The 103,050-nt window shown below is 38.2% G+C and overlaps 4 protein-coding genes and 1 pseudogene across 4 annotated transcripts; 1 reads left to right on the top strand and 4 right to left on the bottom strand.

The window, feature by feature from the left end:
• Nucleotides 1–7,421: 7,421 nt before the first annotated feature.
• Nucleotides 7,422–25,803, bottom strand: LOC140239769 (NLR family CARD domain-containing protein 4-like). Its single transcript, XM_072319590.1, has 11 exons — nucleotides 25,734–25,803; nucleotides 19,990–20,301; nucleotides 19,130–19,483; nucleotides 18,604–18,726; nucleotides 17,956–18,030; nucleotides 15,325–16,874; nucleotides 14,701–14,862; nucleotides 13,736–13,918; nucleotides 12,709–12,882; nucleotides 7,850–8,027; nucleotides 7,422–7,426 (listed from the first exon to the last, which is right to left on the bottom strand). The coding sequence occupies exons 1-11, from the start codon at nucleotides 25,801–25,803 to the stop codon at nucleotides 7,422–7,424; spliced, it is 3,186 nt and encodes a 1,061-aa protein (XP_072175691.1).
• A 1,537-nt stretch (nucleotides 25,804–27,340) lies between these two features.
• On the bottom strand, nucleotides 27,341–87,245 carry LOC140239564 (uncharacterized). Its single transcript, XM_072319396.1, has 9 exons — nucleotides 87,191–87,245; nucleotides 38,979–39,186; nucleotides 37,920–37,949; nucleotides 35,377–35,599; nucleotides 34,133–34,189; nucleotides 33,241–33,522; nucleotides 31,612–31,731; nucleotides 31,151–31,223; nucleotides 27,341–29,396 (listed from the first exon to the last, which is right to left on the bottom strand). The coding sequence occupies exons 2-9, from the start codon at nucleotides 39,167–39,169 to the stop codon at nucleotides 29,377–29,379; spliced, it is 996 nt and encodes a 331-aa protein (XP_072175497.1). The 5' UTR covers nucleotides 39,170–39,186; nucleotides 87,191–87,245; the 3' UTR covers nucleotides 27,341–29,376.
• LOC140240168 (uncharacterized) lies at nucleotides 51,011–67,888 on the top strand. The gene is made up of 9 exons (XM_072319971.1): nucleotides 51,011–51,364; nucleotides 55,598–55,677; nucleotides 57,639–57,827; nucleotides 59,839–60,409; nucleotides 61,585–61,771; nucleotides 62,605–62,862; nucleotides 64,721–64,892; nucleotides 66,002–66,150; nucleotides 67,722–67,888. Exons 1-9 carry the CDS (start codon nucleotides 51,011–51,013, stop codon nucleotides 67,886–67,888), a joined length of 2,127 nt encoding a protein of 708 aa, XP_072176072.1.
• LOC140239496 (uncharacterized) lies at nucleotides 54,564–55,185 on the bottom strand (annotated as a pseudogene).
• LOC140240167 (uncharacterized) lies at nucleotides 74,632–78,841 on the bottom strand. Its single transcript, XM_072319970.1, has 3 exons — nucleotides 78,640–78,841; nucleotides 76,312–76,660; nucleotides 74,632–75,103 (listed from the first exon to the last, which is right to left on the bottom strand). Exons 1-3 carry the CDS (start codon nucleotides 78,839–78,841, stop codon nucleotides 74,956–74,958), a joined length of 699 nt encoding a protein of 232 aa, XP_072176071.1. The 3' UTR covers nucleotides 74,632–74,955.
• Nucleotides 87,246–103,050: the final 15,805 nt, after the last annotated feature.

Raw genomic sequence — 103,050 nt, 5'->3', positions numbered from 1 at the left:
GTATATACCAGTACTGTAATCAACCCATATTCGAGATTGTTTATAAAGCTAGATAACATTTTGTCGTGACCTCACGTTAGATTCCCTCATAGCTAATAAAATCCCTACATTAATATCATATCAGTCAGTTATTACTGGAGAAATTATACATGTATTGTAAACATATTGTAAATACGCAATAAAGTTTGAGTCAATTTATTGTATTATTCCATGAGCGTGAGATCATGCAATCATTTCAGCTGAACTTTGTGAAACTTGTCGCTTTCAACTGATTACATTGGAATAGATGCATAATTGCACACACACACACACACACACACACACGTACATGATATGTATATCGTATGTATGTTTATATATATATATATATATATATATATATATATATATATATGTACACGAATATACATATAGGCCCTATACAAATCACAAATGATGTATGATACATTCTGTGGCATGTGAAGCAATGGTCGTGAGTAATAATTATGCTATAGGTAAGTTACCACATTCGAAGTCGGCAATGTTATGTAATAATCGCAAGTATAGAGCGGTTCAGTTAGATTTCATTGATTCAGGGATCTATTTTAAGTCTCACATATAAACACTCGCATGACATAAAAACGAACACATCGAATTTCGGAACATTACTGTAAAAAAAAAAAAATAGATACATACAAAATTTTGCGGAAGACGGTTACAAATAGAGATTACTCATTTTTGAAGTATGCAAATACAACCTAAAACACTATCTTGGATAGGCCTCAATGGTGTTGAAGAATACGGCAATGATTTTGATGAATGGAAATAGAAATTGAAGTATCTATGCAAATAATTAAATCTTATCAATGTTAGTGCGAGAAACTTATTGAAAAGCTAATAATCTGGTATAAACTTGGTCCATCGGGAGAGTGAGAGAAATAAAAAGATAATAGGGGTTGATTAAAAGAAACATGAAAGTGGAACATACAAAGATACAAAAGCACGAAAATAGGAGCACGTGCATACACTCAAAGACAGTATGGTAGGACCTGCAGATACAATAAAATTATAAAAGCACATTCAGTAAACAATCCGCTGAATTTTGACGGGCTTCTGTCGCGAGAGAATATGCCAGCCATGATTGACTACAAGGCTGTGGTAGGCACGAAACAATCGTCAGCAATAGTGAAACAAAACAAAAAAAAAAATCAAACAAACAATGGCAGCATCGACCCTGTTTTGTACACCAAGTGAATTATTCTTAATGTTACTTTCATTTCTCTTGTCCGACAATACCAAGCACATCGTATGCTCCCACGGATTAGCTGAACACGATTGATGTTGCACCATCAGTTACCTACCACTACCTTTAACGGCCACTTTGATATAACTGTTCGAACATTGAGTTACAGATGTATTTAGTGTGTAGTCATGCCTTCCAAAGACTACCCTTCGGTACAGACAAGATGTGAAATACGAAAAAGCTGTGATTGATTAGAAAACCTTAAGTACAACAAGATCTAAATCAATAAAAGGACATCAAACTGCAGCTGTGAAGATTTTTCACTAGAGACAAGATAAAGAGAAGATACCAAAGTTTGCTGAGAGGACTTTTTTGTACCCCTTTCAGGGTATATATACAAGACACAGGGTATCATCTTTCCGTGATTAACTATCCTCAGACTTCATGCCCCTCTGGTGGACATAATAACGGTAGGCGTTTGTAGTTAATAAGAAGCCAGTGGGATTTTAACGCTGGTCAAGACAACTGGTTGTAGATAGGAGGGAAGTGACAGTTGGCTTGCTCTTAGAGACCAGTTTCCATCATGAAGAGATATTGTAAAACCGGAAATTTTAGTCTGCATGAAACTTTCGTGATTCCGCGAGGAGCCAAGGTTCGCGAGAGTAAAATGCACGCGATTTTTGTGTGTGTGTGTGTGTCTACAATATACACGTTTATGTAGTACAATGTGTACTCTTTCAGTTCGCGAAAGTTTCATGTCGCGAATGTTTCTGGTTTTACAGTGTGCCAAAATCTGCAGTCTTCTCTACGTGCTGATTTTGTCTTTATGACGTGTGAATTAGGTATAGCGCTTCGGGTAAGACAATGTTAATTGAAATAACGATGCCTATAATGACTCATGGATTTATGGTATTGCTGTCGGGACACAAAATGACGAAGATATCTATGCAGTCTCATATTAACATAGTGCTGTCGACGAACGTGATGGCAGAGATATTCACTAACACTATCGAACACACTGTGCAGCAGCACGTAGTTGCTCAAACCATTTACCTGTACCGTCTGTTAGCGAATCATTAAGGTACGTTTGATTTATTTAGATGTTATGTTTCAAGTTAAACTGCCGACTTGCATGTAGCTATGAAGTGCATCGCTGGGACGTATTTTTGTCATGAGTTGACTGCGTTGCCTACTGTTAAACACGGTGGTAAGCATGGTGGTAAGATATAGAGTAAGTATTCATGATACAATTATGGCGTAATGGCATGGGGAAATGCAATACTAACAAAAATGGACAGGGTACTTCTCTTGCAGAAAAGAGCGATGCGTTTAATATGCAATACCGCTTATAGATCACACACTGATGTCTTGTTTAAAGAAAACCGTATTCTTAAGATTACTGATTTATATCGTCTTTAGCTGGGTTGTTTTATGTACAATGTAGAAATTAACGCTACCCCTGCTGTATTTAAGGAAATGTTTCGAAAAAATAATGTTATACATAATTACTCAACGAGGAATGCGAATGATTATCATCTTCCTAAAAATAGAACTAGTTTTGGTAACAGAAATTTCATGTTTACTGGTCCTAAGCTTTGGAATTCCTTTGATCGTTCACTAAAACAAGCTCAGAGCTTGAATAGCTTTAAGTATAAGCTTAAAACTTTGTTTCTTGATAAGTATTGATGAACAGTTTTATGGTAATAAAACGTATATGTATACTTCAATCAATGTTTTCTAGAAGTACTTCATTAAGTATACTCGGAAGGTTATCTTCTGTTTCATTCATTATTCTAATGGTATATAATGTACACTGTAAACACTTTATACATAAACCTGTGCTTTGTAACATATACATGACTTATTGTATATCCATAGTACGGTTCATAATTGTGCCCTTGTAAATAGTGTATATATGGTGTTTTTGTTATTCCACTCAGCCTTATCTTTGATACTATTTTGTCTATAATATGTAGGGGGACTACATTTAACAAGCAGTGCTTCTAAGTAGTCCCCTCCACATTTGTACATGGTGTGATTTTATCTCAGAATATCACGATATTTTGTATATACATGTTATATACTCTGTATAGTATTGATATTATATCCACTATGTGTTATACCCTGTATATCTTATCATATAATGTCCACTATGTGGAATATGAATAAATTTCATTTCATTTCATTTCATTTCATTTCATTACAATTTGTACAAACTTAAAAGAAAGCCAGCAGCGATCACATTATGTTAACAGTACATATCTTGCATTTCCATATATTTGCACTTTTGTATTACACATCGCATAATCAATAGTGATCATGACATCTGTCTGAGATGAAGTTACAGTATCGTATGAAGAACGATGTATCCTACTTATCAACCTGTGTGACTCCGTATGGGATTGGAGGACTTAGTCGGATATGACTGCTGTAGATGAGATGTATTCCTATTCCCATGTCCAAAATGACTGCTGAAGTGTAGGAAATAACCCTGTTTCCTACAACTTTAGAAAAGTATTGACATCGCAAGTTTACTGTATATTACATACAAATAAATCATCGTATCAATGTAGAAATTATGCTCTGGATCATGCACCTAGATGTGGATACACAAACAAATACAAACTCTAATCGGAGATAGCAATGTCACTCCTAGCACATTTTGCTGTGGTATCGTGGTTTTCACCCGAGCACATTGCTATATCCTTCACAATGTAACTGTTTTGTACGTATAGGCCTATATGTGTATGTGTGCACGTTTTTGTTTTAGAATACAGCTGTATAATATTCAAGCTTATTGGTCGTAATCCTGCAATGAGATAAAATCTTTATGTCCAACATTAATTCAAAGTGTTTCCGAACACAATGCACTAGAAAAGAAATTAAAGCTAAAGGACAAGTGGGCGAAATACATTAGACACAGATGTCCTCACAGGACTGGTCAACGGACACAGCTCTTCATGGCTCTCAAGAAAGAAAATGTCTCCGCGAGGTATTGTCACAACTTTGGAGCAGTGCCTGTTGATTGCATCTAAAGTTCGTTCTCAGCTGGTAAGTTTTCTTGTCCACAACCTCGGCATTTGCTCGGCCTGTTCTTCACTGCGTCTGCTGTGTTTGAGGGTGAGGAAAAAAAAAAACTGACTCGGTTACATCACGGAGTGCAGAAGCAAGTCTATCCTCACCAATACCGTTTACTAGCGAAATCTCATGTCTATGATTCAGCATTTTCTGTCAGTTTTAAGACAATCATCGAACCCGGACCTATTTTATGAAGAGATATAATCGATTATATGGTTGATTTCCAAGGTAAGTTAATGACAGCCTGTGTGGTAAGGAAATTTGTAATTGATTATATCTTTTGATAACACGGAGCCGACTACAGATAATAATATTGCCGTCCAACTGCCAGCTGAAGCACAATATCACCAACACGTACAGAGCAAACCACAGACAAGAGAAATCCCTTCCAAGAACTCATACCAATGTTCATGTGATCAGGTGATCATGTTGACTGTAATCTATATATCATAATATGAGCTCCCTTAAAGTCTTCTTGCAAGCGATGCATTATTCATTAAATGATTATGTATAATAAAAAAGAAACTCACCATTTAAACACAAAGTAAGAAAAACAAGGAGAGAAGGAAATACACCTCAGGATCGGACCACACCATTTCTCATCATGCTCAACATGCTACACAGACAAAACACAACAGGTCGCTCACTCTATTAACTTTAATAAAGAGTCTGTTTGTTCGAGGCTCTCGTATATATTACCTCACGTTGCACCTCATAACACTTGAGACCCTCACGAACACGCGTATTGCTTTAATGTCGTGTCTGACAGATTGCTTAATTAAATTCATATAAGAATGAACGGCATATAGATCTTTAGGTGAAATATTATACAACATAACATAAACTATAAAACGACAGAACGATCTGAAATAGAAAAAAAAAACCTGGTGTATTACCATAACTGTAACCCCCCCCCCCCGTCTTCTGTTAGCTACATCCTCTTACTTCTTTTCTGTTTATAAGTTTACCCTTACGAATAGTTACACAAGGGTGGATGTAGGAATTCCGTAAAAGGTGTGCGTGCGTGTGTGTGTGTGGGGGGGGGGGGGGACTGTACAAAATCATAGGGCTCGCACGCGCCCCCATTTTTTTCTTTTTGATTTCTTTTGTTTAAACAAATATAAAGGGGTGTCCAATGCGTCCCCCCGGGTCCGCCACTGGTTATATCACATGCCTATTGTACCTGCCTCCAACCCGAGATGATGTAAACAATGTAACCATGGAAACCGACACTATCTTGGTAAGATGTCAAACTATTTACACACATTTCTTCATATTTCTTGAAGAGAATATCTTACTCCCTGAAAGAGCAAAAGATGCATGGTTATCAGTGTCTAGATCCACCCTTGCATGGTTAGCCTCACTTTTGTTTCTGTTATTTCATCATTCTTTAATAGATAAGAGTTAGCTGGCTTGAGGCTCCCACGTTAGCAGGAAGTTCCTTAAAGGGACTGTACAGTACTGGTTAAAGTTGTTACAAATCTAGTACGTCCCTACCTTTTCCTCGGGCCGGCCATCTTTTCAAGCAATGCTTACAATGGCGGCCCTCTGCATAATCGCTTCTTAACTACAATTGTTGTAATACCCGCTGCATAGACATGCATTCTGTATATTGCATAATTAATTTCCTTTTATATCGTTGTTTATGCAAGTCAAACGACTCTGTTTTGAATTTACTTTGTATATTTCCCACATGTTCATGATTAAGTACCTTTTGTATATTGATTTGCTGATTGATTCATTGATTTGCAGAAAATAAAGTATCTATCAAACAAACAAACAAACAAGTGAGGATTCAGCCTGGAATGCTTTGCGAGATTATTTAGAAACCACTCTATGAAATGTTAAAGCGCGCACAATTCTGAGGCGTTATTAGGGGAATCAACAGTTTATTTCATGAAAATCGGTTTTAAAATGACTGAGATAAAAACAAAAACCAAGTTAAAAAAAAAGATCCTAATAAAAGTCGTGGTCTGTCAATTTCATTAAGATCATTTTTTTTTTGATATCTTAGCCATTTCAAGACCAATTTTCATCAATTAAACATTGAATCATTCTTGAAATTAAATGCTCTTTAGTTTCTCCTTATCTCAACAAAATGTTATAAACCTGACGTGTGGTCTTGACCAAAACTATACGATCTCTTCAAAGGAAAGAAATATAATTCCAAGATAGATAATACTATCGAATAAGATTAGCATGATCATTTGTGACCGTGCGTCACAAAATGAACAAAAAGTCGCACCCCTTGATTTTACGTGAGGACTCAAAAAAGCTAGAATGGGTCAACCCAGTCAATCTTGAATTTTTCTGAAAGAGCTATCTTTCTTCTACGTTATTCTTACGTTCGGGATCATAACATGAATGGGAAAGTGTGTTTTAAACAGTTTTTTCTGCAACTCTGTTTTTGGGGAGAGTAGAATGATTAGGTATGTCTGAGAGGCCCCTTTTCATTTCTTGGAATCCTTTGCATACTCTTCACTTTTGAAAGGATAATGCTACTGCATTGAAAGTTGACATTAATCATGTACAGAATGTGTTAATAGAGCATGCTTTATTTCAGCTTAATTTGACAATCTCTGCATTGTTGTTGCACCGGTTGTTTACATCCTGTGTTTTGTCCCTTTCATCACACAGCTATAGGACGGCTTGGTAAAGATTAAGCGCTTGAATAGACCCTGTACTTCAGAGCCTCTTTTCTCAGTCCAAACTTTCCAGAGTGTGTGCTTTCTTTCCAGTATTCAGATAAGTTAGGGGAGTCTATTATAATTGAGTTATACATCATTTTAAAGCTTAGAGTCTACTCTTTCAGAATCTGATCTTAATTGAAAATCCATGCCTGGCGACTTTTTGTTGGATTTGTGGTGCAGGGTCTTCATCAAGTATTCTGACATCTGAAACATACTTTGTGGTATCAATAACTACTACTGCTGCTGCTGCTACTACTACTACTATTACTATTACTACTACTACTACTACTACTACTACTACTACTACTACTACTACTACCACTACTACTACAACGTACTAGAGTACCTGAAAATTGTATACTACCTGAACAGTGCCTCATTGATTGTCACCGATGAAATCTTTTAACGGCGTTCCACAGATGGTAATGCCCTCAAGCTGTAACAGGTAAAATTAACAAAACAAAACAAAACAAAATAATATGAGCAATGAATAATGATGCATTCATATCATAGGATTATATTTAGTATGAATAGATTGGTCTATACATTTCGTTTATGAATTTCATCAAGACAACTTACAGCATATAGTTATCATATTTTTCTTGCAAACAAGGAATAAAAAGGAAGTTGGATAAATTGGTTTATTCTATATGTTTTTTTTTTTTGGGGGGGGGGGATGAACTTAGATCAATATAATATGAACTTAGTGACAATGATGTAACAGACATGTTAACAGATGAAACCATGTGATTTTTGTAATTCAGCTTAATATATGGAGACATAGATGGTGGTGTATGTGAGGTATTTGTAATATACGTATAAATAAACTGAAGATGCATAAAACGCGATATCTGTTTACTTACTTTAGAGCGCATGGCCTGTGAAGCAATGGTCGTGAAGAATATCTCAGGCAGGTTATCGCATTTGAGTTCAGCTCGTTCAAGATGGGGCAAACGACACAGAAACTGAGCGAAGTTTACTGCTGAAGGTGGATCAGAAACCCAACCGTCGTGAAAACACACGTGAAGTTCACGGATCTGCAGAAGGTAAAAACTCAACTGTAGACAGGTAGATGATTGAGCATATTAATATTTTTTTAATCCCTTGTTTTCATTAAGTATTCTATCACTACGTGTGAAAATACATCCGGTTAGCAATGATGCAGTCACTGCATGCTACTTCAGAATAAAACGAAAGCAAATAAAGAAAAACGGTTTGTTGCCCTTCCCCTCCCCCATTATTAGGTGATACGCTATCAGCGTATCACCTATTGTGATTGTCAAAATCTCTCTTTATTTTCTTTTATTCTTCTTTCTTTCTGGACAATTTTGTGTCGTCAATATCTCAAGAATGACATTACGAAATAACATGACATTTTCAGTCAACATGTCTCATGACAAAATCTAGCCACAATAAGGTTTTCATGACAGTAACATATCTATGACGTCATCTAGGCGCCATTTTGTGATTTTCGGACCTTGTCACATGATCGATCATAACTTCATAACTAGATGTCATTTCTGTATCATTTTCGGTGGACATGAAGTTCAGGTCACGCTCTATCTTACTTTTTAACGCTAGTTACACAGGTCATCATTAATCGTCAAAATTTTAAAAGCCTCAAAACGACTTCCCAATGGGAAATCTCGAAGTTTCAGACAATTTTAAGCGTTTCAAACATTTTCTCGCGTGCGCGTCCGTCCGCGCAATTTCGCGCGCAGAGCCCGTAAGCAACATGAAAATGCAATTTTTCTGACTGATTTGGATTCCTTATACTTTGAGTAACAATATCCATTGATTTCCGATCGATTTCGACCTATAACAAAGGAATGCACTGGCGTCAAAGTTGAAATTCCGCGTGCGCGTCTTTCTGCAAATATAGTGAAAAAACATGTCTTTGTTTATTTCGCCATAGCTCTTTAAATCGTCCGTTGACCCTATATTTCTATTGCATATTACAAAAGTATATGAATTGTAAATAACATTCCAAGTATCAATATTGCCAGGAAAACGCGATGACGTCATCATATCGTCATTTTAAATAAAAAAAGTGGAATTGATTTTTTTGAGGTACTGTTTCAGACATTCATTTGCTCGTATCTCTGTTGTTTAAGCTCAGTATTATCCCAAATTCAGATATGTTGTACTTTGAACATTTGCCTCTCAAGTCCATGTGATGGTTTTGAAATATGATGACGTCATCATACTAGAAATTGTGATTAAAGGTAAAGACTCAAAATCAGACAAGTTTACGTGTTATGTCTATGGGAGGTGATTTTTTTTAAAACCATGCATTGACTTGACAACGTTTAAGCACCTTTACCTCATCTGATTTTGCTCCATTTCCTCTGAAACATACGTATGTTGTAGCTGAGACAATAAGCTTTAGTAATCATGCATTTTATTTTTTCAAATCTCCTCATCAGGTCGATAATTTTGTAGTTTAAAACTGAAAATGAGAATGCAATCTGTACAGAACGATTCCCAATTTTTCTTTGCAACTGTATATTGGTCGAATCCACGCGGCCACTTGTGGGAAGTTGAATAGCGCCATCTCAGTCAGTACTGTCACGATAGTATTATCATACATTTAAGTTTCGCATAGGATCTTCAGGACAGCCGTGTGGCGTAATCGCTTAGCGCGTTGGGTGTTCATAACGCCATACCGAAAGGCGAGAAGTTCGACTCCCGCAGGAGTTTTCTCTTTCTTTCTTTTTCTTTTTTTTCGGCAGTTCAGCTTTACTCCGATGTCATTTATCGTATTATTTTATCAATTATATGTAACCCGTGAACACGGCTGCTCTATTTCCATTGTTTTGTATTGGAGTTTGGAGATTGGGTTTGCTTCATTAATTTTGTCACACTTAATGTTGTAAATTGCCCCTTGTTACAGTGGCCCGCTTGCCACCTTTCGTTGCTCTTTCCTTTTCTCTTCATTGGTTATTGTTATACTGTAACAGGATAGGTAGGAACATGTACGTTTAAATAACTTGCAGGAATGGGAGCTGAATTGATTAACTCTAGTCCAGGTGTATGGCGTCTCGCTCATCTCTTTGAAATTCCAGGTTGTTATTGTTTGACCCAATAACGGAGTTGTAGACAGGTTATGTTGCTATAGAGGTATCTTGTGCCACATGAGTGGAAAGCATCACTGTTTAGTAGTAGTAGTAATGAACTTTTTCATCTTGTAAATGGTATAAAGATTTAAGATAAATATATATATAATAAAAAAATATTAAAGATACATTTCACATCCAATCTTCGGTACAGCCGTGTGGCTTCATAGTCGCTTATCGCGCTGCATGGTCATTATGCACTACCTTAGGACGAGATGTTCGAGACCCGCAGGACGCTATCATTTTTTTTCTCTCTCTCTCTTTCTTTGTTTTTCTTTTGGCAGTTCAGCTTTATTCCGATCGATGTCATTAATATCGTATTATCTTATCAATTATACTACCCCACGACACACAGTCACTCAAGTTCCTTTCTTTCTTTTTTTTTTTGTCGGAGGCTGGAGGTTGGATTTGCTTCATTTATCATACGTATTGTTTAAATTGCCCTTGGTACAGTGCCCCGCTTGCCACCTTTCCTTTTCTCTTTCCTTTTCTCTACGTTTGTTCCTGTTACACTGTCACAAGACAGGTCGGAAAATAATTCACATAACTCAACTGGAGCAGGAATGGCAACTGAATGAATTAACTCTAGGCCAGGTGTATGGCGTCTCGCTCATCTCTTTGAAATTCCAGGTTGTTATTGTTTGACGCAATAACGGAGTTGTAGACAGGTTTTATGTTGCTATAGAGGTATCTTGTGCCACATGAGTAGAAGGCATCACTGTTTAGTAGTAGTAATGAACTTTTTCATGTCCCTCCATGTCAATTATAGTGTGGTTTAAAGGGGTTGTGTGTCTATCTGCCAAAGAAAAGGAAAAACTTATTTTCGTCATGGCTGTTTCTCTATACGTAGCCGTAGGTAATGAGTATTGTTGGTATCTGAGCAGTGAAGAACAGAGCATCAGGCTAAAATCCCCTTTAGTTATACGCGCTAAGCGTTCAATTTGACATATCTTTCTTTATGTAGTCAATCCCTGCTAATGGAGTTACAGAATTATGTTATGACACGTTTCACTGAAAGTTTGTAAAGCAAAGTTTATGGACAAGGCAAGCAATTGTACATGAATAATACCTACCATTGATTTCAGAGGGAAATTATGGTATGCCTAAATGTAAGGGTATCATTGCTTTGGAATTGCTGAGACAATATGCTTGGCACGGGGGCTTCCACTTCTAATAACTGATCCCTTTGAAGATGTGTCGGTCACGGGTGATCGTCATGATTCATCTTTCACGTAGAAGCTTACGTTCCGCACTCTTGGTTCGAGAAGACTTACCATCATACTTCAAATTGTTATTAAAGGTAAAGACTCAAAATCAGACAAGTTTACGTGTTATGTCTATGGGAGGTGATTTTTTTTTAATGTGCATTGACTTGACAACGTTTAAGCACCTTTATCTCAGCTGATTTTGCTCCATTTCCTCTGTAACTTAAGTATGTGGTAACTGAGACAATAAGCTGCAGTAATCATGCATTTTATTCTTTGAAATCTCCTCATCACTTTGACAATTTTGCAGTTTAAAACTGAAAATGAGAATGGAATGTGGACAAAACGATTCCTGATTCATCTTTCACATACATAAGTTTACGTTCCTCCTAGTTTCTCGTCGAGACGTATGGCCGAGTGGTTAAAGGCGACGTCTCAGAGACGTGAGGTTGCACACGTGCGGGTTCGAACCCCACAAGATCACGAAACAAAATACTTAGCTATTTTAGTTTTTTTCTTCAGTTTTGTATTACATATTCGTCCAAGTAGAAATCACATTCGTATATAAACGCACCTATACACACACACAGACACACACACACACCATATCCCTCTTTGTGTTGGAGACCATATTGCTTCGACTGCTGCAAAATTTTGCAGGCTGACTTTGTCAAACCGATCATAGTATGTAATGACGACGACGGAGGTGTTGTACTTTGAACAATTGTCTTTCAAGACCATGTCATTGTTTTGTGCTTTGATGACGTCATCACACTGAAAATTGTGATTAAAGGCAAGGTATCAAAACCAGCCGATTATAGGTTTTATGTTTACGGCACGTATTTTTCCCAAGTTGCCAGAAATGGCATAGCGACATCAGTAGTTACAAGGCCGCATTTCCGTCTAGCAATGCAATACATGTTCACGCGGCCACGTTGGTTGAGTGGGCATTGAATTTTCTCTCTGTAATATCTATACATTTCTTTTTTGCCTTACCATTTCCGTGGATGTCCCGTGGCCGAGAGGTTAGAGAAACGGTTTTCTATGCACGCTCAATATAACTTTAATGTGCCTATATCACATTCTTTTCTTTGTCGATCACAGATGACCGACATCTGATGACCCCAAGCGTATCACCTAACTCGTCAGTCTGACGAGTTTCATATCTCGTGCTTCAATTGTGACGATACTCGACAAGAATTGAAAACAATAAGAGCTGCGATTCCTTTTAGAAATTATCAAGAGTAGTCTCTCTTGTCTTATTTTGATTTCTTGTCAGAAAAAAAAAAGTTTCTTCACAGACAGTTAACGACCAGATCAAGCACAATATGACATGGACTCCCAATCATGTTCAGAAAACAAACAATAGGACTTGTGCATAGTCAAAGTAAACAAACCTTGCAGGATTCCGCCAAGGTGGTAGCTGTTGAGAGGAAATTATCGGGAAAGCTGCTGCAGTCCATACTGAAGCTCAAAAGACGTGGCATGGTGTGCACCCATCGGGCCAAGTGTTCTCCCACAGAAGAGTGGTGTTGAGAATTGTCGCACAACCACAACTTCAGATTCTGAATCTAAAAAACAAAACAAAACAGAACCCTAATAACAACAAAGGAATAGACAGAAATATTCTGCAGAGCATGATTAAATCAAGTGAATGTGGAAGAATGCACACTTGTATATAGGTACGTAATAAAGTAAAAAAGAGCCATGCACATGGCATGAAAGACTAAAAAATTATCTAACAAAGGTTCAGGAACAAATATTTCCTCGCAGTGAGATATCTACATCTATAAGTTTTAAATATTTTTGAAGTTCACACTTCTCTAATAATTAATCCCAACAACTGCTGCAGTCCAACGTTATCACCTTTAAAATGCTCAACGTTTTAGGTAAGAATCGCTTCAAGATCCATTTGATCTGAGAAATAAATATTGCCATTGTTCACAGGGACGGATCCAAGAATTCCGTAAATGGGGTGGGGGGGGGGCGCCTATACAAAATTAAAGGGGGCGCCCCTCCATTTTTCTTTTTACTTCAATTGTTTTAACAACAACTAGAAAAAAAAAAAACCCACAAGGAAGGGGGTGAGCGCCCGGTGCGTTCCCCCTCATTTCCGCCACTGGTTTAGACCTCTCACTTGTTAGGGCTGTTGCTTTTGGAACTGCTGGAAGTTGTGTTTTGACTCATTATTTATTGAATATACTTAATTTCAACTACATGAATTCAAATAATCAATTGATTAACTGAATATACTTTTGCGTGGACTCGTAAAGCATAGAGGTCGATATGCAAAGCGATGATTTCACAAGACGAAAAAGAAATCTCTTTCCAGACAATGCTCACCACAGAAAGCGGAACCATTAATCATCGTACAGGTATTTTTCATTGTCAGAATAGAATTATGCAGAGTGAGAGGTCACTTACTTGAGACGACTCCGCCAGGTCGGCTGCTGTTGAGAAGAAATCATTGGGCAAGTAATCGCAGTTCACACTGAAGCTCGAAAGACTTGGCATAGTGCACACCCACTGGGCCAAGTCTCCTCCCAGCCGGAATTGATGCTGAGAATCGTGGACCCAGCTTCCGAGAGTCATTTTGAGACATTGAATCTGTAACAATCACACAAACCAACCAAATCATCAAACAAAGAGCGGATTAAATCAAACGAATTTTGACTGTTTTGGCACTTGTTTGACTGTACAATCCCACTCTGTTCACCGATGTAAATGAATGGAATTCAATAAGTACCGCTTTTAATGTAGCGCAACTTTTTCTAAATTGAAGTGCTTATTGAAGTGGTTTTTTTTTTTTTTTAAACAATTAGGAATGACCGAGTAGACAATGATTGTTGTTTATCTATCCTGTCTTCTATCCTTATCCTGCATGTGTGTGTTAGTGTGTGCTGTGTGTATGAGTGTATATGTACGCATCAATGTGATGGTGTCTTGCTTATCTGCTTGACTTCACAGAGAATCATATGTAATAATATGTTTCCATTGTAAAGTCTATTGTATCTTCATGTGAAGGCATCCTAATACAAGATGCTTTCAAGGTTGCCTGGATGTCATTGTAAAAGCTACAATGTTTTGTGTTTAATTTTTCGGATTTAATAACTTAGATTGGCCTCAATCGGTCAATCAGTCAATCAATCAATCAATCAATCAGTCAATCAATCAGTCAATCAATCAGAATGTGAAAAGAATCCGTGTTTGCCATCAATACATAATACCAATTATTAATTATGCAAATGTAAAAATCCGCGAACATGGCTTGAAACAGCTATATGAATTCATTACTTTTCACAAACACACATAGTGCAACAGTTCACGGGGCTTTAAAGAAAGAAGAATTATCATTTTAGAGTTTGTATTCTATGTATGACAGGAATTACCTGACAAGTTGAAGCCTTTTCACCGAGGATCTTGTAGAAGTCTGTGTGAAATCGTGAGAACCTTATTGATACCTCGCGCAGCACACTGCTGGAACACATACCCTCCGCCAAGTCACGTGACACAGTTCTCCCGCTGTTCATATCGTCTATAAATAACGATAGCTTATGGGAACGAACATTATTTGATTTTAGTGATGTAATACTCCACTGCACAAGTGCACAGTGATGTTGCAAAGTGTACATGAGGTTGTTTGCATCTGATAGAATAGGAGCAAATTAATAAATTTGATACATTTAAATCATATCATAATTCACTAATAAATGTTTTTGAAGGGAGGAATAAATTCAGACCATAACAAAATTATTTGTCATAGTCTGTTAAACTTTTACTCATGCAATTTGTTTCCCAAAGCTATTTTCCAGAATCCGCGTGATTCTTTAAAACGATTCGATAAAACAACTGTTAATACATGTATAACAAAGGGATTCTCGAAAAGAGAAAAAGGTACGCCTTCACTACAAGCTAATCTACAAAAAAAAAAAAACAACAACAACACACAAACAAACAAACAAACACAATATTTCTGTGTCTGGACAAATCGACATCCAAGCTGTATTACTCACCACTTGGTTACAGTACACCATAAACACAACCCCTGCCTTCGTATGTTCTGACATATATGATGATAATTCGTATTCTTCCCATCGTTCTCCAACTGCTCGGACGGCCTCCTCAGTGTAACATTCAAATGCGGCATCAACGCAGAAATACTGGTCAGCACAATTTATTAATGATTTGATGATATCAAGACCAAGTTCACTCCCTAAAGACGAAGAGAAATAGAAAAGGTAGCGGAACTCCTCAAAATGAGGAAGAAGTTTGTCTTTCAGCTGGTCGTACTCGGTGATATCATTGGCGTATACATCTGCGATATACAATCCCGCAACATATTCTTGAAACAATTTGTGAGGAAACAAAACCGTTGACACTACATAGGATGGAACGTTGACATCGCGCCGACGCTTCCTACTTATTACATCTCGCTCAATTGTCAAAACTCCGACTCTGCAGCACGTTTCCATTGCAACGCGACACTCGCTGAATTGTTCTTCAGGGAAAGAAAGATTCCTATCAAATAAACCGTTTAGCGCTATCTCACTTATGTCTTGAATTGCCCTTTCAGCTTCTTTCAAATGGGCAGCAGCATTATGAATATGTGAATTTTCGCATATTTTCGATGCGTAGTGTTCTTTTAGAAATCTGATCATTTCTCCAAATATTTTGGAGAAAGTTTTCAGTTTTTGCATTTCTTTTCGTCTGTGTTCACTGAAGTCATTCCACATGAGACAAAGCATTGCACAGTAAATGGGGAAAGGGGCCATGTTCGACCGGATGACATCATTTTCCTCCATGAAACTGATCAAGCTTTCAGCAAGAGCGTCCTTTTCTTCTATCCGAAAGTACCTCCTTATGTAAGTTGATACATTTTCCTTGTTAAAACCTTCGACGGTAATAAAAGTGTAAGCTTCGGCAAGACTCTTTTCCATCCTGATTTCATTTGTTCTCCACGGTCGTGTGGTCACTATTACTTTGCATGATTTGTATTGCTCGCATCCCAGAATCCGAATGATCTCACTGCTGTTCTTTTCACTTAATTTCCCGTTGAACTCGTCAAACCCATCAAATATAAGAAGAATCTTATTTAGATGTTTTGAAATGTAGTCGTCTATCTGATTTGTCATCGCTTTATTTGAATCAGAAAGATGACTTTTTACAATGCCGCCGACACTTTTGACGTCTGTGATATCTCGAAGAGGGATTACGAGCACCATGTCCAGATCCTGGAGAATCCGTTCCTGGCACCAGTCCCAGGCGATCTTAGCGCAAAGTGTTGTTTTGCCGGCACCCCCTTCACCCTGGACCAGAAGGCGCTTGGAAAGATTTCCATTCTCATCGCTGGACAAAAGATCGTCGTATGTTAATGGTGTGCTTCGCATGCTGCTTTTGTCTATTAGACTCAAATTAGTATAGATTTCATCTAATTCAACACGTTCCATAAAGTTGAGTGGATCCACCATGACCTTGCGTCGTGACAAACGGTAGTACGCTTTCAGCTCTTCTTTGCATTGCTGTACTTGTTTCTCTGTAAGAGATAGTGAGCTGGATGACGGATCTTGAACGAGGATCAAAACAAAGAAAGAGAGAAAATATTACAAACATATAGTGATTATATATGGTTTTACATATATATATATATATATATATATATATATATATATATATATACATATATAATATGATAATGATACAGAGAAAGGAAGAGAGTGGAAGGAGAGAAATAGATAGATAGATAGATAGATTCAAATACGATCAAGAATTTGTAGAAAATCCCTATTCCATTAGAAAATAGAATGTCTTACAGCCACGACAGCTATCGATGATTTTACTTAGTCAACGTGATTTACGAATCCATGTGATTATTGTTACGCTTTCATTGATCTTGAAAGAAAATGAGAAAAAAGAAATTGCGGAAATTTCTTTAAGTCAAAAGTTACCTTTTCCTGTGTCTTTTTAAGAATTTTGCTTTCGCTCTGAAATACTGATACAGGTTGGTTTGGCTAAAGCCAGTTTATGGTGGTGATGCGTTGATGTTCGATTAAATTGTGTAGTTCAAGAGATTTTCTTTTCGTGCTGTTTTTTTTTTTTTATGTTGGGGATTTGTTCAAGCAACAGGGACGGATCCAGGAATTCCGTATAGGGAGGCGCCGCGCCGCAAGGGGGGGGGGGGGTTGGTGGGCGCAGGCATCCCTCCCCGATTTTTTCTTTTTTTTTCTTTTTTTTTGTTTTAACAAAAATAAAGAGGGGGGGGGGGGCGCCCAGTGCGCCCCCTCTGGATCCGGCACTGAACACCATCTTGTAACTGCCATAATATGGCCTCTGTTAGGTGGAAATGCCTGTGCCCGGTGCATGAAGCAGTAAACATGGTAAGTGACACTGGTTCAAATCCCAGGCTAGTTCCTTTTCTTCACTTTGTGTTTCATAATAGTACAGATAGAGCATACGATCTCATTCATGGAGGGACAGCAGAAAAAAAAAGAATACCTCTACAACTACACTTCTCCACAAAAAAAAACTCCCGTCATCATATGAAATAGATAATGTTTAGAATATGAATTCACTCTCCGTGATATGATATAAGATGGATCGCCATTTTTATACATGAACACATGACGATTATTTCATGTTTCTCATACTCAGCATGAATTGTTCTTCCTCATCAAATCGCCAAGGTTGGTGTGGTCTCCGCCAGCAGGGATTCCAGCCACATCCTGTGAAATACAACATTGACAATGGACACAGAAGCATTGTAAAACTGCTAATCATTTTCCAGTGTACGTTTTTATGATTGACATGATAGATATGTAGATCTACGTAGATGTATTGGCACTCATCTAACATTAAGATATATTTGGAATAAGAATCAAATTATGAAAAAAAAAGATGCAGAACTGGTCAATGAGCACAATATCTATGGTATATCATTACCATGATTACGACCGCTCGACATGTTCGAAGAGCTATTTTACAATCAACCGTTATAGCCCACTCCTTTTCATTGGTTTTATGAAAGGCAGATCAATTTGGTAAGCAATCACCCCAAAAACAAAACAAAACGAACGAACAAACAAACAAACGAACGAACAAACCAGGCAAACTTGTCGGCACGCCTGCATATTGCAAATGTTTAATATTTAGAGTACACCAAATTGTTGGTGACGCAGCTGCTTCCGCCGTCGCCGACGACGACGACGACCACGGATTAATGACGCCTATGACTCGCTTCCTCTACGCAGGAGAGACAAAAAATTAATGAATGCATATAAACAATGAAGAAAAGACACCTTTTTGCGGAAGGTATTCCGGATGGTATTTTTGCAGAAACTTTCCAACAAGGAGAAATATGATGGCTAGGGCTAGTACACCGATGACTAGGCCAATGATGAGACCCGAACTACCACGGTTTCCTGAAATTTAAAACAAACACGAATAAACACTCATTTCTAGATGACAGTAAATTCTTATGTAAAGAAAATGGATGCCAGAAAATGGATGATTACTTTTATACAACAGGTATGCACATGTTGACTATTCACATCTTTCAGTTAAACACTGCGAATAGTTTTTTTTTTCTCTACACTTTAATGTACCGAAATTTGACGTGGTTTTGTGTTTATACATATTATTATGTTTTAAGGTTATTCATTGGCACTTATGTGTGGCAAGATTTGTTAAACTAAAAAATACCCAATCAAATTAAACTTCCCGATGACAGATCTGAATCAAAGCATTCATTCGTTAAAGTATTGTTTCTCTTTGTTTTATTTTTTTAATTGTTTAGAAACGCAAAATATCAATGTTTCAAGAAACCTCGTGGTATGGGAAGCGTGGTAATTTCTGCCGTCGACGTTCCATTCAACGCTTCTCCAGTAGCGGTGCACCTGAAAGTTTGCTCCGTCCGGTGTGTGGCTGAAACAGTGATTGTCTCGAACCTCTCGTATGTTTCGTCAGGTAGTATTGTCTGGTATGAAACCACAGAACTCAGTCTCTTTCCCGACTCCTCAGTCATATCAGTCCACAGCACAGAAACGTTAGGTTTGAATCCACTGACGACGCATGTAAGATTTAAAGAATGGGTGTTGGAGGGAGTCTGGTATGTACACCGGCTTTGACTTGGCTGACTTTGACCACCGCATTCCTCAATGACATGTTTTGATGGCATCGCTGGGAAAGTGGAAAATTATGCACAAAATGATAATCACTTTGTATCCGAATTCGAATCTGTACCCAGCAAATGAATAAACCAGTTGTTCAAGGATTATTTTCGTCCCTTTCGTGGAAATGAGGACAGTTAGGCTTTTACGAATTAGTTCGCTATATTACAAAGTAATGAGACTAAAGTGAGACGAAAATGAGACGAAATATGCTCAGACAATGATAAAGCTGACTAGTGTTAACAAAATGTAAAGCATATATGGCACACTTACGACTCTATGTCTCTTGCCATGATTGCCAAAGGTACTCAGCTTGTCTTCGGTATGCTTGAATGTTTACATTTCTGCTACAGCTGCAAGTATCTTCTGATATAACATATGTATCAGCATAATTGCTCATACACCTCATGATGAATGCTGACTAGTAAACTTGTTTTAGTGAAAAGGATACGATGTTGTGATTAAAAAACCTGTATGGATATTGAATCTATAAAATAGAGAGAAAATATTACTTACAGTTAATCGTCAAGAAGGTGGAATTTTCAAAGTTCTCAAAATTCTGAAGCACCACCTGGCAGTAGTAACGACCCTCATCGGCTACCATTAGGTCGGTGATGACTAGGCTGAAGTTTTTGTCGATGTCGAACCGTTCATCCAAGCCATCGAAGTTTCCATCGATGAACCCAGCCTTCGTCGTCTTCTGTTGCTGCTGAGACATGCCCTCCATGACCCAGAAAACAGCGAAAGGTTCCTCCTGGAAGTCACACCGCAGCCGGATGTCTTCTCCTCTCCATCCCCGAACATTGGGGGCAGTGTCTACCACTGAGGCTACACGATGGAATTTTGAACAAAGCATCATCTAAGGTTGTGTCATTGTATTCATGCAAAAATATAGGCCTATAGCTATCACAGAATAGTTATAAACCTTTTAGTATGCATGCTAATTGATTCGCTCTAACCTCTAAGCATGTGCCAAACATGACAGTGATACATCATAATGATAAAGAAATTATGGGGGGGGGCTGGGGGGGGGGGGGCTGGGGGGGGGGTAACATTCTTTGGACCTGGGAAGAGTCAAAATAGCCAAGGGCTTTACATTGCTCCTCATTTTCACCTCCCTCCTCTTCAACAAAACACTTGCCAATGATTTTGTTATGACTCGTATCCACGTAAAAGAAATTTGAACGTACAAATTAAACAGATTATATGACTACTTTGTTGACGCATTGATCCACTATTATGTAAAATTTTTAACGGTGTGTTTCCCGATAAAATGAAATTAGCTAAAGTAATCCCAATATTTAAAGCAGGTGATAAGTTTGAAATCAGCAATTATCGCCCAATTTCATTATTATCGTCATTGTCCAAGGTCTTAGAAAAACTCATTTATAAGAGAATGATTAATTTTTTGAAGGCACATGAGGTTATTACGAATTATCAGTTTGGTTTTCGCGAGAAACATAGTACTACGCATGCTCTTTTGCATTTTGTTGATAGAGTTGTTCATGCAATTGATAACCATTCTCATTTAGTTAGTATTTTCTTGGACTTCTCCAAGGCCTTCGACACTATCAATCATGATATTTTACTTTATAGGTTATCGCATTATGGAATACGTGGGAAGGCCTTGGAGTGGTTCAAGAGTTATTTAGTTCATAGAAAACAATTTGTAACAATTAAAAATTATGATTCAGTTGTCAGAGAAGTCAAATGCGGCGTCCCACAGGGAAGTCTTTTAGGGCCGTTATTGTTCATTATTTATATCAATGATTTTTGTCGCGTATCCGACAACCTCTCTTTTATTCATTTTGCAGATGACACAAATGTATTTTTTGCCCATAATGATATTGATTTTCTTGTTCATAAAATCAACATTGAGTTGAAGAAAGTGACAAATTGGGTCAGGGCCAATAGGCTATCACTCAATGCTCAAAAAACGAAATATATGTTTTTTAGTAACACTGTTGATAGTTTAAGTATGAATATAGTATTAGATGACTCTCATCTACAAAGAGTCTCACATACCAAATTTTTGGGTGTCATTGTGGATGACAAACTTTCCTGGAAATCACATGTTGATAGTGTTTGTAATATAGTATCACGCAATATAGGTATAATAAATAGGTTGAAATTTTATATTTCACAAAAATCATTACTTATGTTATATTCGTCGTTAATATTGCCTCATCTTAATTATGGAGTATTAGTTTGGGGCAACACCCATCAGAATTTATTAGACAAAGTGTTCCTTTTACAAAAGAAAGCTCTTCGTGTTATCTGTAATTCCTCTGTATGTTCTCATACAAATATGTTGTTTGCCTCCAACAAGCTCTTAAAAATGACAGATTTGTTTTTGTTTAATTTAGGGCAATTTATGTACAAGTATTGTAATAACTTGCTTCCATCTATTTTTGATTCTATGTTCCTCAAAAATAAATCATTTCATAAATATCCCACTAGGCGATCTGGTGAATTTCATTTACCTCTTTTAAGAACGATTTTTGCTGAAAACTCACTTATTTATGTAGGCCCAAATCATTGGAATTCTTTGAATCATGACTTAAAAGATGCTCCATCCATATACTCTTTCAAGAGGAGACTGAAGTCTTTTTTATTGCAATCGTATGACTCTACAATACTGAATTAACCTTTTGGCTTTTTTTTTATACTAACCTGTTTACTTTGTCCCCTATTCGAAGAATTAACGGTATTTTTCCCCCTGGAGGTTTGCAATGTTGTCATCTATGCCATTTTTTACCCATAGAGTCTAGTAGCTGACTCTCCGTGTGCTACTTCGGTTCATATATCCCTCTATTTTCTATTTTCTTGTCTTTCTTCAAGGCGTCAAAATTTCGCTTTCCCCAGCAACTATCTTCTGTTTCTCTCGGCATGCTTCTGCCGAAGATCGCTGTTTATGTTTATGTTGTTTCTGTTGTTCTGTTACTGTTTCTGTCTCTTGCTTGCGTTCTTGTCTGCTATTTTGTCTTCAGTTCGTCAGTCTTGTCCATCCCGTTTTGTCCTTTACAACCTTTTCTTTAGTAGTTGTCTTGCTGTCTAGTCCTGTTTTATGTTAGTTCGCGTCTATGTAAATGTATTTATTTGTTAATCTAATTTCTAGTGGGCTTCCAGACTTCTTCCACTTTGTTATCTGTTTGTATATACGATGGTTCAATTTAGGATCTTTTCGTTCATGTTCTTCTCCAGAGGGACCCACATACTACAAGCTCTGTCTTTTTAGTGGGTCCCTCCATTTTTCGCATTTAAAACAACGGTATACATGTATTTCGCTTTGATCACTTATGTTTCTTTCTTGCAATACAATGTATGATTACTTTAGGTCCTCAATTGTTATCATCTTTTTATTTCACTATGTTCTACTTACCTTATTTTCTGTTACAAAATGAAGTGAAACATATGTTTTTTGTTGAAAAATGAAACAAACTTTGAACTTTGAACTAAAAAAAAAAAAATGTACGCTAGTCTATACACATTACAGTTTCCTAGCTACGACTGAAAACCATTTATATCCAGCATGTTCCGTTTTGCATGAGTTTGTACAGCCACATTGTATTTCATGCATGATCACTTCCAAAAAAAAATATCTTATTGTTATACTGCACCCACCTATTGTTAAGGCATGCTTTGAATAAGACATGCAAGATTCAAAGTTCGCCCCCGGATTTCACCCGGGAATTCCAACTGTCTACAGTCTAAGTTCTGTTCTTTGTAATGAGAATGCAGTCACACTGTTGTATGCATTGATAGGTAGTATGTGAGAACACGAGACGATTATGCTTCAATACACATATACCCGCCAATGCCTCAGTATAGAACGCAGACTGATTTCTCTCAGAGGTAAACGCACACATTGAGGCAATTGCAATAGCATGTGATAGAATAGGACAATTATTTGTCTGTCTCGACTGCTTACATTCTTTCAAACTTTGCTATCCTGTGCAAACCCCCACGTATCACAAGAGAGTAGACATAACCCAACCTGAAAAAATGAAATATTGAGTGGTTTTCGCTTTCCTCTAGCTCGATCGCCATGTGTGTTGGTAAATGAAGGACGCTCTCCACGTATTTTGCTACTGAATCGAAAGCGAGGATCCGACTGAAAGTTACTTCATACCCGCTAGGTTTCTCCTAGACTCGTACATCCCTTTCATGTCACTCATCTCTTTCTTTATTTATTTGGGATATATAAAGCAAGACTTAAGTTATGACAGTGGAGCAAATAACATTCAATAAGTATAGTTGGAGCCCTTATTCCAGACCGAAGTAAAAATAAAACGCATTTAAACTATGACATGTCGAGACATTTATTTTACTACAGTAACCGAAACACACAGAGAAAGAAACACTGTATTTGAGTTTGGATAAAACACATACATTTCTTGACAATTTAGAATATAATAATTATGTTCTAAACATGACACTTTAAGGTAAAGAGTTCGACATGACTTCGAATCCCTAAAAGAGATATTGACTTAAAAGTTCTATCAAAAGGACATTAACCATCATATAATTTATCATGGTTATCATTTTTTTTTTTGCATACGAAACAATAGTTTTCTACATCTTGGATGAAATATCATTTTTTGTTTTTGTTGCACTTGTAGGTCCCTACCATTCGCAGTTCATTATTCATTGTGATAAGGGTAGACATATCTTTATGCGAGTGAATTGCAACTGTATTATCACCAAATAATGAAAGCTGCCAATCTTTGAAAAATTGTTGATGTAATTCACAAATAATAAAAACAAGAGGTCCAAGAAATGCGCCTTTTGGTTCACCAATATTCACACTCAGGCATTTAGATTCAACACCATCGACCACCTCATACAGTCATACTGTTTTCGGTTGGGAAATTCATTCCCCTTATGCCATATAGGAATATAGTCAGATATATTTTTACAAATATAAAATGGTATGATCCATGGTGTGAAATGCCTATAAGAGATCCACAGAAACTCAACAACAAAGGTTACTTGTATGAAAGTGGGGCAAAATATAATCAGAAAAATGGATAGCACTCAATGAGTTTGAATTCATATTTTTTCTTTTCGGAATCCGATAAGGTTAGGAATCAATAATGTTTTCATTGTCAGAAAGGTTAATGCCTCTGGTATATTAGTTGTTTTTTTTTTTTTCTACGAGCTTCGTGAACACGAATACAGAAAGATAATTGCAATAGATCTTTAATGTGAAATATAGGCCAACTGAGGATTATCCTTTCGAAAAATGGAATGATTATTGTGATTCTTATTTCTTCACAGCCAGAACTGAATGATGCAATAACAATGCACAAAGGTTTAGCGAAAAATGAATGCATTCTTTGATAGTTCGAGAGAAATATAATCATCTAGTTCAGATGCTTTAGTTGATGCTTTACTTAATATGTCTCTGAAAATAGGTTATTTGATTGATTTCGTAAATGGAAGTTGGTCATAAAAAGGAGGGTACAATTCCAGATGCAAAATAATCTTGAAAAAAAGCGTGATGTGTCTGATATTGATTTTGAAATTTTGTGGCCTACATTTTGCAAGATGATTGTAAAATCGTTTGACAATGTCGTCAAATATAATGTAAACTTTTTCTTTTCTAAATGAATCTGTTTGGGAACGTATATCGTTCTTTAGTACCCAGAGTGGTATTTATTTGTTGCCAAGGGTTTTTTTTTTTTGGCATAATATCTTTTAGGGAAAGAAATCAATTCTTATAGCACGCTTGTTTTGAATCACGAATAGGTAAGTTATAATGCTTTTATTATTCTTAACATCTTACATATTGAGTAATTTGGCTTCCCCAACATTTTGTTTAATAGTGTTTGTTCTTGTGGTTGATAAAAGCAACAATACCGTTTGTGATCCAAGGTCCCATTGATCTGACATATTTTCCTATTTTGGATACGTTTGAATGGAAAACAAATTTCAAATACCATTACGTTGACAACACCCACCGCTGATGTACATTATACCAAACAATTGACATTCATTCACTGTCCAATATCAAGTGCAAGCTTGTATCCATTTTTTTTTAAACTGGCGATTAATCAAGATATACAGAGTATGAAATAAAATGAAATGTCGGAATGGTCACTTTCCATGTTACCAGCCTATATAACCTGTATAATTATTGATGATAATCTGGTGGTCTTCTCTTTCCATTGTGGTTTTACATTCGCCTTCAAGTGATATTGTAACTAAAGACCTGAAAATGTTTAAGTGCAGGTTCAATAAAACTGGGCTCCCCTTACCTTCAGCGGGGCTGCAGAGCACAGAAATAATCAATATCAGTGGTAGAACTAGGTCGTATCTCCTTTCCATCATCATGACCACAGGTACCCAACGACTGACATGTTTGATATAAAGCAACGTGAGTATACGTTCTGCTCGCAACATCCGGCAAACCTGTCAGCGGGTCAAAGTTGTCATACTGTATTAGCTCTCCAAACGGGACTTTGTGGTGTGACACACCCTATGCATGGCGCCCTTTTCAGATTTACGAGATCCCTTTGTAAAGAAGAGCAAGTAGAAGTGAGCACGTCGCTCCGTCCGATCCCGCACGCGTCTGCCACTGCAAGCTGGTTAGTTTGTCGAAGTCTCCTATGTTGCGGATTATGTGAAGTGGAACATTAGTATCGTTGACAATGTCTTTTCACTGAAGACTCAGTTGAAGATTCAATAGGAATAAATTTGACCATTATTTTTGTTTGTTATAGCTAGGGCCTGGAAAACAATCTTGACTCAAGTGCAGAACTACGATTTTTATTGACTTAAGAGCTGCTATATTTCACCGTGGCCAAAAGCTGCGCTGAAATGTATTTGCATGAGTTATTCACGCAGTTGAGAATGGGGGTGGCAGTCTATTTAACAATGCTGCGTTTTGAATAATGTCGTGACAGTTCAACCGTTTGCAATAGCAATGACTTCAACACAGTTATGTACTCACACTCTATTTAGCCTCAGTTCCATACCTTGTTGGTTGCACTAATTTCAATGATTCACCTGTAACGTGTGTAAGCTGATCAAAATCACGCCTTACGACACATGTAAAACTTGTCTGCGGATACAATAAACGGACACTTTTCTTTAGGAAATGATGCATCGGTATGCATGCTGTTACTGACACGTTAATTCAAATGTCTTTAATGTGTCAGGATAGGTATTAATAATGATACTCTGGCGAAGGATGAATACCTAATTGATCTGAACATAATGATCTGCTTCATTAAGATTCGGATAACATTGTAATGTCATTTTAGAAGAAAACATAATATATTCTTTTGTGACATAATAAGAATGATCTAAATTTCCATAGGTTCCTGTAATGTCGATAGTCCTCATTTGCAAAGGTTAACCTTACGTGATATAGTTCAAATATGGACAGAGCATAGGCCTGGATCTGATAATCAACGAGTGTAATGGAAATAGTTAAAGCAAAAAACAATTACTGAATTTGTATACCTTTAACTGTCAATGTAGAGTATATTTCATTTTCTAATGCATTTTGTGAATAAATCAAATCAAACCAAGTCAAAATCAGATCAGATCAGATCATATCAAATCAAGGAAAACTCTTATTCAATCATCGACCTTATAGTCAGATCGAAGGGTTTGAAATAAAGCTCCACTATGGCACTATTATGTTAAAATGCTCTCATTAGACTACTTGCTCCATGTTACCAATGTTTGTTAACTCGGATTCACCACACTTTGTGAATCTCTTTAGTGTACAGTAGGTAAAGCATTGTGGATTAGTGACCTGATGACGAACTCTCCATTGGTACCTTTAGTTCTTCACTGAAACTCGATTGAATCCTAGAACACCTTGAAGGCAAATTTGACAAGGCACATGTGCGAATGTTTACGAGAATCACAATTTTATTGCTGCAAAGAATAGTAATGAGTCATGAAACACTGTATACAAAGTATAATGGTACAGCTGTTTAACACATTGCTTTAACTTCAGCGACCTTGTAGATGTGGATAACGCATAGAATCAATACACAATATGAAGTTTAGATGACCGAACGCGTAGGACATTCACAACTTCAATTTTCGCAAAATAGTATTGTTGAACAGCGTTGAAGTTTTGTAGCTTTTATATCAGTGAGGTAGAAGTAGCACTTCAAGTACAAAAGTGAGAAATTTCCACAGCTCGGTTGAGAGTAATATGAAGAAGCTATGGTCATGGTCATAGAAAATTTATTACATTCTGTTTGAATTTACTTTTTAAAGAAATGGATCTCAGTCTCATACGTTTTTTAATATGTTTATACACATACCAGTACACAATCATATTTCCTATAAAGGCTATACTAATTGTGAAATACGCTGTCACACAACCTGACAGCAGTTTTATTATAATCAAATGCGATGAATAAAAAAAAATGAAATTGAGTTTCTGGAATAAGAGATAATCATCAGAAAACAGTTACATATCGGCATCTGAACAATGCTCTAGCGGTCTTGTAAAAAAAAAAAAAAAATGGGCATCACATTTTTTCATGGCTGTTGGTTTTCGATTAAAAAGCTCAAATATAATGGAAAAAAGGTGAGGATCCCGCTAAGTACGATTATCCTTGTATACTGTATTTCTCAGTTGTATTCTCCTTGATAAAAAACGAAAGACACAAAACTACAATATTCCCTTCAAGAATGAAAGATACAGTTTTTGACAGCGGAAATTGCATCAAAACACATCACTTTTTAATCCTCTTTCACCATTTTCTCATCTGAAAAAAATCTACGTTAATCTCTTAGTGTCATGAGTGTCATAATTATCACTTAGATGAAGATAGCTTAAATAAATTACTAACATACTTCCTTTTGAAATAACACATGGAAATCATTTTTAGTACACAGTAAGTAAGCGACATAAGTTACCATTTGCAGATGAAATGAAAACCCAGCATTAGTACTTCAAAATAGTTATAAAATGTGATTTAGGGATAGAACCCACCTGTTTTTATGTAAAAATTTGAATTAGTATAATCAATGGTAAGTATTGTTAAATATACAAAATGTGAAATAGTTATATCAAAAAAAAAAAATCCAGACTAAACCGTCTACAGTTACCGTTTATTGAAAAAATAGTGATATATCCTTATATTTTAGCTTTTATTGCAAAATACTTATATGGTAGGATTTTTTATAATACAACTGACCTACACACATGCATCAAATGTGATATCTTGAACATTTTTTAAATCAATGGTAAACAGGACCTTTAACCAGAGCAATGATTTTTGCCCTTCTGTACTATAGTGAATCGATTCGAAAGCAAACCTCATGCATAATAATATTTCAGTGCGTGTTATTTTGATTAAATCCTCGAAAATTAAACGCCAGATTACGAAGGGAAAAGTATGTAAGTGTATGTAGGCCTACTCTCCGTTAATCCACACGCGCACTACACGAGATATGTGTAGCGCACTGAGCATTATGGTCAGTCGTAACTAGGCCATACAATTATTGTCTTTCGTAAGTCTTCTTCAAATCGTAGGCCGAAAAGATCGTAACATTCTTAGTGCTTCTGAGGTGCCAAAAATTTTATCACTCTTACGAAGTGCGGCAACCGAGCAGGAAAGAATCCGCGTGTCGCCCCATTGGATGACGTATTTTTTGTCCACGGAGCATGCACTTGCGCCATTGACAATGGAAAGATGCGTCAACGAAAGACGAAGGGACGTCTGATGGAAAGACTACACAGGTAGCGAGAGCTTGAAAGAACTTTAGTCTATACGTATTCAAAATTCTGATACCTCCAATTTTTATTCACTCGAGGTGAACGTATGTGCATGGAGACATGGTTTTTAAAAAATCGTTCAGTTTTCCCTCGAAAAAAGTGCTTCCCACGATGACGTCATCTTGAAGTCTATGCCCAGTCCGGTGATGTCACTTGTTTCTTTTGTGCCCTGCAGAGTGTAGCAAAAGAAATATGCATGGAAATATGGCTTTGATATTTACAGTGATTATTGAAAGAGGTAAAATGTATTAGTATTTTACTATTCGGCAAAAGAATGAGAAAAGGAAGATCTATATCATATTTTATAAAACCAATAAACGACGTCAAACGATACGGATTCTACAAGGAATTACGTCTTTGAGTTCTTTTTAATAGTCAAATAAGTCCGCTCGATGTGACACACGGATCCAGATTACGCCATGAGGATAATTTCTACATGTTGTGTTTCCGATGCACGTTACTTTTGACTTAAAGTAGGCCTACATCCAGGTACAAATGGTTTCTTTTTATCGAAATCAGCTAAAAAGCAGAGGCTACAGAGCTTGGACAAATGCTTTTGTTTTTGTTTGTTTGTTTGTTGTTTGTTTTACTTCCACCTGAGACGATAGCTGGATAGCTCATATTCAGCTGCAATAGCTGGTCTTCCATGGGGTCCATTTGGATGTAACGCAGGACCACTTCACCGGGTTAAACACCTTGCTCTTTGCGATGAATAGATGAAGCGGGATCTTTAAGTGCAGGAGTTGTGACTCTCTTTAAGTGCAGGGGTTGTGACTCTCTCACACGCGGGACCTCCATTTTATGTCCTATCTGAGGGGTATATAGAATGTTTTCCCTCTTACTAGAGGGGACGTTATGATTACACACAACATTGCTCAGTGAGACTCTGGAATCGAATCGGGGTCCTTTGGATCGTGAGGCAGACCGAGCTAAGTCATGGCCATTAGTTCCTTGAACCAATGGATTATTGTATGAACATTTGATATATTTTGGCAGAATTTGAGGTGCAGCACCGTTCCGATTCTCCCTCACATGAGGTCAGATTGTTTCAAATGCTGTTAGAATTACGTAGGAATATTTAGAATGCAATCAGAGTCCAATTAGAATACCCTTCGAATGCAGATCGATATTTCTCCACTTTGAATGATCCTCGAATGTTTTAAGCCTGTGTAAAACATTCGGGCTGGCCACAAGAATGGGCCCAAATGTTTGGAACACACTCAGAATGTCGTCAGAATTTTTAGAATGCACTTCAAATATGCAGGAATGCAGGAAGAATTTTCATTCCAACGGCATTCCGGCTCATTCCGCCTCTAGTGTGACGGGGGTATTAAACAACAGATTCTGTGCAACCATCGTCCGCCATGGCCTCTCTAGACGGTATTGGCAAACCCTCAACAGTACTGCTCTATGATAATGCCTACTTTGTCAGCTAATTTTATTCCTTCTCCCCTGACTACATCAATTGTCATATTTGTGTATTAATGCATCTTTCAGAGATGTACTTTCTTTATAATTACAGTAGTTCTTAAAAGTCTTATTTACCTTTGGGAGCAGTGATTTAAAAAAAAATGTTCCAAATATCACTTTTGATGCAAATGTGCAGTTCAGCTGTATCACTAAACATCCTATCATATAAGATTTTTGCAATAAAGCCTAAGATATAAGGAGATATCATTATTTTCTCTCATCAAACCAAAACTGTAGACGGTTTAGTCTGGAAACATTTTTACTTTAACTGTTCTTCATATTTTGTATATTCAACAATACTTAACATCGATTAAATTGGTTCAATTTTTTACATTGTTTGTTTTTATACCTAACTCACATTTTATGACTATTTTGAAGCACTAATGTTTGGCTTTTGTTTCATCTGTAAATGGTAAATTATGCCTTTAATGGCTATGTAAAGATTATGCTCACTTCTGATCTGCGGCAGTCCGGCATTTGGCGGTGGCTCCTCATCGTCATCATCCGATAGGCATTCGTCTACAAACTGAAATCGCAAGGAGGATCAGCGAAAGGTTGACATTTTCTGGATGTTCACTTTAACTCTAGACTGCTAGAAGATAATGCCCTTATGTCCCCCACCCACCCCCTCCCAATGAAATACAAACGGACTTTACGCATTGATAACCAAAAAGTAATAAATAGATGCTATTTCAGGGTATGAAACTATAACTTGCTACCTACATCTTGCAGAAAACCCAATTAAATCCGTTCAGTGGTCACAGACATGACAGAGAAATACGAATCTTGGTAAAGAATGCGATGGGTTTATTTCTTTCCCCAAGGTGGATACTCTTGCCATTCATGTAAAAATAGCGTTACACTCAAACAATATAGGACGTGGTAAAGCAAGGCTACGTGACAGGTGAACTTACCTTCATGTGGACACTGGAGCTACACATGACCTTTGAACTGTGGAGGGCTGCGACGAAGGAGATCAGGATTTCGAAAAAGGCGATGATAGCGAGAATCACGGCTATTGCCATGTTTAATCCCTAATGCGGGAGACAAGAAAAGAATATAATGTGATATTAATGTTGTTGTTTTGTAGTTGTTGTTTTTTGTTTTGTTTACATCAGAACTAAAAAAGCGTTAGTAGCCGAATCGCACCTCATGTGCTTCAGTTCTGTATGCTCTATGTTATACGTATGCGATAACTGTAATATGCACAAAAAAACTTGGAAGAATGAGGAGGTGATAGGTTGCTTTTTGTTTGTTTTTTTGTTTTGTAGCTTTCCATGGCAGTTTTCTCGATCCTCTTCGGAAGATGGAGGACTTACTCCAACTTAAAATCCTCATGTCATAGCGCTTATCGAGTTCTCAGAATTGCAGCAACAGCGCTTGCAACGAATGGGCAAAGGCGGTAAAGACGATAATGTAGATTACTAAAACAACAAGAAGAAAGATCAATAAACATATAGAGGATGGCAAATTAAGAAAACAAAGGGGAAAAAACAACAACACATGAATGGCGAAGAAAATTACATGTTAGAAGAGCGTCCTGATGCTCAAAGCGCTTTTCTTACGTTATTTGCCACTGTAACTGGAATGAAATCCGTACCCTACGCACAGTTCACCTTTTCTTTGTACGTTATGTCTAAATAACAAGCTAATTATACAGGGTATACATGCAATTAAAGAAGACCTGAGAACAACCCTAGTCCAATTTTTGGCCAAAATCAGTTTGACATGGGAAATTGTAGCTTATGCATGGACTCATCTTGTGTATAAATGATAAATCCTAATTACCCCCGGAAGTGCCTGAAATGAATGAGTTAATGAAGGACTTGGGTCATTCTTATATTCATATTATAGCGCCCTCTCTCATCCTTCCCTCATCTCTATAGCAGAATATTATGTATATGAATGAAAGAACGACCCAAGTCCACAACACAAAATGGCCTCTCCACAATTAATGTAAATGGTAATTGTCATAATAATATATGTTCTAATTTGTATATACAATGTTGCCTGCCCATCACAGTTAAATAGAATATTATTGGACAAATAAAAAAGATATGAAGGTTTTTTTTTAGTTTACTCGAAATGGTCTTCCATGGACTTGGGTCGTTCTTATATTCATATACTCAAATGCAACTATAATCAATATTATACATTCGGTTCCTACCCAATTCCCATTTTTCAAAATAATTGACTAGTAGAAGAACTCCAACTCCTTCTGGCTAATATAAAATGGCAGTGCACGATGCACTCGTCCGTCACACTTCTCACAACCTCATAAAATAAAACAGTAATTATTATGATGCAGTGGCAATAAACAAAAAGATGATTAGAAAAAGGTACCAATAATGCTGACAATATTTTACATGAGTACAACAGTAATGGTGACGATAAATGATGACCGAATCAAGATTTACGAGGTATATAAGGCAAAAAAAAAGTCATCAGTCGCGAAAGAAGCATAATTCAGGTTGTGCTCTTAGTCACCTAACCTGAGTAGCATGAAAGTCCCACACAAAGTTTTAATCGTAACTGGCTCTTACGTAATTCTGACATTCACTAGAGGTGCCAGTGTCCGGTATCGTGGTTGTAACGTTATCATCCGATGCTATCGTCGTCATCATAGCATTCGATGACATCTCCGTCATATTCGACGACATGGTTGTCATCATATCTGAGGTCGTTGTCATCTTCGTTGTCGTCGTTGCAGTCGACGTTGTCGAGCGGCAGTTCTTCTCGAGGCTCATCGAAGACCGGACCTCAAGCCCGAACATCATACACGACATCAGACAAGCGAATATGGAGACAATCATGTAGAGAAATACCTGACGAGGGAGATGAAACATACTTCAAGGTTTCAAGTTCTTCATAATTATATTTGCTCTTTTCTTAACATAATTAGACATGAATTTTAGATTCTCTCTACTGATCTTTGAGACTTATCATTGCCCTAGTATACACTACACTGACGAAGGCCCGAGGCGGGTTAAAAATCTTGTGAATAAAAACCTTCAGGTTGGAACTACAGATGGCATATTCGAGCCTCCTTCTTCTTTATATATATATATATATATATATATATATATATATATATATACCTTGAAATATATACATTTGAATTTTATGTCATTATATCTCTTGTCTGATTACAATATCACATACCGGTATAACAGAACAGTTCTCTTGATTTGACCAGGTCTGTCAGTGTCCAATTCGTAATATTTTTTTTTCCAAAGCAAGCCTCCGATGATCCGCAGTGACACCAGTGGACGTTGGGTTACCATTCCGATATTTTACCATTAATTTTTGTTCCATGTATGCCCATTTATTGATAGGCAACCTACTTACAGTGATCGGATATGTAGAATGCCCTGATACCAAGGAGAGGGGGGAGGGGAGGTGTAGAATGTTGCATTCCACATGATTATAACTTACCGCACACGTGTTTCTAGTGTAAGACCACGCTCCAAAGATTCCGCATAGGATGCATAGCTGTAGGTTGAGTTAAGTGGGATTTAGTGTTAAAAAAAAAGGATAAAATTACAGACCATTTTTTTTTCTCTGATATTCAATATCTCCTGGTGTACTTTCTCGAGAAGAGAATTAATCGTTTCTGGCATTTTACTGCTCTATCATTATACAAAAATCTAAACTATTCTGCGGGATTTCTGTTACTACTTTTTTTCACCAATTACTTTAATAACAGCATGGATTGTAAAACATGAATAAACCACTTTCTAGACTTCGAAAGAAACATTATTCACTAAAGAAATTTCACCATGATTTTATCAGCTGCCTCAATCATTAAGCGATATTACCAGAGACTCCAACCCAAAGCACCTTCTGATCTGGAGATTCTCCCGCCTGAAACCCCTAGCAAACGGGAGACTCCAACTTGATGTGTGCGAAGCGCGAAGTTCCTAGGGTTCTAGATGCTCTCTTGTGCTATCTAAGGCTTATTTTTTCAACATACGATAGAAATAAGTAAGAAATCCCTTCCAACGGGAGACAAAGAGCCAGGGCGGGAGAAATTAGATCTCACACGGGAGAACGGGAGATTTTGCAAAAATGGGTTTTCGGCGGGAGATCTCCCGTCGAAAACGGGAGAGTTGGAGTCTCTGTATTACAGTAAGTCAAAGGCGCCCTCTATCGGAGACCTGCCGATAGCTGCAGCTGATTTTCACGTATTTTTGCTAACAATGATTAATGTTACCACCAATGACCACAGCAACATTAAAAATGACGGCAATGATGGTAATGATTGACAGCGATTACATTAGATTACATTATCAGTAACACATATTCCTTTCCGTATGGTATGACAATAATTCTTGAAAGAAAGATATTACTAGCATTCAGAGGGGTGAAGGTTCAGGTGCGAGTTTTCTTCACTTTGTCTCTCTCTACAATAATTCTTATTTTGAAAACAAGAATAAGATCAGAAGAGAAAGAAGAAGACATACACATTGGATTTATGAAAGAGTAATATGACGATACAGAGAGTGATAACTGTCGTTAAATTATTCAAGCATCGTATTTTGTGTATTGTATCCATGCTACATCCGATTACGGGCGACACCGAGACTAAATGAACTTTCCAAGAATTCGTGCGTCCATACAGGATTTAATATCCTGGCGAAATTTACTATCAAAACGAACAAGTCTTTAGTGACACGCACCGCAACCGACGGCCACACGTAGAGCGCGTCGACAATGTCCGATGAGTCGGATCGGAAGTAGAATTGCAGCGCCCCCAACGTCACAGCTTCCAGGGAAAGAACGAGTTGGAGGATGCCCGTGATAAGGCCGACCCGGGGGTTGAACCCGTCCAGCTTGCCGTAGCCTGGCTGCTGGATCACGCCGAGTCCCAAGCGGTACTTTTTCACTTTCTTGACTTTCTTTCTGCGATTTTACAATCAGAGATCGAACGTGAGAAACAACATAAAAATAGGCTCAAGTAGATTAAATGAACAGGAAAGCACGAAAATCTATTTTGATGTCTGTCAGAATAGTACGCATATGAATATTAGCCCATTACCTCCGAGATGAAAAATACGTCTTAGATTTGAGTGCCCCTCCCCAAATTTTGGCCCTTTCCAGGAACAACAACAACAACAAACAAACAAACAACAACAACAACAACAGCAACAACAACAACGTTAACATACGAACCAACGAACAAACAAGCTCTGAACAAACTAAAAAACAAAAGACAAAAATCACAAGTGGCTTCTCGCTTGATCCAACCATGAGCATTACCCGTAACATCCCTTGCCCCAAATACCAAAATGTTATCCCGTCTTGTTCTGTTTTCTCTTCGTCCGATTACACTAGAGTGTTAGATCTCAGTCTTAGGCCCTATTTGATGTTACAAAGACAAGTAGTAGATTTCACCATAAAATTCAGTCCTACATCATACTAAATATTGATTTTATTGAGAAAACTAAACTCCACAAGTTCCAGCTAAATATGAAGTAAAAATTTGAAGGCAAGGGAATACAAATGACTGTTTCATGTTTCCAGTATAAGGAGTAACTTTGATATAGCAGTCACATTATATAGTATGTTAATGGCATGAGATGATGATGCCATAGCTCAATAAGAATCCCAATGATTTACACACACGCGCTCAAAATGACCACATTTGTTGTTTTTTTTCTAAAATGAAACTAAGAATATCTCGTATCCTTTACATAAAGCATTTTGTTGCGTTGCAATACACCAAAACTCTCTCAGCTAAAGCCCAATTTCGATAAAAAGTCGAACATTCGGACCGTCTGTTGATTAAAGTGAATTTGTACGTAACGTGGATTGTACTGCAAGTTTGAAATCAATTTCAAACCAACTTCAGCAATGGTATAATTGATGAGCATAGAGGACAGCAGATACTAAGTATGACAGTGAAATAGTAATCTTTATGGAGATTTAAAATGTGATAACAATGAAGGATAACGGAATGATAAATAGTATAATACCGAAGTCAGGTATTGAAAGCATGTACGTCTGAACAAGAAATCATGGAAATGTTGCGAAATAATACAATGAGTAAAGAACGCAGCAATCACACTGAAAATCGAAATAACGAAAGCATTAATGGCATAAATAACACTCAAAACGGGGATTATTCAATGATAACGATATCTCAGTAACAGTAATTTCAGAAATTCAACAATAAACAGATATGTTGCATGGTCACCCTCGATTACTGTGGTGGAAATTACAAAATATAATTATTAGCAGCGGCAGCAGTGATATCAGCAGAGTTATAAATAGCATCAGGAATAGCCAGATTTATCATAATCAAAGTTGAAGCAGCAATAACAGACGGTTTCGTGTCAATTAACACGACACATACAGATTAAAAAAACACACCAATAATTAGCAAGAGCAAGAGAAGAGAAATTTGTCGATCTAATGAGCCCAAGAGTGTCATTGCTAACGGTCAACCTGAAAATTGCGATACTCCCATGCATGCATTCCATTCTGAGTTTGCATTACGCACAGGAGAGTTGTAGCAGGTTGTCGTGGTGATGGTAATGGTGATGATGGTGGTGATGGTGGTGGCGGGGTGGTGGTGGTGGGGTGGTGGTGATGGTGATGGTGGTGGTGATGGTGATGGTGATGGTGGTGGTGGTGATGGTGATGGTGATGGTGATGGTGGTGGTGGTAGTGGTGATGGTAATGGTGATAGTGATGGTGATGGTGGTGGTGGTGGTGGTGATGGTGGTGATGGTGGTGGTGATGGTGGTGGTGATGGTGGTAGTGGTGATGGTAATGATAATAGTGATGGTGGTGGTGGTGGTGATGGCGGTGGGGGAGGGGGGGGGGGACAACCAATGGATGTAGAATCATCATGGAGATGAACATTTAAAAGGAAAGTGACAGAGAAAAAAATGTATGGAAAAACAACAGAAACGGGACGGTCAAGGAAGAGCATCCATAAAAATGCTGTTTACTGTAGATAACCATAATAGTTACAGGAGAAATGTTAAGTATAAAATGAATCTAATACGGTTCATACTATTGTTCATGTCTTGTTGTTATTTATTGCACTAGGCTGTTCAAGTCTGAGAGAAAATAGGGAAAAGGACTAGGATTTATCACATTTACTTTTGAGGATAAAAACCATCATGCCATGGAAAACCGAAAAAAAATAAGCAAAACAAAGCACAACAAAACACCACATTCGAAATCATCAAAAATCAAAAGCACGAATACTTACTTGGGAGCCAGAATTTTACACGGCTTTTGGCTTGAGAGTGAATTTAAACAGTGGTTAAAGAAAGTGTCTTGAACGTATACATGAGCAGGAAGCACGTTCAAATATTGGTGAGATTTACACAACCGCAAGAACTGTACATATTTTTGTTGGGGATTCTTCATGCAATAAGACAATGGGGTGCTTTCCTACAATTTTTGTGTTTGTACTTTCAGAACAGGTATAAACGATGAAAGTGAATGCAAAGAAACCAAACGGCTTTTTAGAGTGTGATGAGTATTCTTCTAACATGTGTAAATGACTCAAGCGCCATGTCGTTCTTTTCTCATGTTCATTGTCATTAACTGCAGATATCACGGTATCTTCAGCTGGTTAAGTGATTTATTAACTCTTAAAAGGAGCAGCATTTTATATAATTTGATTTAATGCAAGCACGACAGCGCTTTATAGTCATTAAGTACTACAAGCACGCAACCCAAGAATCGCTTCATTTCTAGCCCCCTTGCAGTTATCGTGAACGTCTTATGCATCGCTTATCCCTGCTGGGAAGAACACAGTGTCCCAGTGTGCGAAACACAGTGTAAACACAATGTGAATACAATGTGAACACAGTGTGAAATTTCTTCACACTGATAAACTCGAGCGTTTCAACAGTGTGACTCAGAACATTACCATTTTGAACATTCTGTGAAAACCAAACCACAGTGTGAAATCATCTCCACACTGTTAAATTCCAGCGTTTTCACATAGTCGACTATGTGACCACACTGTGAACACACTGTGGGACATTGTGTCTGACATTGATCTGATCACTTTATGACGATTACTCAGCAGTCAAAGACTCGAATGAAGTCGATTTGATTCAACGGGATTTTAGGTTACCAATCACAACAAGAGTAATATCTAACCGAGGTAGATGATGTTATGAACTTGGTTTATATAGCATCAATGCAGTCTTCATAACTACACCTGCTTGCTACTTTAATTCTTTGTAGTTTATTGCAGTCATCACCGTATGCAACATTACAAGAAAAAAAAACTCGAAAGAAATAAATCGCTTACCTCTGCGAGTTCTTTTGTCCGTTTTGCATCGCTGCACTGCCATTTTCTACAGTTCCTTTCTGCGCCGTCTTCGCCATTTTGTCGTTGCCAGGCTGCTGCGCCTCTACCTTGGTTGCAGACGACGAGTCTTTCCCGCCATTTTGCTGCTGTCCGCCCACTCCGCCGTTTGTGTTTGCGCTGGGCGTCGTCATGGTAATGCAGACTCGAACTAGGATCCGTGTTTGGTCGGGGAAATTACAAAAAAAGAGTGACAATATAGAAAGAGAATAACAAGAAAGAAAGGAATAAAGGGAGGAGGGGACAGGGAGGAAGAGGGAGAGAGAAAGGGGGGGGGGGAGGAAGAGGTATATAAGGGGGGGGGTGGCAGAAGAGATGAGATAAGAGGCAGATAACGAGGAAAATAATAACAGTCAGATTTCATGATCGTTTTACCTTGCATTGTTAATAGCTCTATAGCTCTGAAATAATCTCCAGAGGCAATAAAGCAAAGGGCAATCAAATGCAATCCCTCCATGTACGTCACGAGTTTCACATGTACATCACCGTCGCTTTGTATGATATGCGCCGATCCTATAAATACACAAATATAACATTGGCCTGGCTGTATCTATTTCCATTCCATCGAGTCTTCATTGTTAAGTTACCAGTGCTGGGCTGTTCAACAACCACGCAACATGATGAAATGCCTTGGACAGCGTCATTATGGCGAGACATTATAAGAAATTAGTATCCACTTAGCCTGTTTGTAAATGCTGTGGTCACTAATGTTTCTTTTATGGTACAACGGGTGAATGAGGAAAGAAAGTGGTGAATACGGAATATAATAGTGTGAGATGAGCGTGCTTTTTTAATGTGAGATTCCTTGATTACTACGATTACATTTATCTTCATTGTCGTCAATGTCTATGCATAATTTTCTGTTTAAAAGCGGTGTAATACATGTCAAAATTGCCCGACGATCCATAAAATCCAATGCCGTAATCATGATTGTGATCTACGTCTACAAGGTTTGATTGAATACTGACAATGATGAAGGGGTTCATTCGGGTTCAGGTTGACCCAGTCAATAAACAATTTAACATGGAAGCTCAATGCTGCAGTGATTATTATAGAGGTATATATGTCTAGAATATTTTTTCAATGCAGCTTATAAAAAATGCACATACGCACAAGCATGCAAACACACACACATATATCTCAAATGAAATGTAAGATAACGCATGCATACACACGATACACAGGCGAACATCATGAACATACAGAAAAAATTACCAAATTTCAGTGTTCTGTATGGTTATAGCAGTGGGTTAGATGATATGATACGTATGAGAGCAAAACATCCTTTCTATTAAAGGCGAAGTTATTAGGGATCTTTTCTTTTTCTGTCTTAAAAAAAAAAATAAATTGACAATCCCTGTACCATCGAGTACCGTACTACTGATGAATAATTTGAGAATATACGTAAAAGGCACGGAAGATATGACTCACCATGAAATTATTTGAAGGCACCCATTTTTCGTCTTTTCATATTGAATTATTTGAGGGATTAAGAGTTGTGAGGTTGATAAAATTTCTGAGAGTGATAACACATCTTTAAACTTGTTATGGATATAATTATGTCCTCCATTTACTACTTGACGCATTTTTCTTTAATAAACTTGTGATATAGCGGGTCATTTATTGATAGACTATTAGAGCTATGAAGGTAAGCAGGTATGTTAGAGTGGTAAAAGTTCTTTAAACTTAATCTTGAAGTTTTGTCCTCATTTTACTACCTGGCATGCCTGGTATGACTTTAAGATGCCAAGTTTTTGACTTGTGTTGCCAAACTGTGTGAGCAATACCTATATGATATAGGTATCAATGACATTTTTAAGAGGGGTACGTCTTTTATCTTTCTTGGCTTTTTTTTTTGGGGGGGGGGCCATCCTTTTGCTACTCAAGTCATTTGAGTCTCATCTGGGCTGTGTCTGTCGTAAAAAATAGGAACTTTTTTTTTAACTTCAAATTTTATTGTTTTGTTTCTATAAGGACATTTCCATCTGTACAAAAACAACTCATAAAAAAAACACAAACGAGAATTGTTACTATATGGAGTATCTTTTATGCTCTTTATGGGTGTCTAATGGTCACATAAATTGTCCAACGTAAAGTAGTATAGAGGTGGTGGTTGTGATAATGATTGCGGTATATGTGCGTGTGTGCGTAGGGGGGGGGGCAAGAATGGGCTTCAATAGGACACTGAACTCGGGTAAAATGAACTCATGTAATCGTGTATGTGCTGAAAGTCGAGGTTCAAAGCTCAGTCGGTGGTTATGTATCATCTGCCTTTCATTTAAAAAAAAATTTGTAACATCAAATTTTTATTCTCTCTTGCTTAAATACTGATCACCTAATATTTTCACAATTTCATCCAGCAGTGTGTGATACGATGTGTGTTCTGTTTTATTGCGCATGTGTTAATGCAATTCATTGATTGTGCCTATAATTTGCAACTTATGCTCTCTAAAGGATTTTTCACCCACAAGGCTTCTGCGGCGTTTTGTTAAGTTCTCTGTTTATCTGACATAACACATCGACTCTAAAAGTACAGTATTGGTGGAGATGACAATTAGGCTTAAACTTTTTTTTTTCCGAGATACCAAGAAAACACTTATGAAATAGTATAGAGCATACCATTCTAAGAGGAATTCAAAGGGTATTTGATAAAAATTGGGATTGGAATAGCTGAAACATCAAAAAAACAAAGTAAAACAAAACGATCGTAATAAAATGTGGGTTCCACACATTATTAGGATTCCCTGTTTTGGATATCTCGGTCATTTAAAAACCAATTTTCATCAAATAAACATTAAATCCCTCTTGGAATTACATGCTCTTTCATATTTCACAAGAGGTTTCTCACTATCTCACCAAAAAATGATAAAAACCTGAAGTTTAGGCTCAACCAAAACTAAACGGCCCCTTTAAAGAAAGGCTTAATTTCAGATTGTGAGGTAGAGCTGGTAAAGTGTATTGTCTGCGTTGTATCTGCTTTTATCATTATTTTTTTTTTACAATAAAGTGGAAATAAACAAACGAAACGAAGCGAAGATAATTCCCAGGGATCGGGCTCGGGCTCGGGCTCGGGCTCGGGCTCAGACCAAAAGCCAAACATTCCTAAAGTAAAACTATAAGATCAACTCGGTTTGGGTTTTTTTTCTGGTAATTTCTAACTGGGGGCTTCAAGTACGCCTATAGCAAGAGACAATTATTTATGCACTGATATAGGGCCTATAGCAACGCACCTGGCTTATCGCATAACCCCGAAACCCCCACCCCCAGTTATGGCCGCCATAAGTTACAGTGCTCTGAAGTCGGGAGCAATGTTGTGTGCTATCATGCCGTCCCCTCCTGTAGAGAGTAAAACAAATCCCGCTCTCTGATATCATTGGATATGGCATCTAGAGAAGATTATCGAAGTCATGTGTATTGGTAAAGCTTTTTTAAAATGTTGGTAGTGTTACAAATCATTCACGCACTATTTCTACATTAAAGAGAGGGATTTATGGACAAGGTTACCATGGCAACGAATGCATAATGGATTACCGAGGTCTGTTCCATTGTTTGACTCTCTTTATAGGCAAATCGCAGCAGGAGATTGGTTTGCGAGATCTCGACCGACCGCATGCTGTTGTTAGTCCATAGTAAACAAAACTCTGTTACGATGTATCTATCTCTGTATCAATCTTTCTTGTGTGTGTGTGTGTGTTTGCGCTCGCGCGCCCCTGTGTGTATTAAAGGAAAGGATAGGTAATTACATATGGGCGGAGTGTTTTCTTTTTGTTTGTTTGTTTGTTTGTTTGTTGTTGTTTTTTGGGGGATATAGTTCATAGTAAAACAGTATAATATTATGGTTAGTAAGGATATTAGGTTACCTAGGGAAAACTGTTTTAGGGGATGGGATTTATATTTTAGATATAATATACTTCCATTCTATTTTCTTCGGTAATTGCTGTACTATCGCAATTTTATTTGTTATATTGAAACATGAAAATGTATGGTTATTTCAGTTATCATTAAAATAATTATCATCTTATGTATGTACAGTAATGTGTTGTGCAATAAAAAAGTGAATTAATGTTTCTTGTATTATTTGATTGGAAGTGAGTAAATATCATTTGAAATAAAAAGTAGGGCTATGTATGTGTGCTAGTGTGTTCCTACATAAACCAGGGTGTTTCACTTACGTATAATCATTCTCTTTTTTGTTTCTTTTTTCAAAAAACAAATAATGCTCAGCTGTAGGCTGTCGTGTAATTTCAAACGCTCTCGTAAATCTAATCTCAAATTTAAGAGAGCAGCTGGTGACGATTGAGGGATAAAGCCAAGGGTATTCGGGCGAAAGTTAAGAGTACTAAAAACGATCTCATATCCTCCGGCATTGTGCTTTTCCTGTCTCTAATTACCAATTATTCCCCTGCACTCACAACGGCATGTTCATTCACCACTTTTATGAGTGAATAAGGTAGAGCTTCGGTTTTATTTTATATGGGAACAATAAACACATACACACAAACATACATACACACACAAAGGCTTTGTAACTTTTTCAAACAGAAATAACATAAACATGTTAAAAAGACCGATTTCTTTTTACATCACTGAACAAACCATGCCATGACGGAAAACAGGCTTACTGTATAATACTGTATAAATACTGTGACATAGGCCTACATACTTGTAGGTTTTTTTTATATATTTTTTTTGTTTATTTTTATGAATCTACATAGGAATCATTGTTTGTATTCGTTTTATTGTGCACACGATGGTAATATCGAACGAAATTTGCATAAAGGATATAAAAAATGGTGCTCTTACCGGTCTTGTCACCACAAGAGAAAACAGGAAAACACCCAAGATTACGTTGACTATACATTTCAACTATAGTTTCACGTTCCATCATAATTTCTTTCTTTCTTTCTTTCTTTCTCTCTCTCTTTGGTTTTATTTGTACGCGATCACTATCCTAAATCAGCAATGTCTATTTCAACTATAAATTTACATAACGAAAAATCATGAACACAAATGAGATGAGCATTAAAAGCACGATCAATGTGTTATGTGTTTCTTTCTCTCATAAGTTTCAGTTGTATATTCTTATACTCACATATACGTATATACATGTAATACATTACATGAGCAGAGATTATCAAGTGTATACAATTATGTATTCATGTAATTGCATACATTTAAGAATGCAATCATGCTCATTACGTTCCATCGCTATTACTTTCCTCATAAGTATCAGCAGTATCCGCATTTTGTGTTTGGAATAAGTCAGTGAAATTAGGTTTGAAATCAGCACAGGGCCCTACATAAATTATCATGCGTACACGCAGGCGTAGACCTCCAAAGTATGCTCTAGCATGCAAGCTGCCGCTTTCCACGCAAAATCTGATAATATATCACCTGTCAATTTACAAACAATCATCGCCTCGTATATACATTTCGTAGACCGATCACCGCCGCCATAAATTTTTCGGCCGATCGAATGGCGTATCGTCGATACGTTGTTTGCTCAGCATATACGGGTCTTCCGTTGCTCTCTCTCTCGAAGAGTACGTGTCGGGCGACGCTACCTGAGCGGTTATGTGCAACGTTTGATCACGCCACAATCGCTTCTGCAGTCGCCAAAGGGAAAATGAAAGGAAAAAAAAAATCTCAGTTTCTCTGCGGTCTCCAAAGGGAAAATTAAAGAAAAAAAAATCGTGGGTACTCTGTCATAATAAACTGTCTAAATTCACTCGTGAACTCAAGAAAATGAATGCATTTATAGAGCTGCGTTCATTTGTATCTCTTCAATTTAAACTTATTACATCTCTAACAGAACGATATAGGTTACCTCCACACTCATGTCATGCTTAGTTAGACGAGGAATGTTTTCAAGATGACAGCGAAGATATTACCAAATGAACGGTAACATAAAACACTGTAAGAGACAAAATGACCTATAAAGAATATTGTACTTTGGATAAAAAATACCCTCTAGTGACTGGTTGAATGAGTTTCACGTGATTATCGGTATTTTCAGCTATGCCAGAATTACACCATGGCATACTATTTGCAATATGACGTCACTCTTTATGACGACATTTTCCAAATACTGTAGTATACACTATTTGTGATTGATGCCACAAAACAATTGTGACATCACAAAACAATTCTGATATCGCGCACTTCTTCGTTTCTTCACTCTGTGAAATGCAACAATTTCTAACAAAGCTACTGTGACATCACAAAACAGTGACATCGCGCATTGCTTCATCGTACCGTCAACTTGTCATGCATGTGATGTGTAACAATTTCTAACAAAACAATAATCATTGTGAATCACAAAGCAATTCTGACATCGCGCGCTGCTTCGTATGGTCAGTGTAGGATCCCTCCACACCATCGCATCCACCACACAAGTTCTCACCTTACAGTTCCCCTTCTGATGTTAAGATTTTTGACCCAAAATATTTTAAAACAAATACTCTGCCTCGAAGCATCCAAGACAGTGTACTATTACTTCGGGGACGCGCCCCACAGTGAATAGTACTATTTTGGAGTCACCTCCTGCCCATAGTTTTAACCAGAATTTCTCAAGGCAAAGTATATTTGTATGATATTTGATTTCCGGTGCGTGCACACACACACACACACACACACACACACACACACACACTCACACACACACACACACACATCTACATTTGTGTTAAAAACAACAAAATTGCGCTAATGTCTCCACGTCATAATAACATACACAATACCTATTGACATCGCATGCCAGAGACCCCCCATCGATCGATCATGATGGCAAGGGCCGGTTGTCACGTGATCAATCTGGTTGCATATCTTAAAAGCAGAGGAATCTCTAGATTCTGATCCGATGGTATTGTAACGGTATTTGATCGTGACCATGTACCAATTTGGGGTGGCGATCTTAAAAGATTTGTCCTATCTGCCACCAACAGTAACAAGGCTAGATCTCCGTAATGGTAGCTCAATCAATCAAATCTCATCAACTATCACTCATTCGAAGGTAATGCTGCCACCAGGTTTGTTCAGGTAAACCACGCCTTGCCAACAACATAACTTCCTTATTTGTCAGCAGAACTACAGAGAGAGAGGGAGATTAACTAGAATCTATTCATAACAAACACTGACCAATCAGAAAGCTCCTTTTGTAAGTGCCTAATCGACCCTGAATGCCACTATCACACTGTATGTGCTATTGGTTGAAAGTGCGTACATGCAAATGAGCTAACTGACTTGACCGCCAAACAGTCCTACTAAGCCATTACTACTAGCACTCGAATACAGTGAGTCTCGTAATTTTGCACTAAAATCTCCTGTTTCAACAAGACTTCTATGCCAAGTTTCTAACAATCTCATCATTCAAGCATTCAGCATAATATAGGTGAGTTGATAATTCGATATTTAGTGTCTTTGTGCATAATCGTGACTGTCAGAATAGCTAGTGTTGATATTTAAATACCACGAGTCAGCTGTGCACGTTTCAGTCATTGCACCACAACACTCCATACAGCGACAATTTCTCCACACGTGTTTCCAGCACACACACAGTCAGACTGGCATGCTAAGCATTCACAACCACTCTCGAGCGTAAGGTCAACAGGCCTAACTGTCATGTACATTTCACTTGTAAATTGCGGCACCCACATTCTGGCATTCCTACAGTGTATCCTAACTACTAGTAATCCCTTCTCTCTCAGTCACAAAGTTCCTATCAAACTGATTACTTAAACTGGCTCGAGCGTCGATGACGGGTTCGTTTGTCCACAGTATATGGACACGGTCGTGGGATGATGGTCTTATTCTACTGCTACTCTTAGATTACTTCACACATCACAACTGCAACCACAGATCACTAAACAGACTTTCAGTCATTCGTCACACAACACTTGACTTTCTTTGTAACTAGTCTGTTCAAGCAGGAATTGAATTCACAACAACACTGAACGTTTAATTCCAAACTTCTATGTACATTGTCGCAAAGTGTGGTTACATATAATACTCTGACGGTCTGTACACTTTACAGTATTGTACAGTTCAAACATTTACACACGGATTGTTTCCATTTTAGAAAATCTAGTATTGATACTTATACTCTGTGCCCCAATTCTTATATTATTACCTTTTTAGGAGAAGTATGAGTGCGTTTCTTTACTTACATATTCATACTAACTTAATACTAGACCACTTTTCTAATAAAGTGCTATTATTACTAACGTTACACTCTGTGTGAACTTAGATTCTATCAATTTTTGGTTATACTTATAGTGTCTTTAACTGAAATTGAATTACCGGTCCTCCATTCTAGATGTTACTTAGCTCTGTTCCTGGCATTTGTCTCCAAATCTAGACTGCAAGCAGTCTTCCTTGGTTTTCTCCTTTATAAAGCACGGCTCAATAAAATACGCAAACAACAAGAATAAATAACACGCGTCTTTCTACTAGTCTCATGACACTATCCGGATCTCACCCCGCCGGGATTTTAACCAGCACACACACCACAGATACATTTCTAGGCCCTGTCAACAGTTCCTTGCAAGTTCTGCACTCACTCTGTCGGTGTCAGACCCTGCAACCTAGGTATCTCACTACCCGGTACTCGGTGATAGCATAGACATCAAGTGGGTCACACTCCTACCTATCACTGGTGGGACACAAACACCGCTTTCAATAACCATCTTCTGACACTAAATCAGCACTTCGACCGTTACTGTGCACTAGTCAGGCCTGCCCTAGGCACACTCGATTATGACACTTGTTAAATTTATTAAAAGTAATGAGTGAAAGGACAGAAACACAAGGAGGGAAAAGGGGGGGGGGGGGAAGAGGAAAGAACAGCAGCTTGCCATGACCACATCACGCTAGGAGTAGGACATCAATTGCCAGATTGCAGCTAAGCCCTTGTAGTTTCAGCATCATCGAGACTCAACCTTCAGCTAAAGCATCAAACTTGTCTTTCATCTCGAACCCAGTCTCTGACACTGCAAACATCACAACTGCTGGTTTGGCATGGTAACACGTCACTCATCAAGCTGTAGAATCTGCCGTCAGTCTTTCGCCTCATCAGGGAATGAAAGGGAAAGGGGGGGGGGGGGGGGAAGGGGAAGGGGAATCTGCCCAACACTCATCACAACCTACACTTATATCTGTGTAACCTATTCGGTATTCAAATGCAAAGAGCACTAACGTTACTATGGTACCACCTCATGTCTTCATAAGATGTTAAACTACAATCCACTGCACATCACATTATCATCATAAAATATTCTAAGTTCACACTTCCCTTGAAAAGTTTCTAAGTGCTGACACTGTCAAAAATTTCTAAGTCACACTTCTCTTAAAAATTTCTAAGTGCTGACACTGTCAAAAATTTCTAACTTAAAGTCACACTTTTCTTAGAATGACTAAGTGCTGACTAGTGACACCATAAAATATTCTAAGTTCACACTTCCCTTGAAAAATTTCTAAGTGCTGACACTGTCAAAAATTTCTAACTTAAAGTCACACTTTTCTTAGAATGACTAAGTGCTGACTAGTGACACCATAAAATATTCTAAGTTCACACTTCCCTTGAAAAATTTCTAAGTGCTGACACTGTCAAAAATTTCTAAGTCACACTTCTCTTAAAAATTTCTAAGTGCTGACACTGTCAAATATTTCTAAGTCACACTTCTCTTAGAATGACTAAGTGCTGACTAGTGACACCATAAAATATTCTAAGTTCACACTTCTCTTTAAAAAATTTCTAAGTGCTGACACTGTCAAATATTTCTAAGTCACACTTTTCTGAAAATGACTAAGTCTCAACAAGTGTCTCATACAAAAGCAGAACTAACAGTTAGATTCTAGACGACACTAACTAGAATCCTAACACAGTTTAAATTCCAAACACTAGTTGCCAATCTGGGTAACTTCCTAACAACGTACTGGATAACAACTTGGGTAACAACAATAATTAGACTGAGTCTATCCTAGGAGACATCGTTCATGACCCCCTATCCCAGGGTCCCAGACCCTGCATTGCATCATCGCCATCTCTCTGTTTAGCAAAGAAAAATAACATCCTCTCTTAATAAATTTGCCTAAGAGACTGTGAGCATGTAAGAAAATATTCTCAAACAATTGATACTCCATACTTGTCCCTACTCTATTGAGAAGCAGAGCTTATTTTCGCCTAAGTCAATGGGAAAGAAACCCTAAATTCGCTATCCATCTTCTTAATAAAATTGTTTCCAATTTCCCTAACTAAGAAGACCATCACAAATATTTTCTAAGTATTTGTTTATATCCTCATATCTCAGTTTATAAGTTCTAACAATACTAACAACAATTTAGGGACTTAGAGAATTTTAGACTTACGATTGCTCTAACTTTATAGCCTCAGACTTTATCAGATCACAAATGTAGCATCAACAAGACATCAAGGATGTACAGGGTCAAGATCATCAACGAAATTCTCAGCCAGGGTAAAATTTCAAGCTTCCCGGGCCCCCTTTTATACCCCTTGACCCGGAGTCCTAAAGTGCAGACAATACGCCTCTGAACGCTGATTGGCTAAAAGTTTTTACGTCACGCACAGCGGCAAATTCAATTGGGAAGTACACTGCAGCGACCATTGTTCGCCGGGGAATTAACCTGGATACAACAAAAATTACACTCTCATCTTTGGACATTACACTTCCAAAGCAAATTCTGGCTATTCACCAACTTATTTCTCTTCAGTATAAAAGGTAAGCAGTGAAATTACACATTTCTTAATGCCATTTCTCGTACGTGAATACACTCGATCTTACCTCAGTCCCACATGTACAATTCTATGTTTTCTGACTGAGCTATAATTAGCACACAGGTTTCGCCGTTGCCGGTTGATTTTAGACTTGACAGTAAAACCACATAGTCTCATTTTATACCTGTGAAAACATTAAAATGACTTAAGTTTCTTCCAAAATCCAATCTTTTCTACCAAAAAGATCTACAAGAGCCAAAACCTATGTCCTAAATTCTGAATTCGTCTGTTGACATTCTGTGATACGGTAACTACGCCATACACTGTGCAATTGTCTATATAGCCTAGCTAGCGTCTACACATTGTCATTTACGTGTGCATCCTGCTAGTCTTCTATCATCACTGTTCATTGTTTATTACACATATTCTTCAATAAAATCTTCCTTACTTTAATATTCATTTTGTGTAAAAAGCCTCAATTTCGTTGTTTTATATTTCCCAGAATTTTGTTCACATTCCAATGTTCAACGTTAACAATTTTTGAAAAAAAATTATCAAAACATTGCCTGTATCCAAAGACAATATCAACATTGCTGTTCTCATTATGTACTACATGTATTGTATTGTATTGTATTGTATTTTTATTTTATTTTATTTTATTTATTTATTTATTTTTTTTTGGGGGGGGGGGGGGGGAATAACAGCGTTTTCCTCACAGTATACACACATCCCTAACGGTGCATTCGGCGATTACGCATCAATGGCATATTTTCATTCATATCGATTTGCCTCTATTACGCTGGGGTTAAAGGGGCCGTGAAATCCAAAAATTTGAGCTCTGAGAAGGCTAAAATGTGTTTTTTCTTTAATAAACTTCCACCAGTTGTTCGTAGAAAGCTCCTGTAAGAGAGAAAATCCAATTTTTCCGCCTTGATTTTATGTATTTCCAAGTTCCTAAGCTCCGCCCCTTAAAAAAATGAAATTTCGACAAATGTGAGTCACGTGACCCTATACGTCATCTCAAGAACGAAGCTTTTCCTAGCAGACGACGCTGTTGCCGTAGCGATGTGCGAGGCACGCACCCGTACCACATACTACTAGTATAAACGTTAGTATGCAGGCGCACACGGCCTATACCCACCCGGCCCGGCGGTGTACTACCCCGCGTTGTTGTAAACTTAACACCGTTTGATTTCAAAAATATCTAATCTAAAGATCTTTGCTGCACCCTGCGAACGCAATCATGCCGAGGCGATGCATCGTCGCAGGGTGTAGCAAGACTACAAAGGATGGGGTTAGCCTGCACACCTTCCCAAGCGATGAAAAACTCAGACGAATCTGGACCGCAAGAGTTAAGCTCACACGGGTCGACTGGAACGGGCCCAGCCGCTCAAGTCTAGTGTGCAGTGCACATTTCACGGACGATTCATTCGAAGAGGGGCTGCACCAGCAATTTCAGATCGAACGCCTCCGAAGGCTCAAAGCAGATGCCCTGCCTGTGATAACACTGCAGAATAATGGCGAATCGTTGAAGAGGCCGAGAAGTGGCAACAACAAGCCAGCAAGGCCAGGCGCAGAGAAGAGGAGGAAAATGAAAGTGAGTATATATAGTAGGTATAGGCCTACCGTGTCCGTAATGTCTAAACGTTACTACTGTGAGTACTAGTGCTACGACGGTATTTGATTGCACCTCCCTGTCGCCGGCGCCGTGCTGTTTGCATGATTGTAAGTCGCGACAGTGCACGGCGTCTACTGGTACTATACTGGTCGGGCTATCCGGCTATAGGCCTAGGTCTAGTCTCCGCGGAACATTTCCCCGACGACTAGATACAGACCGATCTTTCTGTTCGGTCAAGGCTAGGCCTAACAATAACATGTAGGTACCTGATAACAGTAACACGTTACGTTCGGCATTATCGTGAAATTATACAGTACAGTAGTCCACCACTCCATTCGTAACTCCGGCGCCGCCATGGCGTTATTATCCCCTAGGCCTACTCCCTAGCCGGTGGCTGCTTTCAACCTCCATAGACTTTGCACACAGACTGCACAGTGAAGACGCACACGCAGAACAAGAGGAGACCGATATTTCGATTTCACTGTTAGTCCGTTCGGCATTTCATTACGAAATTAGAAATTAGTAAAACGTGGGGTCTTTCTTTTTGTTTTCATTGGCATACTCTGAAATAGGCCCCACCATTGCGTGTCCGTACTAAATACTACGGCAGTTCGCTTGTTTTGAAATACTCGTGGATTCATGATCATCCCCACGCACCGTGTGGTGTGTTCATCGGTAGATTCTAGGTATTACAAAGCACGGCGGCGGGGCTTCCACAGCACAGGAGAATACTCGTGTATTGTGAATGAGGCCTCACTATAACGGCGTTTTCGCAAGATTGGTAATAATGATACAAGCATCTTTCTCCCGTTTTCTGCTTTGATCTTCACCTTTTTATTCTCGGAAGGACTCCCTAAATGTCCCTCGAATACGGCCAGTTTAACCATAAATACAACCCTGGCTATAAACCCTAACCCTATGTCCTTGAATAAGAATGTCACGGTAGCTGGTTATTCTGTCTGTGTAACTGTGACTGTGAGTGCTGTTATGTGACTGTGATGTGAGTTGTGACTGCAGTCATAAAGTATACTCTACTTCTCTAGGCGTATGATATCATATGAATGAAATGTTTGTCAAAACACTATTTTACCAGGCCTACTTCTAGTCGCTAGAACTAGTTGCAGTGAGAGATAATGCATATGACGGTGAAACAGAGTTGTTAGTACATGAAGCGAAGGATAAGCTCTTTTTTCCCCCCAATAAAATAAGAGCATAGATATGTACTAGGGCCTATACTATAGTATAGTATTGGTTTGGGGTACCTACATGTACGTAGGCCTAATTAAGTCGATATTGACAGTAATAGTTCAAAGAAAGATGGCCTAACTGTTAGTTAACACAACAGTGTCTAACGTTAGGTCCGAACGGTTACTTACCTTTTGGTCATTCATAGTTCAGCCTGTCCTTTATTCATATTTTTATAATAATTCTAATTCATAAAATCATGATGAAAATACTTTATATATTCATTATATATTTCAGAAGTGCAACATGAAATATTTTGGGTTTTTTTCCATCCAAGAAAAAAAAAAAATATTTTGAATAAAGAAGTAAATTTTATAAGTAGGGGCTTATGTATTTTCTTTACTCAAGTGGAATTTTATGCGCCTTCTTGCAGTTACCCTGCAGATGCCCATGGATATAATGCATAAGTAATCAGCTGTTTAGAATAGTCGTACCAGGGAGGTGGTCGTACCTACCCTATTGCTCCTGTTCAAATTGAGATCGATTGTGATGTTATCGGTGGCATTTATGATTTTATAACCTAATCCAATAAAAAAAGACAAATTCAAACATGAAATGGTGTGACAGTTTTTTTGTCAGAATTCCCTATCAATATCACTTGTTGCCACGATACTTTTTCAGATTTGATTTGCTTCATTATTGAAGCTGTTGGACATTTGAAAGAACTGCTTCATAAGAAATCATGTTTGATTTATTACAATATTTTTATTTTCACAAACAAGAATTTTTATCACTTGCATATTTTTTCTATTTAATGTCATAATATTTCATGATGGTATGTGTTCTGTCTTACATATGGCAAGATGGGATTTTTCATTTCCATCCAGGTTCAAAGAAGAAAGTGACAGAAAGGAAACAAAAAGGATAGGGAGGAAATGAAAAGGGTAGAATGAAACACCTGCTCACTAGGCTCTTTTTTATTGATTTAACACTATGGTGAACACAGTACATCAGAATTTAAGTATAGTCCTAAATAATCAGTTCAAAAATGAGCAAAGAAATGGTGACGCTAATTTCTTTCTCATTTCGAACTCTGGATTTCATGGAGTTCTAAATTTCTTCAATACATACTTAGGTGACTGTTTTTTACTTATTTTGAAAGACAAAAGGGAAATATACCTTCTTTTTCAACTATCACGTTAATACACAGAACATCTTTGCATCGAAAAAAAGGAATAGATGTAAAAAAATATGATGAGGAAAACAAGGGTGAAAACCCAATGCTTTGAAGACGAACAATGAAGACACTTTACAGTAAAAATGCTTACACGTAAACAAACGATTGGGTACTATACAAAGTATGATGTTCTCGCACACATGTACATGCAGATAATCTACATCGCGTTCAATTAAAAAAATCAACAAACACTTGCCCCGAACAAAAAACTCACCTCTAAATTGTTGCAAACAAGATTTAATCACTGAAAAACATGAACAAAACACTCCAAAGTATCATTGTACTCTGAGAATAAAAGAGATAGAATGATACGAAAGCAAAAGAGAGAAAAAAGAGAGAAACGGATGGGAAACCGAGAGAGTTTCTAAAGTAAACAAAATACACAAGGTGCATTGACATCAGTCTCACAGCTTGTATTCTAATACAGTGTAGCTTAAAAAAAAAAAGTGAGAGGCGCCTATAACCTGCAACAGTGCATGTTGTACCAATGCAAAAATTAAAAGTCATCCTATAAGATAAATAATGTCACAACTAGTATGCCCAAAGTGGCAAACCATCCCCTTATTAACCCTTCCAAAAAGAACTATAGACAGAGAGATGCAATTAATATCATGTTGAAGTTTGACCATTCCATCACAACAATCTTGAAGTCGTGCATCCTTATAACCCGTTCCATACGGGAACCTGGTGGCCTATGTATGAAATCTATGGACATTTCGGAATTCAATATAGAATGGGATAAGTCTTGATGCCATATTACTGTAATGTACTTCTGATGAGGTTCATTGCACACGAAGGAAGTGGAACCCGTACTTAATGACCCAAATATTCTCAACACCATCGAGCAAGCTGTCCGTATGCCATATGTGCCTTGATTTTTCATTTTCTGTTCCATCTTGTAGAATTTCCTCCCCATACTGTTGCATGTATTGGTTGTAGGCCATTTCCAGGACCCATTATATTCATGCAAACAAACCGTCTAAAATCCTGGATGAGTAGTGTTGCAGCCAAGTTCTTCTGGATATTCATCCATTCTTGTCACGATTTGCCGCAATTCCATGCAACATTTAGATTCTTCAATTGTAGGCATTGGTGTACAGCCACCAGTGCACAAACACCAGTCTTTATTTCCCAATCTTGTTCCTGAATCAATGTCGTCAGCTGATGCGGGATTTTATCCTGCGGGTATGTCAGCTTCTTCTGTTCCCGGCTCTTCTGCGAGCGGCTCAAACATGTACCGGTATGGCTGTATTTCACCCGGGCCCCATGCATGCAACGATTTCGAAGTCATCTCCATCGTCTTCTTCAGACATAAAGTTTCTCTGAGGTCCGTGGAATAATCCTCAAAATCAGATTTTGAAAGGTCACTGTCATTCATTTTACATTACCCAGAGGTCGTACTTACGTGCAATGAGAGCAGAACCAAATTGACTGGAACGCAGTGCAGTGATTGCTCTTCAATAACTTGGCCTCTCTCATACTCATCTGCAGTATCCTCTAAACATGAATTGATTAGTTTCTCAGCAGGATCGAATCCCTGGTAGGTGTTTTAGCTAATAAAAGACATTCTAAAATAGATTTCTTTGCGGCGAAATTATTTTTGAGAGTCCCAGTGAGGATCTCTGTGATTGGCTAACATTTTTCTACAGCTCCTGGCCAAGTATGAGGCCATAGGACGCCCTCTTTTGGTCATAGATAATGCACCCATGCTGGATGTGGCGTACGTATTACGTGAAAGGGCTAATGAAATCAAAGGCACAATAATGAACTTTTCTTGCTTCACATTACAGATGCTGGATGAGCTTCTTGCTGGCCAAGATCCCCCTCAGGAAACTCTCCAGCCTCAGGATCTCCTTCAGGAACCTCCCCAGCCCCAGGGACCTCGCCAGGACCCTGATCCTGCGGACAATCTACTGGCAGCAGTTTCTTCCTCACCTGTGAAGGAGGCTTTCATGTATGACAATGAGCCCGGATGCAGCTATTGGCCAGCCCATTCTGCTATTACAATCCCTGAACAGGTATGGTACTACTTGACTTAACTCTTATCCTTCTTCTCATCCAGTTCCTCATCAGGCACATGACAACACTTTTTTAAGTTATTGTGTTTTTCTTTTATGAACAAAACTCCTTCACTTATTTAGGTGCAAACTTGCACAATCTGATTAAAATTATACCATAAATTTTCATACAAGAACGTTTAACCCTAACTAGGCCGGGCCTTTTTCGGTTGATCATAGAGCCGCGGGCTCCAGATCTCGGGTGTCGACAGCGCGATCGCGACGAAAATTGGCACACACATTGCCTATGACGTGATCTGAAGTACCACAGAGTTGAATTTAAAAAAAATTATTGTTTATACTACATTATGCTGAATTATGCATAATGATGCATTAAATCAAACAATTTGATATAAATCATTAAAATAAAACTGAAAATGGGTTCAATTTTTGTGTGAATATTCTTTCATGTGTCCTGAGCAAATATAGAGAAAAAAATTGTGCTATCATGAAGAATTTCTTCAGTATTTTAATGTTTTTTAAATTTCTTTTATATTTCGTTGTTTTTTCGACTTTATGTTTTTTATTTTATTTTCAGATGAAACTTGTCCGGTACATTATAGTTCCGATCAAGAAAATATGTTACTTATTGATTTTGATCAATTAAACCCCAAAATAATCATGCCTTTATGAAATTTGCCTGTAAGCACAGTTTGCATTGAAATTGTACACAAATTCATTTTTTGCAAGCAATTTTTGGTTTGGCATGCACGTACATATATATGCGAAACTTTGGAACTTCGAGCCCGGGCATCGCAAAATTGTTGTTAAAAAAAATGTGGGAGATTCGAAAGAAAAAAGTCATGAAACGTCATGGCAATAGCTTTTCGTTGTTAACGATATATCGCATGGAATGTCGGGGGGGGGGGGGGGGGGGCGCCTCAGAGGACCCCCCGGCCCAGTTAGGGTAAAATGATGCGTACATGTGTCTAATACTGTGTGTTTCGAAAGTAGGTCAAATTCACTTCCCTGCCTCTACCTCCCAAGAAAAAATAAGAGTAAATTAATAAATTGCGAGCAAATTTGTAATGTTACCAGATTTCCGATTAATTGTGTACATGTATCCTTTGTAACCTCATGACCTAGTGCATACTTGTCATTTCCATTTTTGACATGTCAGTTATAAGCTACTTGTTTTGGCAGCACAAACTTTTATATTTAAGCATTCATATTCCGTATATATAGTAAACATTCATTATTAATTTCATTGTAACAGGTGACACAAATCAAAGAATCTTCTGTGTTCATGCAGCAACAGAAATCCACTCAGTCCACTGGGACCCAAGTTGCAGTTACAACTAGAGTAAAGAGTAAGAGTAAAATTTTATGTTTCAAAGCCCTTTTGCATCATATAGAATTTTAATTTCATTTCATGTGTGCACTATTATAGAATATAATTTTTGAGCACATCTGGCTTTTACTCTGAGTAACTCTTCTGATTATATACATTTCTAAAAGTATCAATTTTCATTCTACCATCATATTTACATATTTCAAAGAATTTGAGATATCATTACATCAATGCACATCTTCATGTAAGTTGTATAACAATGGTATTAGAAAGAAAATGTTTCTCAAGACTGTTCCCCTATTATTTTTCACACAACTAGAGGCGAACAACGAATGGTTTCAAGTCATTACCAGAATCAGTATGAGCTTTACATCAATTTAAGTTTTATTATCATAATGTAATGTTTCTTTCAGAGACCCAATTTTCTGCACAAACACGTGAAATTGGATGCCAAGTTGCCATCCCACCTCGCCTTATCTCCAGGGGAACAATGTATGATGTGGCAGATGTTGTGGAGGAGCAGCAGAAGGAAGGAGAGTCAGACAAAGAAGTAGAGAAGGAAGAAGACAGTGATGATTCAAGCAATAACCGGCCTTCTTCTCCGGATTATCAACCTTCATCCTCTCCCTCTGATGATCAGAACTCACCTGAGAAGCCACGAAGACATAAACGGTTAGTTTTTCTTTGTTTTGCTGAGATGCAGCAATGTGTCTACCAGAGTGATGCAATGGCATGCAATAAATATTGTCCATTTCTTAAAGCCACATGTTCATTACATGTTAGTCAGCTCCATGGATACTAACACCCCAATGCCCTATTATTTTGTGCACATCGGTCCTGTTTCTGTATACTGTAAAACATGATATATTTGCAGCACACAACTTTTGAAAATTTGAGCCGACGAATTTCTTTTGGCTTGAAATTTTCATGAATTGTCATTGGCGTTCATTGCATATAGTGTAGACAAGAAATTTCTCCACACTTTCATTTCACAAATCTTGGCACTCGCGAAATTCGTGTAATTAAAATGCACGCGAGCATTCTTCATTTTACATTATTATGTAGTTGAGGGTATTGCCAATACGTAGGTGCCGTGCTGAGAGCAGCGTTTTAGATGCATTATGGGATAGCTCATGGGACAAACCTGCTCCGGTTTTGGCTACACATGTACTTACAACACGCTCTGTCTTTATAAAGAGGTACTTTTTGTTGAAGATTTCTTCATTTTCCATCGTGTGACCAGCACATTGACGCCTTGAAGTAGTGAACCATGATGATTCTAGTGACTGCAAGTCAGTAAAGCTAAGACAATTCAACTCTTTTAAGCTGAATTTCAGGCAAGAAAAAAAGGGCTTCTGTTAACAACAGAAAAGCAGACAAAGAACTCCATTGAATCGTATGGGAACTACGACTCGCATGAGACAAGTGGAAGCGAACAAGGGACCGAGGAATCCCACAGTGCACCTGTAACAGAGCTGTTTAGCGTGCGCAGGATATTTTTACATTATTGGCGATAGCGAGAAGTGGTATATGGCATGAATAGACCCCAATGTCGTGTTTGCATGCCTTGTGACCCTGTGCTATTTAGGCCTACTGTATATTTAGCGTCATGATTTATTTAGTACTTTTGGGGGAAAGCGTTGTTGTTGTGATAGTCTTTGTGATGCACATCCACCTGTGGCAAGTGTGCATTTTTATACCATCTGTCACGAAGTGGTTCCGGAGACATTACGTTTGTAGGTTGTCTGTCCGTCTGTAATTTCTTGCCAGAAGGTCAAAGGTCAAGTGAAAATACTGTATTTCACTTCTTCCTCCATATGTCAAAGGTGAATGATACAATTTCATTGTGAAACTTTGTTGCATGTTCTAACTCACCTGATTCTGCAGGGAATTCTATGATCATAGGGGCAATGGCCAGTGATCAAAGGTCATGTTAAAATGCTATTATTTAAGACTGAAATTACATGTTCTTTCCCCATACCCTGAAAGTAATTCCATGCATAAACTTTAAAAAGGGTAAAAAGTCAAGTAAAAATTGTCAAACTCCCAAATACGTGCACTCGTATGCAGACAATATACCCCTTTATCCAATAAAATCTACAAGGAAAGTGTACATTCAACTCATTCGCGACAAATTTGCCATTTTGATATTTTACAAATTATATAAAACTGTCATCACACATTGTCAAAACGTATTAGTATAGACCTTATTAGGATAACCTTGCATTATGGCCGAGGCTTGCCAACTGCCTTAGCGACATTTCTAGTTAAACAATGAAACAATTTTCACTTCTTTTGTTCTTCCATATTGTGATACATATAAACCAGAAGAATGAAAACAATATATATGTATATATATTTTTGTTTTGAATTACAAAGTACTGATGATTACAGGAATATCAGTCAGTTTTCAAGCAAAAGCCTCTAAGTCATGCCCTGGCAACTTATTTTCACACCATATGCTTTAGATTTTCATTTACATTAACTTTTTTATGTATTCATTACATTTGTATTATATGTCACAACCTTTCACGTTTCCTTACTGGCAACCATGTGAATGTTGAGTATGTTGAATTTAACTGTTTCATTACATTGAAACCAACACTTCTAAAAATGAAAAAAAAAAAGTCATAAGATATGTGATGTGTAGTAAAAAAGAATTTACTACTTTCCATTTGTGTAGGACAAGAGGGCAGAGACCAAGAGGTGTATGGGAGCCTCCCCAGTGCAAGCCACATGAAGAGAAAAAATATGTGGTCTTTGAGTCCAAGCTGATAGAACTTCTTCAGATGTGCCCTGCTTGTGGCTCTGCTGCTGTTCAGGTCACAAAAAGGGAGGTAGGAACTCTCTTGTCTGTAAACAGAGAGTGCTTGGAATGCTCTGCGACCTTGAGTACGTGGGAGAGTCAACCCTTCTTTGGTGCCGCTCCTGCGGGAAATGTTCTTCTGTCAGCAAGCATCCTCTTTGCAGGTGGTAGCTCTACCAAGACCCTCCGCATCCTTCGCCACATGGGAGTTGCCACCATTACTGAAAGGACCTTCTTTCTGCACCAGAAATATGTGTTGGAGCCATCTCTTCAACACCAATGGGAGTTGCATCAAACAGAGCTCCTCACACAGCTTCTGGAAAGGGGAACTCCACTAACGATCGGTGGTGATGGCCGGGCTGATAGCCCTGGCCATTCAGCAAAGTATGGGGCATACTCTGCCATGGAGCTCACTATCAACAAAGTCATCGATTTCCAGTTGGTGCAGGTATTTGAAAATAGCAGTTCTGAAAAAATGCTTTGTATGGCATAAGCTTGTCTGTCACAGAAAGTATATTTGAATATGAATTTTGGTGAACTATTGCTCAAAATCTTATTCAATTTGTGGACTGTAAAGAGGATTGCTATGGTATATGGGGGAGAGCAAACAAATACAGGGGAAACTCAGTATAACGAACACTGCTATAATGAGATATCGGTTCTTAAGAGGAAATTTTCCCGGTCCCAAGTTTCCTTCCACTCATGTCTATGTATAATGCTTCTCTTATACTGAGATCGGCTATAACGCAATATCTGCTATAACGAGATAAATTTTGTGATTTCCAAATGAAGAAAAATATAGCCAATCAAACCTGTTATAGCGAGGTAAAGCAAAATGTCTTTGGGTAGAGCTTTACTTCGCCTGTGCTGTCATGTTCTGAGATGGTAAAGCTGAATGCGCCAAAAACTGTCTTGTACGCACATATTTTCTTCAGTGCACTCTACAGCTAGCTCCACATATTGTAAGTGAATGTGCGCACTGATACATTCCGGAAATGTGGTGGGACGGCCGTATGTGTACATAACACATTAATGACATTTAGCAAGTGTGAGGCAATTTGATGATGTGATTGGGTTTCTACGTAGGGAATTCCCCATCTCCACACACACGCAGTCATAATGTACATGCAGAATGTGTCACATACACCCACAGCATTGTCATTGTGCAGACCATATTCAAGTTTTCCACACACAATACACACCCATAGCATAAACACATACCCATAATTCAAATACCAATAATCAACAGATGATCTTGACACAATCGCAGCCTATATACATTTACAAATTTAAACATCTAAAATTAATAAGAAAAATATCTTCTTACCCATTAAGGTTGTAAAGCAATTCCCTCACACACATTACCAAGTTATCAGTATTAAATGAAAGATGGGTAGTCCCACATGGGCAAATTAATGTCTTTATGTTATACTTTTTTATGTTTTTTTTTTTTTTTTTTTATGTCTACTGATATGACGAGATACCAGCTATTACAAGGGAAACGACTCGGTCCCGACCATCTTGTTATATCGAGTTTCCCATATACAAGGAAGTGCCCACATTAGGAATATGGAGTATTTCAATCACCATGCAATTTCCTTATTTTACTGTTGTATCTTACAGAGCAATGAGGTGAAAGGTTCGTTTCACATGGAATTGGAGGGCTATAAGAGAGTCATCAGAAACCTCAGTGAGAAGGGGTTAGCGGTAGCCAAGCTCGTCACTGACAGGCACCGACAGCTGGCAAAGCATGTCAGAGAGAAGAGTCCAGAAATCATCCACATGTATGATGTGTGGCATGTCGCCAAAAGTAATAGTTCATTCACTTACTTTTTAAATTGTGATCATGCATTTGCCATTACATATCTGCAAACTTCAATGGAATGCTTATCTAAAAAAAGAAGACTTGCATACATTTCTGCCAAGTAATTGGTAATAATATTACAGCGCCATGACCTGATTTAGAAGACATAATTTGTATTGCAGATATCCAAACACATTAAGGTTAAGTAACGAGAACGTTGTCTTTGTAAGGTTTGATAAAGAAAACATTGTTTTACTAACATTGAAATCATAGTGGAACTTTGTTACATGCTGAAACACAAAATCCTATGGGCAAGAAATATAAGTCCCCTGAAATCTAGTTGCATGTTGAGATCATGTGAATTAACCAATAAGCATAAATATCACATACTATGACTTTTGAACGTAAATTTGAATTATATTTTCAATATTATTTTTTAATTCATTTTTGTCTTATATGCTACCATGCTTTAATCCAACTTCCTAACTAAGATTACTTAGATGACATTATCTGTTTGTCATCATCAAGTGACGACCTGTTCTCATACAATTACAGCTCACAGACATGCATAATATATATAACAAGCACTTGTTCTGTGAGAAATCTCATGGTGACATCAGAAAAAGAAAGGCTGTGGTAGCTATTGTAGAAAGACCTTGCAATTCTATTGTGAACAGGCAGCCAGTTTACTAGCAGGTTAGCACGTAACAGTGTATTTGTTGACAGTATGCTGGTTCACTATGCATGGCTGATGATGTCTTCTCGAGAATCTGACTTGAGTCTTGTTTATGCGTTTGATATATTGATAGACATTTTAAATTTTTTGTAACACTTTTCAGGTGTGCGGAAGAAGGTCCATGCTTTGGCCACACAGAAAGAATGTCGGGAGCTACTGAAATGGGAGCAAAGTATAAGCAACCACATCTACTGGGTAGCTGCTTCATGCCAGGATGAGGAGAAGGAGTTGAAGGCTGCCAAATGGAAATCTCTAACCAACCATATCCAAGGCATCCACCAAGGTCACTCAGAGATCTTCCCCAACTGCCTCCATGAAGACTTGGAAAATCGTGACACAAAGAAGAAATGGCTAAAACCTGGTACTTACTCTTTTGCATAATATCCCCTCCTTTGGGGTTTATTTTTATTTCATGCAAGTTAGTTTTTACATAGAAAATTGCTGACATGCAATCTGACAGGAAAATTAACACTCTTGTACAATGTACACATATTGGGATGCAGTTATAGGTTTATTAGTTGGCATTAAATGTGTAGGATTTACACCAAAAAAAAAAAAAAAAGGGAATGGTGCCGAAATGTCATGAACAAAAAAGAAAAGAAAGAAAGATAGGTAATCTGCAAAATCTTGTACATGTGCTGACTGATAATCAAGAATGTATCTACAAAAAAAAAGGGGGAACTGAAGTAAATTGTTTGAATTATAGTAATCATAATGAAGGACAGAAGTGGGAGGGAGGTATAAAGGTGATCCCCCCCCCCCACCCCATCCACCATTGTATGTGGTTTCAACCTTTTTCTCCAACAGAGTGTCATTTTTTTTCTTCAAAATAATACTATCTTCATGTAGGTAGTGTGATTAAGCCAGTTTGCCGTTACATGTAGCTCATGGGGGTATTATTGTCCCCACCGAACGAGTTCCAGCAGCGGACTATGAAACGGGCTCCGTACGTGTATGTGTCCGTGCGTGCGTCCGTGCGTCCGTCCGTGTGTGCGTCCGTGTGTGATCAAAATGTTCAATTTGCTACTTCTCTGTCATTTATGAGCCAATTTTGATTATGTTTGCTTTATATGATAGCACTACATGGGAGATTTGAAACTTCTACACAGAAATCCAGTTGTGACCTTTGACCTTGACCTTTGACCTATATTGTGCATTTTGCTACAAAATGCTACTCCTTCGCCATTTCTAACCCGATTTCGATTCCGTTTGCTTTATGTGATGGCACTAGGTGAAGGCTTCAAAACTTCTACACAGAATTTTGACCTTTGACTTCTTTGACCTTTGACCTTGAATTTTGACCTATATTGTGCATTTTGCTACAAAATGCTACTCCTTCGCCATTTCTAACCCAATTTCGATTCCATTTGCTTTATGTGATGGCACTAGGTGAAGGCTTCAAAACTTCTACACAGAATTTTGACCTTTGACTTCTTTGACCTTTGACCTTGATTTTTTTACCTATATTGCACATTTTGTTACAAAATGCTACTTCCGGCGGGGACATATATTACGCACCGCGTAATTTCTACTTTTCCTTGTTAAGAATGATTTTCTTTTCCTCCCTCACTGGGTTAGGAGCCTTCATTCATTTTCATAGTGACATTCTTGCATAAAATAAATGCAAACACATAACAATTTATGAGGTTCATAAATCCTATTCAAACAAATAATGAACTTTGCAAAAAACAGATAACCAGAATGATATTTCAGTGAACACTTTGGGAAAGCATCCATTTAATTACTTTGCATTGCATGTATTAACTATCTCTTTCTATTGATATTGCCAAATATGAGTCCCAACTGTTGCTAGCAGGTGGATGTACTGGCAAGCATCATTCATATATGGGACCACATGAGTACATAACAATTACATCACATTCATGCTTATCTCAGTGAACTTAAAAACCGAAATGCTTGTAAATAAGAATTTCCTTCTTCTTTTCATGCGCAATGTGACACCGCAAACTGGCATATACATAAATCTCCAATGCATACCATGTGCCAACTATGCAGAGATGTGTGCACAATTTTAGGGGCTTTGGGGTGCTAGTCTCCGTAGTAGCAGACCCACTTATGATAAATGTGCGTCTGTAATGATCACCACTATTCTAGAAAATGTGCCTATCAATCTCTGCTCCCCAACACGTAGATGACAAGAAACTTATGATCATTGACAAGTCTTTTCCATTCTGCATTATTCAATATGCAATCTATAGGCACAAAGGCATGCGAGAAGCTGTGTGACCTTTTGACATCAAAAATGCTGGTCAATGATGTGAAAAGGTTGTCCAGTGAGAAGCAAACAGCATCGCTCGAGTCTTTCCATGGAATCATAAACCACTTTGCCCCTAAGCTCATGGTGTATGGATACCATGGCATGACCAGCAGGTACCTAGCTATAGTTTTACATTTTTTGTATACACTTCTTTACCTCAATAAGTCTTGTGTCAAGTGCATTGTGTAATTGAAAGGGAAGTTTTCTCACTGATTTTTTGAATGTCTTTGAATGCAGAAAAATACAAGAAAGATAAGGGGAAAATGAACAATATCTGGCATCCCAGTCTAGAGTTATGATTGAAAGTTTGGTTTGTATCCATCAAAATCCTACTGCAGGCACCCAACTGTGTCTCAAACTAGCAACTCTCCAGAATGGAAGTGATGTCACAGTTGATCATTACCAAATAGCCCTTTTACAGGAAAATTACAAAAGTTTTAAATTTTCCCCCAAAAATGTTTGTTTGTTTGTTTGTTTGTTTTTAGGCGAATGCTACAAATAGATATTCTGCATGCTTTTATGAAAGGTTAAGGTCACATGTTTGAGTGATATCATAGGAGAGAGCATGTACATACTCTCCCAATTGAAGGCTCTTCTGGCCCCTGTTAAATAAAAGTTGAAATCAAACCAAAGTCAGACAACAAAACCAAAGTCTCAGTGCTCAATTCTGATAGGCTGTTACGCACCATATAACAAACCTAGGTTTGATTTTTCTGACTTGGATTTGACTTAAACCTTTCATGCAATAGGACCGAACTGGTATGATATTTTGATGGTCACATACATACATACACTGAAACAGTTACCTATTGGAGGATCCATTGGAGATAATGACGGCCTTTTCAAAACAGTATAATGCTTATTAACAGGATAGTCCATTTTGGCTGAAACTTACATAATTTTGCATTGCTTGAGTTATCATTGCTCTTTGGGTAAACTTCCCTTGCATGTCCATCTTAAGAGTAGTTGTGAATAAATGAGATTTTATTTATCATGACGTCTCATAAGTAGGTTAGAGGAATTACAGTCTGCATGTATTTCACATAAAAGTGAATATTTAAATAGTTAAGTAACTTTCAACTATGATTTTGACAAACTTTTCATGTAATAACACACTTGTCATTAATTTTAATTTCTGCTACGTTGAATTGAATACTATATAAGGTTTTGTTCAAAACCTAGACTTTTAAGATTGTTCTATTGGTTTACAATTCTATTTCAGACTCCAACTAGCTGCACTGCATTATAATGCCAACAGCGACCGTACACAAGCTAAGACCAAGAGTGGGAAAAGGCGTTATAGAGTGGTTAAGCCAAAGTACAAGCCCGACAAAGCATCAGTGAAGGTTTGCAAGGGAAAGGTTTCATTTTGTAAGTAAATATAATTTTGTCATTACTCTGTGTACAGGACAAGCAAATGATCATAGACCACAAATAGTAATGTGCATGGATAAAGACAGAAATTGAGTATAGATTAATTGAAAACTCTAACATGATGTGATGTATCTTTTTGTTCATTTGTTGCATTACAAATTCAACAGATTTCTTCAAAGTAAAAGGTTCTTTGGCATTCAATGGCCTGCTGTCTGTCTATAAGTGTTTTAATATGTATACGGGCATTGTTGTTTGGGGTTCTGAGTCACGCCCCCCCCCCCTTAAAAAAAAAGAGAAATATGTAATGTTTCTTATCTATCTTGTCAACTTCTGTCAGATCAGGTGTTGCTTATCACCTTCCCTTACTTCTCACTTTCATGTTATTGTTTCTTCTGCTATTCTGAAATAATCGAACCATGTCCCCCACCAGCCCAACCCCAACCATATCAAGTGATTTAAAAAAAAAAAAAGAAAAAAAGAAATAATCCTTGATAGTTCGGATCAAAAGTTATACGTCAGATAAATTTGTTGTTGTTGTTGATATGAGTAATAGCTTATAGTGTACAAGATGGAGGCATTTTGAATATGAGATCATGAATAAGTTTCGTTAAATCAGTGATTACTTTTAAAGTTAATTTCCAGACTGTGGTCTATTTGAACCCTCTGTATGTAATTGAACTTTACAAATGAGACCCATGTGTATGTGAGTGTGTGCTTTCAATGACCATGAACAATAGACATGAATACCACCTTTTCAGAGCTCTGCTGACTAGGCTTCCGGACTCTTGCTCCAAGGCACATGAATGTTTTATTAATAATTCATGATGGATTGCCCTGGGTACTGCTAGTCTGAATTCATGAAAAAGAATAACATGCATTCACAGATGATCAAAACCAGCACATATTTTCATGTACTTGCATACACTACATTTCAGGATGAATAAAGACTAGCTGTGAAAGTTGAATTTCTCATGAATAAGCAATAGACAATTCCATTCCTGGCCATTGTTCATGACCATTTTCAGGATGATAACCGCATACTCCCATACACTAATTTCAATTGAACCCTCGTGCAAAATTGAAATTTTGTACAGAGGGTTGAAAACATAGCCAAATCTAAAACCTATCGTCAAAATAAATCTTGAATTTAATGGAATTGATTTATGCTATCATTTCTAAAGCACCTCTAACAAAATTGTATATTAATGAGCTATTGCACATATCAATGTCAGTGTTATCTGATACATAGTTTTCAACTATTAAGGATCAAAAGTAGGAAATCTGAAACCTTTCATCAAAATAGATCTTGAATTTCATGGAACTGATTTATGCTATCATTTCTAAATCACCTCTAACAAAATTGTATATTAATCAGCTATTGCACATATCAATGTCACTGTTATCTGATACATAGTTTTCAAATATCAAAGATCAAAAGTAGGAAATGCTTTGTTGTTAAACCTGGTATATGTGTGTGCATATCTTTGTTTTTTTTTAATAGAACCATGCTTGTTGAGTTGTATTTTTAAACCTTTTAATAATATATATTTTTTTTTTTCCTATGGCAGCCTATGTTCGTGACCTGATGGAAGAGGTATCCCGCCGGAGTGTTAACTACAGTGCAAGTGAACTGGAGAAGAAAGATGCCCCACCATTCCTTAGCAGCCAGTACACATACCAGGCCAAGGATGACCTCATCCGCCAGCATACCAGCCGTTTCTGTCTGGATACCTGATTATCCATCCTATGGGCTTTCTTCCGAGTCCTTTCATTCATATGCAAGAAGTATGCTTGACACATAGCTATAGACAAAGTTATCATGAAATCATGAAAACTTTCTCATGGTTTCACTCTGGACCCTGTTTTCTGTGATACATGCACATTTACTGTAACATGTTCGTAATCATGTTGTATGCTTTGGGAGGCTGTTCTTGCAGTAACTTCAGTTTATTGCACACATATTATCATCTATGTATAAGATACACATATACCAGGCCAAGGATGACCTTGAATGGAATGGTGGGGCATCTTTCTTCTCCAGTTCACTTGCACTGCTAGTTCACACTCTGGCGGGATACCTCTTCCATGAGGTCACGAACAAAGCATACATGATTACGAACATGATACAAAAATGGGCATATATCACAGAAAACAGGGTCCAGAGTGAAACCATGAAAAAGTTTTCATGTTTTCATGATAACTTTGTCTATAACTATGTGTCTAGCATACTTCTTGCATATGGATGAAATGACTCGGAATTGTATATATATATATATATATATATATATACCCTATGGATGTCACGATTATTATGTCATATGATGGTACAGTGCACTCCCGCTAGAATGAACACGGTTATAACAAAGTTCCAGTTCTAACGAAATAAAAAATTGGGCCGTAACGTTATCCACTTTACTGTAAGAGCTGGAATTTTCGATATGGTTTTATTTTCATGAATTTTGTGATTCACCTTTTAACCGCAAAAACAGCAACACACAAAAATATCAATGCACGAATAATTAAGTTCAGTTACATCCTTGCAACTGCAAAATTTACAACATGTGGAAATGTCCTTCAATTAACAATTCGCAAAAATTATCTGTACGCGAAAATTTCAGCAATACAGTATGTGTTTTTATTGTTTATTTGTTCAGTTATAACGAAATTTCAATATAACGAAATCAAACTGCCGATCCCAAGGACTTCAATATAATGGGAGTCCACTATACAGTCATTCAAGCATGAAAGAAATTAACATGTTGCTGGGATTGCAAAATACACATGGGTGTACTCAGTTTCTTCCTCTAGCAGATTAATACTGTATACACCTGCCAAACATGTGTGAATGAGTATGTGATAGGTATCAATGTGATTTTGGTCGGGCAGATGATGCAAACTCTCACAGTTTTTAGGCAATTGACATAAAAATTGGTGTATGTGATGAAATTGAGGTGTAGGTGGGCAAGACTTATCATACCCCGCCACACATAGTGTGAAAGGGGGTATATAGGAATCAGCGTGATGTTGGTCTGATGGTCGGGCTGGCGGTCGGGCGGTCTGTTGAAAAATCTTGTGTCGCGAACTCCTCCTACAGTTTTGAAGCAATTGAAATTAAACTGAGGGTAAATGATGATATGGAGGTATAGTTGTGCAAGACATGTTATTTGTGTTTGGCGGACAATGCGTTGCCATGGTAAGCATAATTTCACCAAAACATTGTGGATTGAATAACTTCCAAAGTATTTGAGCAATCAATTTCAAAATTGGCATCAATGGTGATCTATAGGTGCAGTTATGCAAGACACTAGTTGTGTTTGTACTTGACAAAGCGTTGCCATGGTAACCGCATGTTTTCTTCAAAATCTTTTGGAGTGAACAACTTCCATTTTTAAAGCAATTGAAAAGCAAATTTGGTAGGCATTATGGCCTTGAGGTATAGATATGGAACACAATTTTTTTGTGTTTGTAGGACAAACACATTGCCATGGTAACCATAATTTTACCAAAACCTTATGGTTATAATAACTTCCACATCATTCAAGCAGTTAAGGTAAAATTTAGTATGTATGATGATCGGGAGGTGTAGTTATGCAAGACACCAATGTGTTAATATAAGGAAAATGTGTTGCCACAGTAACTACTCATTTTTGTATCAGATTGAACCGTTTTATCTATGAAAGTGAAATTTGTTGTGTATGCTGCTCTTTAAGTGTAGTTTTGCAAAATGTTCTTTGTATTTGTATCGGACAATGTGTTGCCATGGTAACCGCATGTTGTGTTTTTTTATTCTGTGGAGTTAACTTCCAGTTTTCAAGCAATTGAAACCAACTTTTGTAGGCATTATAGCCTTGAGGTATAGATGTGGAAGACATAATTTTAGTGTTTGTCACACAAACTGTTGCCATGGTAACAGCAATTTCACCAAAACCTTGCAGATCGAATAACTTTTCCATCCTTCAAGCAATTTAAGTCAAATTTAGTATGTGTCATGGTAAAGAAGTGTAGTTTTGCAAGACACGATGTGTTGACATGGTAACTACTCATTTTTTATCAAAATAAATCATTCAAGCTGTGAAGGTCAAATTTGGTGTGTATGATGGTCTTTAAGTGTATTGATGCTGGGGGGAAGCATGTTTCTATTTGCTGTAAGATTTATACTCATTGTCATCTCTGTAATTGTACAGTAAACTGAAATCATTCCGTTTCCAATTCGACAAGTGCACAAACTTGGTATTATCGTCGTTACCCTCATGACATCACATACTATAAAGCAACAGTAGGGGGAGGGGTATTAATCACTTCAGTGATAATTCTTTTTTTTGTGTGTGTTTCTCAAAGTGATGCCGTGTTAACCAAAGTTTCATAAAAACGTTGGACAGCCAATAACTTCCACATGGTGTCTGCGATGGTCTGTAGCTATTTGTGCAAGACACCCTTTGTGTTTGTAACTGACCAAGCATTAACCCTATGGTTTTCTTTTTTATATTTTATTTCAGTTGAGCAAATTACCACACAGTCCAGAGATGTTCTATAATGAAATACTGTGATGATATCAGAGCACCTTCAACTTGTGCAACCTTGCACTTTATGTGGTCACCAAAAAGAATACAAGGAGTACAAAGTTTACTCCGCTTACAAGTTGTATAAACATTATAGACAATGCAGTCAATGCCAATAATATGTAAATGTGAGTTTTATTTAGGCGAGGTCAACTGCGATACTGTCAATCAAAGTCACAGAGAAACACACTGTCAAACTACATCAGTAACGAATACAGAGGGGCGCACCAACCCTCTTTATTTTATTTGTGTTTTTTTAAAGAAATATGACAACTAAAGGGGAATGGGGTTAATTTAGAATGGCGCCTCCCCTTTATGGAATTTATGGATATGCTCCTTGTACATTCATGTCTATTTCTATTTTTACTTTCCTGTAAATTGTGCACAAAGTTCTTGTTAATATTGCGCACTTTGTTCTCAATGACTTATGAAATCTTCATTCAAAAGAGATCATGTCAGAGAACATTGCATTCAAGGTAATAGCATTTAGTTGAGCACTTTTGATAAGACGTGTACATGAAAGAATACCAAGCACAGTTTGTGTTATGGAAGTTTTCTTGACCACGAGTTTGTTTTGTGTCCTTAGCAGATTTTGTTTGATATGATTGTTACATTACATAATGTAGCTTTATTTTTCTTTTTGGATTACTTTTCATATAAATTTCCTTTTGACATGTTATACAAGTACAAACTGTTCTTTGATCACGCTGCTTTTTGAATAATGCAAGATTTCTTGCCAAACCTTGAAGTTGTGTTGTGATTTTTTTTCCACTGTTTGTTGAATGCACAGAATGATACGTTTTTTTTTGTTGTTGTTGCATATTATGTGTGTGTGTGTGTGTTTCTATTGGTTGTGCACGATTGTTTCATGGAACATGCACTTTCAAAAAAAAAATAACAAGCAAGAAATATGCACTCCTGGAGGATTTAATTTTAAAGAAAGAGTGAATTTAGAGTGAAATTTGATTGACAATTGTAGAGTGACTTGGGGGATAACTCCAATTTCACTCTGAATTCACTCTTTTCTAAAATTCACTCCATCAGAAGTGAACATTTTCACTTGTTATTTATAGAAACTACGTTTGCTATCATGATGCTATCGATTTTTTTTTAAAAGTTTTCAACAAAGAAACATAATCATACATGAAAATAAAACAGCGCTTCAGTTGGGGATATGATTGTGTACTTGGGGTAATCACACAGTTTATTTATCCAAATCTTTATTGGTTGATTGATTAATGTTTGTGTTACACCCGTGGACTTGCAGGTGTTTCAGACCGATGCCATGGATACAACTGATAAAAATGATGAGGAGAGACACAAGAGTTGTATAGTTGAGATGATGGTGGCAAATTGTGTTTGATCTTTATTTCTCTCTTTCCATTGTTAATCACAATGTCATTAATCGTAACATGATTAATTCACATTACAAAGCATTTGTAAAGTTCACAATTCAACAATGAAATTGTACCTTGGTGTAAACTTTTGAGTTATAACCACTTTAGAATCTATACATGAACAATTACTGTCTAGATGTACTATGAGACAGAACCTTCAAATACAACTCAATTATCCTCAGTATACCAGAGTGTATGTTTGATTGCTTCCAGCTAATCCTGCTTCAAAACATTTATTCATTGTATAAATACATGTATGTCTACTATGTTAAATACATGTACTGGTATGTCTACTATTACCGTGCCCTAATATTTGTAAATTATGAATACACTAACAATCATCCCTATGAGTTCTATTTATATTGATGATTTACCTTCCATATCAAACATACAGTGCACTCCCGTTACAACGAACCCGGTTGTAACGAAATTCCGTTATAACGAAGTAAATCTTCTGGTCCCAAAACTATCACCATTAAAGTCTATGGTACAAAATTCACTTATAACGAACACGGTTATAGAGAAATTTCTGTTACAACGAAGTCTTTTCCGAGAACAACAGACAAAGAAAAACAAAAGAAATGTCCTCCGTTACAACGAAATGGAAATTGCTTTCGAAAATACTTAGCGGAACAAGCATTTATAGCGTCTCTGCATGGTTGAACGCTTCACAACACTCTGTGTTCGCTCCTTGTGTCACGCACAATTTCTGAGGGGAACTTGCGTTTATTATTGTAATACAGTTATCCCATCACATTGCACATAGGTTTCCATTGTACACTATGATGAGTATTCAGCAAAAATATTATGATATATACGCAGTTCCTTGTTTTCGTTGTATATTGTATTTGTTCGGTTACAACGAAATTTAGTTATAACAAGAAAACTGCCGGTCCCGAGCATTTCATTATAACGGGAGTGCACTGTATTTTCTAACATGAGACTGATGTATAACATTGCACTTTATGATTCCATCAAGATATGTGGGCTGTTGGGAGTGTGGTCAATTAAAGGAGTACTAAAATTGATACATCTGTATGTGCCGAAATACCTCCCTAAAGATGAGATATTTGTCTTATAGATTAATCACTTATGAGCTAGCTATAAACTCCTCTGAATCCATATAATTAATATGACAAGAGCATAATAAAACTAGAAATGTCGCTACGGCGACTGGTGTATGCCTCCGCCATAATACATGGTTCTCCTAATAGGTCTATAGTACAATGTCTTGACAATGTGTGATGACAGTTTCACACAATTGGCAAAATATTAAAATGACAGGTTTGCCACAAATGTGCTGAATGTTCACTTTCCTAGAACTAGGTTCAATTGGATGAATGATTAAAACGTCAGAGTGCAGGTATTTGGGGGAACTGATGATTTTCACTTGACTTTTGACCCTTTTACAAGTTTATGCATCGAGTAATTTTCAAGGTATTGAGAAAAAGTATAATTTCAGTATTAAATGGTAAAATAGTATTATCGAAACCTGGCCTTTGACCTTTGACCCCACAGTTCCAAAGAGAATCACTGTTAGGTAGAACATGCATAAATATGTAAGTTTCATGACAATACCTTGAGTTATTTTTGAGATATGGAGGAAAAAGTGCAATTCAGCACTTTCACTTGACCTTTGACCTTTTGACCTTTGACCTTTTGGCAAGAAACTTCCCACAGAATATATATTGGGTTACATGCATACATCAAGTTTTAAAAAAATCCTTCAGCCACTGCATAAATATAAGGAAAGTAGATATATTTTGAGGAGTTGACCTTGACCTTTGACCCCTGACCTTTCACCCATGACCCCCAACTTCCCTAGATAATCACTGCCCATCGGTACAAGCATATATACTAAGTTCCATGAAGATACCTTGAACCATTTGCGAGATATGGAGAAAAACATGAAATTTCAATTTTTTTTTCAAAAAATAACCTGTGACCTTTGACCTTTGACCCTGTGACCCTAAAATCCACACAAAGTATCATCCCCCAAGGATATACCCTCATACCAAGTTTGATGCAAAACCACCACACGGTTCTTGAGATATCAACAAAAACAAAACGGGACGGACGGACGTACGGACGTACAGACGTACGGACGCACGGACGGACGGACGACCCGAAAACATAATGCCTCCGGCCACTTCGTTGGCGGAGGCATAAAAACGACACTCAAAATTATGAATTGTGAAAACGAAAATTATCAAGTTAGATCATAACAGAAATTATCATCCATTCATGTTTTATCTCATTGGAATATGACATGTTTTATTGTTTTGTATTCAACAACGATCCAACCTCATCGTCTTACTGGTTATGTCCTGTATCAAAGTACTGGTCCCTTTAAAAACCATCACAAATGTCTTGCACAAGAAAAGGGGGGGGGGGAATTTGCCTTTGAATGACACAACGGCTCACTCATATGACTTACTTACATTGAAGATATCAATAATTAATATTTCACTCTTCCAGTTCAGATTCATAACATGACAGTCTTCCTAAATTTTCAGACCAAATTCCAGCTATTCTGCCTACTCAATGTGCAGAAATCAGATCCTACAGGTTTTAGCCCGAGCTCGAAGATAAACTCAAATGAAGCTCGGAGGATGTGTTGCCATGCTGACGGTCAAGGAGTCTGCGTGCTACGAAGAAATCACAAGAGTGGTGGAAAAGATGGACTATTTTGCTGGTGACTACTTGGATTGCTTCACCATGCACCCAGGGTTCAAGACCGTTTGCCTATAGATGAATATGTATTTAATAGAAACTGCGTATAATACCAGTATGAGCAACTATATGATGAAGGTAAAAATCTGTTAATGTCGGTCTCTTCATGCGTCCTACAGCTCGAATCCCTTGTACTCCTGAGAAGGAAATGCTTTTCTGATCTGGTTAACAGCACATGAAGGCAGCGGTACCCGCACATATCTTCCCAGGAATCTCCAACACCATCTCACAAGCTGTCGGTACGCAACATGACGGTTTCTCCTGTACAGAAAGGAAAGAAAAAGTACATGTAATAAATTTGAAATTTAGAATGGAGAGAATTAAAAAATCAGAAGATAAATTGTCTTTGATACATGGCTTCTCTTTCCCAATGTTCAGGGCTGGCGGAATGTTTTTAAAAGCATGGGGGCCCACTTACGGGTTTCATGAGCTAACAAGCAAAAAGAAAATAAGTCCTCAGCTCCTCCCTCCCCTTCCATTTCCAGGTTTCTTCAGGTGACAAAAAAAAAAAAAAAAAAGTTCTCAGCTCGAGTCTCCCCCTTCCAGTACTGGGTTAATTTTTTTTTTTTTTTTTTTTTTTTTTTTTTTTTTTGGGGGGGGGGGGCAAAAGTGACAACACCTTATGTATTTCTTTGTAAGGTGCACAGTAAGTGTGGGGGCCCAAGCCCCCACAGCCCCCATGGTTCCGCCGGCCATGATGCTTCCTTATTCATAACATATTGATCAGCAATAGTGTGAATTATGCTTTAATGTGATTCTCGATGACTGTAGGGATATATAGTGCAATGAACATGTTACACCAGCTAGGCTTTCATAAATCCATTGCAGTGATAATGAACAAATATATATTACCACTGACATAGCCAGGAATTTTCAACAGGGGGGCCAAGGCACGCCTGAGCGGGAGAAGGTGTACACCTAGCTCCTACGGTATATAGGGAGAGTTTTGAAAATGCCTTCATCAAATGGCATGCACTGAAAGTCCATATTAGAGTTTTTTTCTCGCCGATCAAAGGGGGGGGGGGGGGAGGGAGGGGGGCATGGCCCTATGCCCCCAGCTATGTCAGTGCAAATTACTCATGATATACCCGTACATACATGTAATCCACACATGTATTATCAGTAGTGAAAGTATGCTTAAAGATAATGGCCCAACGAATTCTCCTTAATTCAATAATTTTTTAATTGTTCACAAATGTTAAGTACGACACCAATGCAAGATTTAATACAGTGTATCCATGAAAATATCAGTCAAAGGGCTGCACTTTGCACTTGCACAAATATGTAACATAGGGCCTATACACCATATTTCCTGTGAATGGGTAATTTTCAATTTTTTTGCTTAAAATTTTGGCAAAAAAACCCCAAAAACAAACCAACTTTGGTACATGCAAGCAGAAATCTAAATTATACCTAAAGTCCTATAAAACAAACAAGAACTAATAACAAAAACCTGTAAAAACACTTACTCGTTGTCTGTGGCATCACCTCTGGCATCTTCATCATATTGTTGCTCATACTGGTAGTAAGCCGTTTCTAATACATATTTATCCAGGCAAACGGTCTTGAATCCTGGATGCATGGTGATGCAATCAAGGTCGCCGCCATCAGCAAAAGAGTCCATCTTTTCCACCACTCTTGGGATCTCTTTGCAGCACACAGACTCCCTTACCGTCGGCATGGCAACACATCCTCCACTGCATGAGCACCTGAACAAAAGACAAAAATGGGGGATCGATGAGATGAGGACGATTGATTGCTTCCTGGAAAAAAAAACGTATGAGAAATATAACTTCCTGGATTCAAAATAATCATTTCAAGGAACACTTCCCTGATCATATTACATGTGACCTCTTTCTTGAGTTCCCATCTGCTGTTTTGCAAGGTTGCAGAAAGTGTGTCTAACTATATATATAGCCCTTATGTATGACCAGCTGTAGACGAGATATTATGTCGCGGCATGGCTTGCAATATATTACAAGTTTGCCAAAATTATCATGCACTGTGGGCCAATACTTGCAATCCTCCCCCTTCGTCACTAGTAATACACTCATAGAAGAAAAAGATGTATGTCAATCAATGAATTAAAAGAAATTAAAATACTAGATGATCCTAGATCATTACAGTAGACTTAATTGAAACAAGACATTAACAGTTAATAGCTCCAAAATTAGAATGATCAGAGTTTGTCTCTTTAGTTGACGTAAACATTGATTAAAAATATTACAATTGCTGAAGAAAAAGAAAGGAATTTCCACATAGGGCTAGATCTAGAAAATAGGTAGCCTACTAGGGCCTATTCTGCTGTAATATTATCAGGACAACCAATAAAATGCCTGATTAAAAAATCTGTTCATTGTAAGAGTGCACATAAATATCAGATTTAGGCTTCATGATCAGATAAAGAGCGGGGATAATAAATGGAATGAAGCATCATCATTCATCAGCGCACATGATCCCAGTGCAGTCACTATGCTGGGCTGCAGGCGCTGCAGTAAGACCTTACTGGTAGTGGCTTTTAGGCGCCAGTGTTCGTACATGTATCAGCATCGGGAAAACGGCGGGGCTGAGCTGGCGGCAGCCCGATCAATGCATAATTCCCCATAATAATTAGTCCACAATAAGAATGTTTTGTTGTTGTTGTTGATTTTTTTTTTCAATATAGAGTCTACTTACAATAAATCAACATCTTTTATACCACTATACTAATTAACTAGATCCAACAGTAGAGTAGGCCTACTAACAGTTAGCGCTAGAAGTACCGTACTATGTTAGTAGTACTAGTAGTACCTGTCAACTAGACCATTACAATAGCTACTTGTAACAAAAAAATTAACACTTTACTTTCAAATTGGTTGATCAGAGCTCGTCTCTTTAGTTGACATAAATGATGATTAAAAATATTACAATTGCCGGAAAAAAAATAAAAATTCCACATCATAGGTAGATAGGACCTAACGTTGTCTTACAGGACGCCCAACAAGCAACATGGTTGGTAGACATAGCCCGACCAGACAGTACTGTGACAGCGACTGGGCTGAGTATAGCTAGAAATTCTGCTGTAATATTTTCGAGACAACCAATAGATTGCCTGATTTTAAAAAAAATAAAAAATAAAAAAATTGTAAGTTTGAGAGCACATAGATTTCAGAGTTAGGCTTCATGATCAGATTCGGACATCATCATTCATCAGCGCACGTACATGAGCCCAGAGCAGTATGCTGGGCTGCAAGCGCTATGAAGCGTAGGGGCTTTTATGCGCCGTTGTTCGTACATAACATGCACGTACACACCAGCATCGGGAAACCGTCGGGGTTGGTGGGAGCCCGATCAACACATAATTCCCCGTAATAATTAGTCCAAAATAAGAATGTTTTGTTGTTGTTTTTTATATAGAGTCCACCCCCATTACCATAAATCAACATCATGCCTATGAAAATATGATTGCTGAGGGAAACAAATCTCAATCCTGCTCATTCAGTTCGAGTACCGTTATAAATTCTATATATTAATAGAATGGTAATGCATGCATGGCTACTCTCGCGCCGCTGGGCCGGCCAAAGTAGTACCGAGCTAGCGGTTGGCAGTGACTGCATGTGCACGGCTATGACAAGCGCGCACACCCATGCCGCTTAGGGCGACGGGACCCGCTCTAAAGCACGTCGAAGCCGCAAAAGTACGGGTAAGGTGCAACTATATATGGTAGAAGGTTTCAGTAATTTTGAGACAAAAAAAAAAATCAGTAATTTGTCTACAATTACTGAAAATCAACCGTTTGACCTACCAATCTCTCTTGCCCAGCCTCCTCTCAATGTCTTCTTCATTCTCTTCGCCTCCGACTGCACCTTCATCTTCGAGCTCGGGCTCAAACCTGTATGGTTTGATTTCTGCACGTTGATCGGTAGGCAGAATAGCTGGAATTTGGTCTGGAAATTCACTGTCAACCATGTCATGTTCAGAATCTGAACTGGAAGAGCTACTGGAAGAGTTGTCGCTCATGGTAGCGTTAGTAATTCCGAGGAAAATACACGTAGCTAGCTCTAATACAGACTGTTGTAGAGGACCAGTGTTAGTGTTATCCGCGCTAGCATAAATCTACGTGTTTATGGAGCCGTCTATACGTAGGGCGTGTCTGCTCGAAGGTCGCATCGTTCTTGAGATGACGTATGAGGAAATACGCGCGCCTTGCGCGTATTTTTGACATTTTTTCAGGGGGCGTTCCCAGAGCTGTATCTTTTCTCAAAATAACACTTTTATTCATCAAAATCATCAAAAAGTAGTCGTAGATGCGAAATCAGCACAAAACATTACATAAAATTGGTCTAAACCTGAAAATTAGGTTGATTTGGGCTTCACGGCCCCTTTAATATGATAACGCATTACGCATTGCACTTATACATTGCCTGTACAGTACGTAATATTCACATTTCACATTGCATGGCAAGTCAACGCAATTCAGTTAAATGCAATTCTTTTTTTGTCGCATACGTTTTCCCAGCACATCGTATGACATTAGAGGGTTCATATCAAGGGACGTAAATATATTCATGGGAGCAGTGCAAAGAATGTTTATCTTTCATACAAATTTCCGTCTGATCCCGACGAAAAGATCCTATTTTGCCAGAAATGGAAGGTATGATAGGATGGGGGCGGGGGATGAGGAACTACTTGGAAGCAAAGCTTGATAATTTTTGTGCTGACAATGAAAGTGAATTGTTGATTTCTGATTGTGAAGTCTAGCATCTGCGAGATCGGAAACCCAGTGGCCATGGATACTATTATACCTACTCCGTACATCCTATAGGAATACATGCTCAAATGCGTGCAGCCTGCATGCTTCATCAGACAAGGGAGGTGGAGAAAAAGAGACTGATTCGTACGTACTTGATTGTATTGAAAATGAAAGGAAAAAAACCACAACAACAACCTCGACGCAGAAGATCCCCTTCGCGACTCTCCATAATATAGTTCCACCCGGTATATACCATCAATGTCATTTCGACGCGTTGCCTTAAAAATATTATTCAGTGCATCGTATTGTTCGATCCAATATCACGCGTGTCCTTGTAATCTACGCAAAATGATCGCAATCAATCTTTTTTGTTGTTTTTCTTTTTTGTTTCTGATTTGTTTTTTTTTTTTTTTTGTTTGACGAGTAAACCGAATTAAAAAAAGGTATATTTGCTTGCTACAGCGCTATTGAAATTACAATTAGTGAACAGACTGGATAGAGCTCATAGCTTTGTCAGAAATAAAGGGAGTGTTTGATAGTACCTGTGCACGGTGATATGAGCCTGCCAACTAACTGAACAAAATCGTTTTATACAAAAACAAATACAAAAACAAAAACAAAAACAAAAACTTCTTTTGAGCGACAATCGCGATTATTCACTTAAGGGAAATTGATATTGTGAACACGCTAATGACCTGAATTATAAATGGAACAGGCGTGACGCCAGAACAGTGGAGAGAAATAGAGACTTGCGTGTTTCTGATGTAGTTCACGTCGGCACTTTTCAGTAATCGTAAATATTTCACTTTACAGCCATCATGATCGCCACCAGATTATGAAGTAGGCCTACCGATTTCCACGTCATGATATATCCCATGGTTGGTGAATGACTGGTTTCATTATATATGGGTCTAGGACAATTACCCCCTGGGCAATTACCCCGGACCCTTCCCCTGTCCCTAATCCTAATCCTAATCCTGAAACTAATCCTAACCATAACCCAAACTCCCAAGACTAAACCCAACCCTAACCCTAATCTTAACTCTAACCTTACCACTAACCAGTATTTAGCCGGAGGGTAATTGCCCTCGGGGGTTAATTGCCCGGATACGATTATATATATGTATTATGTATATATATATATATATATATATATATATAATATAATATAATATATATATATAATATATGTGACCGTGCATCACAAAACGAACAAAAAGTCGCACCCCTTGATTTCACGTGAGGACTCAAAAAAGGTTAAAAGGATCCATCAAGTCAATATTTTAGTTTTTCATATTTTTTTCTTTAAAGAGCTACCCTTCTTCTACATTATTCTTAAGTTTGGGATCATAAAATGAATAGGAAAGTGCAATTTAAGTAGTTTTTCTACAACCCTTTTTTTTGTAGAGTAGTGAGATCAGGTATGTCTTAGAGGCCCCTTTTCATTTCTTGATAACCCTTTGCACACTCTTCACTCTCAAGTCTGATAACTTTTGAAGGTATAACGCTACTGCTTTGAAAGTTGGCATTGATTATTGACAGAATGTGTTAATAGAGCATGCTCAATTTCAATGTAATCTAATAATCTCTTCATTGTTGTTGCTCCAGGGGTTTACATCCTGTTGTGGGTGGTTTTTTTTTTTTTTTTTTTTTTGTCCCATTAATCGCACAACTAGCACGGTTTGGTAAAGATCAAGCGCTTCAATAGACAGATAGACCCTGTACTTCAGATCCTCTTTTCTCGGTTCACACTTGTCCAGAGTGTGCGCTTTCTTTCCAATGTTTTGATAGGTTAGGAAAGTCCATTTGAATTGAGTTATACATCATTTTAAAGCTTTTAAAGAATCTGCCCTTGACTAAAAATCGATGTCTGGCGACTTTTTGTTTGTTTTGTGATGCAGGGTCACATATATACATGTACATACATACATACATACATACATACACATCGTTGCCTTGTGGTGACTGAAATCCCTCATTCTTTTATGATACTAAACTATACCGGACATTATCTGTTTTCAGAACAAACTTGACGTAGAAACACCAAGAAACACCGAAAAAAAACAGCAAAAATTAGAACAAAACAAAAACAGAACACACAAAACAGAACCCTAAGTTGTCAACTGAAAATTAAGCTCACAAAAAGTGCAAAGAAAATGATGCACGTCTCAGATCTTCAAACGGTATGAAGTCCGATACAACTACCTTTTGGCCCACACTTTGACCATAGCTCATGATTGAGCAGTTCATTTTTTTTTATGACAAATTGATTACTCTTTATTATCAAAATGCAACAAAGTAAAGATTGAAAAGCGTCTATAACTTGCTACGCTATGTAAATTTTGGTATCATGTTTTTAATTTCCCTTCGGGGGCCGCGAAGGGGGGGGGGGCAAACCAGCGTAAAAAAAAAAATAGTAGGAGGTGTAATGCAACCCGAGTAGGACTGACCGGCCGCTTCCAGCTCACTGCGCACAGGTCGTCTGATGCAGCGACGCCGCCACGCCAATAGCGGGAGTCGATGGTGGGAGACTAATTGAAATTTGCGCGAATAAATGCACCAGCATGTTTGTTTGTAGTTCACCACACGTTTGTTTTCCCTCCCTCTCATCCTCCCTTGTTTATTTTACGTGAACTTCGCACAGGATTTTTATCATGGGGGGGGGGGGGGGAGGGGGTAAGGGGAGGGGTGGTGGGGACCGGTCGTTCTGGATATCAAAGCAAATGCGTGATGCTTGTTAACTGGAGCGTCGTGATACAGCAAGAAAGTACTCACACATCCAAACACGCACACAAACAAACACATACACACACACGCACACACACACGCACACACACACACACACACACACACATACACTCAGACGTATCGAATGCATGCAGCCTTACAGGCCCCCTAATATCTCCTGTAAGACCCATTTCCATCGTAATGATTTCTGATGATGTGAAAGGTCTTCGTATATCATATACTATTAGGGATTTCTTTAATCATGCTAAATCAGAATTGACGTTTTTTATATATTTGATATTTTTATTGTCTTCTGCCAAGGTATATAGCTCCATAAAGCTTATTTCCTGGGTTTGTCTCCTAGCCTCCCCCCCCCCCCCCGCACTCGTCATCACCCATTCCCCTCCCTGCCATCGCCCACTGACTTGTTCAAATAAAGGTGGCTATAAAACCGGGCACGCCCCTCATGGAATCTACTGTGTGCATTGAAACTGCACGTATCTCACGTAGATATGAACATCGTGAACTGGTTTACACTTAATAGTGAGCACCACGTGTTGGCCACTCCAACCATCTACATTCATCCCGCGCAATTCACATGAGCGTTGTACACATGATTGACATAATTATATTATCTGAATAACGGAAGAACAAATAAAACAACAATAACAACAAATACCGTCCTCACACAATATGTATGATGAACAAGGGGGGGGGGGGGGAGGAGGTGAGGTAATGCGCATCATATAGCTCCGTCTATAAACCACTCAAATTAATTATCCTTGGTGCTACAGATTGCATGCATTTAAAGTGTAGAGCGGTATTTTTTTTTCCAGTATCAACGGCTTTGTTGGTGGTAGTGCAGGGCTACCTTGAAGCAGTAGGTCAAATCTGGCTTCCATATTAAACAAGTATCTATCTTGCTGTTGAGGTCAGCTAATACCGGAGGTATTATGCCTATATATATATATATATATATATATACTATACAGAATATACGCGTATCTGCTATTGACTTATAGTTATATAAATTATGTCTACACATTATGGAATAGATATATTTCTAATGATAATGCAACATAATGTGATATAAAGGTAAAATGGTAAAATATGATATGATACAATAAAATACAATGAAATATACCACAATGTTATATGCTATTTCCGTTTCACCGATAGATTAAGCTGGAAATCGAGTTCAGATGCTAAATTAACAAAATCATGGTCACGTTTAATCATACATTGTATACGTTCATGTTTGTCTTTTCTTTTGATGCATCACAATATTGTTAATTTCATATTGTTGAGTCACTTTCAGCCAGGCAACCTGTTGCTATGGTTATATCCCCGCCAGTGGAAGGTTGTGGGTATAAAAGTACAATAATGTAAATATACGCAAACACACGCACATGCATACACCCGTTTTCACTCGCGTCTGACACCCGCCGTGCGGGTCGGACCGATAATTGCAATCCAAACGCTAATTCATCAAGGAAGGATCTCATTCTCACCCAGTCTGTGAGTGATCGCCCATTTGACGAACGGTGGCGTGACAACATAGAGCAGGTGACTGAAAGCTGGCAATGTCACCGCATCATTAGGATGTTTTCGACCACACCAAGGTTACAGGCGCTCGCTTATAGCTGAAGTATGTTTTAGTTGAAGAGTCAACCTTTGAAAACATGCTGAATATCCTCCTAGCGAGCCACTTCCGATATGAAGTTACAAATACACGCGTGAAAAAACATCAACATTTCATGTGTAAACAGTCATGTTCACATACAGTCATACACACACACACACCCACAAACACATACACATACAAATGAGCAATTTTAGTAGACAAAATGGGCATAGAAAAAAAAACACGATGAAATAAGCAGACACATACACTATTCGTAAATTACATATATATATATATATATATATATATATATATGAAGAGTCTGTTTGCAAAAACCGATAAGTCCATTTTTGACGATTTTGAAGTACGGTCTCTGTCATAAAGTACAAAATAATACCTTTTAAATGATATATTGGTCACTACATATAAAGGTAACATTTTTAAAGTTATGGTCAAAAGAAGCAACAATTTTCTTATTATTCTCTTTATTTTTCTTGGGCAAATATCTGCATTTGACAAATATGGACTTATCGGTTTTTGCATACAAACTCTTCATATATATATACATGTGTGTGTGTGTGTGTATGCCTTATGCATTCGTTGCATATACAGACAATGGCGATTTAGTAATAGTCAATTATGTGTCGGTTACTGGATGTTTAAAATTTTCATACAATGGTTAAAATCAGATCTTTCATTATAGGGATATCATTTTTGATCTTCAATTGAATGACCTTTTTTGTTTTTGTTTTTCGTAGTAAGATTGTCTTGCTTCTCGGATCTGATCAATTTAATTCAATCTAACTTCAAAAAAACAATACGATTGTACGTCTACAGTATCATGTGCCTACACTCCCTGCTTGTTTTTTCTCTTGCTTTATACGCTATTTGATTCCTTCAATCGCCCTGCTATGCAATAAACAGTGATGCATTACGAAATTCCAATCAGAGCGATGACAGCCTGTTGAGTAACTGGTAACTGAGCCCTTTCAAATCGAAAGAGAAGAGAATGAAAGAAGAAATATCTATTACGGTGTTTTTTTTTTTTGTTTTTTTTTTTGTTTGTTTTTTTACATGGAGTATGTCATATGCATGTACAAATACTCCCTGGGGAAATATTAGTTTTCAGGAGCATCGGGTGAATAAGAACAAAGAACCTGTCCTTCGGGGAACTTCCCCCTTCTCAACATCAAAATCTCGACGGGATGTATTGTGATTGCCTCAATTTGGCGCCAACGCCAGGTTCAAGAGCAATATCCATGGCAACAGTGCAGACTTTTGACATTTTCCTCATAATCCCCCATCTTTCCCTCAGCGCACTGTCATACATATTATGAACTTTTTTTTTTTTTCATGCCTTCGCCAAGCTATTGGATCTGGTTCAACTGCAATAAAAACGAATTTCGTTTGCGCTTCTTGTCCTGAATTACAATACGTTATGTGATATGCCTTAACCATCCATGCGAGTGAAATATGCCGTCTGTACGTTTTATCCAAGAATTGAGATAAAGTATTTCATCTTAAATCACTTTCACATCCAAACAAGACCAAAACAGGAAACTAAAAAGGGTATAAACTACATCAGGAGATGGAGATGAGATTGGTAATATCTCTGTTAATCTTTATAATTTCATAAAGCTATGATGTCAACCGACACGTTTTCTCTGATCGAGATATCTTGACTAGAAAGTCAATGTTGACATAAAAATAAATGCTAGATATCCAAACGACTCAAATGATAGCCAAGTGATTCCTCATATGTTGTTGTTGTTGTTGTTGTTCGGGGGGGGGGGTGCTCATTTACGGAGCAATTGCCTGAGAGACAGCGAGAGTCTACGGTTTAGTCTGAACATCATGAAATTGCATATTTCATGATTTTTTTTTTCTAAAAAAAAATTAATTGAAAAGGCTTGATTGGCAAATATCAGATATGATTAATGATAACCATTATATTATGTATTAATGTTAATTCAATATTTCGGTAGACTATATCATGTTCGAAAAAAAAAAAGACAAGACTGTAGGCCTAATTAATTGGTAATTTGGCTTCAAAAGGGCACACCGCACACACACACACACACACACACATGTATTAGGATTGTTAATTTGATAGGCCTGTGTACTGTATCTTACTTTTCTTTGTCTTCATTTACGAAGGTTGCAGTTAAAAAATGTTTTTGAAATGAAGAAAAGAATGTTTCAATGGGCCGTTCTTTCCTTTACTATAGCTTGTCGTATATGAAGTCTGATATTACCAAGAAAACAATCGTGGCAATGGTCACATCCTAATAATTATTCAGGATTGAGTGATCATAGCAGACACGTCAATCAGTTTTGTCTCGGGCAAAGAGTATTCTAAGCATCACAGGACAAAAATGCACAAAGCAACACCCACACCAGCAGCCGAGACACACTGTCAGGCACACGTATAGTAAATACATAATACACACGAATATAATTATGTTAAGCAGGGATTCACATGGTTATAAATGTTTACTAAGAACTTTTTGCGACTTAGCCTACAAAAATGAGAACGTCCAAAGTCACGAGATGTAGTGAAAGAATCTTTGGAACAATCTGAAGCAGGTATACAATTGTATCAGATATAGAAACTGTAAAAGTGGCACTGAGGTCTTCGGAAGATTAAAACTGTGTAACCCCATACTATGGTGATCATAATTGTATTGACTACACATTATTAACTGTGATGGCGATGAATGGCCAATAAAGCCATTACGAAAGCATCTTCTACCTGTAACCCTTCAAATTATTGAGTACATTGTATACATTGTTCAAATATGATGATAAGTGGGCGTATGCGAATATAGGAACCAACATTAGTGCTACATAAGAATTGAGATATGATGGGGTAGACAGTCCTTTACGAGCAGACGAGTACAGAAACTAATAGGATACAAGTTCAATGAAAGAACAAAGGTCATGGAATGATTGAGGTAACAGAATGATATCAAATCAAAATAAGAACAAAAATTCAATATGAGTAGATTACATAATGTTCAAATGTAAAGCTGAACAACTTTGATCTGCACACTTTGATACAATTAGGAACACCTTAAAAGCTGGTAAATTGAGTTGAAGATTATAGTTCACATGTAACTAACAAGTTGCGGGCTATAGACACCAGTCAGCAACAATGTAATCAAATGTCTTGCCCTTACAGGCAAGTACAGAGATACTGGGGATGAGCTTCGGATGTGCAACAAATATTTTCTTGCAAAGCAAAAATTATGAAGCGTTAACTTACCAGAGACTAGAAAGCTGCGATGGAAAAATACCGTTTCTTCATGATACCTGGAAAGACAAAAACCACCTGCTGTTCGCAACCACTTGGGACTGACATGTTCATTTGAAGAGAGTTTGACGCCCGTTGTAATCGCGACAAATGGAATTCCTCATGGACGAAGTGACCCCCTATGAGGTTCCTCCCGTTATAATGAGCCTCGTTTAGGTGGTCTTAGCATCCATCGCAACACGACACAACATACGTCTACACTGATCAGTGTTCACCTCGCCGATTGGCTCGCGGCGCGCCGTGAAATCGCGCTTAACCCACTGCGTACGACGCACGCGTGTTGCATATGCATCTAGAACATTCTCGGGGATTTCATCGTCAAATCTCGGGGGCTTAGAGTTAAGTGCTTCTTGGCCTGAATTGACTCGTGGGCCCTGCTTAGCGCAACCACCTGCTGGATCACTCAGTATAGGAGAGAGTGAAATGGAGAGACAGACAGACAGACAGACAAACAGACAGACAGAAGACTGAGCAGAGGGATTAGTAACACTATCATCTCTACTATACCATATCAAGCCGTATCAGCAAGCGGTGAAAAAAGAGAGTAAACAGACCTAGATAGAGACAAGTTACGGTGGAAAATTAGCACAAGCACCTCGATCTAATTTGTCTACTTCTAGCAAACAAAATGAGAGACAAACACGTTGTGAGATGCTGTTTCTTGAAAGGAAAAAAAGAGACAAGTTTCTCCAGACGGCGGTTTGGGAAATTCGCCTCGATTCTGATTGGCGCAGATTAAATTGAGCGATCCTCCAGATAGCTCGTATTGACAAGCTCCTCGCCGAAAGGTAATTGGAAAAGCTGTTCCCTGCGCCTCCCTTAAAACATCATGGTTATAGTAGATAAGCAGGCGGATGAGGCAAGCTGCATACAGTCCGATATGCCTCATTCAACATGTTCAATGCAACTTATAGTCCTGACCATGCAGACTCTACCAGCGCTCCATCTCAAAGCCACATCAAAAGCACAAACATTGAATTCATCAATCCTTCTTTTTGCTTGTGTGTGTGTCCATGAGCAGAGAGCAATTTAATGCCCCTTTGTCAAGAACACACCCACAAATAACATACGCATGAATATGTTTATATATTATATATATATATATATATATATATATATATATATATATATATATATTTATATATATATATATATGTGTGTGTGTGTGTGTGTGTGTGTGTGTATGTAAATGTGTGTGTGTATTTTTTTTTTTCAGAGAAGAGAACAGACATACACAATTCAGTTTTCAACCTCGAAGTATTCACGTGGTTACCGGTCTGTCATCAATAAATGATGAAGTTCTGGAGAGCGTTTTCAGTCCCTGCAGAAAATAGATATAGGTAGATACATAGATAGATAGACAGACACATAGAGAACGAGGAAGGGAAGGAGGTTGAGTTAAATAGAGGGAGAGTGAGAGACTACAGAGGGAGAGGGAGAGAAAGCGAGGGTGAAAGAAAAAAAAAAGAAAAAAAAAAACCCTCAACCGTACACACACACACTGAAACATTATTCAAGGAGTGCCAAAAAAAAAGGACAGAATATTACAATGATCCAGAATTCACGCGACTTCTCCTCGTCCCTGACTGTTAATTTCGTCATGCGCTGTTGGTAAGCAAATGAATTAGAGATCGCACTTACCGGGTATTGCTTTCGCAAATGGATTGTTCGCGAGTTCCGATTTCATCATTCATTTCGAAATGACATGAGCACGCTCGTCGTCCGTTACTTCCCTTGCGATGTCCCCGCTATCCTGCCGAGCTTTCGGCGAGATGTTTACTGTTACATTACCCTCGAGTTGACAGAGGATGTCGCGACGTTTGCGTGTCCTGTGTCACTCCAACGACTTTGGGGAGTGGCTCAGCTAATGTTTTTTATTTTTTTATTTTTATTCAAATCTGTATATTTCTTTAACATCATACCAGGTATAATGTAAGGCTCGACATCAGCGATACCCTGATACCCCGTGGCCAACAAAAATTAGATGTCGCGCCACTTTTATCTGAGAAATTATGTTTTTATGATCCGACTGGGCTACCAAAATAATGTCAGTACATTTTCTTTATGTATGTGTGTGTGCGTGCGTGTGTGTGTGTGCATGTGTTTCGTCAAGAAAAGGGGATAGTATCTCGCCACTCAGTGCTTGAATACTGCAAACATTTCAGGCATAGCTGCTGAAATATTGATGTTTTATTATAAAGCATGATCACAGTGCAGCCTTAGCTAGTAGTGATTCTAAAGAAGGAGTTACCAACAAGTAAATAAGATTATTTCTTTTTCATCAAATTTCCGCGTAATTACTTGTCTCACTACCCATCCTCATCCAACCCCCCCCCCCAAAAAAAAAGAAATTAACAAACAAACAAACTATCAAAAAACGGCGCATAATTATGAAAGACAGCCAAAACTTGTGTGCTCAATCTGAAGCATTCACGACTGACTGGTAGCCGCCCTTAAAATCATGCATGAAGAGATATATCCATTCTTCTTATCAAACAGTAATTCATCCCACTCAGACACGTCGGTCTTTTGCTGCTTCCAAGTCAAACATCCCTCGATCCATCGAAATGTCGAGATGAAAGCCCCCAAAACAAGGACGGTCCCTCCCCTTGGATAAACACTGAAAGCACACACTATGCCTTCACCATCACTCTTCCGCGAAAGACTTGAGAGCTCGTACGACGGGAAAAGAAGTAAACGGGCCGGACACGCGAGTGCTTGAAGAGTTCGGCTTTCAGCATGGGCAAACACGGGTGAAAACATTGCATCGTTCGATTTCTGCCTATTTTTTTTTCTATGTTTCGTCTTTGTACCTAAAGAATGGTCTTAGGGGATATTCCATTTCTCTTTCTCACCCGCTCTTTTTCTCTCCATTTTTTTTTAAATCACATCATAGATAATTAATATGTATACATCAACATCTCCTTTTCTGTAAATGCATGTGTCTGTATCGGAGAGAGATACTAATCAGTATGGTTTGCATACATCAGTTCACGTGCCTGGGTATGAATATTACAATATGCATGTCTATTTGCATGTATGTACGCTTGTATGTATGTAGAACCAGATATATTTTTTTTTTCCAGGAACGCTACATCGATTCCATCAAGTGATGTAAATGCTAGAGCGTACTATACAATTAAAGTGGTGTATTTTTGTGGAGTCGGTATACAGGTATCTGAGTTCAAAATCAGCTCGTAAATAATCCCTATGTCTATAGAGGTGTTTCCCTCATTCAGCAATGCAAAATTTTGCCCGAAAGGTACCCTTTAATTTCAATGGGTGATTTTCAGGCACATCGTATGTGTGGTTTCGTTTCAAAGTGGAGATTTGGGAAAATGCTGACAAACTGTACTTGGATATATCCATGTTTACTTGTCGGTTTATTGAGATAAGTACAAGTTAAAAATATAGCAATGAGTTATATCATACAGAGCAAAGTAAACCCCCTCCCCCTTCCCCCAAAAAAGAACATAGAACACAAAGAAAACATGCAAACAAACAAATAAAAAACAACAAAAACGACGGTTGAGTAGAGAGATTTGAGGAAATATGACATACAAATATTGTACTTGAAAATGCATTCCATGCCAAAGAGCCCAGACAAACCTCACTCACTATGTAAAGATGTGTGCGTGTGTGTGTGTGTGTGTGTGATAACTGAACTCCTCTGTTTTTACATGACGACTAAAGGATTTATAGGCAAGCAATCACGTGACTCAAAGCATTAGGTCTCTTCTGAATGAAGAACTAGGTAATGAGGATGAAGTGCCTTGCCTGGGGCCAAACCTTGCGGCCAGGGGATTCGAACCAAAGACATCGTTATCAATAATTGATAATCAGCGGTCATATCCACTGAGCCAACAGCTCCCCGAATCCCAAGTGATCAAGAATATTATGTCTAAACCATTTCATTACATCTCCTTTACACTTTGCGCAGTACCGATTCTACCAGGTAACCACATTAGTTAGTGGGTTGATTTTGATGTACAGCAATTATTATCATTAACACTTAAGTATAGAGAATTGTTTTTTCTTGCACAAACACACACACTAAAATGCAATACGTCTTTAACCGTCTTTAACCTCGTATCTGACCTACAAAAATCTACAAATCGCCATGGATCCGCCACGTACAAATTCATATACTCTCCTGGTCAGAGCGTGGGTTGTTCATTAGCAATTTGATAGCACATTATACGGTATTGAAATTTGAAAGTTGACTGCACAATACAATCTCAATATTTCTGCCTATTATACATAGATAGGTAGATGGATAGATAGCCAGATAGATAGATAGACAGACAGATAAATAGATACATAGATAGACAGACAGACAGATAGATAGATAGACAGATAGATATATAGATAGATAGACAGATAGATAGATAGACAGATAGATAGATAGACAGATAGATAGGCAGATAGAAAGACAGATAGATAGATACATAGATAGATAGACAGATAGAAAGACAGATAGATAGATAGATAGATAGATAGATAGATAGACAGATAGATAGATAGACAGATAGATAGATAGATAGACAGATAGACAGACAGATAGATAGATAGATAGATAGATAGACAGAGAGACAGAATATACTTTCCCTGTAATTAATCGCTAAAGATAGATAGACAGAGAGAGAGAGGGGGGGGGGGGAGCTGTTGCTGCTTCCCTACCCTGGATATTGTCGGTTAATCGCAGAATTCAAAAAGCAACCTCGCAGCATCTGAAGTGACCACTGTTTTCCCCGCATTCTGCATTATAGAATTGCAGCATTATCGCTTTGACGCAAGCATACAATTATAAATGGAAAAGCAATTAACTAATTGGATTCCAAAAAATTTTTCTGGACGAACTTGCGTAATAGTACAATCAGCCACAGGAAAAAAAAAATGAAATCAAAATAAAATGGCACTAGCCCTGCTTTACAGCTGAACGATCGTGCGGGCTTCGAATGCAAATAGGTTAAGTGCATTAGCTGGTCCGGAGACCTTGTTTGCTAATCGTAGAGAGTAAGGCATATTCAGGAGTTCACATCAAATTAAGTACAGTGCATCACGATCTGACCACTTGGGGGGGGGGGGGGAGATGGCAGAGTTGAATTTCATTTATTTTTCAAGCATTGTTTTATTATCATTATTGTTTCGGGATTGTAAATGTTTGCTTCGTCCCAGTAATGTTGTGATACATGTTAAAAATCTGACTTAGATGTGAACGCTATTACTAAAACTTGTTTGATTTGATTTTCTTGTCAATGCCTTAATTGTTAATGTGACAGTTATCAGTGATACAGTGTATACTTGTATAGTGTATGTTGTCTTGTTAAACACTTCTTTGTAACACTGGAAATGCACTAGCTGTTTCTGAAAATTTCTGAAAATTCAATCGAATTTTGTTGAAGGTACATTCCAGGATGCAATACCTCAAGACCTTAAAATGTCAATTATCAGTCTGGGTGCCGGGGGATCAAACTTGCTCTACCGTCGGACCAATGTTTTCGATGGTTTTACCTTATTTCGAAGCTACTGAATCCTAATCTGGATGATCATGATGTAACTCTTGCACCCGTGAGGATTTTGATATATTCAACATGGCCTCCCAAAACTGAGATTACCACAATTCAAACCCGGATGATGTATAGCTCTTTCAATCCTTAAAAATTTTGAAAATTTTGAAATTGAATACACCGAAGGTGAAAGGTTAATGGAAATGGCGGCCAAAGATACATGAAGGGTTTGTTTGCAAAAACCGATAAGTCCATTTTTGAAGATTTTGAAGTGCGATCTCTGTCATAAAGTACAAAATAATAATACCTTTTAAATGATATATTGGTCACTGCATATAAAGATATATTTCTGAAGTTATGGTCAAAAGAAGCAAAAATTTTCTTATTATTCTCTTTATTTTTCTTGACCTTTAATCGCAAATATCTCCATTTGGCAAATATGGACTTATCGGTTTTTGCAAACAAACTCTTCACATGCACGTACTGTAGTACGCGTGGCCATAGTACGCTTGAAATGGGACTAACGACATCAGAAAACATTGCTCCAAGACTTGTTGTGCAGATATAGCAAAATGGCGTCCGAATAAAATGCATACATCGTGGCCATCATACGCTAGAAACAGGTCTAGCGACATCAGAATACCTTGCTCCAAAGTTGATTTTGTTGTGTAGATAGCAAAACGAACTTTGGGTCATCCTGGATTTTGTTTGTTGCTGGACATGCATGTGGATGGTGCGTTGGTTTGCTGCAGGTGTTGTGGGTGTGGGCGGCGGTGGTTTGTGTGTTGTTACTGGGGTGGGTCGTGGGGAGATTTTGCCTTACGTCCGTTCATGGCGGCCATCAGGGAGAATTCCGCCCGACCATCCGGGGGTTGCATCTCTTTTATTGACTTCTGGGTGTTCTGCATGAGTGATCCCCGAGAAGCCTAGGCTTTTCTTACCAGCCGTTTTCTCTAAAACCTAGAAAGGACAATGTCCAGCAGCAAAATCCCATTGTGTAGCATGCTGTGAAAGAGACCTGTAAGAGAAGACTAACCCCCTTATTGTTCTGATCAAATTAGTGTTCATAATGTAGCTACAGTATGAAGAATTGACCCCTTGAAACCACAATCCCAGAGATCCAGTAATTCCAGTATACAACAGGTTGTGAATATAGTGATGACATTTTCAATACACCTGTTGGTAGGCTTTACCGGTTTTAGGAGCTTTAGACACTAAGTATTCTGTACGTATGGTCAAGGATTGAAGTTCAAGACTGGAATGGACAGTCGATAATGTATACCGGCCTTTCAATACGGATTGTGTAGGAATACCACGCTTTAGTGTGTAGGCTTTCTGTCCGTATTCAATCACGCAAACGAGTCACGCCCATCCATTCACTAAATTCACTGACAAGGCTTTAAATATAGTGCCTCTCTTCACATGCTGAAAGGAAACTCAAACCCAAAGAGAAATGTGGATTGAGTGAAAGCAGCAACGTTATATAACGTTTCTAGCATAATTAAAGAGCACTTGACTAACCGCTTTCAGAAAGCAGGGGGAATAATTGCTACCCTTATTAAATATAATAAATTATGTCAGTATCAACTTGATGGAATGTGTAATTTTCATGAATTTTTTTTTTTTTTTTTTTTTGGTGTGTGTGGAGGTCCCTTTACATTTCCGTTATATTGTTGTCCACACATACGTCATAACCTCTAGTAGTCTCCTCATCCAGCGGTTCCAACATCAAACCTTTAAAATTTCATAACCTTTGCATCGATTTCCTCAAACTTTCACTGATATATTCTACTAACGTTGCTGCTTTCACTCAATCCACATTTCTCGTTGGGTTTGGGTTTCCTTTAAACTCAGCACTTAATTGAAGTTTGAGATCTAATGCACCCCTCACAGACACAATGTTGGCAAGATGACCTCACATTTGCTCACTAGAATAATGTTCATGCCTGAACATCCGCTTTGAGACTCACTTTTCTTTTTCCTGTAACAGTGGTAATTCTCCCATGAACTCTTCGACACACAAGTTTCTCTCAAAAATCACTTTACTTAAGGACGTGTAACACCTTTCTGGGCAAGCTACGCGGGCTTGTTGCGAAGAGGAATTTTCCAGCACGCAGAAGAATTTCCGCGGGCGGACAAAAATATTTGCGAGTTTCGCACTTGTTTCTTACCTACCAGACGCGTGCTACTTTATACCTTCTACTTGCGTGTATTACGTATGACCTGCGTGAGAGCTTTGAAACCGATCCGCTTTCTGTTACAAGCGACTTACGGGTATTGAGAAGTACCTGCGTTGGAGGTGCCTGCGACGTGCTGTCCTAACCCGGTATGGGTCTCCTACTGGTGTTCTGCCTGAACCTCTGCGAGCGAACCCCCACGACTCACTCGGAACAAGTTTTGGGCATGCTCAAGGCCTTGTCATACCGTATCTGCGGCTTGACTTGCGGGGAAACAAATTTGCTGCTCAGAGCTCTCCGCAGTTGGTCCGCCCCTGACAGTACGTAGCGCGTATCTCCCCTGTAGTTGCCCGGAGGTGACCAAGACTTTTTCCGGGTGAGTGGCGAGGATGCCCGGAGAGGTCCACGCAGAACGCCAGTAGGAGGCCCTAAAGGCCGTGTCACACCAGCCTTGCGTGCGACTTCCGAAGAACATTTTTGCTATCCGGAGGTCCCCGCAGATGACCCGCACATGACAGTACCTAGCATGTATCTCAAAAGTAGTTACCCGGAGGTGCGCACGCTGGCTCTATTTACCCGCTGCCAAAAAAGGCCCTGTCACACCAGCTAAGCGGGCTTATTGCGTATGGGGATTTTTCAGCACGCAGAATAATTTCTGCGGCCGGACAAGGTTTAGGGCGAGTTTGGCGTGGGTATTACATGATAAACGCGTGATACCTATGTCCTTCTTGCGTGTATTCCGTTGAACTGCATGTTAGGCGCGTGGGTGTCACGTGATAGCTTCGTGATAGCTTCTTTTATGTCAGTTACGGGCGACATACGGGCTCTGCGAAGTACCTGCGCTACAACTGCGTGTTATCTGCGTACTAGTCGCCTGCGAGGTGAGTGCTAGCCTGAACAATAGGCTGGTTCGAGTGGATGGGCAAACAATCATTTGTCAACTAGCTTCAGAAGTGAAGATGCCGTAGACGGAAAGTGCACAAGGGCAGAGAACGTCCAGTGGATGGACAGCCACAAAGCCCGGAAGATTCACAGCAAATGCATCAAATTGCTGCTGAAGTCCATTCGGCGGATGAAGTCCTGTCCGAAAGGGACCAGGTAGTCCTCGACGCCATAGAGGACAGAGGACAAAGAGGAGAATGAGCCCACAAACGGCACGCACTCCCTTCACATAGGCATACATCAACGGGCAACTTACCTACTTCAAGTGGGTCAAATGCCTGTGAATTGCGGCGGCTACGGCCCTCCTACGGGTGTTCTGCGTGGAACTCTTCGGCCAATCTCGCGACTCATCCGAAAATAGTTTTGGTCATGCTCAAAACTTTGCTGCGGGAAAATTGGACTAGCATGCGCACCTTCGTGCAACTAAGGACGATATAAGTGCTAGGTACTGTCAAGTTCGGGCCAACTGCGGAGAGCTCTGGGTAGCAAATTTGTTTCCCCGCAAGTCAAGCCGCAAAACTTCCCCAGATACGGTATGACAAGGCCTTGAGCATGCTCAAAACTTTGCTCCGGAAGAGTCACGGGAGTTGCCCGTAGAGGTACGCGCAGAACACAAGTAGGAAACCCTTACCGCAGCACCTCACAGGCAACTCCAAAGCAGGTACTTCGCAATCCCCGTAAGTCGCTCGTAACAGAAATGATCGGTTTCAAAGCTCTCACGCGAGTCACACGGAACGCACGCAACTAGAAGCTAAGTAGCACGCGTCTAGTAAGTAAGAACAAGTGCGAAAATTGCAAACATCTTGTCCGCCCGCGGAAACTCTTCTACGTGCTTTAAACTACCTCCTCGCCACAAGCCCGCGTAGCTTGCCCGGACAGGTGTGACACCGCCTTTATCGGCGGCACCTCGCATGCGACTCCCAAGCAGGTACTTCGCAGTCCCTGTATGTAGCCAAGATAATGACATTTTGTGGGACTTGTGCCATTCCTTCAGAGGAATTCCTTCACTGAGTTGCCAGCCCCCACGTGACTGGTACACAGGTCACACAGTATACCCGCAAGTAGAATTTAAGTAGAACGCGTCCAGCAAGTGAGACACATGTACTGACTCGCCCAAATCCTTGTCCGCCCTCAGAAATTGTCCGGTACGCTGGAAAATTCATACACGCAACAAACCCACGTAGCTTGCCCGGAAAGGTGTGACAAGGCCTAAACATGGTTGTGGGTAAAAAGATGTGCGTGCGACTACGGGTGAGATACGTGCTAGGTACTGTCATGTGCGGGTCACCTGCGGGGACCTCCGGGTAGTGAAAATTGTTCTTCGCAAGTCGCACGCAAGGCTTGCCCGGAAAGGTGTGACACGGCCTTAATAAAAAGAATACAGACAACTGCTGAAAGGAGGGGGGAGCATTGCACTTTGACCCAACCACAAGCACTAAGGCCAATTTAGGCTCAGCAACACCAACCAACAAACAGCAACAAAAATGTAAAAACATGTGAATATGTGTAACTGAGTCTTTGCATAGAAATCCACGTACTGATGTACATCACATGACGGTTTGGTATAAAAATTCTCACTCCAAACCATAATTGACGGATAAAACAAAATAAGTCCTCCTTCATTTTTTTTTTTTTTTTTTTGACAGTTTTTCTTGATGGACTGTGAATTTGGCAACAAGCTCTGCGACTTGCCGTTAACTCAAGACTTATCGAAGACTGGCTGAAAGCACGGTGATTTTATGCATGTATGTTATAGTCATTTAGTTAATGGGGATCACAACATTTCTCTCCCCCCCCCCCCCCCCCCCACTCTCTCTCCCTCTCTTTCTTATCATCCATTCTGTAGATACGCAAGTCGACAAAATGATACAACGTAATGTTCTTTGGTATGTATGATTACATCATATAATAAAAGTATATTTCATATACGCATTTTGAAAATTTACCGATTGACATGATCTTTTAAAACGCCTGATACACAAAACATAAGTAGATATTTTTCGAGAAGAACAGCACACACTTAATTCCGCAAACAACTTTCACGGCACTTGATAACTTCTCGATTACTCGACAAAAAGATTATGTGCGTAGGGAATATTGATAATTTCGAAATTAGATATTTTATAGCATACATCATACGAAGTGATTTACCCGAAGGTTATAGTTATGCCTCGTTAGACCAGCTACAATATCGTTTTCATTTTACCATGACTGTTGAATGACAAACTACGTTTGAAGCACCTTGGTGACATCGAGGGCACCTAATTGTCGGAGCATTTCATTGCATCCCAGCAAGTTGAGGAAGGTACTCTTAAAAATCCATTTCCCGGTACGTTCACATACCTCGTTTGCGATATCGGGATTACTAAATTTTATTGGAGCATTTTATTACATTCTTTTATCGAATGAATGAAAGAAGGTACTCTGTAAAAACAATGAAAACATTATTTCCGCCGTCACATATTCAGATGTATATGAAATCATTGATATGGAAATTCGCCAAAAGAAGAGTTTTTGATCGATACAAATGCATAGAAAAGCGTATGGTGCTCTATAATGTCTGATATATCGCACACGAATTACCGGTACCCTGCCTATGAGGGCTAAGCAGTAGATATAATGCCGCAAAGCAAGTTGGAAAATAAAAACAAGCGAACTTTAAAGGAGACCTCCGGATGATTTTCAGATTTTTACATTTGAACAACTAAAAATTAGTTATAATGAGGACAGAGTTTCAGAATTTATGATAATTGGGATGAAGAATATGAACATATTTGAAATTTATAACAAACTGCATTGCACAAGGATGATGACATGGCAGGGTCACCATAAGAATGCATGAGTTGGGGCTCAAGAAAGTAGAATAAAAGAAGAAGGCATGCATAAAAATATATTAAACACAGGTGAACTCGCAAGCAAGCGACATTGTAATGGAATTACACTGCTACATTTCTGAAATAAGTGAGCCTACTATGTCATCACCCTTGTTCAGTGTAATTTGCAAAAAGTTTTTCAAAGTATTGTTTCTCTGCTCAAAAACCACAATAAATTCCACAAATCTGTATGCAGAGTTGTTGATTTATGTACTCCAAGATGTGAAATTATGAAAATCGTATGGAGTGCCCCTTTAAATGAAGCAACATTCAATAACTTGTGTCATCATTTTCTGTCATTAACAGCATCTGGCGTTTGCACCATCTTAGCACGAGTACACGATTTGTGCTATCATTATGTGTCCCGTGGGACAGTGGTGTAACATGCCACCGAATTTTCAGCCAAATTATTCTCCGACATTGGTTATCCGTTAATGCCTCTATACCTCAAGTGTCCTTTGTAAATCAGGTCAATTTGTGCAATTGTTCAGTTTCTGTAAACAACATAAGATCTTTGCATTTCATTCATGTACATGTATATAATGTCTATGTAATAGTCACGCACTGATGTATATACATGTACATTTTGGCCACAAAGAAATAGAATACAGTATACACCAGCACATTGTAAATAGGGTTATCACTTACAATTGTAATACCTGACAGAGACCGAGGGAGAGACAGAAAGAGATAGATAGATATATGGAGAGAGAGAAAGAGATACATAGATATATAGGTATAGGTAGAGAGAGAGAGAGAGATAGGAAGAGAATAGATATATATACACCGCTGTATAGATAGAAAGAGATAGATAGATAGAGAGAGAAAGAGACAGAGAGTGGGGGGGGGGGGGGAGGGTGAGAGAGGGTGAGAGAAAGAAACACTAAACTATTATACTACAACAGAAGCAGGATCCACATTATAGGTATCTATTGCCATAAGTCACCACTACCTTCCTGACTACATTAAGGGCAAGGTGGAAGACAGTAGGAGATATTACTGCAAGGAAACACATATTTCATCCCTTTGTAGAATGATTAAAATGAAATGTTGTGCCTGAGCGATTCTACAGTTTGTGCACTACAACAAAAAGAAGTCATTAAGTAACAACCATGAAAGCATCCACCAATTAGTATTACTAGTAGCTTTTATGCAGGCCTCTTTGCTGCAGCAATAGCTTCTATTTGTACTCTGATCCAATAAAGCAAAACAAAAATAGCAATACAGTGCACTGGGCCTTTTCTGTGAAGACTTATAACATCCACTCTCAGAAATTTAAATTCTGTAAACAAGGAGTGAAATTCTCAAGAGTCCCTTTTATGTAAATGTTTAACCTTATACCACAAAGTTAGTGTCCCTGATCACCTTTTATGTAAGTATAATCTTATGCCACAAAGTTAAGAGAATGGCAGGAAACCTTTCTTATATGGACGAAGTATTGTTACTTAAGTATTCTATTGTAATTGATGTCAAAACTGATCCTGAGGTTAGTTCTGCACAACTGTTTACCTGTACACAGGAAACATGTTAAAATATTGAAAATATTGGCTTCATGCGAAAAAGAATGAAAAGAATCCCCTAAATCTTTTTTTTTTTTCCACACACATTCCCTCAATTCGTTCCTGACATAATTATGTGTAAGGATGATACATGTATTATTCCATTTGCCTTCAGATGGGAAGAAGTTTAGCGCCTTTTTCATTATGCTATGAAGCTTAAAATACAGTACAAAAGGTTTGTATATCATCCCATTAATGAGACATCACAAATTGTTGTAGCCTTTTCATCCAACAATGGTGAAGCATCATGATTTCATCAAGGCATCAACAATTATACAAACTTTAAAATAAATCATCTTGTTTTCCACAGACTTCAATGACATGTTCTGCTAACACAGTCAAACCTTTTTTTAGTGGCCACCCACGGGAGACAAAAACGTGGCCACTGTAGACAGGTGGCTGCTATACACTATAAACAGTGTATCAGTATAGATCTCGGGGACAATCCCTTTTTTAAGTGTGCATGGAGCTTCATAACTTTTTACTACTACTTGCTCAGCTGGGTAAGCAGATTTTTCAATCATTTTTTGTTTTAATCATTTGAATAAACAGCAGGTGTTGGTTCACATGCTTAAACACATTGGAATAACAAACTCGGTTTGATCGAGTTTTGATGCTGCATGTTGGAAAGTTGCTGAAATGAATTTACAATGAATTGCATCACTAAACAGTTATTATCTTTGGGCTTCTGTATAATTGACTTCATGGGGCGGGGTGGGGGGGGGGGAGGTGAAGGAAACATGGCTTCAAAACTTTTTGCCTGCCCAGTTTGGGCACACACTTTTACTCATTGTTAAAAGCACTTGCCCAACTCTGATTTTCACTTGCCCTGGGAGCAATCGGGCAAACACTTATGTAGCACCCTGTGTTGTTTCCAAGAATTGTTACTTTGAATTGCTTGGGTACATCTGCACTGTATATCATAAATGAACAGCCCTGTGAATGAAATCTTCTCACTCAATGCATAACTCATCAATGGCAGTTATTACAAGTTATCATTATTATTATTACGACTGTAGAAAAATTGTTTATACATGAAACTATGAACTAAGCAAGACATTACATCATAAGATTGCACCCTTACATATTAAAATCTGTCATTAGCATACCACATCATCCGTGTACAAAAATATATAGAAAAATCTTACATGCAATCCAACATCACTCAAGTACATGAGAAATATTAAAGCAGCGAAGAGCACGCTTCTTTGGAAATGTCTAGTACAGGATTCCCAGTATTACCATTATTATCTTAATGCCCATGTGATAAGACAAGGGCTGTGTCGCACAAGACTGTGGTAACTTTACAACTGCCATTCACGCTGCACTCAATGGTAAGTACTATAGCAACACTGTTCCACAGCCAATCAAGGTTAAAAAATCACTGGCGTTTGTCATTGATTAGTTACCATTGATTGTAAACGTACTACAGTATTATGCAACAAGACCATGGTACTCTAACGACAAAAATTCTGTGTAAAGTGGACTTCCATTATAACAAAGTCCTTGGAACAAGCAGTTTTCTTTCGTTATATCGAAATTTCGTTAAAACCAAACAAATCAACAATAAAAAACATAGAGCCAATAATGCTACGGCCTAAATCTTTATTTCATTGAAACTGGAATTTCAGTATAACCGGGTTCGTTGTAACGGGAGTGCACTGTATAGGGAGGCACATATATTTGCCAGCCTCGGTTAACTTTGAGCTGTGGGTGATTTCCAGTAATTTCCACTAAATCTTTATTTCATTGAAACTGGAATTTCAGTATAACCGGGTTTGTTGTATCGGGAGTGCACTGTATAGGGAGGTACATGTATTTGCCAGCCTCAGTTAACTTTGAGCTGTGGGTGATTTCCAGTAATGGTCACAAACGTTAGCTTTGGGTGCATGATCATGATACAAGACTTCAAACATGCCTGCCTGGTATGATGGTGACAGATGTATATCATTACCAATATTCAATACGTAAATACTTTACAAGCACTGAAGTATAAACGCACCAGCAGCAGTTTGCATTACAGAGAAAAGCATGTTTCATGTCTTTCCAAATGTAGTAAAATGATGTCTTTGTGCCTGAATGATTCTAATGTTTGTGCTCTTTAGCTATTAGAAAGAAGTCTTCATACCCATAGAAATTCATCTGTGTACATCATTGACCCTGCATCACAGAACCCACAAATAAGTCACAACGATTACTTTCCCAGAAGGCCTTAAAAATTACGGTCAACTGAGTCCTATGGGGTTTTGGGCCGTGGTGTTGTCCAGCAGAGTTCTGTCTCTAACAGAACTAAATTCAAAGTTTGAAAGTGGAAAGTTAGGTGAAACTAGCACTTTTAACAGCTTTGTTGACCAATTTTGTTCTGCTTCAACTTCGTTTTTTTCTTCATACCCATGAGGAATGTAAGCATTTAATATGCATAACAATCCAACAGAAACTAAAACAAACAAAACAAAACAACATAACGATTAGGAATATCTTTGATACCATGTTATAATCATGAATACAATCTTTTCAATTATGATACCTAATCTTTGATTAATCTGACAATCCCTGCACATTGCCTACCATGGAGTTCTATATCTTTGCTTTGTCCTCCTATACAGTAACAGGTGAGTCAGCATACTATAACAGACTCTTTACCCATATTGGGCCATCTACGGGATATTCCGTAGTTCGTCCGAATGCCGCAGGGGCCACATACGGAATATCCCGTAGTGAATGAAATGACATATCAATGGCGTCATTCAC

The sequence above is a fragment of the Diadema setosum genome, chromosome 16 (genome assembly GCF_964275005.1).
Source record: "Diadema setosum chromosome 16, eeDiaSeto1, whole genome shotgun sequence".
In the NCBI taxonomy this organism is placed as follows: domain Eukaryota; kingdom Metazoa; phylum Echinodermata; class Echinoidea; order Diadematoida; family Diadematidae; genus Diadema; species Diadema setosum.
The sequence above is the reverse complement of the archived record's forward strand: the minus strand, read 5'-3'. Positions and strand labels throughout refer to the sequence as shown.

Excerpts from the sequence above, each read along its gene's own strand:
- LOC140239769 (XM_072319590.1), bottom strand. The coding sequence starts at position 25,803 with ATGGAAAGGAGATACGACCTAGTTCTACCACTGATATTGATTATTTCT. Across the intron at positions 19,484-19,989 it reads CACCTTCTTGACGATTAACT|CGATGCCATCAAAACATGTC; the intron begins GTAAGTAATATT and ends CCACTTTCCCAG. Across the intron at positions 18,031-18,603 it reads GGAATACCTTCCGCAAAAAG|GATGTGGCTGGAATCCCTGC; the intron begins GTGTCTTTTCTT and ends TGTATTTCACAG.
- LOC140240168 (XM_072319971.1), top strand. The coding sequence starts at position 51,011 with ATGCCGAGGCGATGCATCGTCGCAGGGTGTAGCAAGACTACAAAGGAT. Across the intron at positions 55,678-57,638 it reads CTCCTTCAGGAACCTCCCCA|GGGAACAATGTATGATGTGG; the intron begins GCCCCAGGGACC and ends CCTTATCTCCAG. Across the intron at positions 57,828-59,838 it reads AAGCCACGAAGACATAAACG|GACAAGAGGGCAGAGACCAA; the intron begins GTTAGTTTTTCT and ends CCATTTGTGTAG.
- LOC140240167 (XM_072319970.1), bottom strand. The coding sequence starts at position 78,841 with ATGAGCGACAACTCTTCCAGTAGCTCTTCCAGTTCAGATTCTGAACAT. Across the intron at positions 76,661-78,639 it reads AGACATTGAGAGGAGGCTGG|GAAATGATTATTTTGAATCC; the intron begins GCAAGAGAGATT and ends GAAGTGTTCCTT. Across the intron at positions 75,104-76,311 it reads GGTGATGCCACAGACAACGA|GAGAAACCGTCATGTTGCGT; the intron begins GTAAGTGTTTTT and ends CTTTCTGTACAG.
- LOC140239564 (XM_072319396.1), bottom strand. The coding sequence starts at position 39,169 with ATGACGACGCCCAGCGCAAACACAAACGGCGGAGTGGGCGGACAGCAG. Across the intron at positions 35,600-37,919 it reads TGTAAAATTCTGGCTCCCAA|AAAGAAAGTCAAGAAAGTGA; the intron begins GTAAGTATTCGT and ends GTAAAATCGCAG. Across the intron at positions 31,732-33,240 it reads CTAGTGAATGTCAGAATTAC|GGATTAAACATGGCAATAGC; the intron begins GTAAGAGCCAGT and ends CTCCCGCATTAG.